At 46.3% G+C, this 117022-nt stretch overlaps 1 long non-coding RNA gene across 1 annotated transcript; it reads right to left on the bottom strand.

The window, feature by feature from the left end:
- Positions 1 to 38553: 38553 nt before the first annotated feature.
- Positions 38554 to 116773, bottom strand: LOC125429992. Its single transcript, XR_007244078.1, has 2 exons — positions 116019 to 116773; positions 38554 to 39727 (listed from the first exon to the last, which is right to left on the bottom strand). It is a non-coding gene; the product is annotated as an uncharacterized LOC125429992 (long non-coding RNA).
- Between the last annotated feature and the right edge of the window lie 249 nt (positions 116774 to 117022).

Raw genomic sequence — 117022 nt, 5'->3', positions numbered from 1 at the left:
GTCCAACTCTGGCACTTCGATGTTCATGTACTTCAATTCCCATCAGCCCCTGCTGGCATGACCAATTGGTGATGCTAGTGTAACCTCTTTCTGTGGGTTCTGTGGGGCAGTACTTGGAAGGAGTTGCAAAGAACTAAATTTAAACAAAACAGTTTACTTCTCTTAACAAATAACACTTTTAAAACATTTAACATTTACACTTTACAGTCCTGTTAAGTTTGCATTTTCAAGTCCTTATATTTACAGTCTACTGATATTGCCAAGTTCAATTCTTCTTTGCTGGTGGTTGGTTTTGAAGACTTCAGAGGCTTGGTGAACGGGATTCAAGATGATGAAGGTTCCCAGAAAACTCTCATCATTTAGGCTCATTCCGCACATACAGAATAATGCACTTCCAAACTGCTTTCGGTGCTCTTTGAAGCTGTGTGGAATAGCAAAATCCACTAGCAAACAGTTGTGAAAGTGGTTTGAAAACGCATTATTTTGCTTGTGCGGAAGGGGCCTTATATACACAAAAAGAAACCCTGAAACAATAAACTCCAACATTTACAATATAGCAAAAACAAACAACTACCTTCGCAGTAGTTCCCAACAACATTGCAGTTACCTTAACAAGGTGTTAAGGGCTTATAGAAATCAAGGTCCGAGTCTGGTAGCCTTGACTCCTCCAAAGAGCTCCGCAGCCTTCTGCTGCTTTGAGTTTCCACCCCTTTCTGGGTCCACCCATTCGGAGCATGGGGGTTACACTAGCAGGGGCTGATGGGCATTGTAGTCCATGAATATCTGAAGCGCCAGAGATGAACACCCCTGCCTTAGACCTACAACATTTGGCAAGATGGAAGTCCAAGAACATAGCCGTCGTGATTTCCTCCAGGTTCTCCTAATTGGGAACAATTTGCGAAGGAACAAGCTTAGCTCTCCACCAGACTCCTAAACTCTCCGAGCCTGAGCTTGGCAAACAGGAATCACAAAGATCTGGAATAGGGAATGGAGAAATACATGGCTTGGACACCCTGAAATTCCCCCTTACCATTTGGGAGGACTGGGGGAGATACTGTGTTTGCGCACTGGGTAGGAAGGATCTTGAAATCTCCATAACTTGGATGTGTGGAAACGTGCTGCCCTCTTAAGAACATAAGGACATAAGAACTAGCCTGCTGGATCAGACCAGAGTCCATCTAGTCCAGCATTCTGCTACTCGCAGTGGCCCACCAGGTGCCTTTGGGAGCTCACGTGCAGGATGTGAAAGCAATGCCCTGCTGCTGCTGCTGCTCCTGAGCACCTGGTCTGCTAAGGCATTTGCAATCTGAGATCAAGGAGGATCAAGATTGGTAGCCATAGATCGACTTCTCCATAAATCTGTCCAAGCCCTTTTTAAAGCTATACAGGTTAGTGGCCATCACTACCTCCTGTGGCAGCATATTCCAAACGCCAATCGCACGTTGCGTGAAGAAGTGTTTCCTTTTATTAGTCCTAATTCTTCCCCCCAGCATTTTCAATGGATGCCCCCTGGTTCTAGTATTGTGAGAAAGAGAGAAAAATGTCTCTCTGTCAACATTTTCTACCCCATGCATAATTTCACGTGCTGACCTCGAAACGCCATTGCATCTGCAAGATAATTCTGTTCACCATGTGCTGGGCTTGGGGTTTATCATCCTCTACACAGGCTGCCGTATCAGCAGCCCCACAGCCCTGAGCTGCAAGCAGAGACAAGAGCAATCCCTAGGAGGAAAAACAGGAAATATTGCCAAGTCTGATGGTTCCAGCGAGATAGAGGTGTGCCCAAATAGGAGGTGTCTGGGTTGTTTTTTGACACATCATATTTCTCATTTTCTGGAATGAAGTGAAGGCAGCTCTGATGCCCCAGTCAAATTCCAGATGGTTGGTAATCTTCACGGTTGAAATGCAGGGATCTGGTTCGTGCAGCTCTGCTCGATAACCTGCCCCAGCTCACTGGTTGTTTCCAGGCTGGATATCATAAGGTTTATTGTAAACAAACAGAAAAGTTCTCTCCACCCACAGTGTGAGAAATGTTATGTGACACAATTGAATAGGAAACCTTTGGACATGATCAATCTTCATTCAAATGGAAAGAAAAGCTGTAACTATAGCCATATATATGTTCTAAATAACTATATGTATAAAGTGAGTGTGTGTGAGAGAGAACTATAGTCATTCCAGCTGTCCAGGCCCTGCGGGACCTTGGTGAGTTCCGCAGGGCCTGTAAGACGGAGCTGTTCCGCCGGGCCTTTGGAGGGACCGGCCACTGATGGTGCCCCCCCCTCTTCTTTGGCTTTTTACACCTGAGCCTTTTATCATCTCATAGGACTCGCCGTCCCTCTCCTCTTAGGAGAGGATTTTATAAAAATGAGGTTGTCGGACCCCACTTATAATTATTATATCTCTCATAGTTAGTTTTCATTGTTTTTATCGCTGCTTTTATAGGTTTTTATATGGCGGTATAAAAATCTAAAGAATAAATAAATAAATAAATAAATAAATAAATAAATAAATAAATTTCAGACTGAGAATGGTTTACTTTTAGCATATGGAACTTCTGAGTGCATTCATTTCCAGTGTGGCTAAGAGCGGTGGACTCAAATCTGGAGAACCAGGTTCAATGCCCCTCTCCTCCACATGAGCAATGGACTCTTATCTGGAGAACTGGGTTTGCTTCCCCACTTCTATGCACGAAAATTTCCCACTCAGGATCGTATAGCTGCCTGGTTATGAGTATACTGAGATTGGATGTTGTGGGTTTTCCAGGCTGTGTATGAAATAGATCTTATGGCTAGTATGTGGAGAAGCCATGCATTTGGAATTATGGCTGGGGGTCAGGCAGAGGTGGGATCCAGCAGGTTCTCACAGGTTCCCGAGAGTAGGTTACTAATTATTTGTGTGTGCCGAGAGGGGGTTTCTAAGTGGTGATTGTGCCACGTGATTTTTGCCTTAGTTACGCCCCTCCTCTCAGCAGTAGCGCGCAGAACTTGAAGCAGTCTAGCAGGAGGTGCACCAGCGTGCATGGCAGCCTGTGTCTGTGTGCATTCGTTTCCCGCCCAAGGACCGGCGCAGTGGCTGCGTCCTTGCCACAGCCCCGCCCAGGAATGCCTCACCCCCGAAATGCCCAGCCATGTCCTCGTCGTGCCCTGCCCAGCCCCATTGGCGCTACGCCACAGTTTGAATCCCACCACCATGGGAACCTGTTCCTAAAATTTTTGGATCCCACCAATGGGGTCAGGGTATAATTGTTGCTGTTGAGCAAATGAGTGTGTTCTTACATCACTTTCCAAGAGCCTACAGAAGCCAGGCCAATGAAACAGATCACTATACCAGCGTTGTATCTTTATTCGCCAGATCATAATCGGCAATGGGTGGGATGGCCAACTTGCTCAGCAGAGAAAGTAACTTCAGGCATATATCAGGAGTCTGCTGGGTTACAGCTGATGTCAGGTACCAATTAGAGGTGGGTGCCCATTGCCTCTCTGATTGAGTCCCAGGGGCCTTCTTGCACATTCCAAAACAGTGACTTGCCTAGAAATGCCAGAAGGTTAGCACATTGGTCTTACTCTTTCACAGTCTAAAAAGTAAAGTATGCCTGAAGGGGGCTTCTGATTTTCATTGAAGAAAGTGTGCCTCAACTCTCCGGATTTGGGGGAATGTAGGGTTAACCGTAAGCTGTAGACATTTTTATAAACTTCACCATGTGGTTGCATCTGCGTATTTCTCCAGGCAGGACTGGATGTGCTCTTTCAGTATACCCAACTTCTACAAACATCCTGAGCTAGTCCTTGGCAGCCAGTGGCCATTACAGGGCCATTGCCAGATGCAGCATCTGAACAAACCACACATGCGAGGAATCCGTGTGGAATTCTGCTTCCAGATTTCCATTTTCAAAAAGGAACTGTATTCTTCTGCCCTGAAATGGATGGCCCAGGCTGGCCTGATCTTGTCAGACCTCAGAAGCTAAGGAGGGTTGGTCCCGGTTAGTACTTGGATGGGAGACCACCATAATGGGGTCTCCATGCAGAGGAAGGCAATGGTAAGCCACCTCTGTTAGGCCCCTTCCGCACACGCAAAATAATGCGTTTTCAAACCACTTTCACAACTGTTTGCAAGTGGATTTTGCCATTCCGCACAGCTTCAAAGAGCATTGAAAGCAGTTTGAAAGTGCATTATTCTGCATGTGCGGAATGAGCCTCTGTCTCTTGCCCTGAAAACCCTATTGGGTTGCCGTACGTTGGCTGCGACTTGATTGCCCTTTACACACACACACACACACACACACACACACACACACACACACACACACACACACACACACACACACACACACACACAGAGAGAGAGAGAGAGAGAGAGAGAGAGAGAGAGAGCGCTCTGGTTGGGAACCAAAGCACCAAACCAGGAGTGGGTGAAATTTCCAATACAGATACTAGCAGTGCAATCCTCAGGGTGGGGACTGAAACCTGTGGAAGTCACGTGCCCCTGCACCAATGCAGGGGCACCTTACATAGCACAAAGAGCAAATATGGCAGCAGAAGGTCATTCGCGTAGGTGGTAGGGCACCACACAGCTCCACGTCGCCCGAATGCAGAAGAATGCAGAGTGATCCTCTGCTGCAGGATCCAGTGCTGGTGCTGGTGCTGGGGGGGTGGGGGTGGGGGTGGGGAGGCCTGGGAGCATTTCTGGAGATGGAGCTGACTTTAGTTGGCTTGCACAGGGGTTTTGGCCTGGGAATGCCCCCTATTCCCCCTAGCAACTTACGCCCCATTTTAGTATGGTGTCACCCTTTGGGCAGGAATAGGGGTTTTCAGGTTGGCTGGGAAGTTTTTTTAGTTTTCTATGCTATCCACACTACCGGAAGCCCCTTAGGAGGTGGTGCAGCTGCGCTGCAGAGATGCCATCCCCGGCCGCCATTGAACTCCCCCCCCCCCAGTGGACTACATCGGTAGGCTATGATCCTGTTACCGCTGCTGCTCGTGTAACAATAAGTGATTTCAGCTCTGCAACGTAAATGAGGCACAGGAAGCCGATGATCTTCAAAGCAAAAGGATTTATTCGGAGATGGTGGTCACAGCTCGGGCAGGAGAATCGCGCTCTTCCAACCCAGTGCAAGAACTTTTATTTCCCAACTTCAAAGGGGCAAAGGGGCAGGTAAAAGGGGAGGTGAGGGGGCAAGTCCCTCACCAAACACCAATAAGAAAACAACATTACAAAAGCAAGGTACAATTACAACTTCTGAAATGGGATTACCAAATCCCGCTGTCAAACGTCTTCTCGTGGGATCTCGCAATGGTGCTGAAGGGAGAGCAGATAACAGTCCATTCAGGAAATCCAGGTGGGCTCGCTACCGCACCCAGCTATGTTCTTTATCAGATGGCTGTTTCCTTCAGTAATACCCTGAGGCTCCCGCCTCTCATAGTTGCAACAAAGAAAAGTTCAAACTGTCCAATGGTGGTCTCTGCACGTCTTCCAACGGCTGGCGACCTCTGAGTGCTGGCAACAGATTTGATTTGCAAGTCCAAAGAGGGTCTTTGTCTTTGCTAAGGAGTCAGATGGGTGTTGGTCTAAGCTGCATTCCAGAGCCAACTTTCTTGTCCCTTGATATCAGCCTTTACAGGCTACTGCTTTTGCTGACAGACACAAATTTCAAAAATAACATTTCTAAGCTTAAACATTAGGAAAACCTTAAGGGATAAACACATATACTTATAGGCAAGACTTTCCAAAGTTAACAATAACAGAACCTTAAACTAACTGGAGAACTTAGTCAAACTAAAATCCTAAACAGCAGGCATATCATAAATTCAACCAAAGAGGGGCTTAATACATCTTAAAAGGGCATAAGCAAGAAGGAAACCATATAGCATTGGCACAATCATGCATATACGTTCTCTGGAGGCTTCTGAACTACACAAGTCTCCGCGTCCGAGCATGGGGCCAGTGTAGTCAGGTAGCCTGGCTCAGGAAAATATTTTGTTTATTTTCCTGGGGCGGTAACAATCCCAAGCACCCTTTAGCGAATAAAAATCACTGAGCTCCCTGGATCTGGCACCAGGCTGCTCTTAATAAGAAGTGCCCCACAAGTTCCATGCTCGCCACTAAATTCCCAGGTATGCGGAGGGCATGACTCAAACTGGGACTATGGCCTACAAGGTCTTACAGCATTTGCCCTGTGCTGTTTTCCTCACCCGGAACAGTTCTGAGAAACTGCTATTTGCCCTTTGGGGGAACCTAGGTGTAACAATCAGTCCATCTTAGCATTCCTTTGGGTATTTGAAAGCATTAGGGAAATGCCCCTCCCTTTTGAGATGTTTCCCCATCACTCGTAGTTTTTTGTTTGTATTAAAACAATACACATTTTCAAATTGCTGCCCGATCAATCAGGGGTGACATTTTAAGCAAACAGAAATAGTCATTGAGTAATTTACAGTTCAGATCTATGCAGAGATAAATTGGCTTAAAATGGAGTGATTCCGCACTATATTGCACTGTTAACATATTACATTTGCAGCCTCAATAAATATGTTGTAAAATACGGGGACACCTCATGAGTTCTGTGTGGTGCTGTACACGGATGCCTTGCTGGTCCCTTGCCTAAATGACAGAAGAAGAAGAAGAAGAAGAAGAAGAAGAAGAAGAAGAAGAAGAAGAAGAAGAAGAAGAAGAAGAAGAAGAAGAAGAAGAAGAAGAAGAAGAGGAGGAGGAGGAGGAGGAGGAGGGGGAGGAGGAGGAGGAGGAGGAGGAGTTTGGATTTATATCCCCCCCCTTTCTCTCCTGCAGGAGACTCAAAGGGGCTTACAATCTCCTTGCCCTTCCCCCCTCACAACAAACACCCTGTGAGGTGGGTGGGGCTGAGAGAGCTCCGAGAAGCTGTGACGAGCCCGAGGTCGCCCAGCTGGCGTGTGTGGGAGTGTACAGGCTAATCTGAATTCCCCAGATAAGCCTCCACAGCTCAGGCGGCAGAGCTGGGAATCAAACCCGGTTCCTCCAGATTAGATACACGAGCTCTTAACCTCCTACGCCACTGCTGCTCCGCTAACTTTTTATTCAATATATATTATGCTGACAGTGCTGTTCTAAGCTGTTATACCCTGCTAGGTCAGTTGACTACAGTGGGCCAGTTGCTAAATTTCTTGACTCGTACATAATCCAGAGGTCCAGGAGTAAAACTTGAACAATACCTTCCTCCCCCTTTTCTCTCTTCCTTTTAATGTATACAATTCATTTTAATATTTTTTAAAATGTATATCCATAACTTCATGCCAGTTTTTAGAACATAAGAACATAAGAACTAGCCTGCTGGATCAGACCAGAGTCCATCTAGTCCAGCACTCTGCTACTCGCAGTGGCCCACCAGGTGCCTTTGGGAGCTCACATGCAGGAGGTGAAAGCAGTGGCCTTCTGCTGCTGCTGCTCCTGAGCACCTGGTCTGCTAAGGCATTTGCAATCTGAGATCAAGGCGGATCAAGATTGGTAGCCATAGATCGACTTTCTTTCCTTATTCAGTTTTCTTTCCTTATTCAGTTGAATGAACCTTACGTATACAATGCTGCATTATCACTATGCCAATAAAGGTTCCTTGAACTTGAACTCGTAAGGTTCTGTCTCCACATCACAAAGGAGAAAGGACAGGAGGACTTTGCATCTCATGTTCAACAAGAACTTTGAACCCCCTGCTGTTTTTGTGCACGCAAACGGCTCCCTGGAGCTACGACGACATAGAAGAAAAAGCTTGGATTTATATCCTGCTTTCCCCAGGAGTCTCAAAGTGTCTTACAATCTCCTTCCTGTCCTCTCTCCACAACTGACACCTTGTGAGGGCAGTGGGGCTGAGAGACTTCTGAGAGGACTGTGAGTGTCCCAAGGTCACCCAGCAGGCTTCATGCATAGGAGCAGGGAAACAAACCTGGTTCACGAGATAAGAGTCTGCTGCTCATGTGGAGAAGGGAGGAATCAAACCCGGTTCTCCAGACTTGAGTCCACCTGCTCTTAATCACAGGTGTATAATCATGCTATTTACAATAGTGGCTTCATTATATTGGAAGACTGTCTCTCAGTCACACTCTTAAGTTCTGTGTCATCCATCTGCATTCAGTTTTTTGAATCCTCTAACTGTCTGTATGCAACCCCCAACTCGTGATGTATCCTGTCTGGGATGAAAACAACAGCAAGAATGAAAAAGCAGTCCCTGCCCCCCAAATATCAGTGTTATAGGAGGGGAAGAAAACTCCTAAAGATAAGAAGAGTGTATTTATTTAAAAGGTATCTTGCACTGATAATTTTGAGACCTGTCTGGGGACACTAGGACTAAGGGGCTTTCCGCACTGACAGAGTTGTACTGGTTTCTATCTAGGTTCACCTCAGTGTATCCACACTGCAACTGAGCTCAACGTTGTTTTGTCTCAGCCCCCCCCCTCCCCTCAGAACTGCGACATCCCTGTCGCAATTATGAACTGCACCTTTCTGCTGGAACAAGGTCGATACCGCTTCGAAGCTTCGAAGTGCGGATGCATCTAAACGACTCCTCATCTGTTCAACCAATCAGGAGCCGCTTTTGTGGCATGTGCAGAATGGGCATGTAACTGTAAACTGTAAACTGTAAAAAAAAGAACGCTCCCATTTCCCATGGTAACACAAGCTCCAATCACGATTGAGGAGCGAAACAGGCACCAAGATGATCCCGCCCACTTAGCTCGGTTCCAGGGGGCCAAGTAAGTTGCTGTGCGGACAGCCTGGAATCGCCCCCCACTGAAGGGAACCGAGCCGACCTTAGCTCCCTTCTGTAGTGTGGAAAGCCCCTAAGATTCACACTAGGACTAAGATTCACACTAGTAGTTTGATCCCAATAGACAGACATTGCTCTGGAGCACAAATTTATTCAGATAATTGCATTGCAATCACTCTCAGGAGAAAGAGGAAAATGTCTTCGTTTAAATGCCAGCTAATTCAGTGTTTAACACTATATTCACTGCTGGGAAATGCTTCTTTGTGGAGTAAATACCATGTTCAATCTGTTGAAAAGAGATGGAGCAAAAGCCACTGGTGTTTTATCACAGGCTTTGTAAATATGTTGATTTCATGCATGCTAACAACATTCATCTCCAGTAAATCACCTGCCAGGCATCTGAAGGCTTTTACTGCTAAGTGATTTCCACAATGTGGCTAAAAAGACATCATGAGCCCTTTCCGTAGAACCAAAATAAAAATATTTTGAGGCCGGAAACCAAATGTTCCCCTGAAGAGTTCCACATAGTTTTTAGGACAAAACGGTTTTACTTCCAGCCTGAAAATCTTTTACTTGTATCCTGTTCCCCAGCAAAGCTTTTTCTGAAAATGTTTCGAAAACACTTTCACTTGCTGTGCATAAGTCTTTAAGATGTTTCCCACGCCTCCTGGACTTCCTCATTGGCGCCATTTTCTGAGCCCTTGCTGGCCATCTTGCACTGTATTTTTGTCAGGTTTCTTTTATATTTTTTGGGGGGAGGTTTGTGTGTTTGTAGCATTGAAGACATGACCCCATAGAGAATCGCAGCAATAGATAGGCTTTGAAGCTTTGTAGCCTTAGCTCCACAGATTTTTTTTAAATCCACAAAAGGGTGGCCAGGAAAAGTCTACAAAATGGCGGCCAGGAAAAGTCCACAAAATGGCGGCCAGGAATTGTTTTGAGGGAGTGAGTATAAATCATTGGGGGAGAGGATTCAAAATGTTTTGCACATGTTTTCAAAACATTTTCATTGACCTATGGGAAATGGCCCTTAATATACAGAGCTTTATCCCTGCAGTAAGAGAGATGAAAAGGGTATTTAAAAATTCCACTTTCTTTTCATCTGTTGCTGTGGCGTTCCCTCCTAGTGTTGCCTACGCCAGGGTGGGAAATTCAGGGAACTTCAGGGATGGAGCTTGGGGAAGAAGAGGTTTGGGGAGGTGAAAGACCTCAGGAAGGTATAACTCCATGGAGTCCACCCTCCAAAGCAGCCATTTTTTCAGGGAAACAGATGTCTATTGTATGAAGATCGACTGTAATTCCTGGAGGTTTCGGGATCCCACCTGAAGGTTGGCAGCTCTATATTTCCTCCATAAATTTCCTTTTTCTCTTATTGTGAACCTGGAGCTCTCTGCTCTCTTGGGCCCTTTCCGCACGGGCGGTTAATGGCGCCCTGGGGACGGCAAAAATGCGCCACCCGACCGGCGCGAAGCCAGCGTTTCCCAACCTCGCTGGGCAAGCGAGGTTGTTGGGAAACGCCGGCTGGAAGCCGCTGCCGTGCAAATGGCAATGGCTTCCAGGCGCTTTCCCTCCCCCCACCGGGCAACTCACCTGTCCTGCGGCCCTCCGGCGTGTCATCGAGGCCTGGGGACACGCCCCCTTTGCCCTGCGACCCTGGAGCGGTCGCGCAGGGCAGGGGGGCGTGCCCCCTGGTCTCGGCGATGTGCCGGAGGGCTGCAGGACTGGTGAGTCGCTCTAATGACAGCGCAGCTCTGTGCCGTCGTCCCTGCCGTTTCTGGGACCGTCCATGCGAACGGTCCCAGAGGGGTCGGGTCGGCGTGGATTGCGCCGACCCGACCCCTTCCGCCTCCGTGCGGAAACGGCCTTGCTTTCTTAAAGACCTGACCTTTCCCACTGGATCTGTGTTGCCTTAAAAAACTTAAATCATGGAGCCACAAAGACTCTAGAAGCTTCCAGTTCCAAACGACTGTTCCCTACACCATGCAAGCTCAGGATATTCCAGCTGGTTTTTTCCTTAAGTTTGGTAGCTCTAATACTAAGTACAGTTTGGGGTTGATTTAATTACACAGAATGTATTGTTGAAGGCTTTCACGACCAGAATCAACTGGCTGTTGTGGGTTTTCCAGGCAGTCTGGCTGTGGTCTGGTTGCTTTTGCTCCTAATGTTTTGCCCTCTTCTGTGGCTGGCGTTTTCAGTGTCACAGAGACAAATGCATCTTACTGTGGCATGCCTCTGAAGGTGCCAGTCGCAGAAGCAGACGAAATGTTAGGAGCAGAAACTATCAGGCCGGGGCAACACAGCCCAGAAAACCCACAACAGCCAGCTAATTACAGAGGGTTTGTTCACTATAAGCACATGTCTAATAAAAGCCATGCTTTCTCGAGGAAAGTTCTGGTTCATGTGAATGCAAGCTTTACCCACATTTGCACATTGCCCAATTCACACATTATAGGATTGCATGTTATTGGGTGAATCGATAACAGCGCCCCAGGGACGCTAAAAACTGCGTCCCTGGGGAGGAGTTCACATGGTGATGCAGCAGCACCGTCCTCGCACCCCCCCAAGCAGCGCGGAGGCACTGCTTTCAAACCCTACTTAGGGAGCAAGGTTTTTGCAAAGCAGCGTCTTCCCGCCGGCGTGGTGCGAACAGCACCGGCGGGAAGATGCTGTTTTCCCCGTCCCTTCCACTCACCTCTTCTGGCAGCATCACTCTGAAGGGCTGGAGCGACATGCCCACGCTGCCCTCCAACCCCTGGAGGTCAGAGGGTAGTGTGGGTGTGTCCCTTGAGCCCTTCAGAGCGATGCTGCCAGAAGAAGTGAGTGGAGGGGACCGAAGGAGAGGCAGCTCCTGCTGGGGAGGAAATTGGGGCTGCTTGCACGTTATGGTGCAAACAGCCCCTGAGCCTCCACCGGCATAATTTATGCCGGTGGAGGTTCGTTTCTGCCTATGTGCGGAAAGGGCCGAAGTGACCCACATGCAGCTGATCCTAGCAACCAGAAGTATCCTGCAAACCAAATGCTACCATGATTTCTGCAGAAGACTACAGTTGTAGGGGAGGATGAAATAACTGCAGGATAGCCCTTTCTGCACAAACCTCCTAAAATGTTTGGAAAACATTTTCAGCCTCCTCTTTAGCATGATGTATGTCCACATTCACCCCCTCAAAACTATTCATGGCCGCCATTACACGTCCCTCTCTTTTTTAGTTAGTTGATGAATTGATGCTCTCATGCTTCATAGGTTCGTTCTGTGAGTCTCCATACTTTGTACAATCGATGCCTCAAAGATTACCCCCCCCCCCAATAACAAAACCTCACAGAAATGATGAAATACATAGGCGAGGCAGAATGGACAGTGAACTGAAATGTTTTGGAGGAGGAAGTTCGGGGATAGCAGAGAGGCATAGAAAACATTTTAAAGAGACTGCACAGCCGTGAGGCTGTTTTGAAAACATTTCAGCCCCTAAAGCATCGTTTTTAAAGGGGATTCATTGAAACCGTTTTGAGGCTGGAAATAGACTGTTTTTAGAACCAAAGGGGGGGGGGGATGCAGAACTCCATGGAGGAAACATTTTATTTCCTGCCCCAAAATATCTTAAAAGATGTGTGCAGAATATCATGTCTACCCATTTAAAATTAAGTATTGACATTCGGTCCTTAGACAGAACACTGGCTCTTTAACAGGTGTTGTGCTTTGCTTTAAAAAAAGTTTTTTTTGCAAGGCTGAAAATAAACCTTAAGCAATGACATAAACAAACGGTCCTCAAACCCAAGCTGTGGACATCTGGAAGACAAGGCTGCTTTGTGCTTCTGCAGCAATGGCACTCGTCAGTCACACAAAGATTTCTCATTTGGAAAAATGTAACTCCTGAGCGAGTGCCAGCTGCGAGGTCCAAAGGTGGTCTGCAAAGTGCTGTTCACGCAAGCCGGGCGAGCCGAAGGGCGCATTTCACTTACATACGCAAGAATTGGAGTTTTTTCAAGCACTTCAGGGAAGAAGGAGAGAGAAAACTCAGCTTGCGTTTCCTTTTTTGAACTTTTCTTCATTCACTTTGGTAAGGAGAATGTCTTTTCCGTCTCACCTTCCCTTTCCTGGCAGGCAATGGAAAACCAGCCAAATCCTGACACAGTTCAGCGCAGCTCATAATACGGCAGCTGCCAATAAACACATTCTCCGTTCCCAAAGTTCCACAGATACCTTCTCATGACATGACAGAGCAACAGGTGTGATTTTTATTACCACAGAAAATGTTGAAATCAGAAGCATCTTTGAAAATGAAAAGTCATGGGCATATAGGCTATCTTCTCATGCAAGCCAGTGTCTGGAAAGAAGAGAAGAGATCCCAGCAGAGTTTAATGGAGCCCTTCACCCTCCCTTCTATCTTCTTTAATCTCTCATATTTGGGCTGGAGCTCTCCTGGAATTATACCATCTCCAAATTACAGAGATCAGTTTCCTTGCAGGAAATGGCACCTTCAGATGGTGTCTCTATGGTGTCACTTCCTGGCTAAGCTCCACCCCTTCCCCCAAACTTGCTCTTCTTAGGCACTGTGCCCAAATCTCCAGGAATGCCACATCTGTTTTGGCAACCCAATGTGTCCCCCATTACCTGCTGAGTACATGTATTTAGCCTCCCATATTTTATTACTTACTAGCAGGATACCTGCTAGTAAGTAATACTAGCAGGATACCTTCGCTATGGAGATTATAATCGCTATGGAGATTATAAAAAATGCCCCCTCCTCTTCCCTCCCCTCCCGTGCATGCCACCCCTCCCCTCCCTTGCATGCCAAAAAAACTGAAACTACTGGAAACTACTAAAAATATGAAATGTACCTGATAAAATTACCCTTGAAGTTTGAAATGTCATGAATTCATAAAAATATGCATACTGGAAAAACACTGAAAATATAAAACGTACGGCATAAAAATACCCTTAAAGGTTGCAATTTAACGAATTCTTAAAAATAAAGATCCTTTAGAACAGGGGTAGGGAACCTGCGGCTCTCCAGATGTTCAGGAACTACAATTCCCATCAGCCCCTACCAGCATGGCCAATTGGCCATGCTGACAGAGGCTGATAGGGAATTGTAGTTCCTGAACATCTGGAGAGCAGCAGGTTCCCTACCCCTGCTTTAGAAACACTGAGAATACCAAAACATAGTGAAAATATAAAAGTGACCTGATAAAAATACCGTGAGAGTTTCAAATGTCATGAATTCATAAACACTATTAACTATTTACGAACGGTAGGATGAGTTTCTGTCACAGGATAAAACATTAAAAGGCAAATAATCACCACCCCCAGCTTTGTGGTCTGCGTAGCCATTCTAATAACTTGTTCAGCATACAGTTTTCATTTCTCCCTCAGATTAAGTTGCTCAAAACTTCCCTGTAAACAATATTCTTGGTTTTTCTCTCTGGTTGAAGGATGACCAAGCTGTCAGGTGAACTAACTGTGGAGCACTCTGAATGTCCCTCTCATTGTTATCACCCCAACAAAGTATATCTGAAGAAATGACGGCTGCTGCTGGGGTCCCATCATGAGGCTTCCTATCCTGTGGTAGACCTGTCCCTGCACTTTGAATGTTGGCATGAAATTGCTCTTTTTCACCTCTCGGGCTCCAAAAGACGTCATTTGGAAGCATCCTTTGTATTTCCAGGAAGCAGAAAGAAAATGTTCTGCCATTGGATGCTGGTGAGTGAGAAGGCTGTGAAGAGGTTCAGGGTAGGGTTGAAGGTTCAGGGTAGGGTTGAATGGCAGGGAGCTGAACTTTACCACCATTGCAGCACATTCCTGGGGGTTCATCCCGCCACTTCAGAGCATGACACCAAGCACAGGGTGATCGAAGTCCGAGAGCAATAACTGTGTCTCCACAGTAATCAATGTGAGAGCCATATTCAAAACCTGACAAATATTTTTATAGTCCAAGGTGATAATTTGGTTTGTAATCTTTTTTTATTGTATTTGGCTGTAGCAGTCTGGTTAACGTGAGGGTTGTTAGAGGAATACTTTTTCACAGCCTGTCTGTGAACTTCAGGGTGACATTCAGCTTACTTTTTCACAGTCTCTATGAATATCCGGGTTGGTTTTTGCATATTTTGCAGCAGCTTCCCTTACTTGTCTTTTTTAAACTGGATCTGTAAATCGCTTTCTGCGTATAATCCCTCTCCTCCCGGTTTCAACATAAGGAACAGGTTTGTATGCGTTGAGGAGGTCGGTGGTAGAATCCAGTTGGGCCACCATTGGTTCAATTGTGCTTGTTGTTTGGTGGGCATTATCAGAACTTGTCAATTCGACAAATGGAAGTAGAACGTCAAAGTGCCCTTCATTAAAGCCTCCTGTGAAACAAATCATTTTTACTCCCTGTACTGCATCCTCAAACTTGGCAAGCAGGCTTTTAACTGTCACCTCTAGAATGTTCGCACAGATGGCTAGAGTTCAACAGTAAATGTGTAATAACTCGAGTAAAACTGAATATTTTGAAAAATCCTTTCTTAGCAAGCACCTAAACCACATAGCGAACCGGTGTGCCAAATTTCAACATTGTAGGTTTGGTGTTTTTTGAGTTCTGTGCATGAGTCAGTCAGTGGTATTTCAGGTTTCTAGATATAGATTTATTATTGGGTCTATTCACCGCCCTTCCCTAAAAGGGCAGTTTCCATCAACCGATACAATAATACATAAAATCATCAATGCTTTAAAATCACATTCTAAAATATTATTTAAACTTAAAATATCTCAACCGCAATTTCCGCAGGCTGTTAGTTCAGTTTGCACGTGGGTCTAGCCTTCTGTAATAACTTTCCTAATGGGAGTCCTGCAGTGGTATCGGGGGAAACTAAAAAAGAGAGAGAGAGAGGAAGGAAAGAGAAAGGAAGTTAGGAAAAGAGCAAGAAGAAAGTGGAAAATTGGAAAGTAAAAGCAAGGAAAGGGGGGGGAAGGGGAGGGGGTCCAATTGATGTATCTCTGTAAATGCCTCAACTGTATGCCTTGCGGTTCATAGGCCCTGCAAAATTGTAATAAATCCTGCAGGAGTCTGGTCTCCCCAGACAGAACGTTCAACCAGGCGGGGCCAGGACTGAGAAGGCTGTGGCCTTTGTTGAGGCCAGCCAGACTTCCCTTGGGCCAGGGACTACCAATAGATTTTCATTAGCTGAACACAGGGACCTCCCAGGGACATGGTTTCACTCTCCCTATGGTTATACACTCAGACTTCCTATACTCTCCCTATGGTTATACACATAAGACTCCCACAGTATGTAACCTCTATGGCTTTGAATGGTGGCAGTCATGTTTTCAGCTGAAGACGAGGAGGAAACGGAGGTGGAGGAAAACTTCCATTAAGACCAGTAAGGATGTACATTAAGAACATAAGAACAAGGAAGAGCCTGCTGGATCAGACCAGAGTCCATCTAGTCCAGCACTCTGCTACTCGCAGTGGCCCACCAGGTGCCTTTGGGAGCTCACATGCAGGGTGTGAAAGCAATGGCCTTCTGCTGCTGCTGCTGCTCCCAAGCACCTGGTCTCCTAAGGCATTTGCAGTCTCAGATCAAGGAGGATCAAGATCAGTAGTGTTACCCTAGCTATAGATTAACTTCTCCTCCAAGTGTCCAAGTCACTTTTAGAGCTATCCAGGTTAGTGGCCATCATCACCTCCTGTGGCAGCATATTTCAAACACCAATCACGTGTTGCGTGAAGAAGTGTTTCCTTTAATTAATTAATTTATTTATTATTTAGACTTCTATACCGCCCCATCCCCAAGGGGCTCCGGGCGGGGTACAACATAAACTTTCAGTACAAATATAATTAAAACCTTTAAAAACAGCAGTAAAAACAACAAGAGGCGTCCAACAAACCCTAATTGTAAATCCTCCCCAGGAGGGAGGGAATGGCAAGTCCCATTTGGTGGGAAAAGCCTAGATATTGAGGGCTAAGGGGGGGGGGGCACCTTCAGCGGCTGGTCCCTCCAAAGGCCCGGCGGAACAACTCCATCTTACAGGCCCTGCGGAACTCGCCAAGGTCCCGCAGGGCCCGGACAGCTGGAGGAAGAGCGTTCCACCAGGCCGGGGCCAGAGCTGTGAAGGCCCTGGCCTGCGTGGAGGCCAGCCGCATCATTGAGGGGCCAGGGACCACCAATAGATTGGTCTCAACCGAGCGGAGAGGCCGTGTATGGGGTGATGCGGTCCTTATTAGTCCTTATTCTTCCCCCCAGCATTTTCAATGGATGCCCCCTGGTTCTAGTATTGTGAGAAAGAGAGAAACATTTCTCTCTGTCGACATTTTTGCCCCATGCATAATTTTATAGACTTCAATCATATCCCCCCTCAGACGTCTCCTCTCCAAACTAAAGAGTCCCAAATGCTGCAGCCTCTCCTCATAAGGAAAGTGATCCAGCCCCTAAATCAGGGGTAGGGAACCTTTAACACTCAAAGGCCCTTTCCGCACACGCAAAATAATGCGTTTTCAAACCACTTTCACAACTGTTTGCAAGTGGATTTTGCCATTCCGCACAGCTTCAAAGAGCACTGAAAGCAGTTTGAAAGTGCATTATTTTGCATGTGCGGAATGAGCCAAAGAGCCATTTGGACCCGTTTTCCACGGGAAAAGAAAACACTTGGAGCCGCAAATAATTTTTGACATTTAAAATAAAGATAACACTGTATATATTGGGTTTTTTACCTTTTACTCCACTCATTCTGAGAAGCGCATGGATGCACCCGCCCTGCTGCCTGCATGGCGGGCAAAGATAGGGCCAGCGGCTCGGCCTTGCTGGCCGCCAGGAAAGCGCCTGCCCCGCTCGAACAAGGCGGGAGGGGAAGCTCGCGAGAGGGGAAGCTCGCGGCGCTGCCCAGCCGGCCCTGGGCAATTGGTGCGGGCAAGGATGAAGCCGGTGGCTCGGCCTTGCTGGCCACCGGGAAAGTGCCCGCCCCGCTCCAACGGGGCGGGCAAGAGGGGAAGCCCACGGCGCTGCCCAGCCGGCCGCGGGCAATTGGTACAGGCAAGGATGAAGCCAGCGGCTCGGTTCGTGGAGCCGCAGTGCAAGGGCAGAAGAGCTGCATGCGGCTCTCGAGCCACAGGTTCCCTACCCCTGCCCTAAATCATCCATTACTGCACATATCGAGAAATGGCTCATGCTTAACACTTTCGAAGGTAATACTGCAATTGGGTCCTGTTTTTGTAACATACTGAACTCCCAAATGTTTCCCTGTTGATGCTTTCAAGATCAACAAATGTTTTGAAAATTCCACAGCATTCCAGGGCGTTTTTTTTTAAAGCAACAGTAAATTAGCCAGTGTTCAAAGAACTTCTTTTCTTTTCTTTTTTTCCCCCTGGGAGTACAGTTTGTTTCTGGAGCATTTACAAATGTGCGTACCCCATTCACATCAGCACATAAAGAATGTAATGATGAAGGGATTCATTCTGGCAACTGAACTCTTAATTATATCACTGTCCTTGTAATGCTGGGCTATGTCAAGCATGACACATAGACAGCCCGCTTCTTCAGTGGGCCGGCTGTCAGTCATCGTGGCCACTGCAGACTCAGTTAAAATTAATGGCGCTGCTCTTGGCAAGCGAACAAGATCTCCATTCAGCGTTCTTCTATTATAAAATTTGAAGGCAGCAGCATCTCCAAGTGACACGGGCCCGTGAACGGTGCCAGCTGCGTTTGACAGATGAGCCTGGCCAAAATGGAGTCTTTGAGAGACTCGCGTCACTAACTTTTTCAATTTAGAAAGAAAACTGAAACTGGCTTCTGACACGAGGCTTCTGTTATCCTCCGTTTGCTCCCTCAAACCATTTCTTGGACTTATCAAAATGGAGTCAAGGAAGACAGCTGCGTTTGGAAGCAGGGTTACCAGGTTTCCCCTGGCTACCAGCCAGCAGATGGGGGGGATAGGGAAGGTCGGCAGATCCAGGATTGGAAACTCTTGGAGATTTGGGCCTGGGAAGGACAGGGCCCTCCGTGGGGTAAACTGCCTTGTAGTCCACATTTCAGAATATCTATTTTCTCCAGGGAGGATCCCAGAATTATGGAGGATCCAAAAGTCCCATCTGGAGGCTGGCATCCCTTGTTAGAAGAAACGTTTTCACTTCTGGTCTGCATCTCCCCATCTACTGCATTGTAGTCATTAACAAAAATGATCAGGTTGGCCTCGACGAGGGGCAGGGCCTTTTCAGCCCTGGCCCCTACCTGGTGGAACAGGCTCCCTAGGGAGATCAGGGCCCTGCGGGACTTACAGAGTTTCCGCAGGGCCTGCAAGACAGACCTGTTCCGCCAGGCGTTTGGCCAGCCTGGTTTTAAAAAAACCCATACATCTACCATGTCATCTGGCCTCCCATGGGCACAAGGGGGGAAGGGGAGTAGCCAGACGCCATCCACATTTTAAAATGGGTTCTGTTTTTATATAATTGATATTTAAATTATGTTTTAATGTTTGTTTTAACCTGTTGTGAACCGCCCTGAGCCCTCAGGGGGAGGGTGGTATATAAAAATAATAAATAAATAAATAATAATAACAACTGAACTTCCACATGTGGACAAGAAAATAATGTGGAGAATGACGGCTATCCAGAGGTGGGATCCAGCAGGTTCTCACGGGTTCCTGAGAGTAGGTTTCTAATTATTTGTGTGGGCCGAGAGGGGGTTACTAATTGGTGATTTTGCCATACGATTTTTGCCTCAGTTACGCCCCTCCTCTCAGCAGTAGCGCGCAGAACTGGAAGCAGTCTAGCAGGAGGTGCCCCGGCGTGCGTTTCCCGCCCAAGGACCGGCGCAGTGGCTGCGTCCTTGCCACAGCCCCGCCCAGGAATGCCCCGCCCCTGGAATGCTCGGCCACGCCCCCATCGTGCCCCCCCAGCCCCATTGGCGCTACACCACAGTTTGAATCCCACCACCATGGGAACCTGTTACTAAAATTTTTGGATCCCACCACTGCTGCTATCACATAACACCGAATTATGCACCCTGTTTAAAATTAGACCAGTGTGGTGTAGTGGTGAAAGAGTGGTGGACTCTAATCAGGAGAACTGGGTTTGATTCCCAAATCCTCCACCTGAAGCTGCTGAATGACCTTGGGATAGTCACAGTTCTCTGAGAGCTCTCTCAATCCCGCCTGCCTCACAAGGTCCCCTTTAAAAATAATTCTTTAGGCTGAAACATTTTCAAAACAGCTTCCCTGCTGTGTGATCAGCTCTGCCTTCCCTGAACTACCTCCTTGGGGCCATTTTCTCAGCTCAGTCTCTGTTCCCTCTTAAGAGTTTGGAAGAGTTTTGGATTTATATCCCCCCTGTCTCTCCTGCAGGAGACTCAAAGGGGCTTACAATCTCCTTGCCCTTCCCTACTCTGTTTTATTTGCTTATTCCCGTGACTTTATTTAATTTTGAGGGGAGGGGTTTAATATCCAAGGCTTTGATTATAGGAGGCATGGAAAATCACAGCACAAAGCTGTGCAGTACTGAAGCACGATTCATCCAACGAAGTCAAAAAAAGGGGGGGAGGGGAATCACATAATAATAGCCATGAATTGTTTCGAGAGGGTGAATGCGGACATGCATCATGGAAAAGGGAGTAGTTGAAAATATTTACCAAATGTTTTCGATGATTTGTGCAGAAAGGGCCGCTATCCTCCAGCTGGGACCTGAGGATCCCCTGGACTTACATCCCATCTCCAGACTACAGATCCACTGGAGAAAATGATGCTTTAATATGTGACCTCTAGGGCACTGTACCCTACTTAGGCTTCCCCCCAGGCTTCCCCCCCAATTTCCAGGAATTTCCCAACCTGGATCTAGCAAACCTATCCAGAGGCATAGCTACAAGGGGGTGCACATTGCACTGGGCACACGCCTGGGGACAGCAACGTTTTCAGGTTTGTTTTTTGTACTTTTTAGTGTTTTTCAGTTTCTGGCCTGCAGGGGATGCAGTTTTTAGGCTAGCAGCACCAAACTTTCGGGGCATCTTTAGGAGACTCTCCTGATGATACCATCCAGGTTTGGTGAGGTTTCGCTCAGGGGGGTCCAAAGTTATGAACTCCCAAAGGGAATGCCCCCATTGTTTCCAATGGGAGCTAATAGAAGATGGGGGCTATTTATTTATTTATTTATTTATTTATTTATTTATTTATTTATTTATTTATTTATTTATAGGCCGCCTCATCCCCGAAGGGCTACACCTTTGAGAGTCCATAACTTTGGACCCCCTGAACCAAACTTCATCAAACCTGGCTGGTATCATCAGGATAGTCTCCTAAAGATACCCGGACATTTTGATGCTGCTAGCCTAAAAACTGCACCCCCTGCAGTCCTAAAACTGAAAAAACACTTTAAAAATACAAAAAACCACAAATGAACATGGGGGGGGGGAACAGCAAAACTCAGATTTTGCACCGGGCTCCATTTTCCCTAGCTATGCCTCTGAACCCACCCCCTACCCACCATTGGTGGCCCAGGGAAACCCAGCAACCCTATACTCATTTACCGAAGAACTGGTATTTCACCATCAATGCACATGGTTCATTCAGAGGAGATGCGGGGGTGTACATCATGATCTCACATCCCAGGAAAGCAAAGTTACAGGCTACAGGGGAAAGGGGAGATTGGACACTAGAAATTTGCTTTCAGTGGTCACCTTGCATCTGTTGTAACATGTAGTTTGGCCATCAGTTAATGTCAAGGAGGAAGACATCTTCTCCATTGATCTAGAAAGCCTTGCTGTGACAGAGTTGTAAACCTTGTTCCCGGACCAATTAATGTCAAACACTGCTACAACTAAAAGCATGGTTGCTATTTAGCTTATATCTTGTGCCAACAGAAGGCGACCTGAGGCGAAGGGAGGGGAAGGCTCCCTTTACTTTTAATTATTGTTTAGAAGAGAACATTTCAAAAGGCTCGTCATGGGGGGAGAAGGAAGGGTGAGAAAGCACACTGCAATGGAACGCCTTCATCTACTATGCAACTATTATATAATCTAATTTTTAACAACTTCACACCGCTTTGATAACTTGGGTTGTGAAGATGGGGCAATTATTAAAGCTAAGCTGCCCCCTTGCTTATATCGCAAGTGTAGTCTCATGTCAACAATGCAAAAGACAATCTGACCTTCATTATTTTAACCGTAGCCTTTTTCGCACAAACGCTTTCAACATTTTGAGGCAGGAAATAAAACGTTTCCTCCAAGGAGTTTTGCATTGCCCCCCCCCCCGCCTTTGGTTCCAAAAACGTTTTATCTCCAGCCTCCAAACGTTTTCAGTGAATCCCCCTTAAAAACGATTCTTTAGGCTTGAATGGTTTCGAAATGGCGTTACTGCTGTACCGTCTTGTTAAAACGTTAAAACGTTTTCCACGCCTCTCTGCCTTCCCTGAACTTCCTCCTTAGTGCCATTTTGTGAGCTCTCTCTCTGTTCCCCTTCACCTGTATAGTTCATCATATCTGTGCATTTTTGTTATTTTGGGGGGGGGGTTAATTTTCAAGGCATCAATATCAATACCTACGAGCAAATTAGATGGTAGGCAGTAGAATGGGCTGTACCAATTCAAACTGCAGATGGGAGAATTCACATCTCTTATCTTAGGGCCTTTCCACACAGCAAATTTAAAGCAGGTTGCAGGCAGCAGTGGCGTATTTGCCTAGGGAACATGGGGTACCCTATGTTGCCGGGCGCCCCCCACCTCTCCCTAATTTTTTATGTTAATGCATGCTCATTTTGTCATAGCCTAGATACTTGGCGGTTTGGAGCATGTGTATGGCTCTGGAAGGCAAGGGGAAGGAAGCTAGGGAGCTATGCCTTCCCCTTGGGAACGGCAACAATGGCAAGAGGCGACCGTCCCTGCCGAACTGGACTGAAGGGGAACATCTCTGGCCAGGAACGTCCGCCAGGCAGAGCCCCACAGTGGAATGAAGCTCGGGATGGGGCACCCGCCCTGCTGAGCTGTAGCACGTACCTGTATGACCAGATCCAGACCCATGCTTAGCCTCACACTTCTGCTCAATAAAATGGCTATGGGCAATTTATTACCCCAGCAATGGAGTAGTGTGTGTTATGGGTAAAGGGCTTCGCACAAAAGAGATCCACCCTCGGACAGCGATGGGGGTTGTCCTTGCGGCCCAACCTGGAACCTGCTGCACATCTTCCACTATGCCACAGTCCTTCTCCGGCGTCTCTGTGTTATTCCCAAATCTGACCAGTCATTGATGATGACGAAAAAGAGTTAAGAACATAAGAACAAGCCAGTTGGATCAGACCAGAGTCCATCTAGTCCAGCTCTCTGCTACTTGCAGTGGCCCACCAGGTGCCATTTGGAGCCACATGCAGGATGTGAAAGCAATGGCCTTCTGCGGCTGCTGCTCCCGAGCACCTGGTCTGCTAAGGCATTTGCAATCTCAGATCAAAGAGGATCAAGATTGGTAGCCATAAGTCGACTTCTCCTCCATAAATCTGTCCCAGCCCCTTTTAAAGCTATTTTTTATACCCTGATTTTCTCAACCATAAGAAGTCTCAAAGTGACTTGCAAACCCCTCCCCTCCCTCTCCCCACAACAGACACCTTGTAAGGGAGGTGGGTCTGAGAGAGATCTCAGGGAATTGTGCCTAGCCCAAGGTCATCCAGTGGGCTTCATGTGTAGAAACAAATCCAGTTCATCAGATAAGAACCCACCGTTGACGTGAAGGCGTGGGGAATCCAACCAAGTCCTCCAGATTAGAATCCACCGCTATTAATCATCACACCATGCTGGAAGGCACGTGGTGCTCCTGGACAGGCTTACTGCCTTTGCCTATAAAAAGCAAAATATAAAAAAAACCACCCTCCAGTCCCAGTGAATAATTCTCACATCCTCCCCTTGCCTTGCTGAGTCACAGTAGTTCTGTGCTGCATTACTTACATGGTCATTGGTCTCAAAGGAAATTTTAACACATCCAGCCAATCATCCGGGGCTGGCTGATGCTAAAAAGCCATTCCACTGGCATTTCCCTTTCTCTGCAGCACATTTTGCTAACCCATAAAAAAAAAGCTCTGGCTAATCCGGGCTCGAAAATAGGTTGAGGAAATAGCTGGTTGACATAAGTAGCAATTAAAATGCAATAGGGGTGGGCTCTTTGGCAGACTGTCAGATAACGAAGAGATCCTACACCGATTCTCGGAACGCTCAGATCCCTGCTAAGGCGGCCTGTCAGCTGTTTGCTATCTTTTGCAGCTGTGTGTGTGTGTTTTTTAAAAGACTCTATATTGTAAACAAAACAAATTTCAATTTCTGGTCTTTGACGGGAGTATTAAACTTGCTGCAAATTTTTGTCCCAAAGCAGTGTTTGCACAAAGCTACAGTTATTCGAAAAACTTCAAACGCTCTTTCCTTCTTTTACAAATTTCTACATGCTTCTGCTAGAATACTACTTTAAAAAATCAATTAAAGCCACATTGGCACGGTGCATGGAAAATGCAGCGTTTGCACATGTGGCACTGAAACACTGGCCTATTATGCATGCAGTGCTTACCCCGTGACTCTCTTCTTCGCAGTAGGGTTTTGGTCCCCCCCGCCCCAGATTGCTACAAAGTGTCTTGAGTCGAGCCACCATTTTGCCCATGGACTGCTTCCTTGCTTGTTTCCTTGCAACTCCCTTTTTGGCACGTTGTTGTTGTTTGTTTCCAGTCTTTGGTCTACCAATATTTCACTGGATTTTTGCTCCTGTGATCGATTTTTGCCATTACATTTTTAAAGAGCCCTGCTAATTGCTCTGTAATGTAGAGGTGGAACTACTGCCTGTTCACCACTTCCTTCTTTCTGGCTCTTTCCCCACCTACCATTTGCTGCGCGCTACTGCCCCCAAATAGCGCGTGGTCCAGTGGTGCTCCCCCGAGTCCGGGCGGCGACAACGCAGCCGCCCCGACTCTGCGCTCTAACGTCCCTTCAGCGCGTGTCATTTCTGATGCTGAAGAAAATGGCACCTTCTGACTGCCCCACGCAGTGGGGAACACGACCCCAGGGCGGAAATCGCTCATGCTCAGAGTAGCGCGCTGCAAAACGTAAGTGGGGAAAGGCCCTCTGTTGCCTGCTGCCTTTTGTTGTTGTTGTTAACTCTCTTTTCTCCTGCATTTTTTGCTGGCAGAATCCATTGCTTTATTGCTAGACCTTTAGTGTTAACAAAAATTCCTTCTGATCGATCCCAGATTGTGGAACTAGGGCAGGGGAAAGTGGGAAGGAGTGGAAAAATCCAAAGAGACATTATTACATGTCCATCTCCTTTGCTTTCACTGCAAAGGAAGGGGGAAAGTCAAACTTTTCTTGCATTCTGGAACTGCGGTGATTCTCTTATCTGTGGCATGGTGAGTTTGGAAGCAAAAATGTACATGTATCCGAGAATTTGACCCAAAGGGAATGAGCACTCAATGCAAAGCAGACCACACGGGCATTATTAAGCATATCGAAGAAAGAACCACTTTCAGCCTCGTATTTGGTTTGATGTGATGTTGGCCTTTCCACACAAATCTCCTAAAACGTTTGTTAAATGTTTGTAAAACATTTTCAGTCTCCCCCTTTGTCCACGCTCATCCCCTTGAAATGATTCCTGGCTGCCATTACGTTTCTTCTGCCCCCCCCCCCCGCCCCCTCCCCCACCTTTTTAAGAACCTAAGAACATAAGAAAGCCTGCTGGATCAGACCAGAGTCCATCTAGTCCAGCACTCTGCTACTCGCAGTGGCCCACCAGGTGCCTTTGGGAGCTCACATGCAGCGTGTGAAAGCAATGGCCTTCTGCTGCTGCTGCTGCTCCCGAGCACCTGGTCTGCTAAGGCATTTGCAATCTCAGATCAAGGAGGATCAAGATTGGGAGCCATATATCTCCATAAATCTGTCCAAGCCCCTTTTAAAGCTATCCAGGTTAGTGGCCATCACCACCTCCTGTGGCAGCATATTCCAAACACCAATCACACGTTGCGTGAAGAAGTGTTTCCTTTTATTAGTTCTAATTCTCCCCCTCAGCATTTTCAATGGATGCCCCCTGGTTTTAGTATTGTGAGGATAGATTCAACTATTTTTGAAGTCTGAGTTGAATCAATGCTTCAGTGTTTCACGGCCTCGTGCTGCATTCTATACTCCTCGTATACTCAATGCTTTGAAGATTGCAACCCGCCCCGCCCCCCTCCCCCCCCCGCTCTCAAAAGGAACAAAGAACAGAGAAATGCTGCAAATAAACAGGCAAGGGAAAACTGAGTAAGAAAATGGCACCACCAAGGAAGTTCAGGGAAGCATGGGAGACGAAGTGACTAGATCACACAGCAACTGGAGAAGTTTTCAAAAAGTTTCAGCCAGATAGTTGTTTTAAAAGGGGAGTCGTTAAAAATGTTTTGGGGCTGGAAATAAAACATTTTGGGGTACAAACAATATGGAACTCCATGGAGGACATGTTTTAATTCTTGCTTCAAAATGTTTTAAATGAATTGTGTGGAAAACCCCACTAACAAGTCACCGGGCTTCCATTGGGTGAAGTGAACGACAGAACAATGGCAAATTATTCCATTACCCACCACATTGTAACGGAATACATTCAAAAATATGCACAGGGCATTTGGCCGACAAAGCTACGTGGCTTAACTCATTTGGCAAACTCACATGGCAAAGAAGAGAAAGCAAAACAATACATCATGGCCCTAATGACAAATCTCCTGGATTATAATTGAAAGGGCAGATTTTGGCCACAAGCCTTCTGTAGATTCAAATACGTACTTAAATATTAATCTCTGTTTTCAGTCTCTGTGTCACAACCTGTGGCTGGCAGCTCTGGTAATGTCACATTTGAGACAAATGAGTTAAGCTTGGTGACAGACGAGCATGCACCATGCAGAGATCAATTGTCAGCAGCGCCAAGAATATTTAGGGATTATTAGCAAGCAGGAAACACTATCCACCTATTATAACTTTGTGTTTCACGTTTCAGGAACACAACAGTCCGAGGCAGCTATAGGAAAGACTTAAATTTGACTGGAATCACCACAGGCCCCATTTGGTTTTGTTTCCAGATCAATAATCTCCCATTGTCCAGGGCTGTTTTTCTACACTTGCTCGTCACAGATGCCATAACTTATACAGTTCATAATCTTCATTATTCCAGTTACTACACCAGTCATTCTTCTTGAGGGGTGGATTTTGAGAGACTTCCCTCCATCTGTGACACAGCCGAATACCATCAGTATCTTAGAACCTTAGCAGCCTTGTTTTTTGACTGCTTAAAACTCCAGTGCGAATTGTCTCCACTTACCAGCACGAAGCCAGTGTGGTGTAGTGGTTAGAGCAGGGGACTCTAAAATGCAGAACTGGGTTTGATTCCCTGCTCCACATGAGCAGCAGACTCTAATCTGGTGGACGGGATTTGTTTCCCCGCATGAAATCTGCTGAAATTTGTTTCCCGCACATGAAATCTGCTGGGTGACCTTGGGCTAGTCACAGTTCTCTCAGAACTCTTTCAGCCCCACTTTCACAATTGTTTGCAAGTGGGATTTTGCTATTCCGCACAGTAAAATCCAGCTGCGAAGTGTATTGAAAGTGCATTATTCTGCATGTGCGGAAGGGGCCTAAACCGCTACCCAATTCCTCTAAAGTGGTGCCCCTGACATGGATCTCTCGTAGCAAACAAATTCAAATACCATCCTTAACATACTTTTAAAAATTCTCTGTTCCATCTGCTCCCTTTTCTGTGCCTGATTGCATCTCCCAGTTCTGAGCTGTTTACTTGTGTTTTGGGAGCAGCCAGATCTGTTTTGATTTCAAAATGATTTTCAAACAACATGATACAACCCTGAATCAGCAAAGAGAGTGGGAGGAAGGGAGGATTAACCAACTGGGATTTCACCCACCTCCGAAGGGGGAAAAATAGTGTTTAAATTGCTGAGAAAATTAAATTCTTCTAAATAGCCCCATTTCCTCTGTCATGTAACTTTTTGCTATAACCCTTATAAAGAGTCCCATTGAAAGGATCAGCAGTCTCTGCTGTGAAATTTGGGTACTTCCTGTCATTGGATAAATTAAAATCATGCGGAATTATAAACATTTTCCCCTCCTTCTGTTGTAATATCACAGGATGTCCTGCTGATCAAATCGAGGAATGAGTTTTCATAGCCTTGTTTGCGATTCACCATCATCAGTATCATTGGATTCAAAATATGCAACAAGGGACTCATCATTTCAGTGACAATTCTTTGGTTAAGCACTAAAGGCCCCTTCCGCACATGCAGAATAATGCACTTTCAATCCACTTTCACAATTGTTTGCAAATGGATTTTGGTATTCCGCACAGTAAAATCCAGCTTCAAAGTGCATGGAAAGTGGATTGAAAGTGCATTATTCTGCATGTACCGGAAGATCATCTTCTTTGTTTTTTTAAGTGATTCACTAGTAATTGGAAAAGTTAGTATGTGGCCCCTTCCACACATGCAGAATAATGCACTTTCAATCCACGTTCAGCACACTTTGCAGTTGGATTTTACTGTGTGGAATAGCAAAACCCACTTGCAAACAATTGTGAAAGTGGATTGAAAGTGCATTATTCTGCATGTGCGGAAGGGGCCATAGAGCAATCTTGAGCAGGTCTACTCAGAATCCTCAGATGGGGCTTACTCCCAGGAAAGGGTTTTTCAGATGGCACTGGCAATCCCATAGATGTGTAAGGGCAGCTGGGATCTTGAAAAATCCATCAGAGACATTCTTTGGAAGGCAGAACCAGGCAGGTAAAATGGGAGGAGTTTGCAGCCATGTCAGGAAGTACCACAAAATTAATCCTGTTCTTTAAAAAAAAAAAAATTCCAGACGGATATCCTTGTTGGTTGACTGCAAAAAACAACAACATTAGTGTTGCGGCGCCTTAAAGTCCAACAATATTTTATTCCAGTATAAGATTTCATGAACTAATGCCCAATTCTTCATTTCGTGGGGTGGGCAAAAAAAAAATTATTGATATTTTCTTGGATTTGGGTTTATTACACCTCCCCCAAATTTCCAACTTCCCCAATTCAGATTTGTTGGGAAATTTTCAAGTTATTAAACTCCAACCCCCCAAAATTGCCTGCCTCCGGACTCCACATGCATTTGGTCGTCTGCGCATTGTACAAAGCTGAACTCGTGCCGCCTGCTACCTCCCAGACCCACATGGACCTCAGAGGCATGGGCAGAGTTGAAAGTTGGGCTCGGGCAAGTTGAGCTGAGCCCAGTGTTGAACTGCGGGCTTGCCCTGGCTGGGCCCAGCATAGAACTTCATGTGCCATCTCCAAGGTTTATGGCTGGGTCCAGTAGACTTTGGAGGCGGAACCTGGGGTTGAATGCTGGACCTGGCCAGGTTGCAGGTGACAGATGGAGGGAGAGAGATGGGGACTCATTTTAAGGCAATGGGCAAAATGGGGCCGAAAAAAGCTGGGGGGAAATCAACAAGGGTTTTTTTTCTGGTTCAGTTTTACCAAACACCCACCCCTGTTCATTACATTTGAAGAAGTGAGTATTGATCCACCAATCTATATATATAAAAAGCTAACAGTGTTTTTGTTGATGACAGTATACCTCAGTAACTGCTGGGCCAATTCCTCTGAAAATTCCCAGCCACCATAGTCAGCCAGACGACAGTGTTTTTATATGTTCACCTACCTGAAATTTCACACCTGGCCCAGGTAAAACGCCTTTTTCCTGGTGCTCCCTGGTGAAGGACATGCAGCTGCCTGTGTGTAACTGTCACCCTTAGAATGTTCGTGCTGCTTAGAATGTTCACTCAGATGGCCAGATATGAGCAGTGGAAACAGTACATAGGCAGTAACTCGAGTGGAAGTGAAACACATACACACACATACACACGAGGGAGAGGGAGGGAGGGAGGGGTGGCATGCAAGGGAAGAGAGGGAGAGGAAAGGAATGGAGTGGGAGCCATGCAAGGGAAGAGAAGTGAGAGAGGGGAGACAGTGAGGGGTGGCCTGCAAGGGAGGGGAGGCAGGGGGCCCAACATCTTGATATGACCCACCCACCCGAGTGGAGGGAAAGGGAAGGGAAGGAGGGGGAGGGGTGGCATGCAAGGGAAGAGAAGTGAGGGAGGGAAGAGAGTGAGGGGCGACATGCAAGGGATAAGAGGGAGGGGCCAGGCACCCTAGATTCCCTGAATACTGCGGTTACAGTTAAGAAAACCAGGCACGTGACATTACTCAGGAGTAAGCCTCGGTACATTGCTTAACTGTGACATACTTCTGAATGGCTGTGTCGCTACCTCGAGAGGGTTTCCCTCTAGAAGTGATACACCCATTGCCACTCAACCCAAACTTACTCCCAGTGGTAAAAAGGATCATGACCAGCCAGCCTATTACATGTGTAGGAGGGGTGCCTTTCTCCATTCCCCCCCCCCCAAGGAATGCGGGCACACACATCAATGACATCGCACAGTATCAGACTGCATGTTTGCATGAGCACGTACTGCTGACCTCTGCAATTGATTTGCTGCTACTGTTCCTTTCCCATTTCACCACAATAAGCCACAGCAACGCGTGGCTGGGCCCCGCTAGTGCTAAAATAAAACTCTGATTAGTCTTTAAGGTATCACAAAACATCTTATTGTCCTCTAAACAGATGTCGTTCTGTGCATGGAGATTGGACAAAACATTTCCATTTGGAATGGATCCACACATTTTCAGATAGTCTACTGTTCTTCTCCTTCTTCTCCTAGATTTACCTGCCCTCCAAAGAGAATCCAAGAAATGAATAATTACAACAACATGTCCAAGGGACATGATCGTTGTGCTGCTTTCTGCAGTAGCTCAGAAAGGCACCCGAACTGAAGTTTTATTGAAATGAAAACGGGTATCAAGGGCAATCAATTCACTGATTAATCTGTGAAAAAGGTAGGTCATGAATCAACTATTTCTGTGTTTAATTCATTTTCAGCCTGTTTTTTGTTTTAAACTGAGACTGAAGGTAGATCACACAATTAAAAAATAATGAAATAAGGCGAATGTAATACAAATTTCAAACAGTGCTCCTAGGCAGGATCGCAAACTTTGGAACACTGTATGCCAAACAGTATAGAAGTATATAAACAACTGCCTAAAATTTCACAGGCATTGCTGAAGTTTTAGTCCTTTTACAGACACTCAGAGCTCTTTTTTTTTTAACCAGAGCTCTTTTTTTATCAGTGGACAGTCCCACCCTAAACAAACCATTAGACAAGTAAACTCAATATGTGCACAGTCATGATTGTTATGTTTTAGCACAATAAAAGGGCAGAAACTCAGGGGAAACAGTTGCTCTCGAATATCCCAACAGAACAACCTAGCACGTTAGCCTTTGATGGTCTGGAATGAGAGAGAGGGGTGTACAGGTAAGCGCTGTGATCCAGACCATCATCTGCTGCGTCTCCTGCCAAATCCACTTTGTGCCTTTAAATGAAGCAACCGTTCAGTCTCCACGAGCAAAGGAATGCATATGGAGCTTATGACCTTCTGTGGAAATGAATGCGTCGATGAAGGCACGTGCGAAGCGGGACGTGTACGCTTATGAGCTGGAACAAAGTGATCGGGAACGAAATAATCACAAGGCGTGTGGTATGTGAGTTCATGTACATTCAAACGCGCAGCTCAAAAATATACAGAACGCACGACGGTCGCCTTCCAGAGGGGCAGCTGGATTAGTCGGTTGCCACCAAAATGACAAACGTCTGACAGTGCCTTCAAGATGAACAAATGTGCATTGGCTACACGTCTTCCAGAGTTAAAACCTCTGTTTCTAGTCGCAAGATGGGGGCGAGGAGGAGAAAGAGATGTGTCAGACTTACTATAGGATATCTCCGGGGGAAAAATAAATACCAAAGTCTGAGTTACAGGCCGTGAGAGAAACTCTAGACTCCAGCGGTTAAAGCAGTGGATTTAGAAAAGATATAACAAGAATTCCTTCCAGTCTTAACAACCATGATTTATTGTCGAAAGGAAGCAGAGGAGAATCATTCCAAAGGTTTTTGTTTTTGTTTTAAAAAAACACCCCAGTGCACAATCATTTCCTTCTGAAACAAATAGTCATCCTCACCGTCACGACACTTTAGAACAAGGGGATAAAAATGGCATCATGAAAGGGGGAAAAGGGGGGGGGGTCACAAAATGTTTTTAAGCCATTGCAGGCCTTTCCTGTTTTGAGCACTAAAAATATTCCGATATAATAGCTTTTTGGTCCGCCGCCCGCTCGATGGGTGAGGTAATGTTCTCTCCTCTGGGTTAAATACAACAATCCAAACACAGATAACGCTAATCGCATCCACGCGCGTTGCCAAGAAAAGCAGGCAACCCCTTCCTTCTCACCTCCAAACCAAGAGGAGACATTTCCAGCTTGTACGTGGGGAAACGGTTGGGTGAGAACGTCTGGTAAATAGTCCAAGCCAAATCCTGATGCTGGGAGTTCCTGTGATTATGTTCCTGAACGTCCGCGGGTGGTGGGGCAGACTTATAGCAAAAGCCTGCAAGGCAAAACAGGTCCCATCAGAAAGTAAGGTGGAATGTATATCCAGTGGTGGGATCCAAAAATTTTAGTAACAGGTTCCCATGGTGGTGGGATTCAAACAGTAACGTAGCGCCAATGGGGCTGGGTGGGGCACGACGGGGCGTGGCCAGGCATTCCGGGGGCAGGGCATTAATAATTTCTCTGTTACTGTAAAAAACTCTTGCTGTAAAAAAAAGTTCCTAATTTCCAGCTGGTATCTTTCTGTCCATAATTTAAACTCATTATAGCAAGTCCTATCGTCTACTGCCAACAGAAACAACTACTTCTCCTCTAATTGACTGCCTGTCAAATACTTAATACTTTCAAATACTTAATTTTGTTTCTAGAAAACAAAAGAAGGATATTTTCCTTAAACAAGGAACTTTACCATATTTCTAAAACATGTTTTTAAAACAGCCCAACAGGGAGAATTATCCCGTTTTCTACCTTTTTCTAACCAGCCACATAGGAAACAACAGGACTTTATGATTTTTGGACCTAATGGAATTTCTAACGGAAAAGCAGACCCAATTAGTAACCCCCTCTTGGCACACACCAATAATTAGTAACCCACTCTCGGGAACTGGTGAGAATCTGCTGGATCTCACCTCTGTGTATATCCTTCATTTATTATTATGTCCCACAGACTTAAAAGGTGTGACGTCTTCTACTCCTTTTCCAGCATTGCATCTTTCTCTATCGTGTTCATTTGTTGATTTTGCCAAATGTCAGATTTCAGAAAGTAAGTTCCTTGGGAAGTATTCCTGCAGAAGAACCTCTGAACATGAAGAAGAGTTGGATTCATACCCTGGTTCTATCTACTGCAAGGAGTCTTAAAGTAGGTTACAAACTCCTTCTCCTCACAACCTTGTGGAAATGAGGCCCTTTCCGCACATGCAGAATAATACACATTCAATCCACTTTCACAACTTATGAATTGTCAAAGGCTTTCATGGCCGGATTCAACTGGTTCTGGTGGGTTTTCCGGTCTGTGTGGCCGTGGTCGGGTGGATCTTGTTCCTAACGTTTCGCCTGCATCTGTGGCTGGCATCTTCAGAGGTGTATCACAGAGGGAAGTCTGTTACACACTGTGTCTGTTACAGTGTCTGTTACAGGAAGTCTGTTATAGTGTGTAACAGACTTCCCTCTGTGATACACCTCTGAAGATGCCAGCCACAGATGCATGCGAAACATCAAGAACAAGATCCATCAGACCACGGCCACACAGCCCAGAAAACCCACCAGAACCACTTTCACAACTGCTTACAAGTGGATTGTGCTATTCCGCACAGTAAAATCCAGCTTCAAAGTGCATTGAAAGTGGATTGAAAGAGCATAATTCTGCATGTGCAGAACAGGCCTGAGAGAGGTCGGAAGAACTGCAGCTTGCCCAAGGTCACCCAGCCGGTTTCATGTGGAGAAGTCTCCTGTAGGAGACTCAAAGGGGTTCACAAACTTCTCTCCCTTCTTCCCCTCACAACAAACACCCTGTGAGGTAGGTGCGGCTGAGAGAGCTCCGAGAAGCTATGACTAGCCCAAGGTCACCCAGCTGGCGTGTGTGGGAGTATACAAGCTAATCTGAATTCCCCAGATAAGCCGCCACAGCTCAGGCGGCAGAGCAGGGAATCAAACCCGGTCCCTCCAGATTAGAGTACATCTGCTCTTAACCGCTACGCCACTGCATTAAGGTCAGTAATGTCTACTGGGCAGTGTTTTCCAGGCGTCTCGTGTGCTTCATACCCCTTTAACTGCAAATGCCATCTGCATGCAAAGGAGATGCCCTTCTATTGAGATGCAGCCTGTCCCCAAAGGTCCACAAGCTAGGCAAGAAGGCCCACCGGCAACTGGCAACCAGACCCTCTATTGAAGAAGAAAAGAAGAAGAGTTTGGATTTATATCCCCCCTTTCTCTCCTGCAGGAGACTCAAAGGGGCTTACAATCTCCTTGCCCTTCCCCCCTCACAACAAACACCCTGTGAGGTGGATGGGGCTGAGAGAGCTCAGAAGAACTGTGACTCGCCCAAGGCCACCCAGCTGGCGTGTGTGGGAGTGTACAGGCTAATCCGAATTCCCCAGATAAGCCTCCACAGCTCAGGCGGCAGAGCTGGGAATCAAACCCGGTTCCTCCAGATCAGAATGCACCTGCTCTTAGCCACTACGCCACTGCTTGATCTGGAGCCTGCAACCTGTGAATGGTTGTAAATAATTGATATTGCCATTGGTAAATAGCAAATGCAATTGGCTTATGGCAGCCGAAGACAGATTCATCCCCCATGGATTTTGTCAGTCTTTTTTTTAAGCATCTAAACTATCTTGTGGCAATGGGCTCTTGTATCTTGTGGCAATGGGCTCTATAAATTAATGACACGCTGTGTGCAGAAACTTGTCTAGAGCAGTGATTCCCAACCAGGGTTCCATGGCACCCTGGGGTGCCGTGAGCATGTCCCAGGGGTACCGCGGCAACTCTACTGCCCCCTCTCACTTTTGTGGTGTCTCCCGCCAGCTGCAGCAAGGACATGGAGCTGTCCAGGGGGCAGGGCCTGCCGCAAGGTCAGCAGCAACTTCCCGCACCCCCCCCCGGAGTGGTTCCCCTGGGAGGGGAAGGGGGTGGCATGCAGGGGCACTGGGAGGGGAAGGTGGGAGGGATGGCAGGGGTACCGTGAGATATGAAGAGTGAGGTCAAGGGTACCATGATGTCAAAAAGGTTGGGAAACACTGGACTAGAGCATTTTCTGAAGAAGAAGAAGAAGAAGAAGAAGAAGAAGAAGAAGAAGAAGAAGAAGAAGAAGAAGAAGAAGAAGAAGAAGAAGAAGAAGAAGAAGAAGAGGAGGAGGAGGAGGAGGAGGAGGAGGAGGAGGAGGAGGAGGAGGAGGAGGAGGAGGAGGAGTTTGGATTTATATCCCCTCTTTCTCTCCTGTAGGAGACTCAAAGGGGCTTACAATCTCCTTGTCCTTCTCCCCTCACAACAAACACCCTGTGAGGTAGGTGGGGCTGAAAGAGCTCCGAGAAGCTGTGACTACCCCAAGATCACCCAGCTGGCGTGTGTGGGAGTGTACAGGCTAATCTGAATTCCCCAGATAAGCCTCCACAGCTCGGGCAGCAGAGCTGGGAATCAAACCCGGCTCCTCCAGATTAGATACACAAGCTCTTAACCTCCTACGCCACTGCTGCTCCTTCTGATGGCTGGCCTGAATCTCCTGCCTACCATTTTCACTGGGTAACCCCGAAGTTATAGTATTGGGTGACAGAGGGGAATTCCTTGCTACCCCATTTCTTCACACCATTCATAATTTTGCTAACCTCTCATCAAAAGCCCTCTGATAAATTTGAAATTCATAATTGAGGCTTGGGTCCTGTGACTGTCCTCCATGTACGCTTTGCTCCGGCTGCCATACAGTTCACTTCTTGGCCAGGAAGACTTCTGTTTGCGCAAAGCTCCGCGTGCAAATATTTGATCTTGCACAAAGGAACATGCTGGTAGCATAGGCGCTTCTGCCAGAACAAAGCATATGAGGCACATGATCATAGGGTTCAAGCCATCATCTTTCCCTGAGGAAAGGTTTTCAATCTTGAGAAAAGGTGAGCCAACCTCTTCATTGTTTTCATGAAGAACATAAGAACAAGCCAGCTGGATCAGACCAGAGTCCATCTAGTCCAGCTCTCTGCTACTCGCAGTGGCCCACCAGGGGCCATTGGGAGCTCACATGCGGCTGTTGCTCCCGAGCACCTGGACCGTTAAGGCATTTGCAATCTCAGATCAAAGAGCATCAAGATTGGTAGCCATAAATCGACTTCTCCTCCATAAATCTTTCCAAGCCCCTTTTAAAGCTATCCAGGTTAGTGGCCATCACCACCTCCTGTGACAGCATATTCCAAACACCAATCACATGTTGCGTGAAGAAGTGTTTCCTTTTATTAGTCCTAGTTCTTCCCCTCCAGCATTTTCAATGAATGCCCCCTGGTTCTAGTATTGTGAGAAAGAGAGAACAATTTCTCTCTGTCAACATTTCCTACTCCATGCATAATTTTATAGACTTCAATCATATCCCCCCTCAGACGTCTCCTCTCCAAACTAAAGAGTCCCAAATGCTGCAGCCTCTCCTCATAAGGAAAGTGATCCAGCCCCTAAATCAGGGGTAGGGAACCTTTAACACTCAAAGAGCCATTTGGACCCGTTTTCCACAGGAAAAGAAAACACTTGGAGCCGCAAATACTTTTTGATATTTAAAATAAAGATAACACTGTATATATTGGGTTTTTCCAAACTAAAGAGTGCCAAACGCTGCAGCCTCTCCTCATAAGGAAGGTGCTCCAGTCCCTCAATCATCTTCGTTGCCCTTCTCTGCACTTTTTCTATCTCTTCAATATCCTTTTTGAGATGTGGCGACCAGAACTGAACACAGTACTCCAAGTGCGGTCGCACCACGGCTTTATATAAGGGCATGACAATCTTTGCAGTTTTATTCTCAATTCCACTGTCCGTTCCTCCATTTTTTTCAAGCTCCACAATATCCTTTTTGAGAATTGACCGTAGATTTAACCGCAGAGTTTTGCCCAAATGCCAGAGCACCCTCAGTGATACGCTGACATCAGTTCTAATCACACTGCTAGTGACATCAGCATGTTGGAACACTGGTTTTCACCCCCCCCTCCCCCTACCAACCCATTTTTTCCTATGTATTGTCGAAGGCTTTCACGGCCGGAATCACTGGGGTGCTGTGTGGTTTCCGGGCTGTATGGCCGGGTTCTAGCAGCATTCTCTCCTGACGTTTTGCCTGCATCTGTGGCTGGCATCTTCAGAGGATCCTCTGATCAGATGATTTTATTTTATTTATTTATTTATGGGATTTTTATACCGCCCAACCCCCGGAGGGCTCTGGGTGGTGCACAACACAGATTCTACATACAATATATATATAGAAAACCCATTAGATTAAAATTAAAATTTAAGAATTTAAAACACAGTGATAAATTCAGTAAAAATGGTGTCAGCCATAACCCCAATTAAACCCTCCCAAGGAGGGGGAAACAGAACAAAAAGTGGGTCCCCTAGATGACAGGGGGACTCCGAAACCGGAGGAATAGAATAGAAGGGGCACCTCGATCAGCGGCTGGGCACTCCAAAAGCCCGGTGGAACAACTCAGTCTTACAGGCCCTGCGGAATTCACCAAGATCCCACAGGGCCCGGACAGCTGGAGGAAGAGTGTTCCACCAGGCAGGGGCCAAGGCTGAAAAGGCCCTGGCCCGAGTGGAGGCCAGCCGCATCATTGAGGGGCCAGGAACCACCAGTAAATTGTGGGGACATATGGGGTAACATGGTCCCGAAGATACAAGGGTCCCAGGCTGCGTAAGGCCTTAAAGGTCAGCACCCATACCTTGAAGATGATTCGGAACTCAACTGGGAGCCAACGATCCTCTGAAGATGCCAGCCACAGATGCAGGCGAAACGTCAGGAGAGAATGCTGCTAGAACACGGCCATACAGCCCGGAAACCACACAGCACCCCAATTTTTTCCTATTATTTGTCTCCCACTGTTCAGCACAGCTGAAGCAGGAAGGGTCTGCCCCCAGCAGGAACTTGGGAAGACTACTATAAAGGCATTCTAATACTAGTTTTGTTCCTATTCTCAAGTCCCTGTTAAATTAAGATATTTGTTCCTTACTTTTGTCTCCAAAAAAGACCCAAAGTGGCCAATAACATTGTTATCCCGACTCCATTTTATCCTCACAACAACATCCCTGTGAGGTAGGTTAAGCTGAGAGTGACTGGGCGCAAGGTCATCCAGCAAGCTAACACTGCAGTAGAGATTTGAACCTGGGTCTCCCTGATCCTCATCAAGCAACCTGATCACTCCACAATACCTGGCCACAGAGCTGCCCCTGGCTGACCCCTTACTGTATTCTCTGGGCATTGGTGCCATTGGTGCCACTTGGAGGGAAGGGCACGCAACTGGGCAACGGGGGGGGGGGGTTAGCCTACTCTGCATGAAGGTCTTATCACCGGGCTTCAGTAGGAGGGCCTTGTAAAGCATGGAGCCATCACAGTGAACATGATACACATATAGTTACATAGTTGTTGTGGGGTCAAAACACCTCGTTCCAACAAGGGAGGTTGCAAAATAGCTCCTCTTTTATTTTCCCAGGCAGGTTTGCAAGGAAATCTGGATTTTAAATCCCTGCTCTGCTATGAAACTCGCTGACCTGGCCACGGGCAGTTCCTGTCTCTCAGCCTACCCAACCTCAGAGGGCTGTTGTGGGGATAAAGTAGGATCGTCTCACGGATGTTACCCATGGAGGAGCAGCGGGTTACAAGTGCAATGAACAAAACAGGCAAGCAAATAAATAAATAACGTTTATTGAAAATAAAAAGGACAGCTATTTTTGGCTCGCTGTTATTCCAACCCATTTGGCGCTCGGCAAATGCCGGAGATAATTTCTTGTCACGGTTAGGAGGGGATTTCATATGAACCTTCTCCCTTAATTAATAACTTCGGAGTCCCTGTTCTGGATGCCTGGTCTTTAGAGTGCTGATGCAGTATAGGGTCCTCTCTGTGGTGGCACCCTGTCTTTGGAATGCCCTCCCCACAAAGCCTGTGATAATGGATCTTGGGTTTTTGCTATTGCATTGATTTGTGCATCCTACGGCCCCTTCTGCACATGCAGAATAATACACTTTCAGTCAACTTTCACAATTGTTTGCAAGTGGATTTTGCTATTTCACACAGTAAAATCCAACTACAAAGTGCGTTGAAAGTGGATTGAAAGTGCATTATTCTGCATGTGCAGAAGGGGCCTTTATTAGGAACCACCATGCTAAGTACATTTGGACTGGTGGGTTACCTGTAAAGGTTGGGAATCACTGCCCCAGAAGACCCAGGAAAAGATTGCAAAAAGCTCTGCAGTGGGCATTTTATTTCCCCAAACCCTTGATTTTGTAGAATTTTACTCTGTGCTGCGTAGCGGACAGCTTCATTTCTGGTGCTCTTCTTTGTTCATATTCTGTTTGATTATTTATTTATTTAGACCATATTCTATGCTGCCTCTCCAGATTTCTGCTTTTTAAAATCCTCTTTCTAGGACAGGACAAAACTTGGCAATGTGCAGGGGTGGGGGTGATAGGTTGGGCTATTTTTCATTACTCAGAAGTAGCCATTATTGAAATAAAGGTGAGTGCCCCCCTAAAGCCATCAAACTGTATTATTGGTTGTTCCCAAGGGATGAAATCACATCCATATTTGACTGCATCCTTTGGTTTACGCATGTGTTCAGCCGTAGTTAGAAGGTTAAATCAGGAACCAGGAAGGGCTCAGTTAATATTGTTGCATCCATGTGCTCGTTGGAACTAAGAAATGAAGGACTTGAAAACTGCATTCTTTCATGGAAGGACACTTAAAGTGTAACATGAGTGTAGCAGCACATGTGTAGCATGGTCTCCATTGTGGGTAGGTGACTTGTAATAGTTGGCATCAGGTCCTGGATCGTTTATCAAGAAGTGCTTCACAGAAATAGAGCCCTGTGGATCAATAAAAAGACAGAAGTGATTAGATTCCACAAGTCTAAAAAAAGCATGCTTTTCAAGATTTCCTGGTACATAAAAATTACAGAACCAGATTTGGAAACAGTGGCGTACCTAGGCAAACTGGCGCCCTGGGCAAAACCTGATGCCCTGAAACCCCCGCCCCCCCCATGGATGGAGAAGCCCAGCCGCGGCACTCACCCTTCCTGGACGGCCCCAGCAGCCCAAGTTCACCAGAGGTGGAGCTCCCCATCCTCCTGCTCTGCCTCTGGTGGCTTGTAGGCCACTGTACAGAGTGGGTGGGGCTTAGCCAGAGTGGGCGGGGCTTAGAAATCAGATGCCCCCACATGACAAAAATTTCTGCGCCTTGGGCAACTGCCCACTTTGCCCACTGGGCGGTATGCCACTGTTTGGAAATGACATGTTATGAGTACCTTATAAGTAAGGCTAGGCATAATGTGAGTGCAGAAACAGAACTGGATACCAAATTCAACTTTAAAAAAAAAAAAGAGATCAAGCTTCTAACCCTCAAGGTTGAAATGATGCTAGGAATATCTGAACAGCGCCTGGTGAAACCTCAGAAGCCGGATGAGCTGAATATGAATTTCAATGGGTAAAAGAGAGGCTTTAGAACACAGAATAGCTCTTTAAACGTCCCCGTGACTAGCAGAAGCCAAACAAAATTACACAAAATCAACACAAATCGGCGAATTGGTTTCACTTCTGTGTGATCAGCCCAGGTGATAAATCCAGCTTTTCTTGGCCCAGTAACAGGATTTCCTTGCCAGAGAATGCTTATTTTATTTCCCCCTTAAGGCAGATTATATACAGCTTTGCTCATGGGAAAACATCCTATTATAAAATCTCAAACCCTCAGTTTAGGGGTTGTAAAAACTAGGTGTAAACTGATGGGCAATAACTTTGAGAACATACATGGGCTTCTGAAACGTAACCATGAATCCATGGATGCAGGTTAGAGCTACTCAAATGGGGGACGCCACTTCACATGTGCATCAGAGCCCATACATACAGGATTATTAATTGCTTAATAATAAATAGTAATAATTGACATTGCTTTTGGCAAAGGGAGGTCATAAAGTCACCCACATTATACTCTCAAAACAGCTGTCAAAACCTCTCTTCAAATCCCAACACTGACAAACAAAGCAAGGCAGCAGTACTGCAGAACTGTATGTTCGACAAGTCTTTTTTAAAAAAATACCCAAGAAGTACAACTACCTAGAAACTTAATACTCGCTTTCCAGACTTCAAGAGAACGTTCCATGCCTTATTTTTTTAAAATTAAATTTTATTAGATTTCTACCCAGCCCTTTCCCAGGACGAGCTGGGCTCAGGGCGGCTAACAACAAACAATATTGTAATATACAACAATATTGTAATCATAGGCCCCAATGCTGTGTGGACGGAGCTCAGCCAGCCATGGCCGTGTTCTAGCAAGCATTCTTTCCTGACCGTTGGCTACCATACCATGGTGGCTGGCATCTTCAGAGGACTCCATCTGAAGGAATGCCAGCCACAGGCTCTGATGCGATCGAGGCATCACTAACTGCTAAGAACCTCTGTTTCCAGCAACGAGAATGTTGCTACAACACTCAAAATGCCCGAAGCCACACAGCACTCAAGGGATTCCGCCGCGAAAACCTCTCGACAATACATTTGTGTAATATTGTAATAGACAATGCCTTTAATGGCCAATGTAAAGTGCTAAGAGGGATGGAGTATGTGCACGATGACAAACTCTCCACCAATGAGGAGCCCAGGACTCACGCCTTATTGAGGAGGGTTCACGTTAATCGAGGGCATGTCCATCCCAGCTGCCCCAGGTCAGCGGCGCCTTGGTGCTGCTGCTGCAAGATGGCACCAGCCCTGTCACCCTCCCCACCACCCCAGCGATCCCTCCCGAGTTTCCCCTGCCCTGGAGCAGCAGTGCTTTGGGGCTGCTGCTCTGGGGCACCTTCCTTATGAGGAGAGGCTGCAGCGTTTGGGACTCTTTCGTTTGGAGAGGAGAGGCATTTGAAGGGGGGATATGAATTGAAGTCTATAAAATTATGCATGGGGGGTGAGAAAATGTTGACGGAGAGAAAATGTTTCTCTCTTTCTCACAATACTAGAGACCAGTAGGGGGCATTCATTGAAAATGCTGGGGGGAAGAATTTGAGGACTGTGCAATAAAAGGGAAACACTTCTTCACGCCAATGTGTGATTGGTGTTTTGGAATCTGCTGCCACAGGAGGGTGGTGATGGCCACTAACCTAGAATAGCTTTCTAAAGGGGGCTTGGACAGATTTTATGGAGAGAGAAGTCGATTTATGGCTTCCACCAATCTTTGAGAATCCTCTTTGATCTGAGAATTACAGTGCCTTGGCTGGACAGACCAAGGTGGCAGGAGCAACAGCCACCGAGAGGCCATTGCTTTCACATCCTGCATGTGAGGCTCCCAAAGGCACCTGGTGGGCCACTCTTGGCCAGTAGCAGAGAGCTGTGGACTAAGATGGACTCTGGTCACAGTCCAGCTGAGAAGCTTGTTCTTATGTTCTTATAGGAGCCCCTGCATCACCCCTCCCCCCCACCCCCAGTGAGTCCTCCCTACAAGCCACTCCCCTCCCCTACCTGCCCCTCACCCCCAACCCTATCTAGCGCCTGCTGTGTTTGTTACTCTACAGGCGGGCTTTACTGCTATTAACCAATAAATAGAAAGCATACCATGTCAATACATACATAGAAAATAATGTAAAATCTTTTAAAGATTCAGAAATGAAGGCTAAAATGGTTGCTCTAACATTTATGTCAAGTTAAAAGGCAGGAGGAATCATTTAGCATTAGGATTTTGATACTGTCTGGGTGCAAGGATCCTAACAGAAGAAGAAAAGGTCAAAGTGGCTTCAGGAAAGTAGTCAAGACAGGATAGACCTTCCAATATTTAAGAGAACTATAGGTTCATTTCTTTGTCCTGGGGATGCAAAGTATGTCTTAGGAAAATGGAGAAGATCATATGTAAGAGCAAGAAAGAGTCAGTTACTAGGAAATGTATGTCATAAGATAAGCGAGAAGCTACTCAGGGTTCTTTACTTTCCACTCAAAGCCGAGTCTACCGTCCTGTTGAGTTACGCAATTAACATGCACTGACACTTAAAAGGTTAGCTCGATTTAAACACCAAGTCAATTTATTTAGACTTGTTTTTTTCAGTATATCACAGAGCCTGCTCGGTTTTACATTGTGTGTTTTTTTTAACTGCCCCATGGTAGAGTACTTTACTTTAATTGTTGCCATGAAATAAGATGGTGGAATGATTTGAGCTAAAAAAGAGCAACAACAGTTGGCTCTAAGGGTTTTGATTGGACACTAGAGCGTTTGGGTGATGCCACAGGTGCTAGCCAATCAGCACCTAAGATGCAGCTAATCTGCAAGCTAATTCACACACTCTCCCTCCATCTGCAAGTAGCTGTATCTCAACCTTTAGGGAAGATTTATGGGAGGAATATGGGGGAAACGCATCCATGGATTTTACATGTTATGAGATGTCTTTACCTTTCAGAATATTACAGGAATAGCGAGAAGAAGATATGGATTTGTTGGAAGAAAAGCCTTTACAACACCAATATCCCTTCATGTTAAGTTTGCTTTTCATTAGCCTGAATGGACGCCAGCATCACCTTCTGCTGCCTTCTCAGAAGATGTAAGAAAATCCCATTTAAGAGACAAGACTCTGAAAGCTCCTTGTTCTGCCAGAAGGAGACAGAAACTGTTTGACGTGCCCTTTTGCCCTGTTTGCCTTCATACATGTACCGTTTGGAAAATTTTAATTCATTCTCTGGTAAATGCATATAGCACCTCATCCGATGAGAAAATTGCACTCTATTAGCTGATTTTAACCCAACTGTTACGAATACAGTAGCTACATTTCTTGCCTTAGCTATAACATTAAGAGAACAATATGATACACAGCAACAGTCATTTTAAAAAGCCAAAGATGCACCCAGGGGCGGACTGCGATTCTTCTTTGACTTTGGGGAGCGGCACCCGAAAATGAATACTCACTTTTGAAAGCCTCCGTCTGCCGACAATCACAGCTGAACATTGCAAGAACAATAAGGATTTTTAGGGGCATTATGACTGGGTTAGTAAAACACAGCTGCCCCTGAAAGTCCCTCATTTTTCTTGCTGCCTCTCGATGCTCTCTCCGGCGTAACCCTATAGGAGAAGCTAAAAAAGCAATCAGTTTTACTAAGAAGAATGCACAGCCACTTTGCCAGGCTGCCTTCAGGATTCAGCAACAAGATGTGACAGAAAACCTGGCAAGACCAGCTCGGGTCTGCAGCCCAAACATTTTTTTTTGGGGGGGGGGAGGGGGGATGTGTCCAGTGGTGGTCAGCCCATTGTTATTTATTTTCTTTATTATTAATTTATTTGTGCTTTATTCTTTATTTACCCATTTTGTCCTTGAGACTCAAGGTGTACAGACGGTATAAAGCGATGTAATGGAATAGCATGAGGGATCTAATAAGCAAGGCAATAAAGCTAGGATTACAAAAATGAGAAAAGTCCAAACAAAGTTCCAAACATCCAATGTCACTCCCCTGCCCCCAGCTTTTTGAAATGAGGACACTTCAGCTCTGCAAACTGCTAATTCTGTTCCAGCCAATTGCACAGAGAACTCACATTTGGAAGATTTATGGGAGGATTCCCATCCTTTTCCCCTCAGCTCCGTCTTTTTTTTACAATAGAGAATTTACACTTGGAGGGGAATAACTCTTGATGGAACTTTGGAAGCCCAAGTGCATGATTGAGAGTGTGGCCCCAGACCCTTTTTGCTCCACTGTGGATATGGGCCTTAGAACAGTCTTAACAGAAAGAGATTGAACTACGACTGCAGGACTGTATTAACCCATGGCTGGACCCCCTAGGTCAGTGGTGGCGAACCTATGGCACAGGTGCCAGAGGTGGCACTCAAGGAGGAGCCCTCTTTGGGCAGCCTTGGGGTGCGCCCACCTCCCCACAAATCTAAGCTGGCCTGGGCTGGGCTCCAGTGTGTATTAAACCTAAGACCTAGTTTTGGGAAGCAATGTAGGTAACCCTGTCCAAGTGCTGTTAAACCCCACTAATTTTCATCACGAAGAACTGAAAAAGCATGATCCTTTACACCTAGATTAGCTCAGTTGCTGGCAATGGGGCTTGCTTCTAGATACTCCCTGGGGTCATGATTCACCCGTTGGAAGAGCTGCACAGTTGCTTCAAGCAAAACCACCGACTACCAACTTACTCCCAAGTAGCATGCGTCTTGGAGCCAACTGTTTTTTCTAAACTAAAATCTGATATTCAGGTTAAATTGCATGTTGGCACTTTGTATTAAATAGAAGTGGGTTTTGGAGTTTTGCAATTTGGGCACTCGATCTTGAAAAGGTTATGTCACTGCCCTAGGTTTTGGTACTGGGGCCCCCTCCCACGACACTTCAGTGTTCAGCTCCACTACCCAGCTGACAGGCTGACCCACGGTATATTAGGTACTACGTGTTTCCCGAAAATAAGACGGTATCTTATATTAATTTTTTGCTCCCAAGATGCGCTATGTCTTATTTTCAGGGGTATCTTATTCTGTGTTCTGTTGGTTGGGCGTGCTTCCAGAGCAAAAAACTTTGCTTTCGTCTTCCTTTTGGGATGCCTTATATTTTGCACTCAGCAAAACCTCTACTCACGATCTTATTTTCTGGGGATGTCTTATATTCAGGGAAACAGGGTAGAATGCAGTGCACAGTCCTATACCCCTTTTGAGGGTCTTCAGAAGAATTTTATTCACAATTTTACTCACATGTGATCAAGGTAACAACTAGACCAGGGGTAGGGAACCTGCGGCTCTCCAGATGTTCAGGAACTACAATTCCCATCAGCCCCTACCAGCATGGCCAATTGGCCATGCTGACCAAGCTTGATAGGGTGCCCTAGGCTGGAAGCTGTTCTGTATTGCTCATGGAAATGTAATAAGGGGGAGGTGGCATTTATTTATTTATTTATTTATTTATTTATTTATTTATTTTATTCCATTTATACCCCGCTGTACACCGAAGTCCCAGGGCGGCTTCCTTAATGCGGTTAAAAGCCCCATTGAAACATACAGTCCTAAAAAACATAAAACATAATGCCACTGACTTGTTGTCTCCCTCTCTCTCCCCTTCCTCTATGCTATACATAGAAATATATCACTGCCCCTGCTCCTTATTTAACTTATCTGGATAACAAAGATCTAAGGAGAGCTTTTACTCTTGCAAGAAGTGCACATTTACCTTCTGCTGTCTGGGAAGGGAAATATCAAAAGATACCTTACGCTGCAAGGTTATGTTCTTGCTCTCCGAAGTCTGTAGAAACTATAGAGCATATGTTATTAAAGTGTCCCCTTTATGAGGAGGCAAGGAAAAAATGCCTGTCACATCTACTACACAAGATGACCTATTGTTCTGATAAAGTTTGTTGTGAAAAACTATTACAAGATAAGAATATTACTAAATGGGTAGCAAAATTCTGTCTATTCATTATGAAAAAGAAAAAAATGATCTGAATATGGTATCCCCCTTCGATATTTTTGTTTTGTTTAGTATTTTTATGCGGTTTGGTGTGATTACAAAGTAGAATGACATATAGATGGATAGTGCTGGAATACGGGAGAGAGATCTGCATTCTTGTTTCGTTGTAGATATTTTGGAGATTTGTCATATATCTGGTCATTGACTGTAAATAAAGTCTTCTTCTTCTTCTTCTTCTTCTTCTTCTTCTTCTTCTTCTTCTTCTTCTTCTTCTTCTTCTTCTTCTTCTTCTTCTTCTTCTTCTTCTCTCTCTCCCCCATTGACTCAAAGCAAATCTCAACTGATTACAAGTATGCATAGGAACTTCTCAGGTTTTTTTTTACATAACTTATATACATCTATAAAGTTGTACTTGACTGCGTGGTCAGCATATGGCTTAAACTACGGGGCTGGTAATAGTGCCTCAATAAAGAAAGAAAATGACATACCCCTAGGCAGTGGTGGTGAACCTTTGGCACTCCAGATGTTATGGACTACAATTCCCATCAGCCCCTGCCAGCATGGCCAATTGGCCATGCTGGCAGGGGCTGATCCATAACTTCTGGAAGTCTCAGGTCACTCCCTACCTGGCTCCGGCTTCAGCCCAGTCTGCTTTATGGATAATACAGCCCTTTATGACTTCCAAGAACACAACTGCTCTGAACTGAACAGAGAAACTTCAAGCTGAGAAAGTGAGCATATTCCGTGCCTATTGATGGGATCAATTCAGACAGTTTGGGATCGGTGTTGAACTATGATTTAACTCAGAGCTACTTTGGTTGTGCACTTTTCCTGACCCAAAGGTATTAATGATTGGTCTCAATCGCTTTCCCCTCCTAATGCATGTACATCGTTTTAATGTGTAACTTGGGTAAATGCTGACTTGTGGATTCCAAACTGGGATAAAAGGTAATGAGAAAGTGAGCATTCTCCTTCTCTGTAACAAATTATGTGGGCTGTTGTTTTTAACATCGGGCGCGTGATTATCTTTCTAACGAATAAATATTTTGAGCCCTCTCCCTGCTTAGCTAAAACCGTGTCCTGATAATAATTTTACAGATCTTATTTTGACTCAGTTCCATCCACACAAACTAAAGTCAGCTGTATACTTCCAGATATATTTTATTAACTGTGTGGGATATAAATGTTTTAAATCTTACATTTATATTTTCTGAGATGTTTTAAATCTATGTTTATACATTCTGAAATGTGGGGGTGGGGATTAAAAAATGAGACTAGTGTTCACCATGTGTGGCACACGTATATGGTTGAATCCCCACTACCGTCTTAGCCAGGTTTCAGAACACAAACTAACCAGGTTTGAGGGATGACCTCCCCGGTCGAATCCCCACTATCGTCTTAGCCAGGTTTCAGAACACAAACGACCTCAAACCTGGTAAGTTTGTGTTCTGAAACCTGGCTAAGACGGTAGTGGGGATTCGACCAGGGAGGTCGTCCCTCAAACCGGGTTAGTTTGTGTTCTGAAACCTGGCTAAGATGGTAGTGGGGATTCGACCTATGATGAGGTATCTGTCCATAACTTTTTTCTTCCCCATCCTCCCTCCAGGGAGTTCTGAAAAACATACCTGATTCTTTCCACATCAACCTTGAGAGGTGGGCTAGGTCAAGAAAGAGTAACTGTCCACAGTCATCCACAGTCACCCTCTCAACAACATAGCCAAGTAGGCTAGGCTGGGAGCATGTGACTGGCCCAAAGTCCCCCAGCACGCTTCCCTGGCAGAGCAGGGATTCAAACCTGTCCTTCCCAGATCCTAGTCCAACACGTGGACTGCCGCACAGTGGCCAGCTTCAGCAAAAGAACAGTCTCTCGCTGATTGCTGACTTTAAGAAAAAGATAGAGAAAGAAGATATCGTGGGACTATCAAGAAGGAGGTCTCAGTTTTTTTAAGTGTTAGAAACCCCTCCCTCCCTACTTCACAGTGGCATAGCACCAAGGGGGAAGGAGGTGCGCGATGCACCGGGCGTGTGCCGGTGTGGGAGCGGGCAGGAACGTGGTGGGGCGGGCAGGGGCGTGTCAGGGGCACGGGGGCACTAGTGCCCCGGGCGCAGTTCCCCCAAGCTCCAGCCCTGCTACTTAGCAACAGCAATAGCCAATACTCCCCCCCCCCCATTTTGGATCACAGTGTTGCAATTCCCATGTTGCAATTTGCTCACGAGGTGCAACACACTGCATGGGTGGTCTCCCTGCAAACAGGCCCAGATGGGAGGCTGCCCAGAGTTCCATCGAAGCAGCCCTGAGCTCTTTGGAAGAAAAAGAAATTAAAAAACAAGACAGTGTAACAACCATCTGACGTATGGTTTTTAGGGAGCAGTTTAAAAACTGGTGCCGCTTTGACATCTCCAGCCGTGCATTCGTGGCAAAATATCCACTAGATCTGTGCTTCACAAGCAGATCTGCTTTTCCCTGGGGTGGGGGGCGGAGGGAGAATGCATTAAGTAGCCCTAAGAGACCAGTCCTTTGAAAGGCAGCATTTGAGCCAGATCAGCGGGAAATCCTTTCTGCAGCCAACACCGACAGCTGCTCTGTTCATTAAGAGAGAGAGAGAGAGAGAGAGAGAGAGAGAGAGAGAGAGAGAGAGAGAGAGAGATCAATTCCTATGTAATGAGTGTGAAGTGGATTTTTTAGGACAGAATGACAGGATGGGCCGAGTTTATTTTCAGACGCTTAAATAATTGGGTGAGCTTTTTTATGACCAGGGTAGGAATGTTTCCAGCGAGGTGCGACTGGCTTGAAAGTGGCTACACTTAGCTCAGCAGGCAGATCTTTCCGGGGCTGTTTGCAACAGAGTTGGGTGACGCAGCAGCAGCAGCAGCAGCAGCAGCCATCCTGGTGGCATGCATCTCTGCACATTTCTCTTTTCACTACTGCAGCTCTCCTTTAGAATATCCTAAATATCACAGAGCATTAGCCTTGGCTCAGCTAAATGCCCTTCCACTGGCTTTGCTGGGAGAGTCCGGTATGCTTGCATTCCCTACACACTATGTTTACGTCCACGCCAGTTGGGAATGATAGAAACTATTGTGCCCGTGCTCTCACATTGCTGCTTTTATCAGAATTAGATATTTTGCTCCAATTGTGTCTAAATTTCCTGGTAGAACAAACCATTTTTACGTCTCGTTCTTGCCAGTAGTGCTGCTGAAACATCCTATGCAGTAGCTGCAAGATAAGGCAAAAGAAAGTAGCTCACTTGTAATAACTTTATCATTCTCATTTATATTTCATATGGATCAGTATTTTATCACCTGTATGTTCTATAAGATGGATTTGTAACATTTATTATAAATCTTTACTGTGGTTTTTTGTTGCTAAAAATCTTATTGTTTTTGTTAAGTCTGCGCTACAGCATGCAAGATCAGGTGAAAGGAAGTGGCTCATTTGTAATAATTGTATCGTTTATTTTTATCTTTATTGTTGTTTTTGTTGTTACAAATCTTTATTTATTGTTTTTGTTAAGTGTGCGCTGCAGCATGCAAGAGAAGGCAAAAGAAAGTGACTCATTTGTAATAATTTTATTGATTTTATTCATATTTTACATGGATGAATATTTTATTGCCTGTATGTTTTATAAGATGGATTTGTAACATTTATTGTTTTTGTTACAAATCTTTATTGCTGTTTTTTGCTGTTACCAATCTTCAAAGAAAGTGGCCCATTTGTAATAATTTTATCGTTCTCGTTTATATTTTGCCTGGATCAGTATTTTAATCACCTGTACGTGTTGTAAGATGGATTCGTAACATTTGTTGTTTTTGTTTGTGGTTGCTGATCTTAGAACGTAATAACACTGGCCTGATTTGATACAGCGACTCCAGGGGCGAAGTGGTTTTGAACAGTCTTTCTCCCACCATCAACCTAGTTGGCACAAAGTGCAGACTGGACTAGAGACCGGTTGCTCAAAACAAAGGAGAGGTTTGGGATGCACACTTGATTGCATCGGGCATGCTCATGAGGGCACTGAGCATATTTTCAATCCCATTTGATGTCTCACCCATGCTGGAGAGGACGAAGGAGGCCAAATTCCAGGTTGATGGCTACCTCTCCCTAAGAAGGGAACAACCCAATTCCTGGCTTGTATGTTAATCCGTGCAACGGTCACCTCCAGTCTGGACTACTGTAATTTGCTCTACACGGGCCTTCCCTTGCGGCTGATCCGGAAACTGAAACTGGTCCAAAATGCGGCGGCGCGACTTCTGGTGGGTGGTTCCTTTAGAGATAATATCACCCCTGTGTTGCGCCGCCTACACTGGCTCCCAGTGGAATTCTGGATCATTTTCAAGGTGTTGGTGTTAACCTTTAAGGCCCTTTATGGCCAGGGCCCTCATACCTTCATTACCATCTCACCCCATATGTCCCAGGTAGGCCTCTGCGTTCTGCAGAGGCTAAGTTACTGACAGTCCCCCGCCCCTCCATGATGTGGCTGGCCTCTACACAGGCCTTTACGGCCCTGGCCCCGGTTTTCAATTAGTTCAACTTTTCTGGGTCATCACCATGGCCAATTTAGTTCCTATCTCTATGCCCATAGTAGGAATTGGATGGGTCCACAGGGCGCCTCTTTAAAGGTCCCTTCCACACATGCAGAATACTTCACATTCAATCCACTTTCACAATTCTTTGAAAGTGGATTTTTCTATTCTGCACAGTAAAATCCAGCTTCAAAGTGCATTGAAAGTGGATTGAAGAAGAAGAAGAAGAGTTTGGATTTATATCCCCCCTTTCTCTCCTGCAGGAGACTCAAAGGGGCTTACAATCTCCTTGCCCTTCCCCCCTCACAACAAACACCCTGTGAGGTGGGTGGGGCTGAGAGAGCTGCGAGAAGCTGTGACTAGCCCAAGGTCACCCAGCTGGCATGTGTGGGAGTATACAGGCTAATCTGAATTCCCCAGATAAGCCTCCACAGCTCAGGCGGCAGAGCTGGGAATCAAACCCGGTTCCTCCAGATTAGATACATGAGCTCTTAACCTCCTACGCCACTGCTGCTCCTCCAGTGAAAGTGCATTATTTTGCATGTGCGGAAGGGTCTTAAGAGAAGAAGAGTTTGGATTTATACCCTGCCTTTCTCTCCTCTAAGGGGTCTCAAAGCGGATTACAAACTCCTTCCCTTCCTCTCCTCACAACAGACACCTTGTGAGGAAGGTGGGGCAGAGAGAGTTCTGAGAGAACTGGGACTAGCCCAAGGTCACCCAAACAGGCTTCATGTGCAGGAGCGGGCAAACAAATCCAGTTCACCAGATAAAGACTCTGCAGCTCATGCGTAGGAGTGGGGGATCAAACCTGGTTCTCCAGATTAGAGTCCACTACTCTTAACCACTATGCCACACTGGATCTTTGCACTCATGTTGAATCTCAGATGCCATTGTGGAGCATCAGTCTTTAGAACAACCCTGTGAAATAGGGGCTTTCCGCACTGACAGAGTTGTACTGGTTTCTATCTAGGTACACCTCAGTGTATCCGCACTGCAAATGAGCTCAACGTTGTTTTGTCTCAATTCCCCCCCCAGAACTGCGACATCCCTGTCGCAGTTATGAACTGCACCTTTCTGCTGGAACAAATTTCGATGCAGCTTGAAGCTTCGAAGTCATGCCGGGCCCTTTATCGAGAAACGACACCTCATCCGTTCAACCAATCAGGAGCCGCTTTTGTGGCATGCGCAGAATGGGAGAGTCGTGGTGGGCATGTAACTGTAAACTGTAAAAACTGTATAAAAAAAGAATGCTCCCGTTTCCCATGGTAACACAAGCTCCAATCACGATCGAGGGGCGAAACAGGCACCAAGATGATCCCGCCCACTTAGCTCGGCTCCAGGGGACCAAGTAAGTTGCTGTGCGGACAGCCTGGAATCGCCCCCCACTGAAGGGAACCGAGTCGACCTTAGCCTCCTTCTGTAGTGCGGAAAGACAGTTTAGAGTGTACTTTCACCCTGGACCACCCAGTGAGCTTTTACGGCTGACGCCAGCCTTCTCAAATCCAACTGCAACTTATTATATGTTGATCACATCCACTACTACTGAAATGTTAGCCAGGCGGGTCCCATGATACAGAGCCACTCCCAGGCAATAGATTGGAAGGTTGATTCTAACTTGACCTTCTTAATACCTAAGGGCTGTGTGCAGTGAACTACACACATACATTTCAGTTATTACTTAAGCCTCTGCTTTTCTCGGCAAAATACACCAAACCAGGAATTCAGTTTTTTTAAAAAATGGCAATTTAACTGGGTCATCATGCAGGGGGGTAGAGGAAAGGGTGAGGTGGGGGTGTGTGTTGTACTTTATCCCAGAGGATATCGCCTTGGTTAGTTTATTGCAGCAACAACAAACAGGAGTCTTATGGCCCTGGAGAGACAAACATATCTGTATTCCAGTATAAGCCTTCCTGAAACAGACCCCATTTCCTTAGCTGGAATAAAATGGGTTGGATCCTACCAGCTTTTTAGCTAGTTCATGGAAGGCTACGCTAGGGTTTGTGAAACCCGTATAACTGGGAAAGCATCATGGGTCAGGGCTGCACCGAGGAGACAGAGCAAGTAAGACGGTTTGGCTTTTTCAGAATCCTATCGGGAGAAAGGATCCAATCCTTTATGGTGCTATTAGACTCCTTGCTCAGTTTTTTTTTGTATTTATGCTACAAACCATCAAGCAAGCAGACACATCCAGTTGCTTTCCAGCAACATATATTAACCAGAGAGTAAATCAGCAACAGAACGACACCACAGTAAATCAGATCAGGAAGAAAATGGTATGTGTCTTTCTTTGTGGATGACGGGGACTTCATGCAAGGTCTGTTCAGAATTCATGCATATATTCCAAGAGGCACTGGAAAAGCAGACGTTCCAAAATCCATTAGTTATGGCATTTATTCTTGGTACAACACACTATCTTTCATGAATAGAGCCTTGTTTCAGATTTGTTCTTGGAAAAAAAATAGATTGGGCTGATCATCATCTAAAAAACAAGACTGTACATCTCGAAGGAAACTTTAAATCAGCACCTAATATAAATACGAGCATAACTTCATGACTCAGCTTTAGCGTCCATCAGCCACTAGAGAGAAAAGCAGAAAAGGGGAATGGGACCCAGAGTCCAAGATTTCTGCTGAATCATATTTGCAGGAGACGGACCTCTGCTGAATTTGTCAGACAAAACTGCTGTGTACTTTTTGCTTCATGCTACTTCTCCCACCTGGAGATTGGCAACCGTGCATTACTCTGGTATTATCAGGACATCACCTTCAATCATAGGAATTGTGATTATCTCCATCTCTTTGTTTGTGAGATCTCAAGGTTTTTGCCCGGCATTAAAAAAAAAAAACTCCCCTTTGGGCCTTTATGATGCTGAGGAAAGTTTTAAACATAACCATTGAGAAAGGAAGGGGTATGGCCAAAAAAAATGAGGAGCCGTGTGGTGTAGTGGTTAAGTGCTTGCACTGCCACTCACATGGCCAGGAGTTCAAGCCCCCTCAGATATCCTGGCAGCTGGCTCATGTCCAACTCATCCATCCATCCATTTCTTGGTTGGTAAATGAGTACCTAGCTCATACCGTGTTTCCCCGAATATAAGACAGTGTCTTATATTAATTTTTCCTCCCAAAGATGTGCTATGTCTTATTTTCAGGGGATGTCTTATTTTTCCTGTGTTCTGTTCGTCGGGCATGCTTCCAAACAAAAACTTTGCTATGTCTTACTTTTGGGGGATGCCTTATATTTCAAACTTCAGCAAAACCTCTACCATGTCTTATTTTTCGGGGATGTCTTATATTAGGGGAAACAGGGTAGCTAGGGGGTAAAGAATAGCCGGGGAAAGCAATGGCAAACTATTCCACAAAAGAGGCTTGCTTATGAAATCACTGCTCGCAGTGGTACCCCAGGGTCGGACATGACTGAAGGGGAAACTACCTTTATGGCAAAAAAGCACACAATTTGAAGGTTATCTTCTAATTTTACAGCAGCCCCCCCCTCCCCCCGGTGACCCCATGGATGCCACATTTTCAATCAAGACATTGAGCACTTAAATTTTTTTTGCAAAAAAAAAATCTCTGTGTGATGGAAGGCGTTCAGAATTTTTTAAACCCCTGCTGTTTTGTGGTTTGTTTTTGCAGGATTTGGGGTTTTACCAACAGAATTTGTAGCAGTTTAAAAAAAAAAACAGAATTCATCCCGTAAATTTTGATTGTGGGAGAAGTCAGTATTTTAAAGGCATTTGGCTAGCAAAAAAAAATTACCATTAACTGGAATTTCGGTAATCGGTTTTCAGTAACTAATAATACGTTAAAGGCTGTGGCAGTTTTAAAGAGAGTGTATTTTCTTGCCAAAGGATTTTAGAATAAAACATGGCTGCCTTAAAAAACAAATCTTTTGAAGCACATTCAAACTTTAAACTATAATTGGTTTGCTGAAGATAGTCATATATGTCCAGCAATGGCAAAGTTAGAAAGCCCAGTTGATCTTTCAGGGAGAAAACGTTAGAAACTCTTTTATCCTTGAGCGCCTCTTTGAACTTGGAAGGTATGGATAATCCAATGCACTACACAGATTTTCCATGTAGCAGTAAAAACACTGTTGGAGCCAGATGTACAAATAGTAACTCATCTAATGCTTTCAATGCCTTTGTCATTATCTCACTCTTATTCATGTACTGGGGGTGGGGGTGGGGGCAGAATTCACAGACCAAGAGGCAAATCAAGGAGAGACCCTACCTGAATGACTCAACTTACACTAAATAAAACAACTACCACTCTTAACGGAGGCTAAGCTCTCTCCTTCTTTAAAAAGGGGAAAGTTTCCTGAGTTTAGACCCCTCTTGACATATCAAGGGTGGCAGTTCTGTGTGCCGAGATGTAGAATGGCTCCTCTCGTGTAGAAAGAGAGATGCAGGCGGAGTTCCAATTTTAGCAGCAAACAGGTAAGGGGGCCTTCTCCCTCATCATCTTCCTCACCTCCTCCTCTTGCCAAAGTTCTTGCTGAGCTCTGATGCTTAGCTGAGAAGCAAAATACTTGAGCTGTGGGGGAATATGACAAAGGGGAAGAAGAAGAGGTGTTTGGACTTATACCCCGCTTTTCTCTACCGTAAGGAGTTTCGACATGGCTTGCAAACTCTTTTCCCTTCCTCTCCAGACACCTTGTGAGGTAAGCGAGGCTGAGAGACTTCAAAGAGAACTGCTACTAGCCCAAGGTCACCCAGCAGGCTTTATGTTTGGGAGTGGAGAAACACTCCTGGTTCTTTGGATTGGAGTCTGCTGCTCTTAGCCACTATCCAGTGGTGGCGAACCTTTGGCACTCCAGATGTTATGGACTACAATTCCCATCAGCTCCTGCCAGCATGGCCAATTGGCCATACTGGAAGGGGCTGATGGGAAATGTAGTCCATAACATCTGGAGTGCCAAAGGTTCACCACCACGGCACTATACCATGCTTTTCTCTCCATTGGGGACCCTAAGTGGCATGCAACCATCTCCCCTTCTCCAGAGCTCAGCCTCCTGTTTCTTCCAGGGGCTAACCTCCCAGAAATCCTTCAAGCAGGGCTAGGAGGCCAATATCTCCCCCAATCTGGAGATGGAGAGATAGAATTGAAATATTTGAAATAAATAAGGGATAAATAAATGTAGGTCCAGTCTAGCTATCCTCCATGAATTTGTCTACCCTCTCTTATATCAATCTCGTCTAGTGGTCATCCCTAGAAGCAGTCTTTAACAAATTCGTTACACGATGTCTAAAAAGACTACTGCCTTTGCCTGCCCTGAATCTACCCAACAACTTCATGGAACTCCCTGAGCTTTACTACTATAAAAGAGGAAGAAAAATTCTACAGTGCCAGCAGAGATCATAGAATCATAAAGTTGGAAGAGACCCCAAGTCCAATCCCCTGCAATGCAGGAACACACAATCAAAGCACTCCTATTAAACCTGTTAAATGTGCAGGATATTTTTTTCCACTCCAGGCAGTTGCCTAAGCTAAGATTCCTTTCCTTTCTCCCTAGGGCAGCAACATCCAAATAGGAGTCAAACCTGTACCACGGTTAGCTTGCAGTGTCTCTTCTGTAGATAGCCCAATTGAAGGGCTAACCAACCACCCCCCATTTCAGCTGCCTTCTAGAAAGAGGGAAATTAGGAGGAACATTCCAATCAGTTTTAAACAGGTTTAACTCACTGTGGGCTTCAATCCTGCCTAACTGCTAGATGATAGCCATTGGGGGTACCACCAGTTTGTTTAATGGAATCTCCTACTCAGGCATGAGAATGTTGGGAAGTTGATAACAAAAGCCATGCGAGAGATATCTACATCTTCAAAAGAATTGCAGCGTCCACATGCCCACTAAAAACAAAAATTTATTTTTATTGTATTGGACTAATATCCTGCCCATTCCCAGCCATAGTCGGGCAACACAATTAGGTCCCTTAATAGCCTACATTATAAACATATTCCAACAAAATAACAACACAGATAGACCAATAAATCCAGTTTCCAACTGTGGCCAAACATTTCGTGGCTTCCCTTAGTGGTCAAAAACTGTTGGATTTTACAGCCTTGCTTGCATGCAGCAGCATGGAATTCTGGGAGATCTCTACAAACAGTCAAAAAATACACAAGACTCAACCCCAGACACAAAAAAATATTGCTTTTTAAGATCTTTGTGACTGTGGAAATGGATTTTCAGGATGGATTGTAAATAATCCCAGGTTTTCCTCGTGTATTATTGGCTTCAATTAAAAGATGGCACATTGACCCAGTGAATATCTTCCTCATAAGAGAAAAGATGGTGTTTTTAAACCCACTGTAGAAAAATGTAGCATAATAACTTGGTCAAAAACATGACTGGAGCATGTATAGAGTAGTAGTAGTAGTAGTAGTAGTAGTAGTAGTAGTAGTAGTAGTAGTAGTAGTAGTAGTAGTAGTAGAAGAGTTTGGATTTATATCCCCCCTTTCTCTCCTATAGGAGACTCAAAGGGGCTTACAATCTCCTTTCCCTTCCCCCCTCACAACAAACACCCTGTGAGGTAGGTGGGGCTGAGAGAGCTCCGAGAAGCTGTGACTAGCCCAAGGTCACCCAGCTGGTGTGTGTGGGAGTGTACAGGCTAATCTGAATTCCCCAGATAAGCCTCCACAGCTCAGGTGGCAGAGCGGGGAATCAAACCCGGTTCCTCCAGATTAGATACACGAGCTCTTAACCTCCACCCACTGCTGCTCCTAGTAGTAGAGTAAAGTAGTAGTAGAGTAAAGTAGTAGTAGAGAGTAGTAAAGCCAAATGTCACTGTATCTCTTTTTGTTCATGTGGTCAGGCATGAATGTCGTAAGAACTGTCTTGCCGGATCATGCCAAGGTCTGTTTAGTCCAGCATCCTGTTTCCAGTGACCTCTGGTCAAATGCTTCTAGAAATTTATGGGACGGGTGGGAATGTAGCAACCATCCCCACTTGCTTCCCAGAGCGCCAGGCGCACTGTCTGCAGACACTGAGGTGCCATTCAGTTATCAGAGCTAATGCTTGCAGCGAGGTCTTGTCTACTTCAATTCTTTGAACGCTGCCTGCCAGATTGTCAACAACAGAAGTCAATTACAGGTATGAGTCAGTTCCTTTGAATTCAGAAAGGAATAGATCAGTGATGGCAAACCTTTTTGAGACCGAGTGCCCAAATGGCAAACCAAGACCCACTTATTTATCGCAAAGTGCCAACATGGCAATTTAACCTGAATACTGAGGTTTTAGTTTAGAAAATACAGTTGGCTCCGAGGCGTGCGTTACTCGGGAGTAAGCTTGGTGGTAGTCGGTAGCTTTGTTTTGAAGCAACTGTGCAGCTCTTCCAACGGGTGAATCACGACCCTAGGAGGGTTTACTCAGAAGCAAGCCCCATTGCCAGCAACCAAGCTTACTCCCAGGTAAAGGATCGCGCTTTAGTTCTTCACATGAAAATCAGTGGGGTTTAACAGCGCTTAACAGGGTTACCTACACTGCTTCCCCAAAACTAGGTCTCAGGTTTAATGCTAATAATCGAGTCCAGCGGCCCAGGCCAGCCTACATGTGTTGCGGGGGGGGGGGGGGGGACTCTGTTTGTGCGTGCCCACAGAGAGGGCTCTGAGTGCCAGCTCTGGCACCTGTGCATAGGTTCGCCACCACTGGAATAGATATAAAATGTGAAGCAGCGGTACCAAGTGGCGGTACTTTGTTGCTGGCAAAGAACGGCTCGGAGCTCTCTAAACCTGAAGTCAAGACGTTGGGAGATCTGGAACCAGATCGGCACTATGGTTTTTCAAAATAAACTGCAGGTACAGAAGCAGGGGATGCGGTTTAAGTCAGGGCTCTTTTCACAAGGGGCTCTTTTCCTCGGTGGAGGGGTTACAACCAGTGGTGGGATTCAGCCGGTTCGCCCCACTTCAGCAGAACCGGCTGTTAAAATAGTGCTTTTAAACAACCAGTTGTTAAATTATTTGAATCCCACCACCGGAACCGGTTGTTAAATTATTTGAATCCCACCACTGGTTACAACCCGTTGTTCTCCATGTCAATCAATCAATCAATCAATCTTTATTATGGTCATAGATCTGCATAGACCAGCACAAGGTTCTGGGGGCTGGAGACAGCAGTGCTTCTGCACCACTGCACTTCCTCTAGATGGAACCCCCAAACAACAACCCGCCCCCCAGCTGCCTGGAAAGCTCTCCATAGGGCAGAATGGAGTTAGGCCACCCTTTCTGTGCTGCAATGTTCCTGGTTTGAAAGCCTGGATGGAAAAGTCGGCTCCACCACCAGGAACTCCCTGGAATTTACTCAGATCCCAGAATAGCTCTGTGGTGGTGCTCACTTCTGGGTTTGGCCACCATGGAACTATGAGGTGCCCGGACGTTGGTGCCTTTCCTCTCAACAGCAGTGGCATAGTGGTTAAGAGCAGGTGTACTCTAATCTGGAGGAACTGGGTTTGATTCCCTGCTCTGCTGCCTGAGCTGTGGAGGCTTATCTGGGGAATTCAGATTAGCCTGTGCATTCCCACACATGCCACCTGGGTGACCTTGGGCTAGTCACAGCTCTTCTGAGCTCTCTCAGCCCCACCTACCTCACAGGGTGTTTGTTGTGAGGGGGGAAGGGCAAGGAGTTTGTAAGCCCCTTTGAGTCTCTTATAGGAGAGAAAGGGGGATATAAGTCCAAACTCTTCTTCTTCTTCTTCTCTCTCCCCCTCTTGCCCCTTACATCGGCATCATTGCAAATCGGCATTGCACCCAAAGCCCATGTCAGCCCTCCTCCTTCATTGGGCCGTAAGATACTTACAATTAAAAGGATAAAATATATCAAAACTGTAAATATATATCTAAAAGAATCTACTAGCAGAAGAAAACTGGGAACACAAAATGGCAGAGGAACAAAGGGATAAGAGTGCAAATATTAAAGGGAAACAAGGCACAAGGGAACAATGAAATCAAATTGGCAGAGAAAAGACTATAGCTATTAGATCAGAGTACACTCTAGTAAGACAAATTTAGTCCCACTTCGCATGGGCCAAAAACAGCACCCCTGGAACAGCAAAAATACCATTCTAGGGGCACTGTTCGGACGGCTGCTGCCTCTGCATTGAGGCAGTACCGGGCTTTCCCCCTGAAATCAGCGGGGTAATGTTGGGAAACAGCATTTCCCAGCCGGCACCGTGCAAACGGCCCTGGGTTGGATGCGCTGCTTTTAGGCATCTCCTGCTTTCCCCACACTTACCTTCTCTCCCTGCGGAGCTCTGCAGGGATGAGGATACACGCCTAATGCTGTCCTTTGACCCCCAGGGGCCAGAGGGCAGCATGGGTATGTCTCCTTGCCCCTGCAGAGCTCCACAGGGGGAGAAGGTATGTGTAGAGAAACAAAAAGGAGGCGCCTCCACGGGCCACAGCTGCTCTGGGGCCACACCAGTATCATACATGCCGGTGTGCAACTGCTGCAGGAGCTTGTGCGGAATGGGTCTTAGTATTCACTAAGACCTTTGTTCCCCACATCAGATCTCTGGTTCAAATACAAGGTCCACATGGCTGCAGTTTACTTTTCAAAACGTTGGGCAGATCCACTCACAGCTCTAATCATATTTCATCCACTTTGGACCCTTGTTTCTTCAGATGGGGGGATAGGTACCACCCTCAAAAGTGTAGCCCCCATCTTGTATTAGCTCCTATTGGAAACAATGGGGGATGGGGCACCCCCCTTGGGAGTCCATAGTTTTGGATCCCCTGAACCAAACCTCACCAAACCTGGGTAGAATCATCAGGAGAGTCTCCCAAAAAATCCCTGACATTTTGGTGCTGCTAGCTTAAAAACTGCACCCCATGCAGGCCAAAAACCAAAAAAACACTAAAAAATACAAAAAACCCACAAATGGGGACGGAGCTTCGGACATGTAATGGGGGAGTTGAACCCGAGAAACCCTCAAAGTCCCCTAAGGGTTTTCAGGGCTGGCCAGAGTATTGCCCCATACACGTATATCACATCCAGGTTTTCAGGTGAATCTGTCTTCAGGTGTCACATCCCATCCTTTCTGCCCCTGGATCTTTCTCCCACTGGTATGGAGAGAGAGGGTGGCTGGGCAGGCCCACCAGCAGGCGTCCTCCAATCATCCAACCCTGTCCAGCCCAAGCTGTCCACCTGGTTTCCCCTCCAATAGCCCCTGCCTATTATCTGTTAACATATTTAGGATTGCTCAGTCACAAAGCATGAATGTAATGTTCTTTCTTTCCTTTGTGCCAGTCACTTGTTGCCATTTGAAAAGTTCTTTTGTACCCAGTACCATCTAACTCAGTAGTTCTCAACCTTCCTAATGCTGCGACCCTTTAATACAGTTCCTCATGTCGTGGTGACCTCCAACCATAAAATTATTCGTGTCTCGGTTCCTAAGACGATCGGAAATATGTGTTTTCTGATGGTTTTAGGTGACCCCTGTGAAAGGGTCATTCGACCCCCAAAGAGGTCGCGACCCACAGGTTGAGAACCGCTGATCTAACTTCATAAGAGCCCCTTCCAGATGTTCACTTTTAGTGCTCCAGTTTGTGAAGCAGGAGCCTGCTCTATACCTGCAAACTCTCTTGGATATGTGTATCCACGATTTTCTGTGAATGAGGTAACGCATGTATTTTTCGTGCATGTACAGCTTAGTTTGCTCCCTCAGAAATTTGGAGTTCCATTTGTGAAGCTGGACGTGCATGGAAATACACACACTGCTCCATTAACACAACCAAATGGTAGCTGCACGCATTGCACGTGATTGAAACAACAGAATGTTTGAAAAAGGTTGCAGTATATAGCACAGCGGTTCTCAACCTGTGAGTCGCGACCCCTTTGGGGGTCGAACGACCCTTTCACAGGGGTTGCCTAAGACTCTCTGCATCAATGTTCTCCATCTGTAAAATGGCTAAATGTTAGGGTTGGGGGTCACCACAACATGAGGAACTGTATTAAAGGGTCGTGGCATTAGGAAGGTTGAGAACCGCTGACATAGCACATCTTACTTATATTGTACTGCGGACTTCAGGCTTTGCCACTATACCTTGAAATCATATATCTTCTCTTTCTTCACCCTCTTTTATTATTCTGTTTTATGGAGCATCTAGCCAGATGCAGAGCTCATAAGTTCGCACACTGTTTTATTAGGTGTACAATTTTGGGTGGGCCTAATATAAAGTTATCACATGTTTGGAATTTGTCTATGCATCAATGTGGTTAATTCATCCTTCTCTTAAACTGGGACACCCTTTCTAATACACGTCTCTATAAAACGCTATATCCCTGCACATTTACAGAATGTTTTCTTCTACATCATTTACATTCAGTTGCTACATGGTTTTATTTTTTGTCCCAGCCGGCTTTGGTGAAATTTGAGTGGTCTTTGCACCTACTACAACATGACCTACTTCGCTTCGTAATACCGCCTCTTTTCTACCTTAAGACAATTACACTCTGCAAACTGTTCATCATACTTAGCACTAGTTTTTTCTTCCCTTCTTTTTATACTTCAGATCCAGCTAGAAGAAGTGCTCTTTGAGTACTCAAAACATTTTAATTGGCCCTAATGAAGTTATCGTGCAACTTCTACAGTCAGAAAAAAAAAGATGGTAGTAGGACTGTATGGCCCCTTCCGCACACGCAAAACAATGTGTTATCAAACCACTTTCACAACTGTTTGCAAGTGGATTTTGCTATTCCGTACAGCTTCAAAGAGCACTGAAAGCAGTTTGAAAGTGCATTATTCTGCATGTGTGGAATCAGCCTGAATTCCTCAGCGGCAAAAGTCAACATGCCGGACCATTTTTATTGTAGAATGGTCCACCTGAGTTCTAGAGCTCCCCCCATCCATTTGAAAGTAAAAATACAATGAACTATAAATGCTCTTGCATCAAAGTACCATGTTCAGTAATGCAAAAAATAATGGTTTTGACAAAGGCAGCGCACAAAAATGATAATTCTCAAATGCATTTGGGACTATATTCTAATGTGAAAGCAAACTTTTTTGTTTTACCTTTGCAGCGCAACTGACCGTACCAACATCTTTTTCTGAGACAAAACCTAGAATATAAATTTTATACAAATTCCGCTTATTATAGCTTATTGTAGCTTATGCTACAATAAATTTGTTAGGATGCAATGAAAATACTCTCTTTTTGGCTACAACAGACTGTCATAGCAGTTATTAAATATTGTACTATATGCGTGCTTCATGTGTGAACCGGGATCTTGAGGCCAAGGCCCCTTCCGCGCGGTGCTAGCTCCCACAGGGATGGCAACGCCATCCCAGGGGAGCCGTTCGCACAGAGCGCCAGCTGCTTGCCGTGCCACCAGGCATGAAGCCCGTTTTCCAACCTCGGCACCCAGCGAGGTTTTGGAAAAAGCGGCTGACTTGGGCGCTCTGCCGATGCTGGCGGCGGCAGCACCTTCCCTCCCCTCCATGTCCGGGCGACCACCTACCTGTCTCGCGGCCCTCGTGGCGTCGAGGCCTGGGGACCGCCCCCTCTGCCAGCGACTCCGGGCGGTCAGCGCAGGAGCAGGCGTGTCCCCTGGCCTCGGCGAAGCATAACAAGTGGGTCAGCTAACGACAGCAACTCTGCTGTCGTCCCGGGAGGTTCTGGGACCGTTCATGCGAAAGGTCCCAGAGGGGTCGGATCAGCGTCATCTACACCAACCCGACCCCTTCTGCCGCCGTGCGGAAACGGCCCCAGCTTCCAATACTGCTATGGAAGCCTGGTGGAAGCCTCATTCTCAACCTAACCTACCTGACAGGATTGTTGTAAGTATAGTATTGAGAAAAGGAGGATATTGTAAGCTGTTTTGGATCCCCACTGAGAAGAAAAACGGGGTATAACCAGCCAAGTCACAACCTTGTGAAGTAAGTCAAAGTGTGATGGGCTGCTGATTTCCCACTGAGATTCAGAGTGGTGTGAATTTGAACTCACATCTTCTGGATTCTTGATCGCTAGTCTAAACACTACATTTCACTAATTGCCCCTATGAAACCCAGCATACCTATGTTTTCATGGGTGCCTCTCCTTTGTAGCTTGCAGCCATTCTTTTTCTGTTGTTTTATGCTCTCTGGCTGTTGTTTGTACCCCTCCCTCCCTCTTGCTTGGGATTATTATATGGATTCCTCGTCCTCGTCTTTATCTTCTAGCTGAGCAAAGCTGCATCCCAATGAACTTCAAATGAAATGAATTCCTCTGTGCTATGGATCTGTGTCACTTCTACTGGATTTGCACAGAACGTAGTAAACTATTTCATATATAGTAAACTATTTAGTATTGTGGTATAAATAGTAGTAAAATATTTCACAGTGGCCCCTACACTGTGGAATGTATTCCCTGCAAAGATTTGCCAGACACCTACTCTTTTGCAGTTTTGCTACCTGGCAAAGGCTGTCCTTTGCACCTGGGCATTTGGTACACCCCTCCTGTTGGGAAGGCTCCCCAGGATGTCTGTACACCCCTCCTTTTTGTGAGTGTGTGGGGTGGGTGTCGGAGATTTTAGATTGTGTCTGGGTTTTTACCATGGGTTTTACTGTTGCAGATTCCGCATGGACCAAAACCAGTGGTGTGAAAATGGTGCGAAAATGGTTTAAAAGGGTATAAAATGGTTTAAAAGGGTTTACACTATTTTCATATCATTGTCACACTGCTGTTTTTGGGCCAATGCGGGATCAGCCTGTGTTTTTGAATGGGGTTCTTAAAATTGGGTTTTTAGAACGGGTTTTTTATTGTGTTTTTAAAATGCAGTTTTATTGTGTGTTTTTTATTATTTTAATGTTGCATGTTTTATGGCAACCCTCCCTGAGAGTGTGGTAAAGGGCAGGTAATAAATGTAAACAGACTAGAATAGAATTTATGCAGTTCTAACCAATTTATAGGCAGCAGTTTCAATTAAAATGAGCAAGACGGCAAGAGAATTTTCCTTCTTGCTTTCGTTTCACTAAGATTAGATCTCCTCGTCCTATCATGGACTCCTTGCCACTGTGTTTCCCATGTGCATAAAGCTTGATTTTTAATTTCATGTTCCCATAGTTGTCTCTGAAGTCAGTACCATTCTGTGTTGGAGAAATGTATTCTGGAGACTAGTTGGAAATGTGTTGTGTCATGAAAATTACACAGCTGTAGCACAAGCCATTGCAATGCGTAGCTGAGCTCTGTACAATTATTTGTTTGTTTGTTTGTTTGTTTATCTATTGCTGAGTTTTTTATACCGCCCTACCCCCAAAGGGCTCTGGGCAGTGAACAACATAATTATACAACATACAATTAAAAACCCATTAAAATAAACATAGCGGTCAGCATAATAAAACAGCGTCAGCAATAAAAAACTTATTAAAACCCTCCCAAAGGGGGGAAGGGTCCCATAGATGGTAAAGGGACCCCAAACACAGGAGACTAAGGTGGGGGGACACTCCAAGCGGCCGGACACTCCAAAAGCCCAGTGGAACAACTCCGTCTTACAGGCCCTGCGGAACTCACCAAGATCCCGCAGGGCCCGGACAGCTGGAGGAAGAGTGTTCCACCAGGCAGGGGCCAGGGCCGTAAAAGCCCTGGCCCGAGTGGAGGCCAGCCGCATCATTGAGGGGCCGGGAACCACCAGCAAAGGCCTAGTAGGGACATATGGGGTAATGCGGTCCTGAAGATACGAGGGTCCCAGGCCACATAAGGCCTTAAATGTCAACACCCATACCTTGAAGATGATCCGGAACGCAACTGGGTGCCAATGAGGCGATGCAACACAAGTTGAATATGATCACGAAAGGCGCCCCCCGTGAGCAGACGAGCCGCCGCATGTTGGACCAGCTGTAACTTCCGGATCGAACGCAAGAGTAGGCCCGCGTTTATGTGTACATTTTTGTGTACGTTTCCAGAGTCTATTTTTATTTTTTTGTCCAAATGTTCTGACTCTTATCATTTTGCCTGTGAGACAGTCATGAATCTTTCTGCTTCTCTGTTTACTTTGGACCAGACCAGTATTATTTCCCTGTGAGCAAACCCTGCCGAGTTTGTAATTGGCACGAATTCCACTCCCTGAACAGGTGGGCAGTTGTCCATTTTTAATACATCTGGAATTCCAAATGTACATAGTATTTGTCCCCATAGGGGATGACTGATTTAGCAGATGTGGATTTCACAGTTTTCTTTCAGAGGCTGTTTCTGCACGGGTGAATAACAGTGCCCTAACACTGTCCCTGGGGTGCTGTTCGCACAGGAGGTGCTGCTGCATCTCAGCAGTGCCATCCTGGCTGCTCCCGAGTGTAGTGAAGGCGCCGCTTTCAAAGGCACCGTTTTTTAAAAGCGGCATCTTCCCGCCGGCGCGGTGCGAACAGCATCGGCGGGAAGACACCACTTTTCCTGTCCCCCCACTAATCTTCCCATCCAGTGCTGCTCTGGAGGGCTGGAGAGACATGTGCACGCTGCCCTCCGACCCCTGGAGGTTGGAGGGCAGCATGGGCATGTCCCTCCAGCCCTCCAGAGCAGCGCTGGATGGGAAGGTCAGTAGAGGGGCTGAACCAGAGGTGGATCCATGTGGAGCAGCCTCTCTGGTTCAGCGTATCTTCGGGGCTGCTCGCACATTACTGTGTGAGCAGTCCCCGAGCCTCATGCCGGTGGAGGTGTGTTTCTTCCGCCGTGCGGAAACAGCCAGAGTATCAGGAGAATTTTTCAATGACAGTCTTGATGGGGAAAAAAGTCCACAAAAGTCTAGGCATACTTCTTACCACGCTGATTTGGTGAGCCTTGTTTAATGCGATACAGTAGCAAAGAAAGAAAGAGACGTCTTGCCCACATCTTGTGCAATGCTGCTGTTTATTTTGTGGGTTTCCAAACACCGAGTCTGGACTCCCTTCAGCTACACATGGCACTGGCATTCTTTCAGTAATGTAAGAAGTACCAAAGAAGAAGAAGAAGAAGAAGAAGAAGAAGAAGAAGAAGAAGAAGAAGAAGAAGAAGAAGAAGAAGAAGAAGAAGAAGAAGAAGAAGAAGAACAAGAACAAGAACAAGAAGAACAAGAAGAAGAAGAAGAGGAGGAGGAGGAGGAGGAGGAGGCGGCGGCGGCGGCGGCGGCAGAGTCTGAATTTACACCTCACCAAAACATATTTACTTTACTTAAACCATGATTCCATGTGAGCTTGGTTTTATCCCAGGTTCTCATCATTTAACTTTTCAGCATGGACATTTGCCTTTCCTCTATTTCCATGAATCACACTAGATCTAGCAGCTCTGCTAAGGTAAAATTGCACAGTCAGCACCAGCAGGAAAAAAAAATAAACAAAAAAATGGCCATTTGCCCAGGAGTGTTGACGTCATTTCTGGGGAAACCTCTGTCCTCTCTGGGAATCAGTCTTCTCTAGGAATTCCTGGAAAATCTATAGTTTTATCATATTTTGGCATGTTCTAGAGACAGCATGATGTCACTTCAAGGTTTTTCTTCAAGAACTGATGTCATATTATCACAGACAGCCCGCCCCCCACAATGCCCATGCCCCCCATCTCCTCCTGGTTGCTAGGCCAGCTTGCTCTCTGATAAATTATTGGTGGGCTCCCAGTCTGCACAGCTGTAACTTCAGAAAAGTTATCCTGTAGTATGGGATTTTAAATGTCCTTGTCAATTTGTTTTTTGTTAAAGGGGTACACTTTTTATTTTGGTATTTTGGGGGTTCAGGTTCAATAGTTCAACAAACCAAATAAAAAAGAAAAGCTGAATCTATTGATTTTTGGGTGTTTTTTTAATGGTATTTTTTTAAAAAAAAACACCCAAAATTCCTGCATGGAGCTGGAAGGTTTGTAAAAACCACTATCAAGATTTCAGCTCTTTCCTAACTTCTGTGCTTGTATAGTTTAATATTTAGGCTTGAAGCAACCTTTCTCACCCCTCAAGGCAGCCCGCACCTGGGCTTTATCGTTGTTTTGACCTTGGAGGCTTTGCACAGTCTGAGAACGTTCCGATTTATTTCACCCCGCTGGGATTCTGAGTGGGGGCTAGAAAGGGGTCTGGGAAAGGGTTAACTAGAGATGGTGTAGTGGAGCTCAGTTCCAGCAAAACTGGCTTTATCCTGTTTGCAGTGTTCTTGTCAATAAGCTGATTTCTGAATCCAAGGGCTGGGTTATTGCAGGGAGGTCAACAGCTGATAGCAAGTCCAAAGCAGGCAAAATCATGTCAATTTTTTTGGCATGATTTGGAGTCTGTTTTTTGGATCTCTTTACACTGCAGCCTTTTTTTTCCGGTTAAAAACCCCTGGAAAATACTGCTAAGGTGTTTTTTGATGGATTTTCCATTTGGCTTCTGCCGAATTGACACTCATAGTCTAGTGTAGCACCCATTTGTCCACCCATCTCATTTTTTGTCAAGTCCTTCCTTTAAAGAAACACGGAATTGCGTGCGGAATTCTACCCATCTCCATTTTACCTATTTGTCTGGCCTTAGTGGTCACCCACTGTCTGTGTCCTTTGTTGCTTTCATTGCCTAAATATCTCATACTTTGAATTCAGCATTTCAAAGTTTTAAAAATGTATGAAGTACGTTAAGGTTGTTTGGATTAAATCATCTCTGTCCCCATGTCTCAGAGTGTCAAACGGATCATAAAATCTTCTTCTGCATAATTAAAAGCTAAGATCTCTTCCTGTAATTATTAACAAAAGCAGGAATCTGAAATAGTAGTCTCTATATCTATTCTTCCACCACTTTACATGTTGTACAGGAACACTGTGAAGAAGAAGAAGAAGAAGAAGAAGAAGAAGAAGAAGAAGAAGAAGAAGAAGAAGAAGAGGAGGAGGAGGAGGAGGAGGAGGAGGAGTTTGGATTTATATCCCCCCTTTCTCTCCTGCAGGAGACTCAAAGGGGCTTACAATCTCCTTACCCTTCCCCCCTCACAACAAACACCCTGTGAGGTAGGTGGGGCTGAGAGAGCTCTGAGAAGCTGTGACTAGCCCAAGGTCACCCAGCTGGCGTGTGTGGGAGTGCACAGGCTAATCTGAATCCCCCAGATAAGCCTCCACAGCTCAAGCAACAGAGCTGGGAATCAAACCCGGTTCCTCCAGATTAGATACATGAGTTCTTAACCTCCTACGCCACTGCTGCTCCTGCTTCAAGCAGGTATTTTAGAATCGGATAATTGACATTCCCACCCTATAGATCAGTGGTTTCTCAACCTTTTTTTCACTTGTGTACCCCCTGGAAACCCATTTCCCTGAAACTGTACCTTCATATTAACAAAATGTTTGTGATTAATACAATTGCTGTTATTTCAAATGTACATGTCATAACTGCAAATAAATGGCCGAGTAATGGGATTAAAAACAATGAAATAATAAAGTGAACAAACAGTGCATATTTATTTGCACTCAAAGAAGATAAAGTGAGGTCAAGTTAATATTTGGTTAATATAAACACTACATTGCATATACATTTTTAAAAACATTTAGTTTGTTAACACTTGAAATCTCCGAAAGGAAAGGAGGGAGGAGGGGAGGAGGGTCCTACGCAATAAATAACTGAGCCCAGCATTTAGATCATAGGTGCCTCCACCCTGCCTGAGGGATGTATCTACAGATACATCCTGTTTTTATGTATCTACAGATACATCCCCAGGGCAACTTCTCAAACTGCACCCCTCCAACCTCTTGAGATCTGGATGTCCTGCCCCTATTGATACACCCCAAGATTGCATTCACCTTTTTTGTTGCTGTATCACACTGGATTTTCATATTTAACTTACTGTCTACTTGTCCCCCAAGATCTTGTACACACACACACTGCTACTCAGTAGTGTATCCCCCATCCAGAGAGAAAGCGGGTGGAGGGGGGAGACATGGGGGAAAGAGAGAGAAAGGGGGAAAGAGAAAGGGAGAGGATTGGGGACAGAAGACATATGCCTCATGACCTCTCAGATTCTTCATCTTGTCCAAAATAGAATGGTGCAAAATAGATCCTGTACTTTCCCTCTTATCTCCCATGGGGCACAGGTTTCTCAGTACAGAGGTAGTTTGCTCATATTACTGTAGGGGTGAGATGCATGGGAGTGAGATATGAAACTTGTATGAAGAAAGAAGGGACAGGAAGCATGAATCACTTATGTGCTTTCTTCTGTTGCATTTCACAGCACTCCGGGCAGTGGTGGGATCCAAAAATTTTAATAACAGGTTCTGGTGGTGGTGGGATTCAAACAGTGGTGCTGCCGCACACATGCACTTCCAGTCCCTATTGGGCAGGGAGGTTGCTTTAGTAACCCCTTCTCGGCACTCAGAAAAAATTAGTAACCACTTATAGGGAAGTGGTGAGAACTGGTTGGATCCCACCTCTGACTCGGGGTCACTCTTACTACAGTAGGTACTGGCTAGTGCAAGATACTGCAACTAAAAGGTTGCAGTTAAAGCTTGTATACTTGATATTCACTGCATGTCAGGGACTTGGGACACTGTTGGGGGTCTGCTCTGCATAAGGATGTAAAGTCTCCTGCTTTTAGAGTATACTTCCTGATTGGTGGCCCTGGAACCCTGCCACTGCTCCGTGGAGCAGTGGGAGCAAAATGGTGTCATGCCAACAACACAACATCACTGTCACATCAACAACACAATGACATTACTGGCACAAAACGCCCAAGTGATGTAACCATTTCAGGGCAACGCACTAGGATTCAATTTCAGTGTCGCCCTGATATAGTGACATCAGTCTTGAGGTTAATGACAAAAGTGTGGTTGTAGTGTTGGTGCGATGCCAATTACATTTTGCCCGCCCACCCAAACTCCCCTGTTGGTTGCCAGTACTTGGCTAGCTACCCTAATTATGCCATGCCTCTGCTTCCAGTGTCCCTAATAATTCATAATCTTTCTGTTAATTCTAGTCTCAAACAAATCATTGCAAGTCACCTTTGAACTTTTTTAAAAGCATGCAAGTTCAGTTGATTTCAGTGCTATATATTTCCAAGTAAGCAGCTTAGGACTGCAGTCTAAAATTCCCTGAAACACAGGGAACAGCAGTGACATTTTCACCAATAATACAAATGCAAAAAGAATTGTTCATTTCTAGGGAACCCAAAAGCACGCTCACTATTTTGTGATATCTGGTTGGTCTTAACAAAAAGACATTACACTACTGATTTTTAATATATATATATCCAACATGACTACTTGGAATCTTGGACATCAGATTATCATGGAATATGTTCTCCAAGTTGTGCAGGATATTCTTTTTTCTTTTTTTAAGTCACTAACAAAATTTACAGGAAAGGAAGCAAAATTAAAAGAACAAAAAATAAGTTAACATAAACATAGCAATAATGCAAAGTAAAAGGACTAAAACAATAGAAAGGATCTTTGAAATCAGTGACATACTTGGGGGGACAGAGGGGGCGGACGCCCCAGATGGCACATTCAAGGGTCACATGGGAGCGCATTTGGCTGCCCCTCCCCCCGCCCAGCCTCCTCTCACCCGGCCCACCCACCGCTCACCTAGCCTGCTGCCTGCCACTCACCTGGCCCGTCTGCTGGTCGCCTGGCCTGCTCACCACCTGCCCAGCCCACAGGTAGGCAAGAGGTTGAGGGCACCAGGGGTGCAATTTTTTTGGGGGGGGGGGCATTTCAATATCTGCCCCAAGCACCATTTTCTGATGGTACGCCACTTTGTGAAATAGCAAGGAAAATAAATCCACAAAGAGGGAGGGGGAGGCTACTTCTGAAAACTCACAGCTCACCCAGATTTGCTGATCCTAGATTTCCTCAGAACTAGGGGATCTATCTCAAGCCCTTTCTAGTCCACCTGTCGAATGTAAGGTTCTTAGTATCTGAGGAGGTGAGAGATGAGGGGGGGAAAACTCGCTCTATACGCCAGCGAATTGCTACTTTCAGCAAGAAAGGTTAGGAGCACTCAAATGGAGTGAGATGCCCTTCCCCCACAGGGTATTCTTATCCCCTGTGCATTTCAGGGAACATTTAATCAAATGACAGTTCTGAGTCTTTCCTATAGAATCTGTAGCTCCCCTTCTTGGTGGAGTGCCAATTCCATGGAAAAGATCCAACTGAACATAACAGTTCAGCCCCCTTCCTCACACAGAAAGTGGATTTTGCTCTTCTGCACAGTAAAATCCAGCTGCAAAGTGTGTTGAATGTGGATTGGAAATGCATTATTCTGCATGTGTGGAAGGGGCAGTGGCTGACTCGTGGAGGGCCAACTACAGGGCTTGGAGGTCAAAGCCTTCCCTTGATGTCGCCTCCTGGCACTGGTATTCCTAGATTTACTGCTTCTGAATACAGAAGTTCTCCTTAGCTTTGTCCACCTGGTTGGTTCATGTAAATACAGTCCAAATCTCGGGGGATCGGATTAATTATGTAGTCCTCAGGTATCTGGGAGAATAGTTTAAAGAGCAATAACCTCTCTATTGTTAGAAGTCGGGCCCACTTATTAATACAGCCAAGCTACAGAGCAAGAGCTAAATATCTCACATCTCTGTCATCCATTAAGCAACACCGTGCATTTATGTTACCCTGTTTCCCCGAATATAAGACATCCCCAGAAAATAAGACGTAGTAGAGGTTTTGCTGAAGTGCGAAATATAAGGCATCCCCTGAAAGCCGAGCGAACAGCAGCAGGTGGAAGCCACCGTATTCCCGTGGCACTCCCGAACAACTGCCTACCTTTTTCCTGCCTTTTGTCACTCTGAGGAGGGAAGGGGACATGCCTCCTTGCCTCCATCGCTTCAGCCGTTGCTCTGGCCGGGGGGCGTGTCCCCTTCCCTCCTCAGAGTGTCGAATGGCAGGGAAAAGGTAGGCTGCTGTTCGGGGGGCTGCGCTGCTGTGCAGAGCGTGCTCCGCCAGCTGCGCAGCCTGTGGGGCCGTTCGTGCGAATCATGCAGATGCAAGCCCACAAGCCTGCATGTGCAGAAACCGCCATACATTTTGCAACTTTAGGGGTGGTTGCTGTTAGCGGTGGGACACTTTATTTTACAGCTTGATTAATTCCCTGAAAGTCTAGACAGTTCATTTAAATTTAGCACCAAGGCTGTCTGGGTTGTAAGTGGAATAAACAAATACAAACTAATATTTCCGGAGCACCGGCTAACGCGAGTCAATATGAAATCATTAATGGGAGGAACACGACCAGCAAGTTGTCAAGCTGTCTGCTTGCAATAAAGGCAAAGCGATTTGGGCTCATGAGCTGAAAGAAAGCCCCGTCTATTCAGCTGCCTATAAAAAGCCTCAAAATTAAAGTGATATCTGACAGAATATTACACAAAAGGTGAAGAGCCTGAACAATGCAGGAATTTGATCTTCATTGCGAATAAAAATGCTCAAGACAGCTTTTCCATGCGTACATTTGGTAACTGTGCAAGCTGGCAGTATTGTCTCCCCAAGTCCTAAATACCTGAGAAAGCTTCACTCCAAAGGCAAAAAATCAAGGGAAAGATCAGGAATGTAAGGACGTAAGGATGATAGCTCTGAAGAAGATACAAGGGAAAGATCAGGAATATAAGGACGTAAGAGTGTAAGCAGACACCCAAGAAAGTTATCACAAGTAGCCCTTGTACTACATTAGCTTGACTGTATCCCATCTTGCATTTCTACCTGCATAAGACATAGCACAGGGTATACTTCAAAAACACTCCTTGCAATAAAGATCCTCACTGGTCAAATTTTATCATCTTTCCCAACTGCACTCTGACAAAGCCACCTTGAGCTATGGGAAAAGCGGGCTATAAATGTTGTCATTAGCCTTTTCTCTTGTGATTTTTTGTGCTCATCGTACTGATCTGAAATGAAAAATATCATCACTTGATCAGCACGGAAGATGTAACCAATTGGGCATTTTTAGATCTCATACAGGGCCCGAACATTATTTCTCTGGGCCTAGTACAACTTTATAATGCAGGTCTCCACACATTCACATGATCCTCCCATTCATACAATCTCATGAGTCGTGTAAGAAACATTAGTCTATTATTATGGTCATAAGCTTGCAGCCTTCCTATACTCTGGTAAAATGTATTGATTTACTTCTCCTTCTCCAAGTTGGGCCCTGTTCTTGGAAATATAATTGTGGGAAGGCGGTCCATTTGAAATGACGCTTGCCTTTATTTTTGGTTGCTCCATCTATTTTGGAAATCCCATACACAAAAAATCCTTTCCTTATCCCAACAACTTTATCTCACATAGCTGTTGCTAGAAGATGGTCAGAGAAAAGTTCCACCAGAGAAATTTGTTATCTTGTTGTCCATGAAGCAATCTGAGGCCCTTTCCGCACGGGGCTAAAAGCAGCGGCCCAGGGACGGAAAAACACTGGTCCCTGGGCAGCCGTTCGCACAGGCAGCCCTGAAGGGCGTGCGGCACCGAGCAGCATGAAGACGCCGCTTTCCACCTCCCTTCCCAAGGGAGGTTTTTGGAAAGCGCCACCTTGCCATCGGCGCGGTGTGAACCGGTACTTACCGTGCCTAAAAGGCTGCCTGCCTTCCCGTCGCCACCTTGGTCGCTCCCTCCAGCATCAGTCTGGAGGGCTGCTGAGACCCGCCCACGCGGGTCCCTGCAGCCCTCCAGGCCGATGTTGGAGGACGAGGTGAGTGGGGGGACGGAGAAGAGGTCTTCTGTGCTGGCCTCTGTGGAGGCTGCTCGCACGCTCCCGTGCAAACGGCCCCCTCCCCTCCACTGGCATATTTTCTGCCGGTGGAGCAGCGCCCTTTCCGCTGTGCGAGAGAGCCCGGCATGTGACAGGGTGTAATAAATAAATCCTATGTCAGTTGTCCTTATTTGTGTCAAGTCACATTTCAATTGCCAGAATTTATGGCTGAGACTTCTTGTAACTTTCCACCTTCTCAGCACAGAGTTATTCTAAGGCCTGTTGTGCATGGAGTGCTCTCCTCGAGGCTCTTTGCTCTACAATGGAGTTGCAGCATGTCTCCTTGGTGTGTTTCTCTTTGTTTTATGCACGCGTAAATGGAAGTGGTCCCACTCTTGTCTGCTGTAACAGCTTGCTCTGAGTCCCCACTTCTGGGTTGCTTCCAGTGGTTGTTTTTTTTTAAGTCCTTTAATTTTTTAATCACTATTTTATCACTATCTTTTTTTTCAAAGCCAGACATTGATCCTCAAAAATGTCTGCAGAGGTAGGGGAGACTGTAAGGAGTAGAAATCCTGAAGGCAAGGAAAACATGGGATTTGCCCACTCTCAGAAACCATGGGGCATCTGGAGTCCGCCATGCCATAAGTCTGAGCGCATCTGCAATCAAAACTGTGCCCCAAAGAAGATGTACCCTCACTGCAGGGCAGAACACCAGTTGGCCGAAGTGATTGAATGGGGGGATGTAAGGCATTCAAAGAAAAATCTTCATGTTACCCTTATATGCTGATTTTTGCTTTAATAACTTATTTCTCTTCTTCAACTGAAAACAACATTCTATGAAAACACAGAGGTGAGAATTCAAATGTCAAACCAAAAAAAAAGAAATAGTGGTGAGAACTTACTCGCTAATTACTTTACCAAAACAGCAGTTTTGATCCATAATATTAACAATGAAATATCCACTACTACTACTACTACTACTACTACTACTACTACTACTACTACTACTACTACTACTACTACCCTAGAGCCCTCTACTACTACTACTACTACTACTACTACTACTACTACTACTACTACTACTACTAAATATACCATCAGCAAAAACAGCTTTTAAGGGTATACACTAAGGAATGAGAATTCTTCTATTTGCAGGACAAATTAGCTAAGACTAAGTTAAAATGGAAGTTAAAATGTGCCTGTTCTAATTGGACCAGAACCACACATCTGGCATGGAACACTGTGGTACTATGGATGTCCCCTCTGGGTTGCAAATTTTTTTGGAGTTTTGGAAGTAGAGCCTCGGGGCGGCTCGGTTTTAGAGAGCGGAAGAAGAACCTCAGTCTATGCCCGTGGTGGCGAACCTACGGCACTCCAGATGTTCAAGGACTACAATTCCCATCATGGGAATTGTAGTCCATGAACATCTGGAGTGCGATAGGTTCGCCACCACTGGTATATGCCATACAGCAGGGGTGTCCAACTCTGCCACTTCAGTTGTTCCTATACTACAATTCCCATCAGCCCCTGCTGGCATGGCCAATTGTAGTCCATGAACATCTGAAGCGCCAGAGTTGGACACCCCTGCCATAGAGTCCACCCTAACAACACAATGCGAAGCAGTCATTTTATCCAAGAGAATTTATCTGTACAGTCTGGAGGTAAGTTGTAATTCTAGGTGATCTCCAGGCCCCACCTGGAGGCTGGAAACTCTGTGCTGTTCCCAAAGGTTAAGTGGTGCATTGGATACTGTACATGAGCATGATAGAAAGATAATAGGCTTTGGGGACCTTGCCGGCCTATCCCATTATTACTCCACCTCGCAATCAATCGTAATGCAGTTAATATGAGAGCTGGCGACATGACCGCTATTTGGCATGGCCACAAAGTGGGTGTGCAGTAAACTCCGAGGCATCCTTGACTGCAGAATAATGGACTAGATGGCCGGAACAAAGCCCAGAAAGGTATCTGTGCATGTCGTTTTTCCATAGCGGATGCGAGATTTAAGTCTGCAGTCCCCCTCAAGTCACCGCCGAACGCTCTTTACAGTTTCGCTCACGAAATGAAGGCTTTGGCAAGGGTTGCAAAGTAAACAAACGATCCCCTCCGCCAGAAATCCGCATGACCCATTCGGTTGGGCCAACGGGAGCGGCAGCAGCAGGAGGAAAGCCACTGGTAACATCAACAAACCATGAGATGTCAATTAATTTCCGGCGTTTACAGTGTTTAATGACCAGCCCTGCCAGGTATGCGGATGGCGGTGGCAGCCGTGAAGGGAGATTCGATTATAAGGATTAAAGAAGAAGATTGTGTCGGTCGGGAAAGAAGCGTCCTCTGAGACAAGTGGCCGTTGTGCATGAAAATAATTAATCAGACGAAGCTCCCGCTTAACTTCCATTGGAGTCACATGTCATTTGTTGCCAATAAATTCATGAAAGGGCACAATTTATTAGTGGAGGGGAAAATTAAGAGGGAGAAAAGAGAGGAGATCACGTCGCTCGAGCGCGCCCCCCCCCCCCAAAATTGCTCACTCGAGACGAACATTTTTCCTCATTTCCAGATTTGCTAATATGATCACCTGCCTCTTTAAAGAAGGACGGCTGTATGGCTGAGTTCTCTCTGCATCACGCCGTGCAGGCATATTCCGGGGTCTGTTGTTTGTACAAGGCTGATATGTACCATAAAACAGTCTACCCACATATCTCCTGTTAGGTTATCAGCATAGATGACTTTACTGCAACTCCCATAAAGTCTTGGGTGAGATTGTACAGTCATGGTTTTTGGGGCTGGGACACAAGGAATTCGCAGTCCTCACAATTCTGCATAACTGGTTTTGGATATAGCACCCGATTGCATGGAAACAAGCAGTATCACTCTTTTGTGGGAGTCTGCGCTAAGTCTCCATGACTGCAGAGATATGCCAAGTGATGTGATAGGAAAACAAGGGCTGGCTGTTTCTTCATGCCTTTCTTGAGGACTTCCGAGAAGCATCTGACCGGCTATGACCATGATGAAAAACAGGAAGCTTAGCTAGACGGACCTTTGGTCTGATTGACCAGTTTCACCGTGTGACACAGAAAGACTGACATCTTATACATGATTATTAAACTCAGTTGGAACTTACTGCTGAGTAAACATGATAATAGCATAACACGTAGTGCGCCTGTAGATGCATTTTCAGCATGGTGCCAAGCTACATCCTAAGACGTAATTGCCTATGGATGGACGTGTGGCGACAACTCACTTCCAACCAATCACTGCTGTGGACTTAGTTTCAAACAAGCCTTGTGTGGAAGTGAGTCCTCCCACCTGGTCCAGCAGCGGCTCAGCCAGTCTCCCGCCTGTCCTCCCCACAGCCCAGGGGCAACGTTAGCCCCCTCACCCACCATCCACAGCCAGCTTGCCCGGAGAACCTGCACTTCTGACCCACCTTGCTATGGTGACAGGCAATGGTGGGAGGAGCCGGGTGGAGACGCAGAGGCCTTGGGTGGGAGTGGCGGGCCAGAGGCAAGCAGGAAGAATGGTGGCGCTGACACAGCTTGCGACAAGCTCGCCTTGCCAACACAGGAGGCAGAGGCGGAGCTACCAGGGGGCGCATGTGTGTGCACTGCACCAAGCGCAAGCCTGGGGGCGCAGAAAATCCCCCCCACCTCTGCTGCGCCCCCCCCCCCACTTCCCTTAGTTCAGCCTGAAAGTGCAGGCTGGGAAAGTGGCCTGTTCACTTGAGGCTGAAAATGGCCTGGTGGAAACTACACATCCCAGGAGACCTTGTTCCCAGGAGACCTTGCGAGCCCCTAAGGGAAGTGTGCGGGTGGGGTGGGAGTGGAGTGGGGTGGGAGTGGAGGCGGAAACCGCAGAGTGCGCACCAGGTGCAGTATGACCCAGCCACGCCTCTGACAGGAGGTAAGGCCCTGCAAGGTCGCCAGCCCACCAGAGTCACCATGGCAAGGTGGGTTTGGGGTGCCGGTTCCCCAGGCATGCAGACTGTGGGCTGGGGGTTGGCAGGAGAGTCTGGGGGGTTGCAGCTGGCATTGAGGACCTGGGGGAAGAAAGCCATGAGGGTTACCCCCCTCAGTGGGTGCACTCAACCCAGAGATGCACTTAACCCATCCACTTATCTAGCGCCCACTGTATTTCCCATTCTATGGGCTTTACTGCTAGTCAGCTCAGAGACATCTATGACCAACGCTTTCCTTTTCCTTCCAGCGCCATTTTGTCGTATCCCCTGTCCTTTTCTCTCTACCCTTCTTGTATTTGTGGTTCTTCTTTTGGCACGGCTTCTATCAGGGTCTGGCATCATTCCTGAATGCCATCTCACTCCACAACTTTGGGGTCCTGCTGTAGTCTGAGGAGTCCAGTTAGGGCAGTCAACCACACTGTTGTCCCTCTGACGGGTCTCCTCGCCCATATGCAGGGCATCGTGGCTTTTGCTAATGAAATCCTCCCCTACCTACCTTGATCTCACGGAGAGTAGTCATCTTTCCCAACCATTTCTGCTAAAAGCCTGGTTTTGACAAGCAAAGTCCAACATCCTCAGGAAGAAAACAAACATGGGGGACTCCCTGCTGGTGACTAGAAACGGGTCATGAGAGCCAGCATGGTATAGTGGTTAACAGCAGGTGGATTCTAATCTAGAGAACCGGGTTTGATTCCCCACTCCTCCACCTGAGTGGCAGAGGCTTATCTGGTGAACCAGATGTGTTTCCGCACTCCTACATTCCTGCTGGGTGACCTTGAGCAAGTCACAGTTGTTCAGAACTCTCTCAGTCCCACCTACCTCACCAAAGGAGTTTGTAAGCCACCTTGTCTCCTTACAGGAGAGAAAGGTGAGGTATAAATCCAAACTACTACTACTCTTTTTTTTTCATCACCATCATCCCCTTCAAGTGGATTTCTTCATCCTCAAATTCCCTTGGTGTGCTGATCTAACCTGAAACTTACAGACCTGAGTGAATGTCTACTTAAGCCACAAGAGGTATCACACAGAGGTGGGATCTAGCAGGTTCTCACAGGTTCCTGAGAGTAGGTTACTCATTATTTGTGTGTGCCGAGAGGGGGTTACTAATGGGTGATTTTGCCACGTGATTTTTGCCTTCGTTATGCCCCTCCTCTCAGCAGTAGCGCGCAGAACTTGAAGCAGTCTAGCAGGGAGGCGATTGCACCCGGTTGCAGCGTGGCAGCTCATGCGCCTGGCGTGCATTCGCTTTCCTCTGCCCAAGGACTGGCACAGCTTTAGCATGCGTCCTTGCCACAGCTCCCGCTCCCACGCAGGAATGCCCGCCCCTAGCAAGGCCCCTGGAATGCCCGGCCACGCCCCCGTTATGCCCCACCCAGCCCCATTGGCGCTATGCCACAGTTTGAATCCCACCACCTTGGGAACCTGTTACTAAAATTTTTGGATTCCACCACTGGTATCACATACAACAATGCAAAAGCTTCTTCGTTGCTTAGAGGGTGCCCAGACCCAATCCCCAGGCTAAGAGCCACAGGCCAAGAGCCCTTCAGCTCTCACCCTTTGGCTTGTGCCAAAAGCTCGCATCTCTGGTCAGGAGGAGCCATACAATTCAAAGGCTCACAACCCCCAGATCTCAACAGCCACAGCCACAGCAGAGGGCAGAGCTAGCAATCAACCCCAGTCAAACAGATCCTCCTCACTCAGCAGCAAACTGGGCAAAAGAAAGACCACCAGACAGAAACCCCTTTCCAGCAGACTACAAGCGCCCACTCACCCTCCCGCATGGTCCTTTCTTTGAACGCTCCCCAGGATTTTGGGAAAGGCAAAACAAACAGCTTGCTGGCAGGTCTGTTCCCTGCTCCTTCTCCCAGACCAGCTGACTTGCCTTACGTTCAAATTTTCTTTCGAGTAAATAACAGCAGTCCAAATTTGACATCTCAGGGAAGCTTTTCGTCTCACCCAGTTTCCACCAAGATCAGCAAGGCAAAGGGCCTTTCCCCACTCACCGTGTGTTGTGCGCTACTCTCGCCAAGTAATGCGGGGTCCAGCGGCACTCCCCACTACAGGGGTGGCGACAATGATGCAGAAGCCGCCTTCTCGACTCTCTGCCACTAGCGCTCACCTCGGCGTAGGGTCATTTCTGGCGCTGCTGAAAACGGGCGCTTTTGATGACTGCTCAAGACAGTAGCGCTGCGGCAGTGGAGAAGCCAGGGAACACAATCCCCGCGCTGAAAAGGTCCACGCCGGATGAAACCGACGTCATTTGTAAAAGTGGGGAAACGGCCAGAGAGAGATCTGCAGATGGACTATTTCTTCACAGGAAATGTGAGTCACCGGTTTTCCCAGCTCATTTTACCAATGAAGTCTGGAGATCCTTTCTCATTCCAGGAGCTCTCCGGGCACTTCCTGGGGATTGGCAACTCTAATTGTGGGTGTTGTTAGTTATGGAAGGGAAGACAGGCACATACCCCCTTGACTCTAGGTCTAACAATAGCTGGGGGGGAGGGTTATGGTTTCAGTCAGAAAAATCATGGGGAGGAGGGAGTTAGATAACCTTTACTGGCATGAGTTACAGGGTTTTAAATAAAATACAGATATTAAAGGATGAAACACAGAACAAAAATTAAGATTGTTTGGGGTGCTGTGTGGTTTCCGGGCTGTACGGCCGTGTTCTAGCAGCATTCTCTCCTGACGTTTCGCCTGCATCTGTGGCTGGCATCTTCAGAGGATCTGATAGTAGGAATGGAAAGCAAGTGGAGTATATATACTGTGAGGTCAAAAGGTGAGGCCCTCTGAATAGAGTAGCCTGGTATGTGAGTCACAAAGAAGTCTGTAGCCTGGGAGTAACAATGAAGATAGCAAGTATATATACTCCACTTGCTTTCCATTCCTACTATCAGATCCTCTGAAGATGCCAGCCACAGAAGCAGGCGAAACGTCAGGAGAGAATGCTGCTAGAACACGGCCATACAGTCCGGAAACCACACAGCACCCAAGTGATTCCGGCCATGAAAGCCTTCAACAATACATTAAGATTGTTTGTTTATGACGGTACATAAAATCCTAGCCGTTTGCTCTAGAGCAGTGGTGGTGAACCTTTGGCACTCCAGATGTTATGGACTACAATTCCCATCAGCCCTTGCCAGCATGGCCAATTGGCCATGCTGGCAAGGGCTGATGGGAATTGTAGTCCATAACATCTGGAGTGCCAAAGGTTCTCCACCATGGCTCTAGAGCATCCCTGGATTTGTTGTTTAACAAATAAACTGTCTTCTGCTGGTCTGTCCAGTACTCTAAGCCCATCAATAAAGTGGAGAGAAAGTTTGTTCTGGTCCCAATATGAAGGGGGACCGGGGGCAGGGGGGGGGCAGTTAAATCTCTTCATAACTCTCCCAGCATATAGTTTAGAATGCCCTAAAATACAACAAAGCAAATACATACATTTTACACTGGTTTTGTGTCCCTAATTTGGAAACCTTTGACATTTGATTCAGAATTGACTCTCTTGCATTTTCAAATCTCCTGTCTAGCAGCATTAATATTGGATAAGGTTCTATTCTATTCTATTTCTCACCCGCCCTTTACCATAGTCTCAAGGCGGGTTAAAGGTTTAAAAGCTGTTCTTGTGAACACACATGCATTGTCGTTGGGGTTTTCCCCTTAGCTCTGACAGATTCTGTGACGGTTTTATCAGGCCTGACTCATGGTTTCCTTCGTTTTTTAAAGAGCAACATTTTGATCAGCGTGATTATGCAGGAGGCCAAACATGTCAATCAGCTGCAATATGTCATCTGTCAAAATCACAAGAATGAGGTACAAACCAAGTCAGATACTTGCAAATAATATGGATATTAGATTCTCCTCGCTCATGCTCTTTACTGCTCCAGCTCGCCTTAAATGGCTGGAAGTGATTGTTCCTTGGAAGCCATATCACAACTTCTCAGGGACGGGCAAACAAAATAAGTCAAGTCAGACATTTTGTCCTGAGTACACCAGGAGGGGTAGGTACCAGTGGTGGGATCCAAAAAATTTAGTAACAGGTTCCCATGGTGGTGGGATTCAAACTGTGGCGTGAAGCCAATGCTGGGCCGCTGGGTGGTAGACACCATGGGGGCGTACAGGCATCTCGGGCGTGGGCATTCCTGTAAGGCGAGGGGCGCTGTGGCAAGGAGCGACGCGAGCCGCTGTGCCGTCGCTGTGGGCTGGAAACGAATCCGATCGCACGCAGGCGCAGGCTGCCACCACTGCCCGGTTGCACCTCCTGCCAGACTGCTTCTGGTTCCCAAGTGCTACTGCTGAGAGGTGGAAGGGCGAAGGTAGCCATGCAAAATCATGTGGCAAAAAAATCACCCATTAGTAACCCCTCCTGCAACACACAACAATTAGTAACCTACTCTCGGGAACCTGTGAGAACCTGCTGGATCCCACCTCTGGTAGGTACAGTTGCCATATTCCACAGGACCACCACCACAACCGTCATATGTTGCCCACCCCTGCTTATAGCATTACCCCTGACATAGAAATACCACTTCTGCTTTTCACAGGAAGTGGCATCATATGCTGGCACAACACTGGTTTCTCTGCCCCATTTTCTCCATTTGTCCACTCTGATGGGCAGTAATTCTCGAGGGTCTCAGATCTTTTATACCAGCTGTTACCTTGCCCTTTTACCAGGAATGTCAGGGACTGCAGCTGGGACTTCATCCATGGAAACTACACACATCAATCATCCCACTTGCACGTCGGAGGACTTGCATTGCCTGGAAGTCCCTGCTCCTCGCTGCAGCTGGCTCCAAAACGGCGCACTGATGAGCAACCTGGAGTGGTTTGGAGGAGGGGGGCTGTGGTGGCAGCAGCCCCTGGACTTGCAGACGGAGAGGGGGTTGGTGGCAGAAATCCCTGGACCTGCAGATTGGGATGGGGGTCGGTGGCAGAGACCCCCCAACAGCGTTTGATGGTGTTTGACTGTGGCTGCGGCTGGGAGCCCGGGGTGAGGAGAGTATGAAGGCTGGTGAGAGGAAACCCCAGAGGACATTGGTGAACATCCGAGACCCCCCTATTCAAAGACGGTCAGAGACAGTGGTGGGATCCAAAAATTTTAGTAGCAGGTTCCCATGGTGGTGGGATTCAAACTGTGGCGTAGTGCCAATGGGGCTGGGTGGGGCACGAATGGGGCGCACGGGCATTCCGGGTGGAGCATCTCTAGGCGGAGAAAACTGTGGCAGGCGACGCAGCCGCTGCACCGTCCTTGGGGGGGAACCAATGCAACGCAGAGGCGCAGGCTGCCACGCGATGCTTGTGCACCTCCTGCTAGGACTGTGCTTCCCCAGTCTCTGCGTGCATACTGCTGTGAGGAGGGGCGAACTAAGGCAAAAAATCACGTGGCAAAAATTACCAATTAGTAACCCCTCTCGGCACAATAACAAATAAATGGTAGTAACCTACTCTCGGGAACCTGTGAGATCCTGCTGGATCCCACCTCTGGTCAGAGAGCTCACCTGCCCGAAGAAACATCCGAGTGTTTCCCACTCAAAACATACATAAGGACCTCCTGTTGGGGAGTAGGGTGTTTCCAATACGAACATGGTAGCGGCGGTGGCTCCCTGCAAGACTTGTTTCACTGAGGAACACGGCTGCCTCCTGGGGCAGTAACATCGGGCTTACAAAACTGCAACAGGTTAGGACATTGCCCCCCAAGAAGTTAAGTGGATTAGATGTTTGGGGGGGGTTGAGCGCTAGTTAATAGCTTTTGGGGTTTTCATTGGGCTTTGGCAGGATATTAAAGCATTTTAGTTAAGTGTAGTTAGTGTAGTAGTCGACCTTCTGGATGTAATGGACATTGGGCTGCTATAGATGGGGTTGAAATGTATACACTAAACTACAGCCCCTCAGAGAGTAGGTGAATTGTTTGTAGTCGTGCTTGTTTCAAGGTTTGCACAGAGCTGTGGGGAAGTCGTTAATCAAATTCTCTTAACTTTTCTGATTTTCTACTTGTCATCAGGTTAATTAGCTGCCAACACAGCACAAGGATCTACGCTGTGCTGTTGACATTAAGCTGAGGCAATCATGTTGCGGTAGCCATTTTATTGCTGAACCCACCATGGTGTATTCAAAGTCCCTTAGGCTCAAAAAGGATGGGGAGCCCTGCTCTACAGTTCCACCATTGTTTTTCCATGACATCTGGGTTCTCCCTAGAATGACATAGTGATGTAGCTGATATCCGACCCCCTCATGTCCCTCCCTACAACCCAACCTTCCCACCAGTGCAGGCCCAATCAAATTTGGACCCCGGCAGAATTTTTAAATCACTTTAAAACCAGAGGCGTTCCTCCCATTGGCCAAAGTGGGCAGTTGCCCAGGGCTTGCCTGCTTAAAGCGGGCATGAAAAAACTGCAGAGTTCAAGCCTTTGTGTGGGAATTCTTTTTGTATTTTCGAGTGTTTTTATGTTTTTTGGTCATCTACAGAGGGTGCATTTTTTTGTGGGCTAGCAGCACCAAAATTTCAGAGGGATTTTTTTGGGGACTCTCCCTGATGATTTAATCCAGGTTTGGTGAGGAGGTTTGGTTTAGCGAGAAGTCCAGTTATGGGACTCCCAAAGCTGGGAGTGCCCCATCCCCCCATTGACTTTCCACAGGGCTTAACTATGGGGAGATGGGGCAACACCTTTAATGGTCCATAACATTTGGGACCCCTGACCCAAACTTCACCAAACCTGGGTGGTATCATCAGTAGGCCCTCAATGAAGATGCTTCCTGAAATTTTGGTGCATGCTTTATCTTAATTACCAAGAATCCTGACAGTAAGCACCCCTTAAATTTCCCCAGCTTTCTCCCTTTTAAATCCACTCCCTTCCCGCAAAATGCTTGTTTTCTTTCTTCTTTCTTTATTATCCCAATGCCCAAATAAATATTGGTTGTTGTTGTTGTTGTTGTTGTTTGTATTTGTTGTTGTTTGTTGTATTTGTTGTTGTTGTTGTTGTTGTTTTATCCATCTCCCTACGGGCATGGATTTAGGAAGGGAGAATCTGAGGTCCCCAGTTGAAACATTGAAAGTGATGCTTGTTTCAGGGTAGATATTCACTCGAACAGCATCACTTTTAATGTTGTTATTCAGGACCCCAGATTCTCCCTTTAAGGTGGATTTAAAAGGAGAATCTGGGCTCCCTAGTTTAAACACCATTGAAAATAATGCTGTTTGGGGGTGGATTCCAGCATCACTTGTTTAAACTAGGGAGCACAGATTCTCCTTTTAAATCCACCTTAAAGGGAGAATCTGGGGTCCCCAGTTGAAATAACATTGAAAGTGATGCTGTTTCCCCCAATTGGGGGACTGGATACAACACCATAAATGTTTTAATAGCAGCAATAAAACATTTTGAAAACATTTTGAAAATGTTTTCAAAAAATATTTCTGCTGTGTTCAGATTTGTGAGTTGGGGCATATTCTATAATGTGATGGTGAGTTAGGGGCTTTCCCCACTGACAGAGTTGAACTGGTTTCTACCTAGGTTCGCCTCAGTGAATCCCCACTGCCACCGAGCTCAACATTGTTTTGTCTCAGTCCCCCCCCCCCCAAACTGCGACATCCTTGTCGCAGTTATGAACTAAACTTTTCTGCCGGAACAAGGTCAATACCGCTTTGAAGCTTTGAAGTGGGGAAGCATCGAAACGACACCTCATCCGTTCAACCAATCATGAGCTGCTTTTGTGGCATGTGCAGAACAGGAGAGTCGTGGTGGGCAGAAAGCGCATGTAACTGTAAACTGTAAACTGTAAAAACTGTTTAAAAAACAACGCCCCGCTTTCCGCCGTGAATAATAAGCCAATCATGATCGAGGAGTGAAACAGGCACCAAGATGATCCCGCCCACTTAGCTCGGCTCCAGGGGACCAACTCAATTGCTGTGGGGACAGCCTGGAATCGCCCTCCACTGAAGGGAACCAAGTCGACCTTAGCTTCCTTCTGTAGTGGGGAAAGCCCTTTTGAAACGACCTGGTGTAAAAAAATCTTTGTGTGGTCACGGTGGGGGAGGGTGGCCGCCCATGGGGGGCATCAAACTCAGGTTTTGCCCAGGGCTCCAGTTTGCCTAGGTACGCCACTGTTTAAAACAGTGGCAGCGCCTCACGGCAGCCGAGAAAATACCATACTGTCTGGTTTGGCCCCCCCACCTCCTTTTACTTGTTTGTGTGCCCTCCCCTCCAGTCTCTCTCGACATTCTTTGCCTCTTCAGTGTCAGAGACAGCAACTCAAGATAGACTTCTTCATGCGTTTCATTTGGACCCACCCAACTGAGAATTTCAAAAGGGCCAGTAAAACCAGTCTGGGGAATCAAGAAAAGCAAGGTGAGAACAAGGCTGGGGCAGGATGGTAGGTGATGGACCCGTTTTCAAGCGAACAATTCTTCACTGAATACTCTGCGATCAAGAGCGACGTGCAGTCTCCCAGTTGAAGATGCTGCTGTACTTGGGGCAGGGCGAGAAAGAAAAACACGGACAAATGCTGATACTGGCAAGCAGATGGAAGCTACATTATTTGTCTTCACATCAGTAACCTGCAGGACACTCCTAAAATACTTCCCAGAGAATAAACCTGATTCGAGGAGACTTCAGAAGGATTCTGAGCAGGCCGCCCTGAGGAGTGCCCTGCGGATATTTCAAAGGAATCCCTCAGCAGCAAACTGCAAAACAGGTGTGCAAATCTGCTGAGCTTACAATTTAACTGACTGGATTTGAATTCTGCTGGATTTTGAACTTATACCCCAAAAAATGCAGTGCTCCATACATGACCTTTGACCCCCTTGTCATCAGAACACCTCTGAAGACACCAGCCATAGATCTGGGTGAAATGCAGTGGTGTAGTGCCTATGGGATGGGGGGGGGGGTGCAACGCACCGGGCGGAGAATACCAAGGGCTTTCTTTTCTATATTTTCATGCTGAAGATCTATCACTGGAGTGACAGACCCAGTGAAACTGACAAGAAATTGGCAAGGCCTAGCAAATTGGCAAGGTGTAACCCTGCTGACTTGGACTTTTCCTAGCATTATAGTCTTTTCCGGTGAGTCTGGTCTTCTCATAACGTAACCAAAGTACCTCTCAGACTGACACCTTCTCTTTCTGGACATGGCCCACCCACCCTAGCAGAGGGAGGGGGAGGGGTGGCATGCAAGGGAAGGGGAGTGAGGGATGGGAGGGAGTAAGGGGTTGCATGTGAGGGAGGGGGAGGGGCATCTGGACATGGCCCACCAACCCTAGCAGAGGGAGAGGGAAGGTAGGGAGGGGTGGCATGCAAGGGAAGGGGAGGAAGGGAGTAAGGAGTGGCAAGCAAGAGAGGGGGAAGAGGACGGCATCTGGACATGGCCCACCTACCCTAGAGAAGGGAGGGTTGGCATGCAAGGGAAGGGGAGGAGAGGGAGGGAGAGAGGAGAGGAAGGGGTGGCATGCAAAGAGAGGGTCTTGCCAATTTGCTAGACCAGAGATGGAACGGGGGGTGGGGGTGGAGGGAAGGAGGTGGCAGGCAAATAGAGGTTTCCTGGAAAGAACAAGGAAGGGGAGGAGGGCATGACAGATCAGATCAGCTAGGCACACTTTACAGGAGGAGAATCCCTGTGCAAACAAAAAACCACGGGGAAACCCCATTGCAGAAGGAACAGCCACAGGGTAAGCAGTGCATGCATAAATGACCTCTGTCTTATTCTGAAATATGCACCAGAACACTATACTTAGGCTGCAACAATATACAAGGTAAACATCCATCCAAGCAATGAGTGTGTATTTATTAAACAAACTGCATGCAAAGCGTAAACAGACACGTCTGCAAAAGACACAGCACAGCTCTCAATGTCCTGTAAGAGAATCATCTTTGAGAGGACAGGTTTAGATACCAACCATATGAACAGTGTCCAGAGAGTCTTTCTTATTCATTTATTTATTCATTCATTCATTCATTCATTCATTCATTTATTTATTCATTCATTCATTCATTCATTCATTCATTCATTTATTTATAGGCCGCCTCATCCCCGAAGGGCTCGAGGCGGCTCTGGTCATCATCTCCTGGTCATCATCTCCTGCCTTGCCAGAGAAACCTTCTCCAGCTACTCCTCATCATTCCTCAGTGTTTCCACACAGTCCATCTGTTGCCAAAACCATTTGCCATACGGAGTCGCTCAGATAATAGGCACGTGCAGAAATGGTGCCCATTGTCTGTCAGGCTCAGAAGCTTTAAGCAGACATTAGGGATGTTGGTTACTGCCGTGATCCTGTTCCCCCTTTATTTACATTCAATACAGCCTCCCCATAAAAAGGGATAATGTGAAGACCGTCCTCAGCTCAGCTCGGCGTAGAGATTGACGTGCCGGATTAGCATCCTCGAGACCTGGGTTCAGATGTCATGGAAGCTCGCCAGTTGGCTCTGGGCTCATCATTCTCTTTGAGCTTAACTCACCTATCAGAGTTGTTGTGAGAATAGCATGAAGGAAGGGGGACTATGGTAAATTGTGTTGGGTTGCAAGTGTGGCGAAAGGAAGGGTGTAAATAGTTATATGAATTAACGGGGAAAATCGATTGTGTGAAGCTGCTGGTCACGCAGAAAATCACACAGCAGTTTGTGCCATAAAAAAGAAACTAGAAGGATTGTTGCATGTATGGGGCTTATTGGGGTTGCCAACAACCAGGTGGGGCCAGGATATTTCTCAGAATTTCTGCTGATCTCCAGCCGACTGTGGGCGATTTCCCACTGACGATTCATCCTGGGATAGTCACCCAAAATATCCAGGTCCCCTCGAGATCTCCTCACAGCCAAACCGCGGAACACAGATCAGTCCCATTTCTGGCGCTCCTCCCACCTCTTATCAAGGGATTTTCCTGGACCTGCTTGTATATGCACCTTTTTGATTAAAAAACCCCACTCCAATGGGAGCTAATAGGAGATGGGGCCATAACTTTGGTCCCCGTGAACCAAACTTCACTAAACCTGGGTGGTATCATCAGGAGAGTCTCCTACTGACACCACCCAAGCTTTGTGAAGTTTGGTCCAGGGGGTCCAAAGCTATGAACTCCCAAAGGGGGTGCCCCCATTGTTTCCAATGGAGGCTACACATTTGAGGGTCTATAACTTTGGCCCCCATGAACCAAACTTCACAAAACCTGGGTGGTATCATCAGTAGGGTCTCCTAAAGATACTCTGATTTTTGGGTGCCAAGGAGGAGGCCTCAAAGTCTTCACTAGAAACATGCTGCAGTGAGGATGTTGGAACCTGGATGAAAAGGTGCTGATTCTTTTGAAACTTGGTTGTATCTAGATTAAATTTTCAGTGGGGATTCGGCCAGAGATCAGTTTTCCTAGGGAAAATGGCTACTTTATGACATCATGAAATGTGCTCTCAAAGAGACATTGCCTTGCCAACCTCCAGGTAGTAAGCCAAAATAATCACAATGGTACAGTATATGAAGAGGGAAAATAAACCACCAACTGTACCAATGGTAAATAAATCAGTACAGCTCTGTATATACAAACAGTTTCTATTTACTGACTGTATGTACTGAAAGAATCTGATATTGCATAATCAACATAAAGATACTCTAATAGAAGTACATAAACATAAAGTTCACATCATAAAGATGATATCACTGTTGCTTTATCAGCATAAAGAGGTCCAAAAATATTCTTGCACACGAAGTCCATATCACAAAGTCCAAATCCCAACAAGAAAACCCATTCAGTTTCTGTTTCAGTGACTCTTTTTCACAGTGTATCAATAAGAGGATGACGATCTCTTCGTATATCTCAGTCTAAAGAATCTCCTTTAATGCTTTTGAAGAAATCTCCACAAACTTCCGTAAAGGGCATCCAACTCTTACATGGAATTTCCTTCAGTAGGCCTTAAATCGTCTTCATTTTCATAGAGCACATATGTCTCTAAATCATAAACAATAGTTCACTAAAACTACACCATTTCACATAATATAATTTCATTATGTTAAACCCAAGCATGACAAAATTATACAAGTATATATTTACCTCCTGGGGCTTATTGAAACAGGAACTGAACTGTTGGGATTTGGACTTTAGATTAATTTCCAGATGGTGACTGGAGATCTTCACTATTACAACTGATTTCCAGGTGACAGAGATCAGTTCACTTGGAGAAAATGGCTACTTTGGAAGGTGGACTCTATGGCATTATACTTCATTGAAGTCCCTTTCCACCCCTGAAATCTTCAGGTAATTCCCAATCCAGATATGGCAACCCTCATGAGGTATTACTATATTTAACTTTAGCTGGATGGAGGTTCAGAAATGCATGTATTTCTTAATAGACATCTGCTGAGGACTCTTCATGAAGACCCAAAAAGGGATCACAAATCGACAAGAAATTGTGGACCAGAAGCGAGGGGAAACTGCGCCTGGGGTACATGTGTGCCCTGTGCCCCTGCCATGCCCACACCCGCCCATGCCACGCCCAACCACATCCACGCCATGCACCAGCACCCACCTGGTGCAAGACGCCCCCCTGTCCCCTGAGTGCTACGCCACTGCTTCAGCTAAACATCACCTATGGCTGTTGTGGGGGTTAAATGGAGAAGGGGAGAACCATGTGCTCCTTGAGGAAAGTTGAAATATAAATATCCCAAACAGATGAATAAGCTCCCTGCTGGGACTTCTTGTCCCCTTCTGTATCCTGCACAAATCCGTCCTCCTTATCTTGAAAGATCCCTACCATCTTGTCTGGTCAGAAACTCCTCCCACATTCAAAACCAGCCTATCAGGAAGAAGGCAAAGCTTTTCTCCGATAATGCCAATGTTATGTTTGTGTGAAGATTTTTTTAAAATACAATTAATAAATGCGAGGGAGCACTTAAATATTTGGTTCCCCACTTGGCAGCCTGGCTGTGTGATGCATTCCAGAAATAGTTTTACCACATGATCAGATGTTTGTGTAGACAGGCCTTGAGGATTGCTTTTTGCCTAGAATGTGTTTCCAGAGAATGGGGCCTTTGCAGAACTGGAAGCGAAAGGAGCCAGTTTGAAATCAAAGGTCACATGAGATACAAAGACTGATTGAAAGGGGATGGGTGAAAAAATGGACTCCTGCGACTGAATTTTCTGCATCTTGCAAACAACTGTTTAGTAAATGCCCTGCCCCTGGCCATAATAAAAAGCTTGTCCATGATCCTAAACAATTCAGCTTAATCTCACTGTTCATGAGGCTCTGATGTATACACAGATCTCCCATATGAGTCAGAGCTGTGGCTGTTGAGTCAGGGATATCTTGCTTTTTTTTTTTATCCCGCCCTCCCTCCAAGGTGCTTTCTCCATCATCTCCTCACAGTTCTTTTCTGTGACACACAGGGCTTTCCCACACAAATAAAACATTTCATTTGGAGATAAAACATTTCCTCCATGGAGTTCTGCACTGTTCTTACACCCAAAGCGTTTCATTTGCAGCCTCCAAACATTTTAAAGGAATCCTCTTTTAAAGTGGTTCTCTGACTGAAACGTTTTGAAAATGTCTTCAGTTGCTATGTCAGCTATTGACTATATTTTTCACACTTCTCTGCTTCTCTGAACTTTCTCCTCAGTGCCATCTTCTGAGCTCACTCAGTTCCCCCTCGCCTACTTATTTGCAGCATTTAGCTGTTTGCTCTTTTCTTTTTTGGGGGGGGAGGGGGGACCAATTTGTGAAACATCGAGAATATGAGAAGTAAAAAATGCATTAAACCATCAATTCACTACAGAACTTCTTTAAAAAGGGGGAAATCACAAAATGGTGGCCAGGAATCATTTGCAGTGTGGACTAAAGGAGGGAGATGGAAAACATTTTACAAACGGCAACTGGCCCCGTATCTCTCCCGTCCTGACCTGGCCACTATAATCCATGCCACAGTCACCTCTAGACTGGATTACTGTAACTCACTTTATGCAGGCTTACCTTTAACCATGATCTGGAAATTGAAACTCATGCAAAATGCGGCAGCCAGGTCCCTTTCGGGGACAACATCGAGGGACTGGATCACACCGGTCCTATATCAGCTACACTGGCTGCCAATCGAGTACCGGATCATGTTTAAAGTTTTGGTTCTGACCTTTAAAGCCATTCACGGCCTCGGACCTGCATATCTGATGGACCGTGTCTCCATGTATCACCCCTCTAGGCTCCTCTGCTCATCAGAGGCTGACCTGCTGGTGATCCCTGGCCCCAAGGCGATCCGGCTGGCCTCTACAAGGGCCAGGGCTTTTACAGCTCTGGCCCCTACTTGGTGGAACAGGCTCCCAGGTGAGATCAGGGCCCTGCGGGACTTACAGAGTTTCCGCCAGGCCTGAAAAACGGACCTGTTCTGCCAGGCGTTTGGCCAGCCAGGGTAATATCAACATCTCGCCATATAAAAAACAGCTGGTCTCCCGTGGGTACAAGTAGGGGGGGGGGAGTTTCAAAGCCGTCTGTAATGCATATATGGTTCTTAATTATTGAGTACTGATTGTTTAGTTGTTTTTAATCTTATAAATCTTTGCGGCCCTGGCCCCGGCCTGGTGGAACACTCTTCCTCCAGCTGTCCGAGCCCTGCGGGACCTTGGCGATTTCCGCAGGGCCTGTAAGACTGAGTTGTTCCACCGGGCCTTTGGAGAGACCAGTCGCTGAGTGTGCCCCCCCTGCTCCATATGGGTCCTTTAACATCATTGGGACCAACGGTTCCCCCCTCTTCCCTTTTTGGGAGGGTTTAAGTAAGAGTTTTTCGTGGGATGCTGATGTTATGAAATAATTGCTGTTTTAATGGGATTAATTTTTATAGTTCATGGAGCTTGAGTATTAACTATAGGTTTATTTATTGACTAGTTATTTATTCGCTCCTCTTGTGATACTGTGTTTTAGGATGGTTTTATGTATGATGTCTTATGTTGTACACCGCCCAGAGCCCTTTGGGGATAGGGCAGCATACCAAATCAAACGAACAAACAAGCAAACAAATGACGATGACGACAACAACAACAACAACAACAACAATAACGACAACAACATAAGAACAGCTAAGAACTGGTGGGAACATTGTCCAGAGAAAGTAATGGAAAATGAGAAGGTCAAGATCCTGTGGGACTTTCGAATCCAAACGGACAAAGTGTTGAAACACAATACACCAGACATCACCGTGATCGAGGACAAGAAAGTGACCATCATTGACATAGCAGTCCCCGGTGACAGCAGGGTCATTGAAAAAGAACACGAGAAGGTCACTAGATACCATGATTTGAAAATTGGGCTTCAACGTCGATGGCACAAACCAGCTGAGGTAGTCCCAGTGGTAATCGGCACGCTGGGCGCCATCCCCAAAACACTAGGGCAGCACTTGAAACATCTTCGAATTGACAAAATTAACATTGGTCAAATTTAGAAGGCAGCCCTGTTGGGATCCGCACAAATACTATGCCGATACATTACAATTTCCTAGGCCTCTGGGTGAGGCTCGAATTGTAATGAAGGCCAACAACCAGCTAAAGATCTGGCAGCTGTGAAATCTACCATAACAACAACAACAACAGCAGCAGCAGCAGCAGCAACTTATGTTGGACACCCCCCTGAGCCCTTTGGGGGAGGGTGGCATACAAAACAAACAAACAAACAAACAAACATTTTACAAACGTTTTAGGAGACTGGTATGGAAAGGGCTATTGAGTTGCCAACCTCCAGATGGTGGCTGAAAATCCAACAGAACTAACAAAATGAATATCAACAGGGGAGAAATATACAGTACTACACTGAGGCAGAACAAAATGAAATGCAGATATAAGATGGGCGACACCTGGCTTGACAACAGTACACATGAAAGGGAGCTGGGAGTCTTAGTAGACCCCAAGCTGAACATAAGACAACAGTGGGATGCAGCAGCTAAGGGAGCCAATGTGATTTTGGGCTGGATCAATGGGAGTATAGCAGTGATGGTGAACCTATGGCATGGGTGCCAGAGGCGGCACTCAGAGCCCTCTCTGTGGGCACGCACACACAGAATTCAACATGTGTGGGGCGGAAAATCACCCCCCCACACACACATACACATCTAGGCTGGCCTGGGCCACTGAGCACGATGTGCACACACCGCAGTGAGTAGAGAGGACTCGACTGGCAGGCCTGGTGCCTGTTCTCTGGGTGGCTGCTGCCTGGAGGTGGGTGGGTGATGCAGAGGAGGTACAGATGCTAGAGAGGCACAGAGCGGAGCACGTGGGACTTGCTGGAGGCTACAGCAGGCTGACCCCTTCTCAAGCGGGTGGGGCGGAGGAAGAGGGAGCCAACCGGTTTTTTTCTAAACTAAAACCTCAGGATTCAGGTTAAATTGCTGGGTTGGCTCTTTGCGATAAATAAGTGGGGTCTGGGTTGCAATTTGGGCACTCGGTCTCAAAAAGGTTCGCCATCACTAGAGTATAGTGTCTAGATTGAGGAACGTTAATAATAAAGTTAACCACTTTATTCTGCATTGGTCAGACCTCACCTGAAATATTATGTCCAGTTCTTGGCACCGCAATTCAGGAAAGATATTGACAAGCTGGAGTGTGTCCAGAGGAGGGCGACCAAAATGGTAAAATGTCTGGGATCCATGCCCTATGAGGAAAAGCTTGGGAAGCTAGGGATGTTTAGTCTGGAGAAGAGAAGGTTAAGGGGTGACATAATAGCCATGTTTACATATTAGAAGGGATGTTATGTTGAAGTGGGAGCAAGCTTGTTTTCTGCTGCTCCAGTGACTAGGACAAGGAGTAATGGATTCAAGGTACACGAAAAGAGATTTCACTTAAACATTAGGAAGAACTTCCTGACTGTAAGGGCTGTTTGAGAGTGGACTACGCTGCCTGGGAGGGTGGTGGGGTCCCTTCTTTGGAGGTTCCTAAACAGAGGCTGAATGGCCATCGGTTGGGAGTGCTTTGATTGTGTGTTTCTCCATGACAGGGATTGAATGTTCCTTGTCTCTCCCAACTTGATGGTTCTATCATTCTTAATGAGTTTCGCAGGGCCTGTAAGACTGAGCTATTCCGCCAGGCTTTCGGAGAGACCAGCCGCTGATGCTGATGCCCCCTCCCCCCCACTCTTATTTTAACAATCTGGGGCTGTGCTGTTCCCTCTTAGGGGGAGTTGTAATCAGTGGTGGGATCCAAACATTTTAGTAACAGGTTCCCATGGTGGTGGGATTCAAACTGTGGCGTAGCGCCAATGGGGCTGGGCGGGGCATTCCGGAGGTGTGGCCGGGCATTCCAGGGGCAGGGCATTCCTGGGTGGGGCTGTGGCAAGGACGCAGCCACTGTGCCAGTCCTTGGGTGGGAAACGAATGCACGCAGACGCAGGCTGCCATGCACACCAGTGCACCTCCTGCTAGACTGCTTCCAGTTCTGCGCGCTACTGCTGAGAGGAGGGGCGTAACTAAGGCAAAAATCACGTGGCAAAATCACCAATTAGTAACCCCCTCTTGGCACACACAAATAATTAGTAACCTACTCTCGGGAACCTGTGAGAACCTGCTGGATCCCACCTCTGGTTGTAATTATTGGACGCCATCTGTTCTGCTGTGTTGTTGTTTGACATGTTTTACAATTGGATGTTGTATTTTAAAGTGCATTACCATCATTGTATGATGTGCTTACTATTTTTTGTTGTAAACCGCCCTGAGCCCTTTGGGGGAGGGCGGTGTATAGATAGACGGACGGACGGATGGACGGACGGACGGACGGACGGACGGACGGACGGACGGGCGGGCGGGCGGGCGGGCGGGCGGGCGGGCGGGCGGGCGGGCGGGCGGGCGGACGGACGGACGGACGGACGGACAGACAGACAATGACAACTGACCTCCAGGCTTAAGTGATCAATGTCCCTGGAGAAAATGTCTGCTTTGGAATGTGACCTCGTAATAACCTCCTGAGATCCCTTTCCCTCCCCAAACACTGCCGTCCCCTGATTGCTCAGCCATTGCAGGGAGGTCCGTTTTTAATTTTGTGTGTGTTTTGCAGATGCGCAGCTACGCAGGTGCAGCTGAGCATGTTGGGGGATGATCAACATAGCTGCGTGGGTTCATTTCTGTATGCCTGTGCAGCTGTCCATGTGTTGCAGGGGAAAACGTGGGGTTAAAAAAATGTTCTCAAGAGAAGTCAGCTTGCCTTCTCCCTCTTTGCTCATATAACTTCCAGAGCATGAACTGAGATTGAACATTAAACTCCATTGAGAGGCCTAGCCTTCTAGACATGCTCAGAGAGACTCTATGGTTTAGTTACTCTGTAGACCTGGAGAACAACCCATTCCAACCAAGGACTTAGGTAAGGGGGGAGTTCTTGGGTTCAAACCCCCCCCCCATTACATGTCCGAAGCTCTGCCCCCATTTGTTGGTTTTTTGTATTTTTTAGTGTTTTTCAGTTTTTGGCCTGCATGGGGTGCAGTTTTTAAGCTAGCAGCACCAAAATGTCAGGGATTTTTTTGGGAGACTCTCCTGATGATTCTACCCAGGTTTGGTGAGGTTTGGTTCAGGGGATTGAAAACTATGGACTCCCAAAGGGGGTGCCCCATCCCCTATTGTTTCCAATGGGCAGGGGCGTAACAAGGCAAACTGGAGCCCTGGGCAAAACCTGAATTTGATGCCCCCCATGGGCAGCGGAAGGAGGTAGAGCTCCTCCATCCTCCTCCCCTGGTGGCTTGTGGCTTCCCCCCTCCCTGCCAGCTGAACTTAGGCGCCCCCCCTTACCGGCGAAATGGTGCAAGATGCAGGGGGCAGGCAGTGGCAGCATCCAGGGGCGAGCAGCGCAGTAGGTGGGTTGTCCAGGTTCATGTGCACCCCTGACTGCTAGTCCTGCCACCCCACAAAGATCCATCCAAGCAGGGCTGGCAAGAGGCGGAGCACAGACAGCAAGGCTTGGTGGTTTGGCTTGGCTCAACCTGATCCATGGAGCTGAGCCAGTTTGGAGGAGCTAGGAGGACCATGGGCCTGAGCCCGCCCACTCCGAACTCTGCGCGATCCGAACTTGCAGTAATATCCGAGATTCTCTGATCGTTTTTATTTTTGGGTGTTTTTCGCATTTCAGCCTGCAAGGGGCACATTTTTAGAGGTATCAGCACCAAAATGTTAGGGTATCTTCAGGAGACTGTCCTGATGATGCCCCCAAGTTTGGTGCAGTTTGGTTCAGGGGTCCAAAGTTATGGACCCCCAAAGGGGTAGCCCCTATCCCCCATTGTTTCCAATAGGAGCTAAGGAGATGGGGGCTGCACCTTTGAGGGCCCATAACTTTGCCCCCCCCTGAACCAAACTTCACCAAACTTGGGGGGTGTCATCAGGACAGTCTTCTGATGATACCCTGGGGTTGCCATAAGACAGCTGTGACTTGATGGCGTTTCCACTATGAAGCCATGAGAAGAAGCGGACTGATTTTGTGACAGCTGTGAAGCCAGAATCAACAGTGGTCAGGTTGGGAATGAACAAATGTGGGTTTTTTCCAGAATCGGTGTCGCTGTGCATTTCCAGAACTTAGTAACTTCTGTTTCCCAGTTGCTCCCTGAAAACAACTCAAACCTCCAGCAAATGTCTTCAAGATTTTCATTATATTTACAAATCCCTGTACTAGAACTGGTTACATTCCCATAGTTACTTGTGAGAAACTGATAAATTCTGTTTTTTGTACTCCTTAACAAGCATGCCTCTATGATCCTTCCATGTGACTGTCATAAAGTTCTTCTCATACAAGCGCTGATGTAGCCTACAATATGAAAAGCAAGCCGTGTTCCCGGCTACTCACTTCTTAAAGTGAAGGACTCTAGGAGATGTAGTCCAGAGGGCACCATTTCTCAAGCAAAGATGGATCAACTGGACTACACCACCCACAATCCTTTGCTTTAACAACCCAGTCATCACTGATGCACCTTCCCTTCCTGCCTCCAAGAAATGCAACTCTCTCTCGCATGCGAATTCTTGGCTCCACTCATATGCCATTCCAAAAGCCCCCCCCCCCGCCATTCCAAAAGCCCCCCACTAGAGAAAGCACCCGGGGAAAGGTCTGCTCACAGAGACCATTCAAAGCTGCCGTTCAAGTGCCCCACTGCTTGAAAAGAGACCATTAGAAGCAGCATCCACTAGGCGTCTCTGCCCTCCACCACTCAATGCAATGCCAGCTCCACACACAGGGAAAGGGGTGGGACTGCCCTGAAGAAAGAGGCGAAGGATGGGGGCTTGCAGCCAGGCCTCTCCACTACCACAGGTGTCTCCACTACCACAGAGGGATGGAGGACGAGGAAAACAAGGAAGGAAGGAAGGAAGGAAGGAAGGAAGGAAGGAAGGAAGGAAGGACATTGCAAATATCTCCTTGCATGGCCAGTGATCTGTCCTAGCCAGGCCAGCACGAAGCTCATGAGCCCCCTCCCCAACAGTTTTCTAGAGCCTGTTGTATTTGTTTGCACAACAGGCTTTTATTGCTAGTTCTAACATAACAAGTTTTTTAAAAGAAGTCCCTAAAAATATTCCTACTAAAACGATGGGTACGTTGTAAGATATTGGGGACTTTTTGGACGTCTTTCTCCAACACATTGATGGCCGTTCCAATGCGTTGAGGACGTCTCACTCTTCTTCCCTCCTCTTTACCGCCTGAACCAGCTCTTATTACACTGATAGTTTTGTTTCAGGTCTTATCGCAGATAAGATATGGGCTGCTTCTCTGCATCCAGAGGCCAAGAGCTGACAAATATTTACCAGACCTTTGAGAAGGCTGTGAATGTCAGCCTTCAGGCAAGTCTGTCGACATCTGGTGTGGTCCCCAGACAAAAACTCCCTTTGCCCCCCAACCCAACACAAATGTCATATGAAAAGAAGTCCCATGGCTTGTTGTCGGCATGAATAGGCCAATACTTAATTCTGCACCGAGAGTTTCCCCATTCCATCCCTCAGATTGGATATCCTGTTCTTCCTCCAAAACATCTGAGCAGTAGATGTCGCCCCTTGCCTGCCATTTTATCCTTATAACAGCCAATGAAGTTAGGCTGAGAAGAGTGTAGTTGGCCCAAAGTCGCACACCTTAAAAGGTTCCACTGAATGTAGTTCCCAGGGCCCTGAGGGTTATAGAGTCCTCCAATTTATGTCCCCAACCACGATGCCCAGTCCTTCCATTTGCAAGATTCATAATTCAGTTTACTTGCAGGCCAATCTGACCAGATTTCATAATTTATATTCACAATCACAATACAGTCTGTTTTTCATTTCATTTGTTTAACACCTTATAGCAAAAAGCAATTTATTTGCTTATAACTAGGGCTGGGCAGTAGAAAAATGCAATTTTATATTTTGAGTCGCTGTAAGGCAACAATGCAAACATCATTGAGCCCTTCGGGGGTAGGGCGGTTTATCAAATCGAATGAATGAATGAATGAATGAATGAATGAATGAATGAATGAATGAATGAATGAATGAATGAATGAATGAATGAATGAATGAATGAATGAATGAATGTTAAAACTCATCATTTCAAATGTTTCAAGTCCAAACATCTTTCTGGACCTTGCAAAAGAAAAATTGTGCTACAATATACCGTTTTGGGTGACCGGGCACAAAACTGACTATTATTACATGCATAAACAAACCATTCTTTGGGGTGCTGTGTGGTTTCCGGGCTGTATGGCCGTGTTCTAGCAGCATTCCCTCCTGACGTTTCACCTGCATCTGTGGCTGGCATCTTCAGATCGATGCCAGCCACAGATGCAGGCGAAACATCAGGAGAGAATGCTGCTAGAACACGGCCATACAGCCCGGAAACCACACAGCACGCCAATGATTCCGGCCGTGAAAGCCTTCGACAATAAACCATCCTTTATTTCATTGTTTTCTAAAACCATTGTTTTCTAAAACCACATAGCATTTTAACATTCCCTGATCCCAAACAACGACGGATACTGACCAGAGCCAGATGTAATGTTTTTTCACCTGCTCTCTTGCAAGGTCAGTTTGAGAAGCGGCCCCTAACACATAGAGTATGTCCATTCTGTCTCACCATAGTCGAAACATTGGAACACATTTTATACTATTGTCCAAAATACAACGCACAGAGGGAAGCCCTATTACCATCGATAAGGGGTAAGGAACCGTCCAAAATATCAATGGTAAAATCACTAAATAGTAATGATCCTGATATGCTTGGGAGATTAGCCAGCTACTTGTTAAAGGTCGTGTACCTAAGAGATGTGTAACTTTATGAATGGAACTTCTTGTATTGAAATTCAATATGATAATTTTTTAGCCAAAGATACTGAACGCAAAGTTGAATGAAACCAGTTATTATGCAAATATAAACTATATATAAATGAGTAATATTCTTCAGCCATGGCACTTCGGGTTATTATAAAATGTGTATGTAAAGGCTCAATGTTATTTATTTACTTATTTCAATATCAGGAAAATTTAATTATCTTGTTGCTTTAATTAGTAATTCTCCCGAGCATGAGGAATGGATATACCCTTTTAGCAAATAGCACTAAATTGGGAAGTGCCAGATATTTCCTGGCGTTGGATCTTAAATATAGTCAAATGGTATCTGTTTTACAAATTTGTCTTTGAATTGAATGGCTAAACCCTTTTAATCCATTTTATATTTTTACAAATGAACTGTCAAGTTGGAAAGCAAAATTCATAGATGTAATATATGATTTTAAATTTAATAATTTAATAATAGTGTATAACCACTGTCTAATACCTAATGCCAATAAAGGTTATTGTGATTGTGATTGTAATAACATTCATGGATGAAAAGATCATTGTTGTCTACTTATTTATATTGCAAAAGGTTTTTCCCCACTTTTTAAAATTGCAAAGTCTTTTATCAAGTCCTCAAAACTAATCTGGTATAACAAATCTGCTTCTTGGCTAATTAGAGACAAGGCATCACCTCTGTGTATATAGGCCTACAACCTACAGATAGTCTGCTAGCTCTAGCTGCCCTTGAGTTGGCTTACCTATATACCCACACTGATACTGTGATAATGTGTATATCCAAGTCAACTGGCTGCTCCTGGTGGTCACTACGATATCAGCACTCGTGCTTTTAGTCAGTAACTTTAGCTGCCAGAATTCACATTCCCTAGATGGTGACACTAAGGCAGGATACAGACATGTTGATCTTTATGTAATTTAGTTAAGGGTACTGACAGAGGTGTAGCTGGCCAAACTGCGCCTGGTGCGCACTCTGCGTTTTCCGCCTCTCCCCCCACAAGGGTCCCGCTCCTGCCCCCCCCCCCCGCGGCTCCCCCACTCCCCCCCACTTACCTTAGTTCTTAATGTCAGGCTTAGTTTCAGGCTGAAAAGCAGCCTATTCAGTTCAGGCTGAAAAAAGCCTGGGTGGGAACTACACTACCCAGGAGCCCTTGGGGTTCGCAAGGTCTCCTGGGTAGTGTAGTTCCCACAAGAGCCCATTTTAGCCTGAATGGAACAGGCCGCTTTTCAGCTTGAAACAAAACCTGAAACTAAGAACTAAGCTGGGGGGTTGGGGGAAGGCGGAGGGGGGGGCAATTTTCCACTCCCCCAGGCATGTGCCTGGTGCAAGGCGTGCCCCCACCCCCTTGTAGCTTCACCTATGGGTATTGACCGCATTTCTATCTGTAGGATATACATGTATGTGACAGGGGCCATTATTGTGGGACCCTACTTCACTTGAAGTTGAACTAACTTTTTCTGTGTCCCTTTTTCACACTCCCTTTTTTGAGCCACAGTAAATTTTTTGTGGTGGTGCCCTTTTTCACTTTCTGCGGTACCTCCCTTCCCCTTGGTACCCCAAGCCTGTGCTTATCATGCTTAATAGTTACTCCAGGGCTGATCTAATGTAGCAGCTGCTGCCAGTCCTGACCACTAGTGAAGACCGTACACTCCCCTTAGTGAGCAGAGGTGCGAAAAAGGGGCACCCAAGGGTGGAAAACACAACAAACAAAAAGTAAAATTAGTTGAGCAGACTGGGAAAGCCCACAACAGCCAAAGTAAAGTTCCTTGACAAATACTAAAGGCATACCTGTTTGGTAACTTCAGACAGAGCACGTGCCTTTTTAAGTACATACAATAGAAGGGCATCAATGGCCAATGTTATAGCAAGGGCAAAGAATGAAAAACCACCTCAGGGATCCTAGCTTTGTTAGCCAGTTTTTAAGCCTTAACAAACTTAAGAATGGTCTCAGTGTTGGCAGGTAGTAGTCAGTGGTGGGATCCAAAAATTGTAGTAACAGGTTCCCATGGTGGTGGGATTCAAACAGTGGCGTAGCGCCAATGGGGCTGGGCAGGGCATTCCGGGGGCGTGGCCGGGCATTCCGGGGGCGGGGCATTAATAATTTCTCTGTTACTGTAAAAAACTCTTACTGTAAAAAAAAAGTTCCTAATGTCCAGCTGGTATCTTTCTGTCCATAATTTAAACTCATTATTGCAAGTCCTATCGTCTACTGCCAACAGAAACAACTACTTCTCCTCTAATTGACTGCCTGTCAAATACTTAATACTTTCAAATATTTAATTTTGTTTCTAGAAATCAAAAGAAGGATACTTTCCTTAAACAAGGAACTTTACCATATTTCTAAAACATGTTTTTAAAACAGCCCAACACAATGAGAATTATCCCGTTTTCTACCTTCGCTAACCAGCCACATAGGAAACAACAGGACTTTATGATTTTTGGACCTAATGGAATTTGTAACGGAAAAGCGGACCCAATTAGTAACCCCCTCTCGGCACACACCAATAATTAGTAACCCACTCTCGGGAACTGGTGAGAACCTGCTGGATCCCACCTCTGGTAGTAGTAGTGGAGCTGTATCAGAGGTGAAGGCTTTCCCTCATCCCAAAACATCACCAGAGCAATGCTAGCATCCACATTCAACCACAAATTAAGACTGAGATATGTTGGGAGTCACAGTCGCCCAAGAATAAGGTGACCAGATGGTCACCTTTGTGGTGCGGGACAGGGACGGGGAAGCGGTTTTTAAGCTTATGCGTGCAGCCGCAGGAGCGCACAGGCTTCTGGGCCTTGATGTTTGCCGCCCTGTGACAGAGCGGCAAATGGCAAGCCCCAGAAGCCTGTGCGCTCCTGTGGCCGGGCGCACGGGAGGCTGCCACACTGCCTTGCGCCCCCAAGGCAGTGCAGCAGCCTCCCCAAAATCGGGACAATTTGTAGAACCCGCGGGACGCGGGACAAATTGTCCAAAGGCGTGATGGTCCCGCCAAAAGTGGGACGGCTGGTCAGCCTACCCAAGAATCAAAAACAATCCTTCGAAGTGTACAGAAACGTTTCCTGAATAAGGATCGGGTGGCGCGATGCACCAGGCATGCACCGGTACGGAGGTGGGGCAGGACCATGGCAGGGGCATTCCAAGGCGTGGCTGGGGTGCAGGGCACACACGTGCCCCGTGTGCAGTTCCCCCTCGCTCTGCCCCTGCCGAGGGGGAAGTGCAGAGAAGGCAGAGAGGCGTGGGGAACATCTTGAAGGGATTGCACAAAGGAAGCCATTTTTAAAAGGTTTCAGCCAGAGAATCATTTAAAAGGGGGATTCGTTTTAAACATTTTGAGGCTGCAAATAAAACATTTTGGGGTAAAAACAGCTCCATGGAGAAAATGTTTTATTTCCTGCCTCAAAACGTTTTAAAGTATCTGTGCGGAAAGGGCCAGAGTCAATGTGGTATAGCAGTTGCAGGGTTGCACTAGAGTCTGGCAGAGCCAGGTTTAAATCTCCACTCGGCCATGGAAATTGGCTTGGCCTTGAGCCAGTCACTCTACCAAGGTATAACTGGCCTCACAGGGCTGTTGTGAAGATAAAACAGGGAAGGAGAGAATGTTGTGAGTGGCAATGGGTCCCCATGGGTGAGAAAAGCAAGGCATTTACTGCTAAATAACTAGCAAGGAAAATGTATTGTCTCATGTGACTAATCAACCAACTAGAAAAAGTTGGTGAAATTCCACTTCTGTACAATTTTCAGGCATATATTGACTTCCTCGCCACTGTAAACATAAGAACATAAGAACGAGCCTGCTGGATCAGACCAGAGTCCATCTAGTCCAGCTCTCTGCTACTCGCAGTGGCCCACCAGGTGCCTTTGGGAGCTCACATGCAGGATGTGAAAGCAATGGCCTTCTGCTGCTGCTCCTGAGCACCTGGTCTGCTAAGGCATTTGCAATCTGAGATCAAAGAGGATCAAGATTGGTAGCCATAGATCGACTTCTCCTCCATAAATCTGTCCAAGCCCTTTTTAAAGCTATCCAGGTTAGTGGCCATCCCCACCTCCTGTGGCAGCATATTCCAAACACCAATCACACGTTGCGTGAAGAAGCGTTTCCTTTTATTATTCCTAATTCTTCCCCCCAGCATTTTCAATGAATTCCCCCTGGTTCTCGTATTGTGAGAAAGAGAGAAAAATTTCTCTCTGTCAACATTTTCTACCCCATGCATAATTTTATAGACTTCAATCATATCCCCCCTCAGACGCCTCCTCTCCAAACTAAAGAGTCCCAAACGCTGCAGCCTCTCTTCATAAGAAAGGTGCTCCAATCCCTCAATCATCCTCGTTGCCCTTCTCTGCACTTTTTCTATCTCTTCAATATCCTTTTTGAGATGTGGTGACCAGAACTGAACACAGTACTCCAAGTGCGGTCGCACCACTGCTTTATATAAGGGCATGACAATCCTTGCAATTTCTGACTTTGCTGCAGAAATTGCTAAGGCGGTTCTGTGGATATTAAACAAGAGTTCCAAGCTAGAAGTCGCTTGCAGCTGGACTGGCATGTCCACAACAAGATAATCCAGTTATGAATTATTGCTGTAGTGCAACATTAGCACCCTACCCAATGGTGTGGGGCTGGTGTCCTCTGATGAACACTTCCAGATCCGTGTGGCAGAGCAAATGCTCACAGAGAATCAACAGAACGCATGGCTTTCCTATACCAAGTTTCTATTTCTGCAGGAAAAATGTCACAAAAGATTAGCCTCGTTATTCACTCTGATCCCTCTAGGAATCATATGTGAACAGATTTATGAATCCCTGGCTGGGTGAGGAACTGTGCATGCAACCTGGAGCCGCAAGTGTCATTTGGTGTCCAAGCCATCTGCCAATGCTATGAAGAAGAAGACTTTATTTACAGTCAATGACCAGATATATTACAAAACTCCAAAATATCTACAACAAAACAAGAATGCAGATCTCTCTCCCGTATTCCAGCACTATCCATCTATATATCATTCTACTTTGTAAACACACCAAACAGCATAAAAATACTAAACAAAACAAAAATATCTAAGGGGGATGCCATATTCAGATCATTTTTTCTTTTTCATAATGAATAGACAGAATTTTGCTACCCATTTAGTAATATTGTCCTTCTTATCTTGTAATAGTTTTTCACAACAAACTTTAACAGAACAATATGTCATTTTGTGCAGTAGATGTGACAGGCCTCCTCATAAAGGGGACACTTTAATAACATATGTTCTATAGTTTCTACAGAATTCAGAGAGCAAGAACATAACCTTGCAGCATAAGGTATCTTTTGATATTTCCCTTCTAAGACAGCAGAAGGTAAATGTGCACTTCTTGCAAGAGTAAAGCTCTCCTTAGATCTTTGTTATCCAGATAAGTTAAATAAGGAGCAGGGGCAGTGATATATTTCTGTGTATAGCATAGAGAAAAATCTGAATATCTTGCCAGATCAGACTGTCGTGATACATCTTTGATTCTTTGGGTAAGTTCACTTTTAAAATGATCCCAATTTTTGATCATATGGATGTTATATGGAAGGCCACATTTATTAAGGCACTTCTCCATCTCTTGAGCCCACCTAGGTTTATAAGGATCTTTTGCTAAAGCCAATGCTATGTGTGTTTAGTTCTGGTAGCCTAGCATAGCTTGAATTGGGTGTGTGTGTGTGTGAGTGAGTCAGATGATATCGCCCTTGTCCCACCTGAAGGGTAACTGGAGGTCTGATACCTGGTGGTTTTGAGGCAGGAAATAAAATATTTTATTGAGGCAGGAAATAAAATATTTTATTACACACTTGGATCACAATGGAACCCCCCCCCCCCACAGTGCCATAAAAATTGCTTCCCCAAATCATATCAGACCATTTTGACAAGTGATAATCCAATCACTTGTGGCATTTCTCAGTCAACATTTATCTGCAAAGAATTACATGGGCTAGAATCGGCTACATGGCCAAGAATCTTGCATCCACCTTTTTCATTGGTGGAAGGTTGTGAAATCTTAGCGAGTGGAATTAATTGTGGATTTGACTGTCTGTACACATGGAGCCGCGTGGCGTAGTGGTTAAGTGCTTGCGCTGCCACTCACACGGGTTCGATTTTTTTTTTTTAAAGGGAGACCATGACAGATCTCCTTATCTGGGACGGATTCTTTATCTTTTTAACTGCTTCATCTTTTTAACTCTGCTTTGGATGCTACTGTTAAGGCAACCGTTTTAATTAAGGACTGGTACTTAGTTTTAATTAAGGTCTGGGGCATTGCTAACCGAATTAACTTTTGAAAAAGGAAGCAGACGAACCTCTATCAGACACATTTGTGAAAAACTGGATTTCAATGTATTGTCGAAGGCTTTCACGGCCGGAATCACTGGGGTGCTGTGTGGTTTCCAGGCTGTATGGCCGTGTTCTAGCAGCATTCTCTCCTGACGTTTCGCCTGCATCTGTGGCTGGCATCTTCAGAGGATCTGATAGTAGGAAAGCAAGTGGAGCATATATATCTGTTGGAGTGTCCAGGGTGGGGGAAAAGAACCATTTTCTGTTAACTTGCTTTCCTATTATCACGTCCTCTGAAGATGCCAGCCACAGATGCAGGCGAAACGTCAGGAGAGAATGCCGCTAGAACGCGGCCCTACAGCCCGGAAACTGGATTTCATTTATTGATTGCCCGAATTTGAGTGTTTGAGATTGTGTACAATCTCATGAACATTCTTCATTTATATAACTTGTTAAAGTCTCACATTAGTAACAAATACTGAAGGAAAAGAGTGTTAGGAATTATAAAAATGCCTTGCATGCTACTTTTTAAAAAATGAATCGTATAAATTGTTAATTGTTCAAATGAGAACCGTTAGCACATCCTGTTGTTGTGCAAAGAGGGTTTTTTTTCCATTTTAGGGGGAAAAAAACCCCTAAAGCTTGCAAGAATTCCACCAGATGCGGCTGGTTTGGGTGGACAGCCCACAATGCAAAGCCAGAACAAACTGCTACCGTAGGATAAGACGGAGCAGTGTAAAGCCTCCGCCATGGGGAGAATTGCAGAGTGATAAGCTCCACTGTCTCTTGAGAGATTTGATTCCTGATCTATCCCAAGGCCTCCTGGGTGAGTCACGGCACAGCCTTATCTCACCCAAAGGAATCCACTGATGTAGGAATGAGATTGGGGGCTGGCTGGAGATAGGAAAACCCCACAGCTTAATTCTGGTATCTGCTTGATGTATGGTGTAATGGACAAAGTCGAACAAAGCCCGTGGGTCTGGTAGGGTAAGTGATGGAATAGGCCAGTTGGATTCACTTGCCTTGCTCAAGAAGGACAAAGTCGTGATGCTGGGGGGCCGGGGGGGGGATAATTGTCCACATATCACTTCTTTTCTAACCTCCAGCACTGAATTCTACCAGCTACTCTTTCCAAAACGAACCACACTGACCAAGGGCTCTCACCTGACCCAAAGACCATCCTTGTTATTGCCAGTATGGCCTTGGTTTGCCCTGTCTTGTCAGATCTTGGCTGCTAAGCAGAGTCGGCCCTGCTTAGTACTTGGATGGGAGACTACCAAGGAAGTCCAGGGTTGCTAGGCAGAGACAAACCACCCAGTGGTGGGATCCAAAAAATTTAGTAACAGGTTCTCATGGTGGTGGGATTCAAACTGTGGCGTAGCGCCAATGGGGCTGGGCGGGGCACAACAGGGGCGTGGCCAGGCATTCCGGGGGCGGGGCATTCCTGGGCAGGGCTGTGGCAAGGATGCAGCTGCTGCGCCGGTCCTTGGGTGGGAAACGAATGCACACAGGCGCAGGCTGCCACGCACGCCGGTGCACCTCCTGCTAGACTGCTTCAAGTTCTGCGCGCTGCTGCTGAGAGGAGGGGCATAACGAAGGCAAAAATCACGTGGCAAAATCACCAATTAGTAACCCCCTCTCGGCACACACAAATAATTAGTAACCTACTCTCGGGAACCTGTGAGAACCTGCTGGATCCCACCTCTGAAACCACCCTTGTTTATCTCTTGCCTTGAAAACCATATAGGGTTGGCCAACTACGGCTTGGCTACAATTGGATGGAACTCCCCACCCCCCAGAAAAAGTTAATGGAACATTAAAGGGAGATTTTGCAGTTGGTATTTTCTTCGTTTCCTTTCTTTCTGTGTTTCTTTAAAAAAGAAAAAAAGAAAGATGCCGTCTTCAGAAAGAATACTGCGCAAACTCTTATCTTAGCATAGATTTTTTAAAAAAACTTTGCAGTGCTATTCTACATGCTTTGTGCTGCTTTAAAATACATTATTTTACTCACTGATGAGGCATTTTGTAAGTGCTCAGATGCATGTGGCCTAAAATGCCAGCATTCTGTTTTCAAAAAGGCTCCCATACTACATTCACTTGGTCTACGCTTCCACGCGTTGGAATGCATGCAAAAGGTCTGTCCTGCACTGTATCTTGGGTCAGGAATTTGAAAACTCTTCCACAAGCACGTGACCGGGTGAAAGTAGCAACACTGGACCGAAAGGACCAGGCACCGCTTCCCTGAGGTGATTTGCACATTCCATAGCATAAGGATGTTGTAGGTTTTCTGGGTTCTGTGGCTGTGTTCCAGTAGCATTTTCTCCTGACATTTTGCCTGCATCTGTGGCTGGCGTCTTGCCACAGATGCAGGTGAAAAGTCAGGAGAAAATACTACTGGAACACGGCCACACAACCCGGAAAACCCACAACATCCTAGTGATTCCAGCCGTGAAAGCCTTCGACAATACGTTCCGTAGCATCTTTTCCAGCTGATAAGAACCAATCACCATGCCTGTACGTGTAGAGGCATTGGATCGGGTTTGTGTCCATGGAACTTCTTTGCCTTTGAGGAGTTATCCAAATCAGTGCTGACTGATAAGGTTGCCATTTTTCATATGAGCCCTGCCTTTAACAACAGCTTGATAGTCCAGAGACACGTGATAATGCTCCATGATGTGAAAAGATTCCCATTCTGGGACCTTCAATACGCTATGAAGGGCAGAAGACCAAGCCAGGCTTACCGGTCAATTGGTACATTCCTATGGTTGAGCCACAACCAACTTCCTTCGCCTTGCTTCAGTTTAAGCATTAGGGACCAAACCTGCTGCCAGGTCAAAGGCTGTAACTCCCAGCATGCTTCAGCACTACTACTTTTAGAAATCAAGCCCTGGTGATAAATCCTGGAATTCTCAGCAGCACTGACCATAATGGATAGCCCCTTATTTTTAGAACTGGCTTCTCCGTTGGACCCTGCAGAGCTAGGCCACAGTTCCGCCAGCTTCTTTCTTGCAGGGAAGAAGAACTGAGGCAAAGCTGTGAACAACAACCTACCGGCAATTCCTGGCCTGAAACGAGACCCCGACTAGGGCCAGAGCCTTCTTGGCAGCAGCCCCAACCTGGTAGAACGCTCTGCCCAATGAGACCAGGGCCCTGCAGGATCTATCTCAATTCGGCAGGGCTTGTAAGACCATCAGCTTTACATTTGAGGGCAACAACAGGATTTGTTCCATCTTGGCTGGCCGCCCCTTCCCTCCCTTCTTTTCTGTTTTGTATCATGGACTAGGGGAGCTGAGAGGAATCTTTTTTTAATTTTACTTTATTTTAATTGCCTCACTCTGGTTGGATCTTTTCAAGTATCATTGTATTGTAGATGTTGACATTACATATGCTTTTATGTTGAAAGTGTCTGAGGCCTTTTCCGCACATGCAGAAAAATGCACTTTCAATCCACTTTCAATGCACTTTGCAGCTGGATTTTACTGTGCAAAATAGCAAAATCCACTTGCAAACAGTTGTGAAAGTGGATTGAAAGTGCATTAATCTGCATGTGCGGAAGTGGCGTGATGAGCCTGCTTTGGCAGGGGAAGTGGGTTATAAACCTAATAAAAAAACAAACAAACAAACAAATAAAAGGTGGGATTATCGCCCTCAAAAAGCATGCCACGCTGCACCAAACTGCTTTTGAGATTCCCATCTCCCCTTTTAGGTTTTACAGGGATGAATCTTGTGTGTCTCAAAAGCTTGCATCCTGAACTTAAAAAAAAATAATGACACCTATGAAATAATTCTGTGCGATTCAAAAGCGTGTATCCTTTATGTCAAAACAAGCGGATCTTAACAAAACTACTGACTCCAGAGCGCTCCTTGTTTGAGAAGGAACATGCAATTGCTGCAAATGTACTGGCGTTACATGGACGCTTTGTGGAGCGAATAGGTAAAGTCTGCCAACAGGCCATACGCCCCTTCCGCACGTGCAGAATAACACACATTCAATCCACTTTCACAATTGTTCGAAAGGGGATTTTGCTATTCCACACAGTAAAATCCAGCTTCAAAGTGCATTGAAAATCCATTATTCTGCATGTGTGGAAGGGGCCTTGGAGACATCTTTTTATTCAGCTCTAGGCACCGCAACCCAATTTCTGTTTACCACGAAAGTGTGGTTGCACCTTACTGCCAAGTTTATCACATGTACCTGGTATATTTCCCCCCCTTTGCTGTAATCAATATGTGAAGACGCATGTTTCCGAACAATGGGATCACATAGGGTTGCCAGTCTCCAGGTGACGGCTGGAGAACTCCTAGAATTCCAACTGGTCTCCAGGTTACAGAGAAGTTCCCCTGGAGAAAGCTCTATGAGTGGGCTGTATGACATTACATGAGTGGGCTGTATGACATTACATGACCCATGAATTCTCTTCCCTCCCCAGGGTCCCCACCCCCTAATATTTCCAGGAATTCCCCAATCCAGAACAGGTAACCCTTGATGCATGTATACTCCGAAATTATGACCAGCTGCTATTCCCCTCCCCTCCCCCCACATATCTCCACTGTGCGTTTGGAGATTCCACATCTCCTTTGCACCTTTGACTACACAAAAACACCACATTGTTTTAAAACCAGTTCAGCCACAGAGAACACGCAAGCTACAAGTGTGAAACTAGGAAGGCCGACTGCTGTGCATTTACCGAATTCCCTTGGCCTCCTCCCCTCACATACATTTTACTGACTGGACAAAGCATTCTTGTTTGTCCAAACATTCGCAAGCCACAGAGAGAGATATTTATACATCGCACCCGCCACCTAGAATAATATAGGCCATCTTGTTAAAGTTTTCTGCACAGTGAACTTTCTGCTGGCAACTTTGTGCATGTTGCAAGCAACTGAAGTCGGCCAGAGAAAACTGTGTTCTGCAAAAGGCTATTTAGTTATCCTGAGGAACCTGAACAAAGACATCGTGCATGGAGAATCTCGAAACTACAAGACAAACGAAGCCCAGAGTGTTAAACCGAAAGGAGAAGCGACGGCACATGAATTCACACCCAAACGGTAGCGGTGGGGCTTTCCCAAAGTTTTTGCCCTGAGTCAAAAACATTTGCCAGAGTTTGGCAGGAATCTTGTGTGAAGCTGATTTTTAAAAAGGATGGCCAAGGCGAACAGCTCAGGAGGAGCAGACAGCTTACAACACGCAGCGTTCTCTTGAATGTGTGCTGTATTCTTGGCATAACGAAAGAAGAGAAACCCTAGTGATTTAGCAAAACTAAAGAGGGACACTGGAAATACAGAACACCCCTTTCAAACAAGAAGAAATTGGGGAAATGTATACTTCTACATCGCTTGGCCCTCAGAGACTCTCCCCAGCCTCATATTACTGTTAGAGTCATAACACTGTAATTTCATTACAGATAAACGTCCCATTCGAGGAGGGAAGCGAGTGTGGAGCCCCTCAGCACATTGTGGCTTCACTTCAAATGAGGGAACGGAGCCCAACGTGCATTCATTTTTGCATAGATCACCTCCTTCCAATAAATTTAGCACTGGTATGTGTGCGCAGGCATTCAGAGTCACAAGCTCGGGACGGACACGCTGGCTCGCAATCCGATAGACATTTCACACTGGATTTCGGTGGAGATTTAAACACAAGTCGCTGCGTGCTACGTGGAGCCCTTCTTCTGTTGAGAGCCGGTAATAAATAATGCATTACCGTTTCGAAATGTTCAAAACACTTTTTGCAAACGTTATCCCATTGCAGCCCTGTAAGGTAGGCCTGTCGTCGCCTCTCCGCAACGCAGGCTGGGGCAAGGGGTGCTTTAGCCGAGCGGATTGCCCAAGCCAGCTAATGAATTCACAACACTGCCATGATGGGAGTTCATAGCGCTGCAAACCAGTAGCAGGGTCCTTAAAGAGACATATTTCCCCTTCTGTAACAACATTATGGGCACGACAGGAGTCCCAATGAAATAAATAGGGGGGTGGGGGGGAAGCGAGCTGCTTATAGATTTAAACAGGGTTTAGAACAGGCCTTTTAGAGACATTTGGACAGAAGGGCCATCAATTAATCCCCCCCCTTTCATTGGCTTCCTGCTTGCACATCTGCTGCACGTATGTGCTAAGTAACACAGCAAATCAGAAAGAGAAAGCAAGGGGAGCGGATTTTTAAAAGTTAAAAATATTTTTTTTTACCCAAAAAGACTATCCAAGTATTTTTTTTTTTAGCATCACAAGAATGGTAATTCTTCAAATTACATGCAAGGAACGGGCCATTGGGCCGTAAGAGGATATTGTATTTCACCTACATCGGAACAACTCACATCTAGACTCTGTTAGTGCACTTCGTTTGGGACCAGTTTGATTCATTGTGCCATAAAAACCAAAGGAACCGGTCACTTGGAATCTGGCTTCTGTTGTAATTAATTATATTTAGGATTTGGGGAGAAGATAAAAAAAATTATCTCCCACTTTTGCCGCATAGAAGTTTAGGACGGGCATGTTTAATAGTTTTCTATGGCATGGTCTCCTCAACGAACTGGGCAATAACATTTCTGAGGCAGCAAAGCCATTTTTAACAAACAACAGCCTAAGACGATGCTTGCTTATGCAGGGTTCCCACTGAGTTTAGTGTGCCATGTTATCCTCACAAAGTACGTGCCTACAAACAAGGAGTGTATTCTGTGTACTGGAGCACTTTCCATTGAGCAAAGTGGGAATGTTGAAGTTTAAAAAGTACAGACCAGGTTTCAGATAACTTTGAACACAATGGCAGCACTTCGGCATTATGCATAGATATATCCTCCCCCACCCACCCCAAAAAGCCTGAGATTTTTGCAATTGAAAAAACAATGTTTATAATAGTATCATATTTATAATTCCGTTAGTGTCGATTCTTTGAAAAACGTTAGCAGGGAATCTTAACTTTTTAGAAATAGCCACTGGCACATGTCTGGTTGACTTGGCTTGATGTCAATTTGGTACGGGAATGTCAAATTCCAGACTGTGGATCCAGAACTAACACTCTGATCCTGAGCTGATGAATTGCTTGGAATGGATTCTTCTAGTTACAATCACTCGATTCCCTCAAGATGCGTACTTTAGAATCACAAAAGTGGATTGTTAATTCAATATAACATGTCGATTAGGACAGCATATGATCTCGGCCAGATCTTCCGTATGTAAAAAGGCAGGGACCTTTGGAGCATTAAAAAGTTAAATAGCCCTCAAGTTAGCTAGCTTTGAAAATATTTGCAAGAAAGCAAAGATATACATCGTTTGACACCTCCCCTATGAAGTGCCTTCCTAGAGCTAAAAATGATAAATGGCAGCATTTAAAAAATGTGCAGTGTAATTATTGGTGGCAGTTTACTATATCCATTTTTACAATATGCAGGCCGACGAACACACCCCTATAGAAATTCCAGAGCAGTAGCTGTCTTAGTCTACAGCAATCGAATAAAACCAGAGTCCAGAGGCACCTTAAAGAGTAGCAACGTTTATTACCGCTTCAAGAGTCGAAGCACATTTAATCAGAGGCATGAACTGTACCTCGGTTAAGCCAGGGCGTTTATATGAACACCCCCTCTGCCTTTCTGTTATTAATGTAAATGCTTTGGCCCAGTGAACATACACTTCATGCATCTGAGGAAGTGCGCGCCGACTCACGAAAACTTAGGCTGGAATAAATGCTCTTAAATCCTCAGTGGAGTTACACCCTTCTAAGCCCACTGATTCTGACAGATCTACAAGGGTGTTTGTTTAGGATTGCATTGTAAAGCGCCAGCGGACTCCTGTTAGAGTTGACTCATGCACAACAACGAGGTATTCAGAGCGTTGTAGGTATAACAGAGGCCTAATTTTGTTGGTTGCAGACTGCCTTTATGATAGCATGACTTGCATATCAGGGAAGACGTAAATACTTTCGAACAGGCCTGGGAAAGACAGGGGGAAATCTGTAGTGCCAGTAAGAGAACCTGAACAGTTGACAGTATCGAGCTGATGGCAGAAAGGGATGTTCTGACTGATGTTTTCAAGGGAATGAATGAAACTGGTTTCTGTCTTTAGCTTTAAAACAAACGTTATATATAAACACTGGGCAAGTGTTATATTTTATTTGTACTTAAGAGCAAGTGTTATCTTTTATTTGTACTTTCCTTGTGCAATGACCCTGTGATTAAAGCATTTTAGAAAGTTAGGGGGAGATCCAATTCAGATGAAGTGCTGATAGGCCGGAGTGATTTTCATGTGCTAAGGATGTGCTCAAATCTCCCCTTGAAATCAAAGCGCTGGACTTTGACAGCTCTGGCCAGCCTCAAACCTTAGCCCTGGTGGCCTGTACAAACACCACATATTTGCAAGCTGTAGAAGAAGAAAGGGGGACCCCTAGTTTTTAGGCCCTCAGGTGCTGGGGGGGGGGGGCTCAGGCACTCAAGGGATCCATGCTCTTTCCCCTCCCAGTAGCAGCTCTCTTCAATCCCCCCCCCCCCGCAATGCTTTCCATTGGTATCCACTGTCCTTTCTTTCCACGGGGGGTGCTGCTAGCTTCATGGCAAAGTTAGGAGCCGGGGACTGGGACTTTGTAGGCCAGTTGAAGGCATAAAGTTCTCATCTCGCCCGCAAAGACCCAGCTCCAGACCCCCCCAGATGATCAGCCAGCCGGTGGGACTGAGGGTTTTAAAGGAAGGAAAGCAACCCTACTGCAGGTGAGTCTTCTCCGACAAACTGTTTGAAAACTTCAGCGGCAAAGTGATGCGATTAAGCGCCTCAGTGAACTATTCTTTCCTTGGAAGCCCAGGACATGAAGAGAAGGAGGGTTCCCCCCCCCCGCCCCGCCCAGGTTTAGGAACCAGACGTTTAAAAAGGAGAGTGTGACCATTTCAGAAAGGGTGCTTTGGGGGGGGGGGGGGAGAGCTGCTGAAAGGATTGATATTGGGGTCACTGTGCTGCAGGTTAAGCCTTCTGGCAGGAAAGCTAGGGAGCACCCTGCCCACTGGCATAGGGCCGGCCCTAGAGGCCTGCATTGCCCCCTGTTGACAGAGCTGCTGGAATTGCCCTGCAGGGCAAATTAAAGGGACTCGCCCGCAGGCGCAGAAGCGCCGTGAAATTGACAAGCAGGAGGTGAAATTGACCACACAGCCTCGTTTCAACGCAGCAACAAAAAAAAAGTTTCTTAAAACACCCCAACCCGCGCGTGCGTGGTTCGATTCCGCCACCACCACCTCCAGCGCCGACCACTCCCCACTCACTTACCTTGTGTCAATGGAAAGAGCCGGCTCTGGGGTGGAATCGCTCGCGCCTTACCAGATCGTCTTGAAGTGGAGGGAACAAAAAATGCACGGGGTGGGGTGGGGGGACCAAAGAGAGAGAAAGAGGGAGGGGGCCCACCCCTAAGGAAAGAAAAAAAAAAACAGTGTCCACATACGGTCTTGCGAGATCCTCCATGCTGGGGGGGGGGAGGAATGGGGGGTGGAGGGGTAGAATCCGTGTCAACTGTGGGAGGGGGCGGCATTCCCATCCAGAAAGGGAAGGGTGTGGGGAGAGGATCCGGTGCAGAGCGGCGCTTTCTCCCCCTCCCCTCCCCGATGTCACTTAGCCGAGTGTCCAAGTTGGAAGCGAAAGTATCCCTCGAAAGTTTTCGCCCACGTGGGAGCAGATGACACTTCCCGGAGCGCAGGGCTGCAGCGGAGCCAGCGGGGCTTGAACGCGGGGGGGGGGATCGCGTCGACACGGGATCGCGGCGGTTTGCCTCCTTTCCCTTCCCTCCGCTCGCCGCTTCTCCTGCCTGCTTAAGGAAGCACCCAGGTCCCCACCCACTGGAGTTAGATGGTGCAATTTCGTTTGGCAGAGGAGTCCACAGGGCAGAGCCGCCGTCCAAAGGCAGGGAGACGCCTCCCCAAGCGCTGGATCCAGGAGGGATCTACGGGATCGCGGGCCAGGGGCTGCCCTGCGTGTGTCCCCCCCACTCCAAAATCCGGACACCCCCGTCTTGGTCGCAGCATTCCCCTCCACACCCTTTGCTGCCATTTGAGCATTCAGATCAGACTTATTCTCTCCCCCCCCCCCCTTTTCTCAGTTGCCTTCAAGGAGGGAGAGCGGCCTCCAGTGGTTGAAGATCCAAATTTCGGTCGTTTCTATAAAGAGACAGCAATGGTAAACCCCCCACCCCACCCCACCCCATTTAAAAAGCACGGGTGACGGGGAGGCTTCAGACTCGGTGGTGTTTAAGTGCTTTCTAAGCTTTTTGGAAGTGGAAA

Source organism: Sphaerodactylus townsendi, linkage group LG03 (assembly GCF_021028975.2).
Source record: "Sphaerodactylus townsendi isolate TG3544 linkage group LG03, MPM_Stown_v2.3, whole genome shotgun sequence".
NCBI classification, from domain to species: Eukaryota; Metazoa; Chordata; class Lepidosauria; order Squamata; family Sphaerodactylidae; genus Sphaerodactylus; species Sphaerodactylus townsendi.
Note: the sequence above shows the minus strand (reverse complement) of the source record. Positions and strands in the feature narration are given on the sequence as shown.